The sequence below is a fragment of the Pongo pygmaeus genome, chromosome 2, assembly GCF_028885625.2.
Source record: "Pongo pygmaeus isolate AG05252 chromosome 2, NHGRI_mPonPyg2-v2.0_pri, whole genome shotgun sequence".
Taxonomy (NCBI): domain Eukaryota; kingdom Metazoa; phylum Chordata; class Mammalia; order Primates; family Hominidae; genus Pongo; species Pongo pygmaeus.
In genome coordinates, this window is record NC_085930.1 from 133904065 (window position 1) to 134048243 (window position 144179).

Here is a 144179-nt window from a genome sequence, read left to right on the forward strand (position 1 = left end):
AGGCAACAGTCACCGTATCTTATTAATTTTCTCTTTATATTTTATTGTTTATCTATCAGTGTTAAATATTTGGAGTAAAGGGAGTGCCTTATAGCACGACTCTGACCCCATAGCTCAATTTTTTTCTTTCTTTCTTTTTTTTTTTTTTTTTTGAGACAGAGTTCTGCTCTGTCACCCAGACTAGAGTGCAGTGGGTGTTCTTGGCTCACTACAACCTCTGCTTCCCGGATTCAAGTGGTTCTCCAGCCTCAGCCTCCCGAGTAGCTGGGATTATAGGTGCCTACCACCACGCCTGGGTAATTTTTGTATTTTTAGTAGAGACAGGGTTTCGCCATCTTGGCCAGGCTGGTCTTGAACTCCTGACCTGAGGTAATCCACCCGCCTGGGCCTCCCAAAGTGCTGGGATTATAGGCATGAGTCATGGCTCCCAACCAGTATAGCTCAGTTTTTACTGTAAGTTCACTATAGTGCTTTTAAAGAATATTATTGTATCCCTTTAATGATTGTTCTTTAACTCTTATTTTTTTTCTTTTGAGACAGAGTCTCAGTCACCCAAGCTGGAGTGCTGTGGCACTATTTTGGCTCACTGCAACCTCTGCCTCCTTGGTTTAAGCAATTCTCCTGCTTCAGCCTCCCGAGTAGTTGAGACTACAGGCACCTGCCATCATGCCCGGCTAATTTTGTATTTTTAGTAGAGACGAGAGTTCACCATGATGGCCAGGCTGGTCTCGAACTCCTGACCTCAAGTGATCCACACTCCTCGGCCTTGCAAAGTACTGGGATTACAGGCATGAGCCACCGCGCCCAGTCCTTTAACTCTATTTTGTTTGTTTGTTTGTTTGTTTGATACACAGTCTCACTCTGTTGCCCAGGCTGGAGTGCAGCGGCAGGATCTCAGCTCACTACAAACTCCACCTTCAGGGTTCAAGTGATTCTCCTGCCTCAGCCCCTTGAGTAGCTGGGATTACAGGTGTGTGCCACCATGCCCGCCTAATTTTTTTGTATTTTTGGTAGAGACAAGATTTCATCATGTTGGCCAAGCTGGTCTCAAACTCCTGATTTCAAATGGCCTCCCAAAGTGCTGGGATTACAGGCCTGAGCCACCCACCGCTCCCAGCCTTAACTCTTTTTTTAAAGCGGGATCACTCTTAAACTCAGGCAAGAGGAATCCTATGCCGGGTCGCATAGTCTAGAGAGCTCCTCATGTCATAAACACTTAAAAAAAAGGTGTGTGAGGCCGGGTGTGGAGGCTCACGCCTATAATTCCAGCAATTTAGGAGGCCTAGGCGGGTGGATCACTGGAGTTCAAGAGTTCCAGACCAGCCTGACCAACATGGCAAAACCCCGCCTCTACTAAAAATACAAAAAAAATTAGCCGGGCGTGGTGGCAGGCGCCTGTAATCCAGCTAGTCAAGGGGCTGAAGCAGGAGAATCCCTTGAGCCCGAGAGGCGGAGGTTGCAGTGAGCTGAGAGTGTGCCGGGGCGACAGAGCGAGACTCCCTCTCAAAAAAAAAAAAAAAAAAAAAAAGGTGTGTGAGTTGTGAGATGGGGGTGGTGGTGTTAGTGTCGGTTGGTATGCGTTCTAGACAGGGCGACCTTGTAAACCTAGACATTCACCCTTCTGCCTAACAATCTTCAAGCCCCGGGGAGACGCACTTCCAGCATATCCCTTGTCCTAGATCCTCAAAACAAAAGGCACCCGCATTGGAATGCTAAGTTTTTTGGTGAAAGAGGCATGGCTTTGGAGTGCAGAAGGAATTTGAGTGGCAGGAGTACTTAGGTAAGAGAAAAGACAAATTAATTAACTTGTCAAATCCTCCTTCTTAGCATGAATGCAAAAGATTCTTGCATAACAAAGTATTGTTTCCCAGAGTGCCAAGCAGCCAATTTTTTTCTTCTCTTTGTATTCCAATTCATGGTTCTGAAGATCCTCATGAATTAGCACAGTGTTCACTAACATTGCACAGAGTGGCTGAGAAACATTTCGTAGTATAAATTCATTTTACCCTCACATTTGTATATATAGAGATCTAAATATTACATATGGGAAGCATGACACGGATTCTTTGGCAAATAGATGAACATTGAATGCAAAGACTAAACATTCTTAGAAAACAGCCTTCATGGTGGGGCACGGTGGCTCATGCCTGTAATCCCAGCACTTTGGGAGGCTGAGGCGGACGAATCACCTGAGGTCGGGAGTTTGAGACCAGCCTGACTAACATGGAGAAACCCCGTCTCTACTAAAAATACAAAAAAAATTAGCCGGGTGTGGTGGCGCATGCCTGTAATCCTAGCTACTTGGGAGGCTGAGGCAGGAGAATCACTTGAACCCGGGAGGCAGAGGTTGCCGTGAGCCGAAATCGTCCCACTGCACTCCAGCCTGGGCCACAAGAGCGGAACTCCTTCTCAAAAACAAAACAAAACAAAACCTTCATTCAAATTTGTAAAAAGCTAATAATATGTTCAGCTTTATTTAAAGATCTTTGACTAAAAATCTGAGAGTGACTAACCACAACTTCATTTGCCATTGAGTTTTGATAGATCACTTTGAATATTTTAAAAGAAAGAGAACCTTATGTGAAAAATAATTTTTAGATTTTTTTACATTTACTGTCATTCATATTTTCTGGATAAAAATACATTTAAAATTTGAACAGTTTGGCTGGACATGGTGGCTCATGCCTGTAATCCCAGCACTTTGGGAGGCCGAGGTGGGCGGATCACTTGAGGTCAGGAGTTCGAGACCAGCCTGACCAACACGGTGAAACCCTGTCTCTAATAAAAATACAAAAATTAGCTGGGCTTGATGGCCTGTGCCTGTAATCCCAACTACTTGGGAGGCTGAGGCAGGAGAATTGCTTGAACCTGGGAGGTGGAGGTTGCAGTGAGCCAAGATCATGCCACTGAACTCAGCCTGGGGGACAGAGTGAGACTCTGCCTCAAAAAAAAAAAAAAAAATTGAACAGTTTAACTACAATTACATTTTAAACCACGCACATGTAATAACATTTTAGCCATGTACATATATTAATTTGAATTAAAAATTAAACAAAAAAGGAGGAAAAGAAGGTTCATAAGAAAAAAATAAGTGATTAAAACAGTATTTGGCAAACGGTGCATTTTCAGTAAGTATTAGGAGTTCCCTTCTGCCACCCCTACTTACTCTGTCTTGGTTTTAACCTGACATCAGATTAAACATCATTTCCCTTCCTCCTTCTTTCCCACTCTCCACCCTCCAAATACAAACATACATATCCTGTTTGGAATTTGGTTGCTTTATGGAAACAAATCCAAAATTTGGAAGATAACAGAGCCAGAAGATTTGACAGGAGACATTAGAGAAACCTAGTTAAGGTCAAATGGAAAAATTAGAAGTTCAGTTGTTTAAGATGAACAACACTTTTTAGCAGAATTCTGATATATAGCATTTGCCAGGCACTTCTTGGCCTAGTGAGAAGTAATGGGCCCTGAGAAATATGGGTGGAACCAGAGGAAATTTAACTCATGCCAGCAATTTGACTTACAGGTTGGGTTGCCAGCCCTCAGCAAAACCAAATGAAAGCTTCAGGAAGTTAGCACTACTAGCCACATCCATACATCTTAAAACACACAGCTGGAATGTTTTAACAGCTGGAATCCAATTTCTGAGGTGATTCATGAGAAAGTCAAATTTGAAGGCCGGGCACGGTGGCTCAAGCCTGTAATCCCAGCACTTTGGGAGGCCGAGGCGGGTGGATCACAAGGTCAAGAGTTCAAGACCAGCCTGGCCAACATGGTGAAACCCCATCTCTACTAAAATTACAAAAATTAGCCAGGCATGGTGGTGCGTGCCTGTAATCCCAGCTACTTGGGAGGCTGAGGCAGGAGAATCGCTTGAACCCAAGAGGCAGAGGCTGCAGTGAGCCGAGACCGCACCACTGCACTCCAGCCTGGCAACAGAGTAAGAATCCGTCTCAAAAAAAAAAAAAAAAAAATTTTGATATAGCATTCACCAATAATAAAACAACAAGAGTTGGCAAGGCGCGGTGGCTCACGTCTGTAATCTCAGCACTTTGAGAGGTTGAGGTGGGTGGATCACCTGAGGTCAGGAGTTCCAGACTGGCCGGGCCAACATGGTGAAACTCCATCTCTACTAAAAATACACAAATTAGCTGGGCACATTGGCGGGCATCTGTAATCCCAGCTACTCGGGAGGCTGAGGCAGGAGAATTGCTTGAACCTGGGAGGCGGACATTGCAGTGAGCTGAGATTGCACCACTGCACCACAGCCTAGGCAACAGAGCAAGACTCTGTCTCAAAAAAAAAAAAAAAAAAAAAAAAAAAAAAAAAAAAAGCTAACAGTTTTGGGGAACCTACTGCATGTTAGGTACTGTGATAACCCGTTTTTGCAAAACATGCTATGTAATCCTGCCAGGATAGAAAAAGCTATTCTTATTCTACAGATGAGGAACCTGAGGCTCAGAGAAGTTAGATTATTTTCACCAGAGTCTATTCTGCACTTAACATTTTGATTTTCAGCCAATAACAATTGTGGCTACCATCTATTTATTTTTTATTTATTTAATTAATTTATTTTTTGAGACAAAGCTTTGCTTTGTCACCCAGGCTGGAGTGCAGTGGCACAATTACAGCTCACTGCAGCCTCGACTTCCCTGGCTCAAGTGATTCTCCCACTTCAGCTGCCTGAGTAGCTTAGACTACAGGAATGCACCACCATGCCCCGCTAATTTTTTTTTTTTTTTGAGACACAGTCTCACTCTGTTGCCCAGGCTGGAATACAGTGGTGTAATCTCAGCTCACTGCAACCTCTACCTCCTGGGTTCAAGTGATTCTCCTGCCTCCGCCTTCCAAGTAGTTGGGATTACAGGTGCTCCACTATGCCTGGCTAACTTTTTTGGTACTTTTAGTAGAGACAGGGTTTCACCATGTAGGCCAGGCTGGCCTCGAACCCCTGACCTCAAATGATCCACTCACCTTGGTCTCCCAAAGTTTTGGGATTACAGGTGTGAGCCACTGCATCCAGCCCCAGCTACATTTTTTTTAAAATTTTTGTATAGACAGGGGTCTCACTATGTTGCCCAGGCTGATCTTAAACTTCTGCACTCAAGCAGTCCTCCCACCTTAGCCTTCCAAAGTGCTGAGATTACAGGCGTGTCCAACTTTTTAAATTTAAATTTACTTTTTTTGTTTTTTCATTCACATGATGAGTATTGCAAAATGGCTGACATTTATTGAGAGCCAACTAAGGGCCTGAACATGGGTTGTAACTAATTTAATCTTCACAACAACCCCGTATTTGGAAGCATTTAGTGGTTTTATTTGCAATAAAGCACCTTCAGCTGCAGCACCTACAATTATATGTGACAGAAACAAATGTAGTAATAGATGCAGGGTCTCTCCTCCATCTCCTGATTTGAAAGCAGAGGGGAAAATGGGCTCTCTTCTGTCACCCTGCTGAGAATCCTATGCTCTGTGCAGAAGAGGGTATTTTCTATTCCAGAGCAGCACTCTTGAATACATTTTCCTGTGATAATGGGAATGTTCTCTATTTGGACTATTCAGTATGGTAGCTACTGGACATGTGTGAGCATACGAAATGTGGTTGATAAGACTGATAAGCTAAAATTCTAAATAGTTTGAATTTAAATAGCCAACGTGGCTAATAGCTACCTTGTTGGAGAGCACAATTCTAAGGGAGATGACTGCTTGGTGGCCAAATTCTCAGCAGAGTCCACTCTGCTTTCTCTTAGCTCTTCTATTGGCCAGGTTCTGAGGCGCGTATCTTCAGACTGAGACCTCCCTGCTAAGAACTGAGGATGAGGGAAAAATGTGGGAATCTTTCTTACTCCATCTATTAAAAACTAAATATTTAAGAGCTCAAATGATTACTCTATTTGTTCATTAATTTATTTAATAAATATTTATGAAACTTTTACTATAGCAGGCATATTTACTACAAATCAATGAATTGGCTCTGGGATTAAAAAGGCAAGCAGGATGGGAATGAAGAGACAGACAATGCTTAAATAATCAAACAAGTACACCATTACAAACTTGAATCAGCCGGGTGCGGTGGCTCACGCCTGTAATCCCAGCACTCTGGGAGGCCGAGGCGGGCAGATCACGAGGTCAGGAGATCGAGACCATCCTGGCTAACACAGTGAAACCCCGTCTCTACTAAAAATCACAAAAAATTAGCCGGGTGTAGTGGCGGGCGCCTGTAGTCCTAGCTACTCAGGAGGCTGAGGCAGGAGAATGGCATGAACCTGGGAGGCGGAGCTTGCAGTGAGCCGAGATCGCGCCACTGCACTCCAGCCTGGGCGACAAAGCGAGACTCCGTCTCAAAAAAAAAAAAAAAAAAAAAAAAGAAGAAAGCCCGTCTCTACTACAAATACAAAATTAGCTGGACGTGGCGGCTCATGCCTGTAATCCCAGCTACTCGGGAGGCTGAGGTGGGAGAATCGCTTGAACCTGGGAAGCAGAGGTTGTGGTGAGCCAAGATCGAGCCATTGCACTCCAGCCTGGGCAACAAGAGCAAAACTCTGTCTCAAAAAAAAAAAAAAAAAAAGTCTAGGCTCGGTGGCTCACGCCTGTAATCCCAGCACTTTGGGAGACCGAGGTGGGTGGATCACCTGAGGTCAGGAGTTCGAGACCAGCCTGACCAACATGGAGAAACCCCGTCTCTACTAAAAATACAAAATTAGCCAGGCGTGGTGGCACATGCCTGTAATCCCAGCTACTCAGGAGGCTGAGGCAGGAGAATCCCTTAAACCTGGGAGGTGGAGGTTGCAGTGAGCTGAGATTGTGCCATTGCACTCCGGCCTGGGCAACAGAGCAAGACTCCATCTCAAATAAGTAAGTAAGTAAGTAAGTAAATAAATAAATAAATAAAATAAGATAAAATAAAATAAAAAACTTGAATCAATGCAAAGCATAAGGAGTTGTGGAGGCATTTGACAAAGTATGGAGGATTCCTGTGAAGCATCGGGAAACATTTTTCTGATGATGCTAAAGTTCAGCTTGTGGAAATGAGGTTTTAATTGAGGAATGAGTTAGAATTAACTGAGTGCCAGTGGAGAGAAAAGCCTTTGAGCAGAGGAAATAGCATGTACAGGCCTGAGGTGGGCAGAGTGTGGATTATGTTTGAGGAATGTTAATGAATGGGAAAGTGGGGAGAGATTAGGCTGAAGAGTCAGGCTTTGGCCAGGTCTTACAGAACTTTTCTCATCATATTAGGACTTTTGACCTTTATTCCAGAAACAGTGGAAAGCTACTGAAATGTTTTAAGCAGAGGAGTGACATGGTTAGAAAATAAACTTAAAAAAAAAAAAAAAAAGCAAAACTTGGCTTTTACAAGGGCCTCATTGTTCCCTGTTCCTTCCTTCCTTCCTCCTTCAGCAAGCAGGCAGGTGACTTCCCCAGACACAGGGCTGCAGCTGGCCCCAGAAGCAGTTCCTCAGAACAGATTAGAAGTGCTTGGTCCTGGGCCCAGGGGATGAATGGAGCTAAACTATGTTCTCTCTTCTAATACTCTGTGTGTTCTCTCTGTGTGTTTCTGCCGTTAAATAAATACTGGGGGTATTTATAAGAACTGTCAGCAAACCACCCACTCCTTCTCTGCCGCAGGCCCAGAAGCCCTCAAACAGTAACAGCCTGTACCAGAATCTCCGCGATATCCAAAGAGACAGCTCCGAAAGGAATACTAAATATAACTTTCTTCCACACAGGCTGGTGCCTGCTGCCTTGACTTTTACAATCATAGTTGTGGAACATGTAAGAAACTTGAATTTGATGGGCAGTTTTAAGCCAAACAAGGGCTGCCTACTGGAGAGATTGGCTGTGAATATTTTCTAATCTGACCACCTTCCCATTAAGCCATATGTATTTGATTGTCCTGCAGTTGGGAGGATGACAAGCCAAAGAATTTATTCCAGTGGGAGTAAGGCAAGAATGGAAGAGTGAGAATCAGATATTAAGATTTGTGAATGTATTTGAAGTTCAACGCTTTCAAATAATGTGAAAGAAACATCTAAGCAAATGTATCACTGATTGTCCTCTTCTTCCAAAATGAATTGATTTTTACAGCCACTTTGGAAGACAGTTTGGCAGTTTCTGACAAACTGTTTGCAGGTCAACACACCTGGGCTCTGCCATTTATTGCTGCAAAGTTAACTCACTTTCTAGAGCTTTAGGGTCCTTGTCTGTAAAGTAGATTATTAGTGCCTGTGTGCAGGGTTGTTGTGTGGTTGAGAGACAATGTGGGTGGAATGCTTAGAAAGAGCCCAGCACATGGTCAGCACTGATAATGCTATTATCTAGTAGTGCATCTGTGTGTCTGTCTTCCCCATGACAGGCACTGAGCTCATCAAGCACAGAGACCTGCTGTTGGCCTTTGTGTCTAGTGCCTACCCCTGTAGGTGCTCAATATATAAAATAATTAATTGAAATAACCATCTTAAAATAAAGGAATTCTTCTCTTGCATTGGTATCCTTCCCACGATAGTGGTCTATCTTCTAATTTCCTACAACATTCACTGTTTATTTGTATCTGTTTTAGATATGAATTGGGGGAAAAAATTACTAGATGCACTTCCAGAAAGATATTTTCTTAGAATGTCCTACTTACACACACACACACACACCACACTTTAATTAATATATTGTACTTTTGAGTAGTTTTAGGTTCACAAAAAAATGGAGCAGAAAGTACAGACACTTCCAATATACACTTCACTGCCTCCCACCACTTCTTTCCCTTATTATTAACATCTTGCATTAATGTGGTACATTTGTTATAGTTGATGAGCCAATATTGATATATCATTATAAAGTCCATAGTTGACATTGAAGTTCACTTTTTGTGTTGTACATTCTATAGGTTTTGACAAATGTGTCACAAGTATTCACCATTACATTATCATACAGAATAGTTTTACAGCCCTAAAAATCTCCTGTTCTCCAGCTATTCATCCCTTCTTCTCCTGAACCCCTGGAAACCACTGATCATTTTACTGTCTCCATAGTATTGCCTTTTACAGAATGTCATATAATTGGAATTATATAGTATGTAGCTGTTTCCAGTTGGCTTTCTTTCTTTCTTTCTTTCTTTCTTTCTTTCTTTCTTTCTTTCTTTCTTTCTTTCTTTCTTTCTTTTCTTTCTGTCTGTCTTTCTTTCTTTCTTTCTTTCTTTCTTTCTTTCTTTCTCTCTCTTTCTTTCTTTTTCCTTTCTTCCTTTTTTTTTTCAGGGTCTCATTCTATCACCCAGGCTGGAATGCAGTGGCACACTCTTGCTTCACTGCAACCTCCGCCTCCCAGGCTTCAGTGATCCTCCCACCTCAGCCTCCCAAGTAGCTAGGACTATAGGCCCGCACCACCACACCCAGCTAATTTTTGTATTTTTAGTAGAGACAGGGTTTCGTCATGTTGGCCAGACTGGTCTCGAACTCCAGACCTCAGGTGACCCACCTGCCTCAGCCTCCCAAAGTGCTGGGATTACAGGCGTGAGCCACCATGCCTGGCCTCAGTTGGCTTCTTTCACTTAGTGATGGTGATATGCATTTAAGATTCATCCATGTCTTTTGGGGGCTTGACAACTCATTTCTTTTTTATTTTATTTTATTTTTTTTGAGACGGAGTCTTGATCTGTTGCCAGGCTGGAATGCAGTGGCGCGATCTCAGCTCATTGCAACCTCCACCTCCCCGGTTCAAGCAATTCTCCTACCTCTCAGCCTCCCAAGTGGCTGGGATTACAGGCACGCACCACCACGCCCAGCTAATTTTTGTATTTTTAGTAGAGACGGGGTTTCACCATGCTGGTCAGGCGGGTCTCAAACTCCTGACCTCAAGTGATCTGCCCGCCTCGGCCTCCTAAAGTGCTGGGGTTACAGGCCTGAGCCACCGTGCCTGCTTATTTTTATTTTTATTTATTTATTTTTTATCACTGAGCAATGTGTATGGATGTACTATAGTTTGTCTGTTTACCTACTGAAGGATGTCTTGGCTGCTTCCAAGTTTGGCAATTATGAATAAAGCTGCTATAAACACTTATGTGTAGGTTTTTGTGTGAACATAAATTTTCAACTCATTTGGATAAATACCAAGAAGTAACATTGCTAGATCATATGGTTACACTATGTATAGTTTTGTAAAAAACTGCTAAACTGTCTTTCAAAGTAGCCATACCATTTTGCATTCACACCAGTAATGAATGAGAGCTCCTGTTGCTCCACATCCTCACTAGCCTTTGCTGTAGCTAGTGTTTTGGATTGGCCATTCTAGTTAGCTGTGTAGTGGTATCTCGTTGTTTTAGTTTGCAATTCTCTAGTGACATACATTATTAGCATCATTGCATATACTTATTTTCCATCTGTGTATCTTCTTTAGTGTAGTGTCTATCCAGATTGTATGCCCATTTTAAAATTGAGTTGTGTTTTTTATTGAGTTTTAACAGTTCTTTGCATATTTTGAATACAAGTCCTGTATCAGATGTATGTTTTACAAAATATTTTCTCCTAGTCTGTGGCTTGTCTTTTCATTTTCTCTCTCTCACTCTCTCTCTCTCTTTTTTTTTTTTTTTTTTTTTTCTCTGAGGCAGCGTCTCACTCTGTTGCCCAGGCTAGAGTGCAGTGGTGAAGTCATGGCTCACTGCAGCCTTGACCTCCCAGGCTCAAGCTATCTTCCCAACATCAGCCTCTTGAGAAGCTGAGACAACAGGTATATGTCACCATGCAAGGCTGATTTTTGTATTTTTGTAGAGATGGGGGTCTCACTATGTTCCCCAGACTGGTCTTGAACTTCTGGCCTCAAGCCATCCTCCTGCCTTGGACTCCCAAAATGTTGGGATTACAGATGTGAGCCACCATACCTGGCCTATCAATTTTGCTTCCATGGATCATGTCAGCATTTTGTTCATCATGGAATTCCTAGTGCTAAAAACAGTGCCTGGCAAATAGTACCTCCTCAATAAAGTGTTGTTGAATGAATCTGAAAAATTCAAAATTTACTTATTCACAGACAGAGAATTCTACTACAGGGAGTTTATCTAATAGATACATGTGCAAATTTTGTTGTTGTTGTTGCAGCATTGTTTGTAAAAGACAAATGCTGTTAACAGACTAAATGTCCATCAATAAAGTATTAGATAACTTTTTGTATACTCATATTGCTAAGTAAAAAAGCAAATTACAGAATACTCTCAGTTGGATGCCGTAGCACACACTGGTAGTCCCAGTTACTCAGGAGACTGAGGTGGGAAGATTGCTTGAGCCAAGGAGTTTGAAGCCAGCCTGGGCAACATAGCAAAACCCCATCTCAATTTAAAAAATAAGTTTTTATTTTTTTAAAACAGTTTCTATAGTTTGAGTATATGTGAAATATAAGAAACCTGCTTTCTGACCCATATTGGAATGTTTCATGTCTTCCAGTGAGTCTATCTTTGGGTGATGGATTGAGGAAGGAGGAAAAGAACACACTTTCACATCAGAACCTAACTTATTTGCTTAGTTTTTTTCCACTTTAGTAAGAAGCAAGTAAAATTTTATGATTTTTTTCCTTTTAAATTGGTTTATTTATTTATTTATTTTATTTTTTTGAAACGGAGTTTCTCTCTTGTTGCCCAGACTGGAGTGCAAAGGCGCAATCTCGACTCACCGCAACCTCTGCCTCCTGGGTTCAAGAGATTCTCCCACCTCAGCCTCCTGAGTAGCTGGGATTACAGGCATGTGCCACCATGCCTGGCTAATTATTATTTTTTTTTAGTAGAGATGGGGTTTCTCCATGTTGGTCAGGCTGTTCTCAAACTCCCGACCTCAGGTAATCTGCCCAGCTCAGCCTCCCGAAGTGCTGGGATTACAGGCATGAGCCACTGCGCCTGGGCTAAATTGGTTTATTTTTAAGATTAAAATGTGTAGGCTGGGTGTGGTGACCCGTGCCTATAATCCCAGCACTTTTGGAGGCCAAGGCAGGTGGATCACCTGAGGTCAGGCATTCCAGATAAGCCTGACCAACATAGTGAAACTATGTCTCTACTAAAAAAAAAAAAAAAAATTAGCCAGGCATGGTGGCGGGCGTTTGTAATCCCAGCTACTCGGGAGGCTGAGGCAGGAGAATCACTTGAACCCAGGAGACGGAGTTTGCAGTGAGCCAAGATCGGTCCACTGCACTCCAGCCTGGGCAAAGAGAGTGAAACTCCATCTTAATAAAATAAAATAAAATAAAATGTGTGAAGGAAAAACAAACAAACACACCAACAAAAAATTAGCCTGACATGGTGGCGTGTGCCTGTAGTCCCAGCTACTCAGGAGGTTGAAAGTGGGAGGATCACTTGAGCCCAGGAGATCGAGGCTGCAGTGAGCTGTGATTGTATCACCGCACTCCAGCCTGGGCAATGTGAAGGTTTTTATGTAAAAAAGTGAAAAGGGATATAGATTTATTTGAAAATATATTATTTAAGGGAAATAATACACTCTCATATAAAAACATATATATATATATATGTAAGCAAAAAGAAGAAAGTACAAATCTCCTACAAAGATAAAACTAATATTTGTGGTTTGGTAAACATTATTTTAGTTATTTCTTTATGACTCTGTTCAATTTTACATAAACGGGCTTATCATATTTCTTTTTTCTTTTTTTTTTTGAGATGGAGTCTTGCTCTGTCACCCAGGCTGGAGTGCAGTGGTGCAATCTCGGCTCACTGCAACCTCTGCCTCCCAGGTTCAAGTGATTCTCCTGTCTCAGCCTTCCGAGTAGCTGGAATTAAAGGCGCCTGCCATCACACCCAGCTAATTTTTATATTTTCAGTAGAGACGGGGTTTCACCATGTTGGCCAGGCTGGTCTCGAACTCCTGACCTCGTGATCCATCTGCCTCAGCCTCCCAAAGTGCTGGGATTACAGGCGTGAGCCACTGCGATCGGCCTGGTCTGCTTTTTTTTCATCAAAAAAATATTCAGTGGCTTTCTTTCTAAATAAATAAATATGTATTATTTGAATAGGCTATATAATACGCCATTGTATTTTTGACTCATTTAGTCAACCAGTCACTTATTTTTGAGCACTATAAACAATGCTGCCTCATTAATTTAAAAAATAATAGCCCCAAAGTAACATTTTAAATATATATGTAAAATCTAATAGCAATACTGTGATGAATAATGTACCCATCATCTAATCAGCATTACTTTGAAGGCCTCAATCACATTTCTTTTCCTGGCCTTTCTGACATAAGTGCTATTTTGGATTTTGGTTTATTATTACCTTTGTTTTTTAAATGTTTTATCACGCTCATTTGCATCCTAAACAACATATTTAGTTTGCAACTTAATGGACTTCACATGTATGGAATCTTCCTCTGTAGGTTCAATGTTGTCAGTTCTTTTGGTCAATATGTATGTACCTCCTGATATTCTTTAATGTTGTGGGTAGTAGGAGTGGTTCTTTCCTCTGAGGTATGACATTCTATCGTATAAATAATTCTATTTCTTCTGTGAAATGTCTCTCAAGTCTTCTACCTTTTGGGGAGAAGGGACTGTCTGTCTTTCCATTATTGATTTGCTTGAGTTATTTATATCTTTACATATTTGGGATTTGAATACTTTGTTATTTGTCAATATACATGCTGTAAATATCTTCTCCCTGTGGATGGTTTGCTTTCCCCGCTTTGATGGTAACTTTATATAATACTGAGGTTTTTTGTTTTGTTTTTTTGTGAGACAGAGTCTTGCTCTGTCACCCAGGCTGTGGTGCAATGGTGTGATCTCGGCTCATTGCAACCTCCACCTCCTGGGTTCAAGCGATTCTCCTGTCTCGGCCTCCTGAGTAGCTGGGACTACAGGCACTCGCCATCATGCCCGACTAATTTTTGTATTTTTAGTAGAGATGGGGTTTTCCTATGTTGGCCAGGCTGGTCTTGAACTCCTGACCTCAGGTGATCCACCCACCTCGGCCTCCCAAAGTGCTGGGATTACAGGTGTGAGCCACTGCACCCGGCAATACTGAGTTTTCTGATCCAAGGACAAGATGAATCTTTGCCTTTATTCATATTTTTTTGTTCTTGGTAGAGTTTTATAGTTTTCTTCATATGCATTTTTTTCACTCAAACTTTTTTTGTTTATTCTTAGTTAAATTATTTTTTATAATATCTAATAAGTTATTTTTGCTTTTATATTTTCAAGTTAATTGTTTTGGTTTTTGTACATTGATTATGTGATCCTCTACCTTACTGAGTTACCTCATTTCTTTTCCTTATGAAACGTTATAGCAAAAAAATTTTCATTATTATAGATAAGTGGTCAATCCATGTTACATCTTTACATTTACTATGGAATATAATACAGTGGTTAAAAAGAATAGGTAAGTTGATAAGTACTGACTTGAAAAATCCCTATTCCATACTGGTAAGTGAAAGAAAATATTTACAGAATAATATTGTCATTATGTTGCCAACTTACTAAAGAAAATACAGAAAACAGGCCGGGCACGATGGCTCATGCCTGTAATCCCAGCACTTCGGGGAGCTGAGGCGGGTGGATCACTTGAGGTTAGGAGTTCGAGACCAGCCTGGCCAACATGGTGAAACCCTGTATCTACTAAAAATACAAAAATTAGCTGGATGTGGTGGCACACACCTGTAATAGAGGCTACTCAGGAGGTTGAGGCACGAGAATCACTTGAACCCAGGAGGCAGAGGTTGCGGTGAGCCAAGACTGCACCATTGCACTCCAGCCTGGGGGACAGAGTGAGACTCCATCTCAAAAAAAAAAAAAAAAGGAAAATACAGAAAACAAACAAAACTTGATGGAGCCTACAAGTTCCTATATAAAAATTTATCAAGCTGTACATTTAAAAATTGAGCAACTGATTTTATGCAAATTATACCTAAATTTAATAATGGATAGCATGTATGTTTTCACATATATATAAAAATACATAAAACTCAGTCCAGAATAATACACACCCTGCTTTTGGCAGTGGTTTCTTCTGTTTTTCCTCTGCATACTTCTGTATTATTTGAATATTTTAAAAAGGAGAATGCATGAATTGGATATCTAATAAATAAAAAATACAACATTTTTATTTAAGTCAATAAAATAAATAATTGATCAATTAATAGACAAAATTAACACACCACAAATACACTTTGGAAGAAAACAAGCTGCTGAGAATTTATGTATACGTATACTCATCTTCACTCTTGGGAAGCATCTCAGAACTATGTTTTCTCTATTTTTGCGTTTCTAAAGAGAAGTTTACAGTAAGTCATCAGTTAACTTCTGTAAGGGGCCTTTCCACTATCCTCAATCACCATCCGGCCTGATAGCTGCATGCGGAAGTGTGATATGAACACCACAGCCACCCTATGAGATGCCTGACCCCACTCTAGGGAGCTGGGGTTTACAGGCACTTGCCTGAAGGAGATGCCTCATTCTTTCCCACATCTACGGTAGCATGGGGATAATGCAGCTGCCATATATATACATGTGTATATGTATATTATTTATTTTATTTATTAGATATCCAATATATAATAGATATATATATTTTATGTATATATACACACACACACACACAGACACATATATATATGTTTTTTTTTATGAGACAGGGTCTCACTCTGTCACCTGGGCTGAAGTGCAGTGGCACAATCTCACCTCACTGCAAACCTCTGCCTCCCAGGCTCAAGCGGTCCTCCCACCTCAGCCTCCCGAGTAGCTTGGACCACAGGCATGCACCACCACACCCAGCTAATTTTTGTATTTTTGGTAAAGACATGGTTTTGCCATGTTGCCCAGACTGGTCTCAAACTCCTGAGCTCAAGCAATCTGCCTGCCTCAGCCTCCCAAATTGCTAGGATTACAGGCATAAGCCACTGTGCCTGGCCTACTGCTAGATATTAATATGCAGTGCCTGTATGCTCAGTGTGATTTAAAAAGCAATAAATAAGACAAAATTCAGGTTATAATAATCTAATACCAAACTGGCAAAGATTTATCTAATGACTCTACATAATATTGGCATGGGCTGAGGGAGCAGTGCTGACAGATGGGGCTGGAGAAATTAGCAGACTCCAACAGAGACAGAGCTTTGTCAAACACATTAAGGAGGTTATCCCAAGGACAAGGACAAGCCAGTAATGGGCCTCAGTCAGGGCATCACCTCCTCTGACTGCTCTAAGGGGAATGCACTGAGAGGCAACCAGACTGGAAGTGAGTTGAGCAGTTAGGAGTTTGTGCAGTAATCTGGGCAAGATATTTTCGCCTCCTGGAACCATGAGATAGCACTGGGGATGGAGACAAGTGGGTGGGTAGAGGGATATTGAAGAGAGAGATGTGGCTGGGTGCGGCGGCTCACGCCTGTAATCCCAGGACTTTGGGAAGCCAAGGAGGGTGGATCACCTGAGGTCAGGAGTTCAAGACCAGCCTGGCCAACAAGGTGAAACCCTGTCTCTACTAAAAATACAAAATCAGCCTGGTGTGGTGGCAAGCGCCTGTATTCCCAGCTACTCGGGAGGCTGAGGCAGGAGAACCGCTTGAACCCAGGAGGCAGAAGTTGCAGTGAGCCGAGATTGTGCCATTGCACTCCAGCCTGGCCACAGAGTAAGAATACATTAAAAAAAAAAAAAAAAAAAGACAGAGAGAGAGATCTGACAGGTCTTGGTGATCAATTTCATATATCCTGAAAAGGAGGATGGGGTGATGTTGGTCTCTGTATTAGCTAGGGTTCAGTCAGTAAAGCAGAACCCTAGGCATTGTGGAAAGAAGGATTTATTGTTAAAATTAGTTTGTGGGAGAAGCTGGTCAACTAAACATCTGGGAAGAGGAGATGGGGCATCAGGGAAGTCCCCAACCAGTCAGTCAGAGAAGCCAGGGACATCCAGACGCCCGTGTTGGACCATGAAGGAGAAGCTGATGAGGAAGGCTAGAGGAAATGTTTGCTTCTATGGGCCCAAAGACAGGTGCCAGCTAATAGGCCTGGGGCTGCTATTGGTCAGCAAGACCTGGAGCTGGAGGAAAAGCTGGAAGCAGAGTATTGGGGAACAAAGGACAAGCAGAAACCTGCTAGGCACTTCAGCATCTGTGGGTGAACTCACTGGATGATGATAGCATTCCAATATAAACCCCTAAGTTTTAAATATTAAGATTCCCTTCTTGGCCAAATTTTACCTGGAACCACACAGGAAAAGGGATTCTCTGAGACGTTCCAGTGAAACTAAGTTGATGATCAAAGAAGATTCTGGAGGGAAGGTTAGTGAGTTCCATTTTGAACATGTTGACTTTGATACCTCTTCAGGGAGACACCTAGTTGACAGCTGGGCTTGTCCAGACTTCTTCAGCATTCAGGCAACCTGCTCTAGGACTCTTGTTCTAACTCAGCCTTGGGGTGAGGGAGTGGCATGGAGCTGTGGATTAAAGATTTAGGAACTAAAGATATTAGTCATGAGTGAAGGCAGGGGAAATAATTGTAAAAGGCAGTCCACTCAAGATCTACAACTCTCAGGCAGTTACTTGAGACAGCAACATGGGGTGGGCAGGCTCTACAGAGCAGATAGAGGAGGTGTCCTAGAGAGATGGCCTGAGGTGCTGTAACACTGGGTGGGAAGACATCCCATCTGTACAGTAATGATAGTCTCCTAAAATGGCTATTTGAAAGTGCCACAACTTATAAAAACAATTGATAGTCACTCCTTTTACATTTTCATTTCTACTACATAGGCATAAGACAGTTTATTTATTTATTTTAAAGACAGGGTCTCGCTCTGTCACCCAGGCTGGAGTGGAATGGCACAATCATAGTTGACTGCAGCTGACTGCCTCAAACTCCTGGGCTCATGTGACTCTCCTGCCTCAGTCTCCTGAGTAGCTAGGACTACAGGTGTGTGCCACAATGCTCAGCTAATTTTTCTTTCCTTTCTTCTTCTTCTTCTTTTTTTTTTTTTTTTTTTTTTTTGTAGCAATGGGGTCTCGATATGCTGCCCAGGCTGGTCTTGAACTCCAGGCCTCAAGCAATCCTCCTGTCTTGGCCTCCCAAAGTGCTGGGATTACAGACATGAGCCCCTGCATCCAGCAGTAAGACAGCATATATGTATACTGTCTATATATATACACATATATATGTGTGTGTGTATATATATATATATGCAGAGAGAGAAACGAAAGACCTCACATATTTATTACTGAACCCAGCCAACCAGTGCCTTCATAGCACACACAGAAAGAAAAAATATACTTCCAATAAAACATGTCCAACTGTCCAGATAGTGGTAACATTTTCAGCTTGATATGGTAAGTAAGGTGGTCGTGACCTTCACACAACATAAATATGTGCGCCATCTCATGTGGAATTCCTTATAGACCCAGCTTGGTTCTTCTCCAATGTCTCCTTTTGAAGTTCTACTGATTTTATTACCAGTTTTCATCCAAATCCACTGGGGAATGGGACGATTTTGCTTTTGTTTCTTGGCCAGGAAACGCTTAATCCTGAAAGTTTTGTGAGAAGACGTGGCGAGAAGCAGAGTCAAGCACACACCACGATGGCGGAGAAAGGAACAGTAAGTAAGACAGTATATTTAACAAATGCTCCTTCTTTCAGAAATTCCAAAGTTTACTTCATACAACTTGTGATGTTACTGCTTCACAGTCCTTCTGAATCATAAAGTGAGTTCTGACTGAGGTTCCAGGTGATGTAGTGAACATTCCACACAGGGAGCTCTACCATCAAGTCAGGGGAATGCCCACCACCGCTATCATCACTATTACCACTACTTCTGCCACAGCCATCACATTCACCTCTACCTCCACCATCACCATCACTACTCAAGTTGGAGAAATACAGGCCAGGGGAAGGGGATAAAGGGAGGGCAAACAAAGGTAATTCCAAAGGAACATGAGCACCAATAATGCTTTAAGGTAAACTTTCTTAAATCTTTTTTGGATAATAAGTATAGCCAATGAGTAATTATATCTACAGTATTTTTTTCCTCCACTTTCTTAATTATCAGATGAAACCCTGGCTTCCTGTTAAACTGTGTACATTGAAGAGTGATATATCCCTCTACCTTATACAAAAGAGGAATTCCATTCCTCTCTATGCTCTTATTCTGATGTCTTTATAGTTAATTAATTAATTAATTAACTTATTTTATTTATTTATTTATTTTGAGACAGAGTCTCGTTCTGTTGCCCAGGCTGGAGTGCAATAGCACGATCTCGGCTCACTGCAAACTCCGCCTCCCAGGTTCAAGTGATTCTCGCACCTCAGCCTCCCGAGTAGCTGGGACTGCAGGCGCCTGCCACCATGCCCGGCTAATTTTTCTATTTTTAGTAGAGACAGGGTTTCACTATGTTGGCCAGGCTGGTCTCAAATTCCTGACCTCAAGTGATAGGCCCACCTCAGCCTCCCAAAGTGCTGGGATTATAGGCATGAGCCACCGTGCCCGGCCTATTTAATTTGTTATTATGAATGAACGAACATATGAATGATGCAATACATTCTAAGAATGGCCTATGTGTGATAGAGCTGTATTATGGCTGTCCCCGGCATATGGAAAAATGAAGTTCTGATATAAGTAATTGACTTCAGATCAAAACACAGTGTTGCGGTGCCTTATATATTCTCCCAATAGTCCATCAAGGCTCATAAAACTACATCCTTTACATGAATATTACCAAAAAATAGCAATTAAAATATTTTTATATATTTTGGCCAAAAGCACTCAAAGGCCTTGACAGACGCAGTTTCTTCCCCTACTTCTCTGCTTACCTGTCCATTTCTTTTGCTGGGTCCTCTTGCTCCTTCTGCCGGCTAACTGATCATTCTCTTGGATATTGCCTTGGACCCCTTGCTAATATGTCTCAGCTGTGAGTTTTCCTAGGTCATTTTCTTAGGTCCCATTACACCATTCCTAGCCAGATGAAGGGCTAGGTTCCTGGTTGGGCACAATAATGGGGCTTTGTCCTTGGCTCCACCTGACCTGTTTCATTCTGTTATTAATGACCTGGATGAGCATATGGACAGCACTGTAAACTTTTCCCCTCATAGCTTCAAGGGCAGGGTGCATCCTCATCCATCTGTGCATCTCAGCACCTTGCACGGTAGCTGGCCTATTGTAGGTATTTTTTATTTTTTATTTTTATTTATTTATTTATTTATTTTGAGATGGAGTTTCGCTCTTGTGGCCCAGGCTGGAGTGCAATGGCATGATCTTGGCTCACCGCAACCTCCACCCCTGGGTTCAAGCAATTCTCCTGCCTCAGCCTCCCCAGTAGCTGGGATTACAGTCATGCACCACCATGCCAGGCTAATTTTGTATTTTTTTGGTAGAGACGGGGTTTCTCTATGTCGGTCAGGCTAGTCTCGAACTCCCGACCTCAGGTGATCCACCCGCCTCGGCCTCCCAAAGTGCTGGAATTACAGCATGAGCCACTGTGCCTGGCCTATTGTAGGTATTGAAGAAGTGATTTGATTAGACTGTTGAGACTGAAGTATTTATGGGTGAGTTGATATGATTTGGAGATTGGCATTAAAATACTCCAGTAAAAATTGTGATAAAATTAAATAACAGGCTGGGCGCAGCGGCTCACACCTGTAAATCAGCACTTTGGGAGGCTGAGGTGGGCAGATCACTTGAGGTCAGGAGTTCAAGACTAGCCTGGCCAACATGGTGAAACCCCGTCTCTACTGAAAATACAAAAATCAGCTAAGCATGGTGGCAGGCACCTGTAGTCTCAGCTACTCAGGAGGCTGAGGCAGAAGAATTGCTTGAACTTGGGAGGCAGATGTCAGTGAGCTGAGATAGCGCCACTGCACTCCAGCCTGGGTGACAGAGCAAGACTCCAGCTCAAATAAAATAAAATAACATAAAATAAGGTGGATGGGGATATAGATGAAACAGGAGTAAAAAGATATTGATGACAGTGGAAGCTAGTGATGAGTATATGGGGACTTATTATATTCTATTTTTGTGTAATTTTAAAATTTTCCATTAAAAAAGGAAAAAAATCGTTGGTGAGGGAAAACCATGAAGGCGTCCCAAAATGCAAATAGTTCTAGAAGTATTTATAATGTGGACATTTGTGAATAAAGTTTTACTACAGGGATAAGTAGCCGTATCCAATACAGTTGTACGCTTCAGGGAATTAAATACAAATAAAGTGGCAAAACATTTCAAATTCATCAGTTTTGCTTGCCTCTTTAATTTTTATTTATATTGCCATGTGTAAAACATGTATGAAGGTTGCTAAAGCCCTTTTGCCTATCACATAGTGCACTATTATTTATCATTTATCACAGAAGGCTTTCCTTCCTAGAAGTGATTTTTGCATAATTTACAGGATTCAAATTCTACTGGCTAGCATCTTAAAGATATTTACCTTGTTTTCTATGGCCATTACATTATTTTCCATTCATTTTTAATTTACATATATTTCTTCTAATTGTTTTATTTATACAGCTCACATTTTATTTTTAATTTAATATACTTTTTGTATTTTTTTGAGACAGGGTCTCAGTCTGTCACCCAGGCTAGAGTATTGTGGCACTATCATAGCTCACTGAAACCTCAAAATCCTGGGCTCAAGCAATTCTCCCCGCTCATTCTCCAAGTAGCTGGGACTACAGGTGTGCACCACTATGCCCAGTTAATTTTTAAGTTTTTTGTAGAGAAGGGGTTTCACTATGTTGCCCAGGCTGGTCCCCAACTCCTGGCCTCAAGAAACCCTTTTACCTCAGCCTCCCAAAGTGTTGAGACTACAGGTGTGAGCCACTGCACCTGGCCAAGTTCATTTTCTCTTAAACCGTGTAACATAGCTGTAACTAAGTGATGATATAAACAACTTACCACAACATATTGGTAACTACACATTACACAGTTCTCAAATACAGGTCGTTAAAACAATCCTCTCCCATTGATCTCCTGATTGTTTCTTAATTAATTTTACATAGAACACATTTCTCCCTAAGTGTTGTAATTTCTTTTCTTTTTTTTTTTTTTTTTTTTTTGAGACGGAGTCTCACTCTGTCGCCCAGGCTGGAGTGCAGTGGCACAATCTTGGCTCACTGCAAGCTCCGACTCCCGGGTTCACGCCATTCTCCTGCCTCAGCCTCCCGAGTAGCTGGGACTACAGGCACCCACCACCACGCCCAGCTAATTTTTTGTAGTTTTTAGTAGAGACGGGGTTTCACCATGTTAGCCAGGATGGTCTCGATCTTCTGACCTCGTGATCCACCCGCCTCGGCCTCCCAAAGTGCTGGGATTACAGGCGTGAGCCACCGTGCCCAGCCGAGCATTGTAATTTCATTTCTTTATGTAATGTATTTTTATTTGGCATAGTTCTCAGTGTCCTTTTCACTTAGGGCAGAATGAGCAGGCTTTTTTTTTAGTGTCCCCTCTTTACTCTTTCACCATTTACCTCATTTGAGGCTAAAAGCAACCTTGTGCATTTTACAGATAAGAAAGCAGATGCTCAGAGAGGTTAAATGACTTGACTGAGGTTACACAGTTAGTAAATGAATTTTTTTTGTTTAGGAGACCTGGTCTCCCTCTGTAACCCAGGTGGAGTGCAGTGGCGCGATCACAGCTCACTGCAGACTCAACCTCCTGGGCTCAAGCATCCTCCAGTGTCAGCATCCTGAGTAGCTGAGATTACAGGTGTGAGCTACAGCGCCCGCCCAGGGACAGTTTTTTTTTGTTTGTTTTTTTGTTTGGTTGTCTTGTTTGTTTTGAGACGGAGTTTCGCTCTTGTTGCCCTGGCTGGAGTGCAATGGCATGATCTCGGCTCCCTGCAACCTCCACCTCCCGGATTCACGCGATTCTCCTGCCTCACCCTCCCTAGTAGCTCGGATTACAGACATGAACCACCACTCCTAGGTAATTTTGTATTTTTAGTAGAGACAGATTTCACCATGTTGGTCAGGATAGTCTCAAACTCCCGACCTCGTGATCCGCCCTCCTCGGCCTCCCAAAGTGCTGGAATTACAGGCGTGAGCCACCGCGACCAACTTGTTTTTGTTTTTATTCAAAGTCTGAGGCCATAGGAGAAAAATGGCTGTGGAGTCCCGCATTACCCAGGAGGAAATTAAGAAGGAGCTTCAGAAGCTGATCCCCACAAGCAGACAGGCCCGCTGCCGCCAGTAACAGCCGCCGCCACCGAATGGTCGAGTTCTCCCTAGGAAACATACCGTCCAGCGTGCTGGCGACCTACACTTGGATAGATGCAACCTTGAAAGAACTGAGCTTAGTAAAATAAGTCTATCCAGAGGCTAGAAAGAAGGGCACACATTTCAATTTTGCAGTCGTTTTTACAGATATTAAAAGATCTGGCTATCGAGTTAAGGAGATTGGCCAGCACCACGTCTGGCAGAAAGGGGACTGGTGATTCCATGACTCCTGCAGTCACGGAAGTTACAACTAGGAGATTATTGGGACATAACGATTACTCCCACTCCTTTAGTGTTCGTGAGGTCGTATTATATTCTATTTTCTATTTCTTTTATTCTCTCTCTTTTTTTTTTTTTTTTTTTTTTGAGACGGATTTTTGCTCTTGTTGCCCAGGCTGGAGTGCAATGGTGTGATCTCGGCTCACCACCACCTCCGCCTCCTGGGTTCAAGCGATTCTCCTGCCTCAGCCTCCCAAGTAGCTGGAATTACAGGCATGCGCCACCACGCTTGGCTAATTTTGTATTTTTAGTAGAGACGGAGTTTCTCCATGTTGGCCAGGCTCGTCTCGAACTTCTGACCTCAGGTGATCCGACAGCCTCAGCCTCCCTAAGTGCTGGGATTACAGGCGTGAGCCACCGCACCTGGCCTCTATTTACTATTTCTTGAATGTATTTTTCAGTCAGTTATGTAAAGTAAACTTACGTGCTTTTTCCTCCCCTAAAAAAAAAATCTTAAGTCTACATTTTTCACAACAGAGTCAGTCCTCCATATCTGAAGGTTCTGCATCTGTGAATTCAACCAACTTTGGATAGAAAATATTCCCAGAATACCTCCTAAAATAATAATACTAATAAACCAATACAACAATAAAATAATACAAATACACAGTATAAGAACTATTTACATAGCATTTACATTGATTATATATATTCTATCAAGAGATGATTTAAAGTATACAGGAGGGCCCGGGTGCGGTGGCTTACGCCTGTAATCCTAGGACTTTGGGAGGCAGAGCTGGGTGGATCACTTGAGTCAGGAGTTCAAGACCAGCCTGGGCCAACATGGTGAAACCTCATCTCTACTAAAAATACTATATATATATATATGTGTGTGTGTGTGTGTGTGTGTGTATGTATACGTATATATGTACATATATACGTATACACATATGTGTATATATGTACATATATACGTATACACATATGTGTATATATGTACATATATACGTATACATATATGTGTATATATGTGTATATATACGTATATGTGTATATATGCGTGTATATATACACATATACGTATATGTGTATATATACGTGTATATATACACGTATATATATATTAGGCGGGCATCTGTAATCCCAGCTACTTGGGAGGCTGAGGCGAGAGAACTGCTTGAACCTAGGAGGCAGAGGTTGCAGTGAGCCCAGATTGCACCACTGCACTCCAGGCTGGGCGACAGAGCAAGACTCCGTCTCAAATAAATAAATAAACAAGTATATGAGAGGGCTGATGCAGTAGCTCACACCTGTAATCCTAGCGCTTTGGGAGGCTGAGGCAGGGCAGGTGGATCACATGAGGCCAGGAGTTCGAGACCAGCTTGGCCAACATGGCAAAAACCCATCTCTACTAAAAATACAAAAATTAGCCGGGCGTGGTGGTGCATGCTTGTAGTTACAGCTACTATGGAGGCAGAGGTGGGAGGATGGCTTGAGCCCAGGAGTTCTAGGCCACTGCACTCCTGGGTGACAGAGTGAGGCAACATACAAGGAAGATGCAAATACTACGCCATTTATATCAGGGACCTAAGCATCCTTAGATTTTTGTATCCATGCGTGGAGAGGGTGGTCTTGGAACCAATCCGCCACAGATACCTAGGGATGATGTGTATTGTTTTGTTTTTCCATATTCAAACTTCCTGTCCATGACCTAGCATTTACTGAAAACATCAGATTTTAGGATGGTATGCAAAATGGGTCCCTACTTGCCTTCAGAAAATGTATTTGTTTATTTGTTTGTTTTCATTTTTGAAACAGTGTCTCGCTCTGTCGCCCAGGCTGGAGTGCAGTGGCTTGATCTTGGCTCGCTGCAACCTCCACTTCCCGGGTTCACACGATTCTCCTGCCTCAGCCTCCCGAATAGCTGAGATTACAGGCGTGCCATCACGCCCATCTAATTTTTGGGGTACTATTAGTAGAGACAGGGTTCCACCATGTTGGCTGGGCTAGTCCCAAACTCCTGACCTCAAGTGACCCACCTGCCTCGGCCTCCCAAAGTGCTGGGATTATGCATGAGCCACTGCGCAGGGCCAGAAAAGATCTTATATTCAAATTTATATTTGGAAAGATAGATAACATAATTACTATTGGGGCTGGGGTTTGTTGCCCAGGCTGGAGTACAATGGCTTGATCTTAGCTCACCGCAACCTCCACCTCCCGGGTTCAAGTGGGGTGGGAAGACAAAAACATTCTTTTGTTTTCTACTTTGTATCCTTCTGCATTGAACTTAAGAACATGATGATGTATACCTTTTACAATAAAATATATTTCATTATTATTATTATCTTATTGTCAGTATAATTAAATGGGTTAATTTCTTATCTAACTACCAACTATCTATAGAATATCAATAGATATTCGATTGTTGAATATCTATTATGTATCTGAGATGTTTGAAGTACTTAGAGGCTCCAAGTATTCTTAGTGTCGTAGGCTCCATCCCTCATTACTATAACACATTAAAATGTACCCATCTCAAATACAATTTATATATGAATTGAGTTGAAGTTGACTAGTTTTTGTAATGTCACATTTCATAAATATTTATGGCTGGGCACAGTGGCTAATGCCTGTAATCCCAGCACTTTGGGAGGCTGAGGCAGGTGGGTCACCTGAGGTTGGGAGTTCAAGACGAGCCTGACCAACATGGAGAAACCCTGTCTCTACTAAAAATACAAAATTAGCTAGGTGTGGTGGTGCATGCCTATAATCCCAGCTACTTGGGAGGCTGAGGCAGGAGAAACGCTTGAACCCGGGAGGTGGAGGTTGCGGTGAGCCGAGATTGTGCCATTGTACTCCAGGCTGGGCAACAAGAGTGAAACTCCGTCTCAAAAAAATAAATAAATAAATAAATATATATATATATATATATATATATATATAAAGTTACTTTATTTATTTATTTTTGAGACAGGGTCTCGATCTGTAGCCCAGGCTGGAGTGTGGTGGTGCAATCATGGCTCACTGCAGCCTCCACCTCCCAGGCTCAAGCAATCCTTCCATCTCAGCCTCCTGAGTAGCTCAGACTATAGGCATGCATACCATCACACCTGACTTTTTTTTTTTTAATTGTTAATAGAGACGAGGCCTCACTATGTTGCCCAGGCTGGTCTCAAACTTCTGGCCTCAAGTGATCTCCCTGCCTCGGCCTCCCAAAGTGCTGGGATTACAGGTATGAGCCACTGCACCCAGCTAACTTTGATTTTTATCAAGTTTTAAAATATTTTGTAACCAAAGTATTTTTTTTTTCTGGTCTCTAACTTTTCATAGGCCCTTGGAAATATCTCATGCCCTAGAAATTGTGCATGAAATGGATAAAAATGGCCCCAGGTGCTGAGTACAGTGCTAGATGTTTCTGATAGGAAGGGGTATAAAATGATGCCTGCTTTCCAGAAATGTATCATCCAGCGCTACATCTTTTCTTTCCTATCCTTGCCCCATACCTCTTCATTGTAGTTTTTTAAAAAATTCTGTCCTTACTATCAATTCTTTTTCTTATTCTGCTGGGTTTTGGCATAATCCATTCATTTTCTTGTGAACCCTCTAATTAGAACAGAAGTGTTTTAAGGCAGACGAAATGCAGTACAAAAGTAATTACAGTCATGCATCATTTAATGATGGGGATACTTTCTGAGAAGTGCATCGTTAGGCAATGTCACTATTGTGTGAACGTCATAGAGTGTACTTACACAAACCTAGATGGTGCAGCCTACTAACACCTAGGCTATATGCTATAGCCTATTGCTCCTGGGCTACAAACCTGTACAGTGTGTTACTGTAGTGAATACTGTAGGCAATTGTAACACATGGAAAGTATTTGTGTACCTAAACACAGAAGAGGTACAATACGACATTGTACAAAGAATAAAAAATGCAACATTTTAAAATAGGGCACTTACCATGAATAAAGCTTGCAGGACTGGAAGTCCCTCTGGGTGTCAATGAGTGAGTGATGAGTGGGAAGGTCTAGCACATTATTGCACACTACGGCAGATGTTATAAACCCCATACACTTAGGTTACACTAAAATTATAAACAATATTTTTTCTTCAATAATAAATTAATCTTAGCTTACAGTAACTTTTTACTTTGTAAACGTTTAAATTTTTACAACTTTTTGATTCTTTTGTAACATTTGGCTTAAAAGACAAACACATTGTACAGCTGTACAAAAAGTACTTGCTTCATATCCTTATTCTAGGGGCTTTTTTCTGTTTTTAATTTTTTGATTAAAATTTTAACTAGAATTTTAAATTATTTATTTATTTATCTTTTGAGATGGAGTCTCACTCTGTCACCCAGGCTGGAGTGCAGTGGCACCATCTCTGCTCACTGCAGCCTCTGCCTCCTGCCTCCTGGGTTCAAGCAATTCGCCTGCCTCAGCCTCCCAAGTAGCTGGGATTATAGGCATAAGCCACCACGCTCAGCTAATTTTTTGTATTTTTAGTAGAAACGGGGTTTCACCATGTTGGCCAGGCTGGTCTCGAACTCCTGACCTCAGGTGATCCACCCGCCTCGGCCTCCCAAAGTGTTGGGATTACAGGTGTGAGCCATCGCACCCAGCTAAATTTTATTTTTATTAAAAAATTTAACTAAAATTAGTTTTAAATTTTAAAACTTTTTAACCTTTAAAAAAAAAAACTAAAATACACACCTTGGCCTACACAGAGTTGCGATTATGACTGTCTTTCACCTCCACATCTTGTTCCACTGGAAGGTCTTCAGGAGCAATAACACATGGAGTTGTCATCTATGTGAACAATGACTTCTTCTGGAATACCTCCTGGAGGGCCTGTCTGAGGTTGTTTTACAGTTAATTTTTTTTTAATATAAGGAGTTCACTCTAAAATAACAATAAAAAGTATACTATCATAAACACATAAGCCAGTCACATAGTAATTTATCATTATCAGGTATTACGTTCTGTACATACTTGTATTTGCTATACTTTTTTTTTTCTTTTTGAGATGGAGTCTTGCTCTGTCACCCAGACTGGAGTGCAGTGGCACCATCTCGGCTCACTGCAACCTCCGCCTCCCAGGTTCAAGCAATTCTCCTGCCTCAGCCTCCTGAGTAACTGGGATTACAGGCACCTGCCACCATGCCCAGCTAATTTTTTGTATTTTTAGTAGAGACGGGGTTTCACCATGTTGGCCAGGCTGGTCTTGAACTCCTGACCCCGTGATCAGCCCACCTCAGCCTCCTAAAGTGCTGGGATTACAGGTGTGAGCCACCGCGCCTGGCCTAATTTTTGTGTTTTTAGTAGAGACGGGGTTACACCATGTTGGCCAGGCTGGTCTTGAACTCTTGACCTCAAGTGATCCGCCTATTTCGGCCTCCTAAAGTGTTGGGATTGCAGGTGTGAGCCACCGTGCCTGGCCTTGTATTTGCTATACTTTTATTTGACTGGCAACACAGTAGGTTTGTTGACACCAGCATCACCACAAAAACATAAGTGACATGTTGCACTTTATGACATTGAGACAACAATGATGTCACTAGGCAATAGGAATTTTTTGGCTCCATTATAATCTTTTGGTACCACCGTTGCATATGGTCCATCATTGCCTGAAACATCATTATGCAATACATGACTGTATGTCCATATTAGAAATCAGAATCTCAGGTCTCAAATACATACTTTCACATGTCTAAGGTAAAATACTGTGATGATTTATCTGAGCATTTGCTCAGATGTCTAGCTGACTTTTTGGAATTTTTGCCTAATTTATTTCAGGCAGACACAGGTCAATCACCAATTAATTGAGTACTTACATGTTTTTTGAGAAATATGACTCAGAATATTTAATCCTAGGCTTATATAAGATTGTGAGGAGCCAAATCAAATTGCAATGATAACAGCCTGCTTGAAGAGATTTTCACTGCATCATCCTGGCATGTAAATATCTTTCATCCTGTTTGCAGAGTGTTTTGGAAATCAAGAGAATGGAATATGAAAACATCAGCATTTGATTCAGATGAGGATATTCTACTTTTACCCAAAAGAAAACGTTTTAGAAAGAAAAAGTCAAGACCAGTGAGACACACCAAACGCCATGAAGAGGAGCAGGTCTATGAGCAACGGACCACATTACCCTGTTCTATATGCAAGCACGAAATTGACCTACCTGGTATTTTTCTCCATAAGAAGCAACATGTAGCTCTGGCCACACTGGGTTTCCAATGGATGGGTAGAAAGAAACCACAGCCCTCAGTGATTGCTGTTCAGAGACAGTTCATGATTTCTAAACTATTGTCATCTTTTATGTTGACTGAAAAAACCCTACAGAGCATTAATAATGCTTTTGAGCTGCTTTGGAAAAAACAAATACCAGCATACTACAAGATTTTTGATAACATTGACAGGAGTGTCATACATTCTCAAAAAATATGTCATCTATTAATTAAAGGAGTGGGCATTTGTGAAGACAGGAATTCTACATGGAAAGCTGACATGAATGATAAATTCACTGTAGTGAGTAATTTTGGGAATAAACCTAATGTGTGTTTTTTTGGTTTGTTCGATGGACATCATGGTGCCTCAGCGGCAGAGCTGACATCAATGGAACTCCCAGTTTTACTTCTCCATCAGCTTTCCAAATTTGATCCTTCTTACCAAATGACAACTGATGAGCAACAAATAATCAATTCCTTTTACACTGTGTTTAGAGAAGAATACACAGCAATAGAAGACCTCTTTTCTGCCATAAACAAAACAGAAGCAGTGAGGTGTGAGTATGAGGACATACACAAAGCCTTTGCAAAAGCATTTTGGAGAATGGATAGGCTTTTAGGTCTTGGAAGAAAAGAAGTGTCCAGGGTTCAATGGAGTGGCTGCTCTGCAGTTACTTGTATATTGGAAGGCAAACCTAAAAGTCCTTATGCTCATAAGAATTGCAAAAGAAAAAATAACCATGATGGGTTGGCAGAGAGCTCCCCTTCCCAGGAGATGCCAAAAATAATTTCTGGAATATTACATGTTGCAAACACTGGTATGTACACTGAATAGCACCAAATAACACCTTTATGTTTTTGGTTCCTCGCAGCAAAACCCCTCATGCTTCCACAATTTTTTATGGTCTATTATTTAGTGACTTAGTACCTAGAAATTGCATTGATCAATATAAGAAACAACAAATAACCACAATTTAAATGCAGATTGCAGGCACAAAAATAATTGTAATTATTTTTTAAAGAGGCACAGATATGATATAATGTGACAAATATGTTAAATTTTCCCAAAGGGGTAGCAATAGAGTTGTTGATAAGGATGAAAAGCAAAGATACTACATATGCTTAAATCTGAACAAAATTAAAAACATTTTGTACACTTCCTTTTTTCAGAAAAATGGGAAGTTGTTTGCTCATTGTTAGTGTAGTTGTTTAAATTGGTCAGTTACTCTGATAACTGTATTTGCAATAGGTCATTCTCATGCTCACTGGCCAAGTAGCGTCTATTTCATCTGAGAGAGAGTAATAGTTCATGCCTCAGTTTTATGAGCGTGTATTCTCTTCTTTAAGAAGTTACCTCTGTTGTTTAAAAGTCATTTCAGGAAGTTTAGGAACTTGCCAAAATGGAAAGCTCAAAGGTAAAACTTTTTAGCAGAATTGACATGAGTTCCACACTGAGTTCCATGAGATACTTAACTACAGTTCTACTACCCTTTTCATAGATAGAATTATCATTAATGATAGTGTCCACTTACTGAATATTGAATACAGAGTAATTTCCTCATCTAGTCTTACAATAACTTTGATATCTAGTGATATCTAAGTATTGTTAACCCAATGTTTCAGATGAGAAATTAAAGCTAAAAAATGTGAGATAATTTGTTCAAGGTCTCAGAAGTAATAGGAATTGGAGTTGGAAATCAGTCCTACCATATCATGTTACCTCTTAAGTGACTGTTTCCAAAGCCTGAGGAGGCTGGGCCTCCGCGAGTGGGACTTTGTAGCAGAGACAGTGTTGCAAGGCCAGATAATCACATACTACAAGAAATGTCAAGGTGCCAGAAAGTCAGCCTGTTTCTGATCCAGCCTGGTTCTGAGCCTGAAATGTCAAGGACTTCAGACTAAACAATACCAAGAAAGCTAAGTGCATGTCCACTGCCTCACAGTCTTTGTCATTTCTCAGGCTCTATGATGAGGTTCCAAATAGTTCATAGACATAATCATTACAGATTTAAGGCCAATCTGTGAACTGACCCATATTCTTGGAATTGGGACCCCTATAGAAGATATCATTAATTATAATAGTCTTTGTAAAATTAATATGACAAATTATGACATATTCAATAAGTGGATACTGTCATTAAATGTCTAGACACGGCCGTGGGTGGTGGCTCACGCCTGTAATTCCAGCACTTTGGGAGGCTGAGGTGGGTGGATCACCTCAGGTCAGGAGTTTGAGACCAGCCTGGCCAACATAGTGAAACCCCATCTCTACTAAAAATACACACACACAAAAAAAAATTTAGCCAGTCGTGGCAGGCGCCTGTAATCCCAGCTACTCAGGAGGCTGAGGCAGGAGAATCGCTTGAGCCTGAGAGGCGGAGGTTGCAGTGAGCTGAGATCACACCACTGCACTCCAAACTGGGCGACAAAGCGAGACTCCGTCTCCAAAAAAATAAAAAATAAAAAAATGGCTGGGCGCGGTGGCTGACGCCTGTAACCAGCACTTTGGGAGGCCAAGGTGGGTGGATCACGAGGTCAGGAGATCGAGACCATCGTGGCCAACCTGGTGAAACCCTGTCTCTACTAAAAATACAAAAATTAGTTGGGAGTGGTGGCGCATGCCTGTAATGCCAGCTACTCAGGAGGCTGTGGCAGGAGAATGGTGTGAACCCAGGAGGCGGAGGTTGCAGTGAGCTGAGATCATGCCACTGCACTCCAGCCTGGTAACAGAGCAGGACTCCGTCTCAAAAAAAAAAAAGGGCTAGACACACTGCTGATTGGTTGGTTCTAATCTCCAGGTCAAACAGTTGGATTTAATTTCCAGGCCTATACAATGGTGTTAAAGTGTTTGCATCTAGGCATGTTGCATTTTCATAGAAAGACACATGGGTGAAAAAAATTCAAATTGTAAAAGAGAGAACCTGAGGTCATGATTTAGCTACAAAAGTACTTCTGTAAGAAAGAACTTTAAATGACTTTCAGCCATAAGAAAAAAATTTTACACAAATTTTTCAAGAATTATTTTGTATTTTATAGAACAGGATTAATTATAACAAGGGAATTGGGTTTCCTTGTTTAAAATTCATAATATATCAACGTCATCATGACTCTAGAATTTAAAAAAAATTATTACCTTATAATGAAATATGAGTTCAATGATGAAGCCATTGAATACATGTTCGATTTGTGCATGTAGAAAAAGGTACTGCCAAACTCACATTCTTTTTAAAAATGTTTATCTATTTTATTGATACATAATAATTGTAAATATTTATGGGGTACATGTGGCATTTTGATATATGCATATAATATGTAATGATCAAATCAGAGTATTTAAGATATTCATCACCTGAAATGTGTATTATTTCTTTGTGTTGGGAACACTTCAACTCTTCTAGCTATTTTAAGATATACAGTGAATTATTGTTAACTATAGTCACCCTAATGTGCTATCAAACACTAGAACTTATTCCTTGTCTCTAACTGTATGTTTGCACCTTTCCTTTTTTTTGAGACGGAGTCTCACTCTGTTGCCTAGGCTGGAGTGCAGTGGCGCGATCTCGGCTCACTGCAACCTCCGCCTCCTGGGTTTAAGCCATTCTCCTGCCTCAGCCTTCTGAGTAGCTGGGATTACAGGTGCATGCCACCACAGCTGGCTAATTTTTGTATTTTTAGTAGAGACAGGGTTTCACCATGTTGGTCAGGCTGGTCCCGAACTCCTGACCTCAGGTGACCCACCCTCCCCTGCCTCCCAAAGTGCTAGTATTACAGACGTGAGCCACTGTGCCCGGCCTATTTTTGTATTTTTAGTACAGACAGGGTTTCAACATGTTGGTCAGCCTGGTCTCTAACTCCTGACCTTGTGATCCGCTCACCTCAGCCTCCCAAAAGTGCTGGGATTACAGGGGTGAGCCACTGTGCCTGGCCTGTTTGTACTTATTAACCAACCTTACTTTATCTCCTCCTGCCCCATCCCCAACCTTTCCCAATCTTTGGTAACCATCATTCTGCTTTACCTCATTGAGATTGACAATTTTTAGGATCCACATATGAGAGAGAACATGTAATGTTTGTCTTTCCGGTCCGACTTATTTCACTTAACATAATGTCCTCAGTTCCATCCATGTTGCTACAAATGACAGAATTTCCTTCTTTTTCATGGCTTTATAGTATTCCATTGTGTACATATACTACATTTTCTTTATCCATTCATCTACTGATGGACATAAAGTTGACCCTGTATCTTTACTATTTTGAATAGTGCTGCACAAAACGTGGGGGTGCAGGTATCTCAGTAGTGGGATCTGCTCCCCATGACTCAAATATCTATCAGACCCCATCTCCAACATTGTTGATAAAATTTCAACGTGATGTTTGGGGGGAACAAAAATACATACCATAGCAGGGCCTTTCTTATGTTGAGATATGTTTCTTCTATGCCTAATTTGTTGAGAAGTTTTATCATGAAGAGATGTTAAATTTATCAAAAAAATTTTTGGCCATCTATTGAGATAATCATATGGTATTTCTCCTTCATTCTGTTGGTAATGTGTCATATTTATTTTATTTTTAATGCTTGCTGTATTACAAGTCGTCACAGTGAGCTATGGGGAAAAGTTTTCAATTAGCAATAATCACAACGTGGCTAAACCTCACTGGCTATGATACTGCCTCTGCACAAAGCTTCACATTTACTGATTTCTATGTGAACCATTCTTGCATCCCTGGAATAAATCCCACTTGATCATGGTGCTTTTTTTAAAAAAAAAAATATATGTTGTTTGATTCTGCTTGCTAGTATTTTGTTGAGGATTTTCACATCTACATTCATCAGGGATATTGGCCTATAGTTTTCTTCTTTGTTGTGTCTTCTCTGATTTTGGTATCCAGGTAATGCTGGGCTCATGGAATTAGTTAAAAAGAATTCCTTCCTCTTCAGTTTTCTGAAACAGTTTGAGAAGAATTGGTATTAATTCTTTTTTATAAGTTTGGTAGAATTCAGCAGTGAAGCCATTTGGTCCCGGGCTTTTCATTTGGGGGACTTTTTATTACTGACTCAATCCTGCTACTTGTTATTGGTCTGTTCAGGTTTTCTATTTCCTCCTGGTCCAATCTTGGTAGGGCTGTATGTGTCCACGTGTTTATCCATTTCCTCTAGGTTTTCTAATTTGTTAAGGTATAGTTGTTCAAATAGTCTCTAATGATTTTTTGTTTTTCAGTGGCATCTGTTGTAATGTCTCCTTTTTCATTTCTGATTTTTTTGGGATTTTCTCTCTTTTTTCTTATTTAGGCTAGCTAATGGTTTATTGACTTTTAAAATATTTTCATAAAAACAACCTTTTGTTTTATTGCTCCTATGTGTATTTTTTAGTGTCTACCCTGGTTAATTCTGCTCTGATCTTTATTTTTTTTCCTTCTGTTAATTTTGAGTTTGGTTTGTCCTGGCTTTCCTAGTTTCTTGCAGTGCATTGTTACATTGTTTTTTTGGAGTTTATTACTATAAACTTCCCTATTAGTATCACTTTTGCTGCATCCCATAGGTTTTGGTATGTTATATTTTGATTTTCATTTGTTTCAAGAAGTTTTTGATTTCCTTTTTAATTTTTTCACTGACCCTATGATTGTTGAGGAGCATGTTAATTTCCATGTATTTGTACAATTTCCAATGTTCCTCTTGCTATTGATTACTAGTTCTATTCCATTGTAGTATGAAAAGATACTACTTTTAAAAAATCATATATGTCTCTAACTTTTGAACAAATGGCATACAGTTATAATAACTTACATCCATGCTTGCTAATTGCATCATCTGTGCCATTTTGGAGTTGGTTTCAATTGATTGACTTCTCACTTATCATGGGTGTTATTTTCCTTCTTATTGGCATGCCTGGTGTACTAGTTTCCTAAGGCTGCTGTAACAAATTACCGCGAACTTGGTGGCTTAAAACAGCAAACATTTATTCTCTCATGCTGCGGGAGGCCAGATGCCTGAAGTCAAGGTGTTCACAGGGCCATGCCTCTTCTAGGGTAGAATCCTTCCTTGGGTCTTCCAGCTTATGGTGGCTCCAGGCATTCCCTCACTCACAGCTGCATAATTCCAGTCTCTGCCTTGATTTTCACATGGCATTTTACTGTTCCACCCATGTATCTCTACTCTGTGTATCTCTTACAAAGACATTTCTCATTGGAATTTGGGCCCAGCTGGATAATCCAGAATGGTATCATTTTGAGATCCTTAACTACAACCGCAAAAACTTTTTTTTTTTTTTTTGCCAATAAGAACACATTGACAGGTTGTGGGTGTTAGGAGTAAATGTGTGTTTTTGGATATATGGTCTTCAGCTTTGTTTTGGGATGAAATTACTTGGAAATAGTTTGATCCTTTTAGATCCTGTTTTTGTAATTTATCAGGCAAGTCCAGGGCAGTGTTGAGTTTGGTCTAATTATTCTCTACTACTGAGGCAAAACATTCCTAAGCATGCTACCTAATGATTCACAAATTAATATCTTTTCAGTCTGGCTGGTTGGAACAGGAATTATTCTCCAGCCCTATGAGTCCTCAGCAATGCTCCCTCTAATCCTTTTCAAATGTTTCTTTTCCCAGTGTTGTGGAGTTTCCTCACACACATGTATTCACCAGTACCTATCTAAACACTTGAGAAAGACTCACTTGAGAAAGACCCTCGAAAGATATCTGGAATTCTCTGTGCCTCTCTTTCCTCTCTGGTATTCTGTCCTCGGCAAGCTCTAGCTGCATTGGTTTCCCTGGACTCTTGGCTCTGTCTCTTCAAAACAGATGAAAGTGTAAATCCAGTCACTGTTGTTGTATCTTGACCAGAAAGATAAGAAATTCCATATAATGTATGTTTAGGGGAATTATTTGAGAGATGTGTCATCCAGAGTACTGCATTTGCTCCTGCCTGGTGTCTGCCTGTTGACACTATCAATATGTACTAAGTGATCCATTTGAGGCTTTCAGACTACAAATACATGAAGGTTGGTGGTTTCACATTCTTTGCTTTGCAGAGATGGGGTGTTGTTATGTTGCCCAGGCTGGTCTCGAACTCTTGGACTCAAGTGATCCTCCCATTTGGCCTCCCAAAGTGCTCTGATGCTTTGATGAGCTTTAATCTTCTAATGTATTAAACGTGATTATCCTTTCCTCACAGGATTACAGATGTGAGCTACAATGTTAAGCCAGTTCCAAGTTCTTTGTAGCTTCCTTTCTTCCCTCTTTCTCTTTGGCATGATTTGAAATAGTCATTTTTTCTGTAGTCTGTGTGGTGGCAACAGGCATAGGTTTATTTTTGGTTCCCTGTTTCAGTGAGGCCATCGTCCTTTGGGGTCCTAGCTTTGTTGTGGTGAGCCATTTAGTCTTCCCCATCTTGGACAAGCCCTAGGTTTTGTCTCCTGTTTCATAAACCTGTGATTTTTTTTTAAGACAGAATTGGGCCTGGTGCAGTGGCTCACTCCTGTAATCCCAGCACTTTGGGAGGCCGAGGTGGGTGGATCACAAGGTCAGGAGTTCAAGACCAGCCTGGCCAACATGGTGAAACCCAATCTCTACTAAAAAATACAAAAATTAGCCGGGTGTGGTGGTGGGCACCTGTAATCCCAGCTACTTGGGAGGCTGAGGCAGAGAATTGCTTGAACCCGGGAGGTAGAGGTTGCAGTGAGCTGAGATCATGCCATTGCACTCCAGCCTGGGCGACAGAGCGAGACTCCGTCTCAAAACAAACAAACAAACAGTCTTGCTCTGTTATCCACGCTGGAGTAGAGTAGCTCGATCTTGGCTCACTGCAACCTCCACCTGCTGGATTCAGGGTCCAAGCGATTCTCCTGCCTCAGCCTCCCAAGGAGCTAAGATTACTGGCATGTGCCACCATGCCCAGCTAATTTTGTTTTATGTAAAGACGGGGTTTCACCATGTTGGCCAGGCTGGTCTCAAACTCCTGACCTTAAGTGATCCACCTGCTTTGGCCTCCCAAAGTACTGGGATTATAGGTATGAGCCACTGCACCTGGCCACCTTGTGAAAATTTAATGTGGATTCGGCTCAATACATGGTCTCAGGTAAAAGCTGGTTTCTGCTCTTGGTATACCTGAATTTAGTCATTATTCGTCTTGAGTATTTTGCACTTTCTGCTATATTATCCAGGATATTTACTTGTTCTCAGTGGAAGGGTCAATCTAAGACCCAGACTGCCTCATTACTGCTCCTTTTTAATATTTGAGTGCTTTAGTGTATCTGCTATTCCAATATCTTTATGTCTAGATTGTACATTTGTTAATTCTTTTTAATGAGGCCCTGTAAACTACTTTTATTTCTAGTGTCCTAGCTTTCTGTCTCATAAGCTCACAGTAGATTCAGAGACCAGGCACAACTTTACCCACCATTTCACAACTTTACCCACTATTTATTTCTCTATTATTCTTTTTCTTTTGAGATGAGGTTTTGCTATGTAGCCAGGAGCGCAGTGGTTATTCTTAGGCTCACTCAGAGGATACTGCAGCCTGGAACCCCTAGCCTCAAGCGGTCCTCCTGCCTCAGCCTCCCAAGTAGCTAGGCCTTCAGCCTGCGCCACCACAGCTGGCTATCACAATTTTTAAATTGGTGGCCACCTGAAGGCCCCTTCCCTTCTCAAGATTGCCACATTACTCCTTTCATCTAATCTTCAAAATCTGTGAGGAAAGGATAATCACATTTTTAATATATCAGAAGACTAAAGCTCATCAAAGCGTTATACAAGGTTATATAACCAGTGAGTGAGCCAGGACTCCAGTCTTTCAGGCTTGAAGTCTGGTTACTTCAAATGAACAGTACTAGCTTTCTCCTGTTTTTAGGATGTCTTCATTTTTATGTGGACCTTTCTGTCTTCATTCATCACTAATGCTGTATTTGCAGACCTCAGTTGCCTTTCTTCTCTAGATGTGATTGTTTCCATGGGCATGAAAATGTGTTCATTTGGACTAGTTTAATAAGTTGCTTTTAAAATTATCCCCACCCCTACCGTTTTCCCCTAAAGTCTAATTCAACTCCAGAATCTCCTTCAATTTTGTGCAGGAAAAAAGCCAAATTCTTAACACTGACATTTTATATACCTTCTCTTCCCCTTCTCCGTTTTTTTTTATGGTGGTGCTGAGGAACTCTCACATGTTTACAAACCTGATTCTGAGAACACATTCAACAAATATTTCACACATAGTTGAGACTTGTGTGTAATATAGTTAGGCTTTAGGGGTACAATGGTGAGCAATGAACAACGGACATGAATTTCATGATCATACATCTATAAAACAAAAGGACATTCTGAACATCCAATGAAAGCTAGTTCAACATGAGTAAGGCTCTTATGCTAACCATTCTTAGGAAGTTACAAAGCTCCTGTCCATGCATAAAATTAAACAAATTCAGCCTCTTTTGCTGAAACTACAGCACTGAAGAAAAACTGGATACAGACTGTTTCCCCTAACCTTATTTACATGCAATCCTAATTTACTTATGCTCCTTTATAATTGTAATTTTTCCTTTCCCCAGTAACTATTTCAATTTTCCCCAAGTTCCAAGTTACCACTGCCTACTATCTTAAGCCTGTAAGTCTACTTTGTATTTTCTTATAATTCTTTTATAAATGGGTCTGAAATGAAACATTTGTCATTTCCCCTCAATTTCTTTTGAATAGCCTCTCTACCTGCTTTTCTCTTCTTGGAACACTAAATAACCTCTAAGTGTCTACCTCTTAAATTAGCTTATTGAGTCTCACAAAAACTTTGACAAATAACACTGCAGGTGAAAACCTGTTACTTAGTGAAACAAAGTGACCTAATGAAGGCCACACAGACAAAAGTTTGGGGTTAAAGTCTGACTGTCAGGCTCCTAAATCCTTCCACTCCCCATACTGTTTTTCTACACCAAACTGTCCTTATTACCCTGGGCAACGTTGTGCATCCTAGGTGTGTTTTTATTCTTCCTGCTTCACCCATCACGTATATAGATATGTCTTTTTCTGACCACCACATAAAGTTTCTTTTCCTCTCTCACTCTTTCTTTAAACTCTCGTTTTAATCAACACTAAGTCACCTTTCTGGCTTTATCTGAGAAAAATGTTGATATTGCCTACTCAGCTCTAGAATTCCCTGGTTGGGATTCCAGAGTTCACTCTGTAGGTTTACTGGACTTTTCGTTTTCACAAAAGTTGGTGATAACCCAGTAATTGCAGGAGGCAGCCACATCATTACCCTCTGCATAAGAAACACTTTACCTGACTATGCCACTTTAAAAAGGCTTGAACATCATCTCAAAGCGGCTCTTTTTAATCCCCAAGATTACTGTTCCTAAACACGTTGCTCTTCCAGTAATCCTGTTCCATTTTTGTTCTGATAACATTTTCTGAAGAGCGCAATCTCTCCAAATACTGAAAGCTGTTACCTTTGTCTAGGAATTCATTTATGCTTAGATTAAAATTGTGTAGTGGTCTTCAACACAGTTCATTGCTTGGTTAGCTGTTTGCATTTCCTCCAAACAGATGTTGCCAAGAAACTTTTAAAAGCCAAATTGTCCTTTCTCTTAAACTACTGAAGGCTGGTTCCTCTCCACTTCTCCAGACTATGTGGACATAACAGTGATATTTAATAATCTTCCTCTACTTGCAGTGAGCCGAGATCGCGCCACTGCACTCCAGCCTGGGCGACAGTGAGACTCCTCAAAAAAAAAAAAAAAAAAAAAATCTTCCTCTAATTTCCCATCTTCAAGGAAACCTTTTGTTCATTATCCTGTTCAAGCTTTCAGTTTAATATAGCACTTGACTTCAAACACCCTGTTTGTAGCTGACAGCATATGCCACTCATTGTTACAAAATGAAACTATTGACTCTGCACATCTAATTTTTTAGTTCGTTCCATTAGTTGTCTTCCTGATGAATCTTACTTACCCTCTACTTCCTGGGTTATATACACAAATAGTTAAGAAGCGCTGGCTACTTCTTCTCCTTCACTTTTTCTTTCCTCCATGCACCATTCATACCGGTAAAGAATGTGCTGCCAGGTGCAGTGACTGGCACCTGTAATCCCAGCATTTTGGGAAACCAAGGCGGGAGGATCGTTTGAGCCCAGGAGTTTGAGACCAGCCTGGGCAACATAGCGAAAGCCTGTCTCTACGAAGAAATGCAGAAATTAGCTAGGTGTGGTGGAACATGCCTTTAGTCCCAGCTCTTGGGAGGCTGAGGTGGGAGGATCACCTGAGCCCAGGGAGGTCAAGGCTGCAGTAAGCCGTGATCATGCCACTGCACTCCAGCCTGGGTGACAGAGTGAAACCCTGTCTCGCATTATCTCCCTTTTTAACAGGTAGAGGAAGAACTGCAACCAGGATTTAATGTCCTTTCTCCTAGAATATTTTATTGTGCTGAATCCAAAGGATGTTCACAAGTAATAAAATGGGCCAACACGGTATGTCCTACTCTGTAGCACAGGAAAAAAAAAAAGGCAAATAGTGCATAACGCTACACGTGTCAAGCTCTCTGCAGAGGTAACTAAAATAAAAATAACCTGTTTACCATCCTTCCATTGTAAGTACATACTTCTATTAAATTCTTTTCAAATCACGTACTAGGAAAATAATGCTTTTTCTTTTTGCTAAATGGCCTTTGACTTGCCACATGCAAATAAACATTTACAAAGTCAATGGATTTGACTATTCTGAGCCAAACTATGTCCCTTTTGTTTTCAGAGCTATGGCCACACAATTCATATGTATGTACACATGTAAAAATTTTTCTAATTTAAGAGGTACTGAACCATATGTACTAACAATTCCATTTACTCAGTTGGCACATTAAGTGCCACTTCATGTTGTCTTGCTGATTCAGTAATAATTTATAATCCAGCAAAAGTCAAGATTTTACTGACTTATGTTCTGCAAAATCTAAGTCGAATAATCAACAGTAAGACAAGTTAATACACAATATTAATAACCAAACTATAAAGAAATGAGGGGCCATATAGCCTTTAGAACTACTATGTATGTAAAGTTTCCAAAATGTTTTTCACAAACATCATCTTAGTCCCAATCCAGTAGCTCAGCTATTAAAAATTCCTATTATATAAATGAGACAACAGTTTCTGTCTATATCTAACACTAATGCCTTACCAATTTAGGCTTTTTTTGAGAGTCTCACTCTGTCACGCTGGCTGAAGTGCAGTGATGCGATCTCAACTCACTGCAACCTCCGCCTCCGGGTTCAAGCAATTCTTGTGCCTCAGCCTCCTGAGTAGCTGGGATTACAGGCGTGCACCATCACACCCAGCTAATTTTTGTATTTAGTAGAGACAGAGTTTTGCCATGTTGGCCAGGCTGGTCTCGAACTCCTGGCCTCAAGTGATCCTCCTGCCTCAGCCTCCCAGAGTGCTGCTATTACAGGCATGAGCCACCACACTGGCCACCAATTTAGGCTTTCCAACTATACTATACTAGTTGCATGGACCTCAACCTTTGTTTTTTTTTTTGAGAGAGTCTTGCTCTGTCACCCAGGCTGGAGTGTAGTGGCATGACTTCATATTACTGCAACCTCCACCTCCTGTGTAGAGGCGGTTCTTGTGCCTCAGCCTCCCGAGTAACTGGGATTATAGGTGTGCATGCGCTACCATGCCCTATCAGGGGAACCACCCCCAATATTTCAGGTAGGTTCTTTCCTATTTCCCTAAATGTCGGTTGGTCTCAGAAATAAAGGGAAAGAGTACAAAAGAGACAAATTTTAAAGCTGGGTGTCCGGGGCAGACATCACATGTCGGCAGGTTCCATGATGCCCCTCAAGCCGCAAAACCAGCAAGTTTTTATTAGTGATTTTCAAAGGGGAGGGAGTGTACGAACAGGGTGTGGGTCACAGAGATCACATGCTTCACAAGGCAATAAAATATCACAAGGCAAATGGGGGCAGAGCGAGATCACAGGACCTGAATGAAAGTAAAATTGCTAATGAAGTTTCAGGCATGCATTGTCACTGATAACATCTTATCAGGAGACAGGGTTTGAGAGCAGACAACTGGTCTGACTAAAATTTACTAGGCGGGAATTTCCTCGTCCTAAAAGGCCTGGGGGTGCTACAGGAGACTGGGGCTTATTTCATCCCTTATCTGCAACCGTACAAGCGACACTCCCAGAGTGGCCATTTCAGAGACCTCCCCCTAGGAATGCATTGTCTTTCTCAGGGCTGTTCCTTGCTGAGAAAAAGAATTGAGCGGTATTTCTCCTATTTGCTTTTGTAAGAAGAGAAATATGGCTCTGTTCCACCCAGCTCTCAGGCAGTGATACCTGATGGTTATCTCCCTTGTTCCCTGAACATCGCTGTTACCCTGTTCTTTTTGCAAGGTGCCCAGATTTCATATTGTTTAAACACACATGCTTTATGAACAATTTGTGCAGTTAATGGAATCATCACAGGGTCCTAGGCGACATACATCCTCAGCTTACGAAGATGATGGGATTAAGAGATTAAAGACAGGCATAAGAAATTATAAGAGTATTGATTGGGGAGGTGATAAATGTCCATGAAATCTTCACAATTTATGTTCAGAGACTGCAGTAAAGACACGTGTAAGAAATTATAGAAGTATTAACTTGGGGAACTAATAAATGTCCATGAAATCTTCACAATTTATGTTCTTCTGCCATGGCTTCAGCTGGTCCCTCTGTTCAGGGTCCCTGACTTCCCGCAACAATGCCTGGCTAATTTTTTTGTGTTTTTAGTAGAGATGGGGCTTTGCCATATTGCCCCAGCTGGTCTCAAACTTCTGGCTTCAAGTGATTTACCTGCCTCAGCCTCCCAAAGAGTGGCAATTACAGGTGTAAGCCACCATACCTGGCCTTGGACCTCAACCTTCTAAGCCTAAACACATAAAAAACTGGGGGCCTAGAATTGAACTCCTCCTGCAAGCAACTAAATGATCCCAGGTACAGTATCACATTTAAAACCAGAATATTCTATGTAAATTTGGCATCCCATTCCAGGAATTTTAAATCTGAAAGATGTTATAATATTCAAATATCATTAACCCCATCTCAGAACAGTTTAATAACTTTTAATAAAGCACAAATGATTTAATATCAAGAAAAACAATATGTAATTATATGTAATTTTAAAAATATGTAATTATATTCCTAAAAACATGGGGAAAATCAATTTTTCCTAACAAACTAATATATAACCACCCTGCAGTCTGTTCAGATCATGTTTAAACTGTAAGATTTCAATGAAGCACACCATCACAGATTCATTTGAACCATGAACAAACTACAACCAACTTTTAAGATTTCAGTTTCCAACCAAAGGGTTTAATGTTGGCTGCCTATTATTCATTAATAACATATTTCTTCACAGGAATGACTGATTTTTTTTTTGAGGCAGATTTTTACTCTTGTTGCCCAGGGTGGAGTGCAATGGCGTCATCTCAGCTCACCACAACCTCCACCTCCCGGGTTCAAGCAATTCTCCTGCCTCAGCCTCCTGAGTAGCTGGGATTACAGGCACATGCCACCACGTCTGGCCAATTTTTTATATTTTTAGTAGAGCTGGGGTTTCTCCATGTTGGTCAGGCTGGTCTCGACCTCCTGACTTCAGGTGATCTGCCCTCCTCAGCCTCCCAAAGTGCTGGGATTAAAGGCTTGAGCCACCACGCCTGGCCGATTGACTTAATTTTTAGAATCTACACATTATAGCAACCTAGTTAAGACTAATATTAATAGTGACATTCTAATTTTTTTCATCACCCATGACCTAAGTACATTCAAGTTTTAACTTGTACTGGTTACACAACTGTCATTCTGGTTTTTTTTAAAAAAATCAAAGTTTGTGTTTTAAATTGAAAAAGCATTTATCTTAAAACATTTAAAAATCTGCTAGATGGAATGTATGTTGGCTATAAAAAAGTTCAACTCATGACTCTCCAATATGAGTAATATTAAGTCATTTCATTTAAAAATTTAGAAGTTACTTTGCATTATCTGTAATGTTAATACTAAATGTAATAGTTTTAAACACTAAAAGTTGCTTAACAATGAGGGATAAATTGACTTGTTTGGAACCTGTATTTACTGTAAATCATTCAGTAGTGATATATTACACATATTTAAACAGTACTTTTACATTGCCTGCTTTCTGTTTAGCATTGAAACACAGAATTTACTAAAGTTAGCAGTAGATTTTGATACAATTGGTTATCTCTGGGATAAAAATTTCTTCTTTTAAAAAATAATCTTTTAGGTAATGTGCAAGCAGTCTTATGCAGAAATGGGAAAGGTTTTTGCCTAACCAAAGAACATACTACACGAAACACAAATGAAAGAAGAAGAATACTTCAGAATGGAGCAGTCATTAGTTCAAATGAACCATACGGGCTTGTAGAGGGGCAAGTAAAAACTACACGAGGACTTGGATTTCATGGAAATCTGAAGATGAAAAAATCCATTATCCCAGCACCTCAAACTATTTCTGTCCCTATAGATGACCTATGTCAATTCCTTATTTTAGCTACTAATGGACTTTGGGAAGTTTTGGATAAAGAGGAAGTCACTGCCCTGGCAATGACAACATTTCACATGTATAAAGAAACATACTGTCCTATCATACCTAACAAATCTTCACCAACCAAAGGGCCTCTGCTTTTTTCAACCAGTGAACCAAACCTTACTAAATCACAGAGTAATATCCACATATTGTTTCAGTATAAATCTGTATCTGAAGTATGTGTGTCAACTACAAATTCCAAAGAAAATTTATCCGATTCAAACTATTCTAAATACTGCATTTATAACCCTGAGAATGTAGAAACATTTCCAGCAGAAACGACTCATCGTAAACCTTGCAGTGAAAAAGTAACTGACAGACCTACTAGTGTAAATGGTGTGGCAACAAATGAAAAAGAATCAGACACTAAGAGTTTCTATGAAGGCGCAGCTGAGTATGTTAGCCATGAACTTGTAAATGCTGCTTTACTGGCTGGCTCCAGAGACAACATTACAGTTATGGTAATATTTCTCAATGGAAGTGAGTATCAGCTTCTGACATAAAAAATAAAGTTCCAATTATCCAGAGCACCAAAATATAATACCATAAAGCAATTCTTCAATGATCCAGATATTAGGATGATTCATGAATACCATGCACATAATTTTATGAACATAGTAAAGAAAATATAAAAGTGGATACTAGGTCATATAATATAATTTATATATATTCACTGTTTTATGCCAAAAAAAAGAAAAAGAGAAAAGCCAATACTTGCTTTTTATACCACTTTATTCCAACCTGAGCACCTCAATATAAAACTAAACACTGGTGAACCGTTTTCCTAATTCTGCATTATCGTAAATGTACAAGTTCTCCTAGCAGTCCAACACTTAAATAGATTAAATCATCTCTGACACATGGTAGCTTTCATATAATGAAAATACCTAAAATAATTAGTGCAATATACTGAACTGATCAAAATAAAATGAACTTTGGAAAAGAAGGCTGCAAGATTGTTACTAACATATTGCAATACTTTATGTTACAAATTACGGGTACATTGTTTATTATGGTTCTAGCCATGGAGGAACAACTGAAGCCCCTTCCTGTCAAAGGGGGAGAGAGAAATAATTAGCTGTTTTAGTAACTGTACATTTTGTATACTTTTAAGCAACTCTTAAATATTACAGAAAAGTAATACAGATATGGAGACTACAATGCAGTACCCTATTTACAGTACAGCTGTAAATCGAATTTAAAATAATCAAGTTTGAATATACATAATTGTTAGTGCATTGACTATATTATGTCAAAAGGGAACAAAAGCCCCCTCCCCGCCCCAAACAACAAAACCTATGTAATGGCCAGCAGTGATTAATTAGAAATCACAGACACCTGGTTTATTTCATTTTTGTTAAAGAACTCACATGTTTGAAAGGAACACTGTCCATTAAGGTGCATTTATTAGTTCTCAAAATTCCTAAAACAAGATGGGGTTGCATTTGATTTTTACCCCATTTAAAAAAAAAAAAAAAACAGGACTGGGTATAATTAAGATACCATTAATACTCTTCCCCACCCCCGACCTTGTATATGTGGGATTATTTTCTTGTGGTTAATTTATTAAAATGTGGAATGTACATTTTAAATACAGGTACCAGGAGAAATGAACATCTGCCTGAATACTATGGCTAAGCATCATAAATAACTTTAGAATCTCCTTCTAAACAAAGAATGTTTTTGAAAAGCCCAAATTAGTAAGTCCCAATTTTTTTTTTTCACAGGTGACTACTGTACCAGTGTGGAGAAATGGGCTGGTTAACTGTGTGGGTCCAGACAGTCATTTGTCTATATTCCTAGTGATGAGAAATTATTCCCCCTAACCTTCCAATGAAACAAGTGTCCACATAGTTCTCATTTTTCCCTATTGTTGAAACATTAGTGAGAGGGACCCATGCATGTTATTAAAAATTAAGTTCAAAACACTTAAAATAATTCCGTATTAGAAACTTGACTCTATCATAAGTCTCTTCTTTTGGAAGTCATACTGGGCTGGTTAAATGCTCCAATTCCATTGTTATTAACATTTAGGAAGCAGAAGACTATTCCAGCTAGTTCAAACTAGAGGTTTAGTTACTACAACACTGACTCCTGGTTGGTTGTGTGGGTTCGGTAAGGTCTACTCCTCTTCCTCTGGCAGAATTTGCTCCTGGATTTTGTGGTTCATTCTTTGGCAATTTTTTAGCTGAAAGAAAATGATCAAATAAATAGAATATTTGAATATTCGTATTAATATCAGTTTCACCTGCTTATTCATAATTTTTCTTTCCAGTTAGGTTACCCCCAAAGTATCATATAAACATATGTTCATTCTTTTCAAATGTTTACTGAGTATTAAATGCCAAAACATTGGTTGCTGTCTTAGGGAGTTTGATTTCTGGGGTAATTGTGTTGGGGGAAGGGTAGATGGGGACTGGTTGTAGATACAATTAAAACTTAAGCCTGACTAGTGCTTTATGTAATTCTCTATACCGATTCACTCAATAATACCAGAAAAGTTCTATTTTATTTTATACTCATTATTACTTCTTCTTTTTTTTTTTTTTTTTTTTTTGAGATGTAGTCTCACTCTGTCACCTAGGCTCACCTAGGCTGGAGTGCAATGGCGTGATCTCAGTTCACTGCAACCTCCACCTCCTGGGTTCAAGTGATTCTCATGCCTTGGCCTCTCGAGTAGCTGGAATTATAGGCATGCCCCACCACACCCAGCTAATTTTTGTTTTTTAGTAGAGATGGGGTTTCACCGTGTTGCCCAGGCTCATCTTGAACTCCTGACCTCAGGTGATCCACCTGCTTCAGCCTCCCAAAGTGTTGGGATTATAGGCGTGAGCCATAGCGCCTGGCCTCATTATTACTTCTATTAAATAAAATCTAAGTCAATAAAGATGATGGCCAGCCAGTAAGTTTATAAAGAAGCTCAGCTCATATCAGCGTTCTGTAGACGGCCACAAACATTTTTTAGAACAAGTCAGGATACAAGTAAATACCATTGCAATCATCACCCCAACAAAACTTGTCCTCTATTGTGCAACTAATTATCACCCCGAATTATGATAGATCATATCTACTATTTCCTTCCTGGCTTCCACAGCCTTTGGCCTTAAAACATCTATATACATTTTCTCTCTCTCTTTTTTTTTTTTAAGAGACAAGGTCTCACTCTGTCACCCAGGATGAAGCGCAGTGGTGTGAACATGGCTTACTGTAGTCCTGAGTTCCAAAGTGAGATGGGGTCTCACTTTGTTGCCTAGGCTGGTCTTGAACTCTTAGGCTCAAGCAACCCTTCCGCCTCAGACTCCCACGTGCTGGGACTGCAAGCATGAGCCACCACGCTCGACCGCTTAGTTTTTAAAAGAGAAACTTACACCTTGCAGAGTAACCATCAGCTGCCTTGAAATAAAGGTGAAATAGATAAGAGTTGAATTTTTGAGAATGAACAATTATAATCTATGCTTTGGGCATAGATTTTAGACCCAAGTTAGATGCCTGCATGTGTCAAAACTTAGCATACTGGAGGAAACATATTCACACACAAACATACCTTAGCATGCTAGTGGAAATACACTCAGACACAAACATATCCACACACATTTAGACATACTCAACACTTTGTTGTGATCTTAGTTTGAATGTAGCCTGCAGCCATACTTCTTTTCATTTTGGAGACAAGGTCTCCCTCTGTAGCCCAAGTTAGAGTGTGGTGCATCAATCATAGCTCACTGCAGCCTCGAACTCCTGGGCTCAAAAGATCCTCCCACCTCAGCCTCCCAAGTAGCTGAGACTACAGGGTGTGAACCACCATGCCTGGCTTTTTTTTTTTGGTAGAGACAGGGTCTTGTTCTGTTGCCCAGGCTGGTCTAGAACTCCTGGTCTTGAAGATCATCCCACCGTGGCCTCTCAAAGTATTGGGATTATAGGAGTGAGCCACTGCAACCAACCTCATTTTCTCCTTTTATGGGCTGATGAATCCTAATCTGACTGACCAGTAGCTGTACCTAATCCAAATAGAATTATCCTGAAGACCTCATCTCCAAAAACTATTTCCTAATTTTATTTGAGTCCGATGAGTGTGGCTTGTCAGATTCAGACAACACTCTCAACCAGCAGTTATGGCTTTACCTCTGCCAAGCTCTATATACCTAGTGGCTGTTCTCTGGAGTGTGCTTCCCACTGATTAAAAAAACTCACCTGCGGGATATACAGATGCTCCTTGACTTACAATGGGGCTACATCCTGATATATCCATCCTAAGTTGTATGTTTTTGATTTATGATTTTTTTTTTGAGGCGGAGACTCGCTGTCACCCAGGCTGGAGTGCAGTGGCACGATCTCAGCTCACTACAACCTCTGCCTCCTGGGTTCAAGCAATTCTCCTGCCTCAGCCTCCCAAGTAGCTGGGACTACAGGCACATACCACCACGCCCAGCTAATTTTTCTATTTTTAGTAGAGACGGGGTTTCGACATGTTGGCCAGGCTTGTTTACTGACCAACTCCTGACCTCAGGTGATATGCCCGCCTTGGCTTCCCAAAGTGCTGGGATTACAGGTGTAAGCCACTGCGCCCAGCCTGATTTATGATATTTTTAATTTATGATGGGTTTCTGTATGTAATCCCGTAGTAAGCTGAGAAGGTACTAAATGCATATCACTTTCGCCCCATCAAGTTATAAAATCGTAAGTCAAACCACTGTAAAGTTGGAGATTGCTGTAGTTTGTTTTAATCCATAAGATCCTTGATGTGCTAAATTCATTTTTTGAGGGGAGGCAGAATATTAAACATGACTAAGAGTACTGATTTTAAGAGTGGCTGCACACACTGATCTCTATCAATCTTGGGGACAGACCACTATGGTAAGACCCTAACTTTACCACAGCTTTGACTCAGGTTACTCAGAAATTGAATACGCTCTGCTTCGAGATCTGATTGCCTAGTTGCATTGTGGACCTTTTATCCTTTATTTGTTCTACACATTCCATTCTACATCAGCACCAATCATTTTTGGAATCCTAGATGCTGGGTTGGGCAATGGATTTGGGAGCCAGGAGCACTGAAGTTTGGAAAGAAAGCCTTCAATTGGGCCACTTCTCTGGGACTGGCTCCGGGCTAGTAGCATAAATAGCATTATAATGGTAAATCTCCAGTCAAATGTATTTACAAGTAAAGCCCCAGAGATGCTGAACACTGGTACCTGGGACACAAAATAGCATTATATATTGTATATAATAACAACTTAGGTTCCGGATTGAGCAATCAATCACGTATCCCTTTAGCATGCTTCCCTAAGTGTTTAAATCAGAGGTGAGTGAGATTAAGAGGATGAAGGAAGTAAACTAGAATGAGTAACTTTTTAGTCCCTGCATTGATTAGAGTTGTTATGAGTGCACTGTGTGATTTAAGTTACTAATCTATCAAAGTATTCCTTCATAACAAAAAAAAAAGAAAAAAATAATTTACTAATCTAGTGAAGGAAATGGAAAGGCCACAATTCCATTTACAACATAGATTTTCTTTTAAGAAGGGAAACACTCTAATTTCAGGAAAAAACAAAAAACTAAAATGTGTAGGCTGCTTTCTAACTCGAAAAATGACTTTATTAGCATGTTTGAATAAAAAGGTACAAACTAAAACCCATCTGGTAGAGTTTAAATATTGTGAGAAAGGTTTACAGTGCAGGCTGATTTGAGAGGCCTATTATCTCATTGTTTCCTCTAACTTTTCAGATGTGATTCTGGGTGTCATCTGTCACATTTGTAAAATGAGTATATTATCACACAATCCTTTGCAACTGTGCCAGCACTTTCCTAGCAAACTGCAAACTTGAGTTTTTCAGGAAAACAATTTACATGAGAAACAGGCAAGTTCTTTCCCATTTCAAATGAAGTACCATTAAACTCTGTCACCTAGTGAAAAATAATAAAAATACTTGCAACTTTTACTGGGTTTTCATTATTCTCTGATTCAGCTATTAACTATTATGAGTTGAATTTAAGAATATTTCTTACTTGGGGTTAGGACTGTGAACACCCCAGAGTTAAGAATCAGTGCTGTAAAATAAAAGGTGTTATGGGATGAGAAGAGTGCTGGGCACATGAAAACCACAGACGGCAAACTTTGAGAACCACCAAAACAGACCCTTCAGGTAGAATCCATACATTAAAACCACTGGAAAGAGGAAAGGGTTAAAAAAAAAAATCCAAAACCAAAAAACAAAACCAACCTTTATTTTTTGTTATAGAAAAAAGGAGGCTTATTACTACTCCTACTTCATTACTTATAACTGAAACAGCAATTACCATCAGTTAAAAGTACCTTAGGGCCAGGGGCAGTGGCTCACGCCTGTAATCCCAGCACTTTGGGAGGCTGAGGCGGGCGGATCACAAGGTCAGGAGATCGAGACCATCCTGGCTAACATGGTGAAACCCCGTCTCTACTAAAAATACAAAAAAAATTAGCCGGGCGTGGTGGTGGGTGCCTGTAGTCCCAGCTACAGGAGAGGCTGAGGCAGGAGAATGGCGTGAACCCGGGAGGCGGAGCTTGCAGTGAGCCGAGATCGTGCCACTGCACTCCAGCCTGGGTGACAGAGCAAGATTCCATCTCAAAACAAAAAACAAAAAACAAAAAAAAAACAACAAAAACAAAACAAAACAAAACAAAAAAAAGTACCTTAGCCCGGGTGCAGTGGCTCACCCCTGTAATCCCAGCACTCTGGGAGGCCGAGGTGGGTGGATCACGAGGTCAGGAGTTCGAGACCAGCCTGATCAACATGGTGAAACCCTGTCTCTACTATAAATACAAAAATTAGCTGGGCGTGGTGGCGTGCGCCTGTAATCCCAGCAATTCAGGAGGCAGAAGCAGGAGAATCACTTGAATCCGGGAAGTGGAGGTTGCAGTGAGCTGAGGTCATACCACTGCACTCCAGCCTGGGCGACAGAGCGAGACTCTGTCTCCAAAAAAAAAAAAAAAAAAGTACCTTAAAGCAATGGCAAGAACATTGTGTAAGATCAAATGACCATCTGAGGTAATATAAAGTATGGATGTTGTTTTGTTTTCCTTTTTTCTCCTTATGCCTCTATGCTCTGAAATCATCTTCCTTATAATGTTTACATTAAAATAATTTGTCAATCTGTATACTTATGTGTCACGTTCTTTTGAGTTATATTTACCATTAATTTGATTTTTAAAAAGTATAACCTAATTAAAAAAAACATATTTATCCAAATTTCCCAGCGAAACCTTTGCAAAATCTATCTGTTTGAACTATCAGGTTAAGGTTAAGGCTTAACTCACCTGGAAGAAGCTGCCTAAACTGACAGTATTACAACCTAATAGGTAATCATCTTTCAAATTTAACAATATTACCAACAAAATATTGCTTTGTGGAAGGGACTTAGAAAAGTGATATAATCTTTTTCTCTCTCACACACACAAACCCATCCCCAATAATTTTTAAAAAAAGAGACAGTCAAACCAAATATGCTTCACACTTGTTTTGCTTATATTGATCATTTTAAAAGAGATATTAATCTTACCTATTGCCATGAATATTTCATTTACATTCATTGATGTTTTAGCGGATGTCTCCATGAATAATAAACTATTGTCATCTGCATAGGACTGTGCTTCCTGTTTATAGAACAAAAAATGAGATACATGAGATATATCTCTTGGAAATACGCTACACCTGCTTTAAACGTGTTATAGAAAAGGAGACTTTCTTATTACTACTCCAACCTGATTCCTATAATCATCTATAATCAACAATTATATAATAAGCTACAACAAAGGTAAGAGCACTGTGCAAGATAATTTTATAATGGACTATTTCCTTTTTTGTCTGAAATTCTTGCATTATCCCACCTTGATTAATCTGTTCTTACATTAAATCTGCTTTCAAATACTGAGTTCCAGAGATGAGGGAGAATTATCTTATTCTAAATAAAACTCTCTTTGATCTCAATGGCAATTTTTATTTGCACTTACTATCTGCAGTGAAGACAAAGGGAAACCAAATATCTAACACTGGCTTCAAACACTAAATGACACCCTCATATTTAATTTTCAATGACTTCTACAGCAATATTATAATCTTGAATATATCATGAATCATTGCATTGAAAATTACATCACTGCCCTACATTTTTGTCATGCTTTTACAGTTTACATATATTATTACTTCTGATCCTCATAGCTGTTGTGAGGGGTAACCAATGATCTTTCCCATTGGACAAAGAAACAACTGAGGTTCCTCTGAACTGTTATGTGACAGGGCCACTTCTGACTGTAATTTAAGTGTTTTCTCTGCCACTCTTGTGCTGGGAAGGCAACAATTTTGGAAAGAGTAATGGATGATACTACATCTCACATCATTTTCCTAAGAATTAAATAAAATTACAAACGTAATATGCCCAGCTTAATACCTAGTGGTGCAAGAATACATGTATTCCATCTACTGTCATCAAAAAAGAAAACTATTCCATCACTGATATATACATAATAGCCACAACCACCCTTCTAGTAGAGAAGCCAAAGAGCAAGAGAACAGGCACAGTATTAAAAGGTCTAAGTACGCCGGGCGCGGTGGCTCACGCCTGTAATCCCAGCACTTTGGGAGGCAGAGGTGGGTGGATCACGAGGTCAGGAGATCGAGACCACCCTGGCTAACACAGTGAAACCCTGTCTCTACCGAAAACACACAAAAAATTAGCCGGGAGTGGTGGTTGGTGCCTGTAGTCCCAGCTACTTGGGAGGCTGAGGCAGGAGAATGGCGTGAGCCCAGGAGGCGGAGCTTGCAGTGAGCTGAGATTGCACCACTGCACTCCAGCCTGGGCAACGGAGCAAGACTCCATCTTCAAAAAGAAAAAAAAAAAGTCTAAGTAGAGGACTTGCTTTGTTTTTAAGTGATTGCACTTGCTCTATTTTGCAGCAGCAAACATTCTGAATTAGCAATCATAACACAAAACTGGATTTTTTCAGCCATAAATTTTTTTTAATTATTAGTTTTTAGCTTATTATTTTCCAACTCTGGATACAGATTGGCAGAATCTTTATTTTTGAATGCCCCTTTAAGAACAACTACATTAAGTGTTTGTGTATGTACGTATGTGGGGTACACACATGTGCTGATACATATTGGCAGATGAGTAGAAGAGGGTTAGGACATAAAGTATGTGTGGGATGGAGGAATTAGGGCAGGATACATTCACTTTCTGCACTGTGAACAATGACTACTTCTTTTACTGTTTTTCTTTTTTATTTTGAGACAGAGTTTCGCTCTTGTTGCCCAGGCTGGAGTGCAATGGTGTGATCTCGGCTCACCACAACCTCCGCCTCCTGGGTTCAAGTGATTCTCCTGCCTCAGCCTCCCAAGTAGCTGGGATTACAAGCATGCACTACCATGCCCAGCTAATTTTGTATTTTTAGTAGAGACAGGGTTTCTCCAAGTTGGTCAGGTTGGTCTCGAACTCCCAACCTCAGGTGATCCACCCACCTCGGCCTCCCAAAGTGCTGGGATTACAGGCGTGAGCCACTGAATCTGGCCTTTATTGTTTAAGTCTACAAAATCTTTGGGTCAGTTTATGTATTAAAATAATCTATTTAAAAATTTAGGTTTATCAGAAACATTTTATTATATGTAGTACTTCATATTTGTTTTAAAAATCAGTATTTTATATTACTTGCATGGTTTTACCATTATAACTAATTCAAGTGTTGACACGAAAGAAAAACACACAGGAAAAAAGTGCCTTTCAAATGAAAGTTAAATTTAACATACCTGGAAATCTACTGCTCTTTTATTTGCTAGGTCGGCCTTGTTTCCTGATAAAGCTATTACAATGTTAGGACTTGCTTGCCTCTGAAGTTCTTTAACCCAATTTTTTGCTCTTGCAAAGGACTCCTGTTAAACAAAGAAACAGCCATTGGGCATAGGCTCAAAAAATGGTTAGGAAGCATCTTTGTGTTACAAGGCTTTAAAAGACTGTCCAAAGTGACTGTGGGAAGAAATTCTTAGGACTATTGTATTATGAGACATTTTCATTTTTTTGTTTTTAAAACCAGATTTTCTAATTCACAAAAGCTTCAGCAGAAAGGTCATGATTGACTATCAAAAAAAGATTTTCCAAAATATTCAATCAATATTCTGAACACCAAAAGTGGGTACTCAAATTAGTTTCACTGTGGAATGCATCCATACCTACCTCATTTGTGATATCATATACAACTATGGCTGCTTGTGCTCCTCTGTAGTACATTGGTGCTAGGCTATGGTATCGTTCTTGACCAGCTGTATCCCATATTTCAAACTTTACTGTAGTGTCATCAAGACATACAGTTTGGGTTAGAAAAGCAGCTGAAAGAAAAGGACTGCAATAAGTTAATCATTTTTCTCCAAATGTTTTCATAATATAGAAAACACCTGCTTGTATACATGTATCAAAATGTCACACTGTACCCCATAAGTATGTATAACTATTATGTGTCAGTTAAAAGTCATAAATGAGGGTAAAAAAAAAGAAAAAAAAGAGAAAACACCTAGAAACTTGACAGATTGCATACCCACAGTTGATAATAGCTTTAAATACTGGCTTCTAAGCTTCTGTGCTTAGAAGCTATTTACATATATGCTTACATATAGGGCCTTTGTAGTGAAATCACAGATTGAAAAACTTCTGCATCTTAAAAAAGCTTGTTATAATACTAAATAAGCTTAAGACTACATTTCTTTTCCTTCTTTTTTTTTTTTTTTTGATACAAGAGTCTCAGGCTAGAGTGCAGGGGCGTGATCTCAGCTCACTGCAACCTCCGCCTCCCGGGTTCAAGCAATTCTCCTGCCTCAGCCTCCTGAGTAGCTGGGACTACAGGCATGTACCACCACACGTGGCTAATTTTTGTAGTTTTAGTAGAGACGGGGTTTCACCATGTTGGCCAGGCTGGTCTCGAACTCCTGATCTCAGGTGATCCGCCCACCTTGGCCTCCCAAAGTGCTGGGATGACAGGTGTAAGCCACCAAGCTCAGCGAAGACTGCATTTCAAAACTGCTCTACAATTAAAGAAATGCACTGATAGTCTTAAAAAATAAAGTTGGAGGAAACCCAGTGTGCTTAAAAGTACCACCTACACTGCCGACACCATGTCCTGTTCCATTTTACTAGTTTTTATTGGCACACTCTGGCAATTTAGCCCCAGTCCATTATCACCAAATTAGTATTTCTTATTATCTTTTTTTTTTTTTTTCCTGAGACACAGTCTCGCTCTATCTCCCAGGCTGGAGTGCCTCCCAAAAGTGCTGAGATTATAGGTGTGAGCCACCGTACCCGGCCTCTTGCTATATTATTTTTTAAAACATTGTGACACTTTAATTGTGGCAGTCATTATTACCTTAACCTAGATTTAATTTGTTCAGTTGATTCAATATTTGCTCCTACCTTTCATTCCCTGCCATAAGAATTTTTTGGATCTGTACTTTCCCTGATTGTAATTTTAACACTAGGAAAGTAGCATTATAGGCCAGGCGCAGTGGCTCATGCCTGTAATCCTAGCACTCTGGGAGGCTGAGGCGGGCAAATCACGAGGTCAGCAGATCAAGACCATCCTGGCCAACATGGTGAAACCCTGTCTCTACTAAAAATACAAAAATTAGCTCGACCTGGTGGCGCTCGCCTGTGGTTCTGGTTACTTGGGAGGCTGAGGCAGGAGAGTTGCTTGAACCCACGAGGCAGAGGTTGCAGTGAGCTAAGATCGCACCACTGCACTCCATCCTGGCGACAGAGACTCTGTCTCAAAAAAAAAAAAAAAAAAAAAGTAGCATTATAAAATGATACAATATTGTTAAAATTAAAAGACCCACACACAGCCATTAGACCGCCCTCTGCTTCTGCTCTATTATTCACTGTAAATTGGTATGCTCCTCCCTTCCCTCTACGTTTAGCTCAAGGTGTGATATTCAATCCCTATTTCCAAATTGGTATGCACTTGAATTACAATTTTCTAAAACTGTCATATTATGCAAAAGAATTATGATATATTTCTCTAAATTACAGCAGTTTATCTAGTGATGTTGATAGAGATGTACTAACCAGTATCAAACGTGCTAAAGAAACCAAGTCTAATGAGATATATCTCTTTTATGTTAGACATAACATTTATTTTTCATGCTCTTTTAGGTTAACTGGTTGCTGGCTTTAGTATCAACAACTAAAATCTTCTGAATTTTGCAAACAATACTGTAAATGTCTTCATTTGGACCTAGATTCTAATTAATAGTTTTATGAATTCTCACTAATCACATTGTAAATATATTCTAATCCAGTTCAAACTATTTTTTAACCAACAATTAGCAGAATTATCCATTTTCTAAAATACTGTATTTATGGTAAAGGATATCGAGAGCACTATGTCACTTTTTGAAGGTCATGAGAGGTTCTCCTGTAGGATCAAAAAATGTTTTTAAACTAAAATTTTAAACTAAAATTAAGTCCCTAAGACAGTACTCTTATCAAAAAGGAAAAGAGGAAAATAAGTCACAATACATAAGCCTTTTTTTCAAGTATAGTTTGATGCAGACTTGCAAAAAAAAAAAAAGGAATTAAAATGTGCACAGACTATTTCATTTTTCAGACATACTATGATCACAAAGTATACTAGTACTAAAAACATTCACTTATACATCCATAAGTAAACTTCAGGCTCAGGGAAATAACTACAGTCGTCCCTAAGTATCTGTGGAGGACTGTTTCCAGGACCTCCCCATATATCATGAAGGACTGGTTCTAGAATCCCCAATGGATAACAAAATCTGAGGATGCTCAAGTCCCCGATATAAAATTGCAAAGTATGTGTATATAACCTAAGCACATCCTCCTGTACACTTTAAAGCATCTCTAGATTACTTATAATACCTAATACAATGTCTGCACATCACGTCATCCACATAGATTCAACATAGTATTAAGTGTGTGGCAAATTTAATTTTTGCTTTTTGGAGCTAAGTGAATTTTTTCCCCCTTAATATTTTCAACCTGCAGTTAGTTGCATTTATAAATGTGGAACTCACAGATTCAGAGGGCCAACTGTATTAGAAATGTTGCCTTAAAATATGATCCAATTCTCAAGCCAGTTAAAGATACAAGAGGCCACCATACATGTATACCATACATGTACAAAAATGCCAAATACAAAGAAATTGCAACAAATACATTAAGACAAACAAATGCCCATGACCAAGTACATTCTTTCAGAAATACAAAACTATTACATCAACAGGCTAATGAAGAAAAATCCATTTTATTTAAACAAATTACAAAAAGGCATTTGAGTCAATATCCATTCCTAATAAACACACAAGATTCTTCCTTAGAGCAAAACAGGGCATCACTTCTAAATCTAGGAACAAAACCAAGGGAAATCATGCTGGAACAAGAATGGATCCCACTCAGATTAACAAAGAAGATAATCAATTCATTCCTCAACTCTGCTTAGAAACCTTCCTTCATTCCACCCTAGTTAATATCTCCTATATCTGTGCTCCCAGAGTTCTCTGTGTAATAACGTTTCACACCTTTTATAATCATTGGTTTATATCTTTTTCTTCTCCTTGATTGAGAGTTACTTGAGCAATGACCACAGGTTAAGTATCCCTTATCTGAAATGCTTGGAACCAGGAGTGTTTTGGATTTTTAAAGATTTTGTAATATTTGCATAATGAGATATTTTTGGGAAGGGATCCAAGTCAAAACATGAAATTCGCTTGTTTCACATAAAGCTTGTACACATAGCCTGAAGCTAAAATAATTTTGTGCATTAAACCAAGTTTATGTACACTGACTCATGAGAAAGCAAAGGTGTTAAGTGTGGAAATTGTTCACTTGTGACATCATATTGATGCTTGAAGAATTTGGGGGCATTTCAGACTTCAGATTAGGGATGCTCAACTTGTAGTAGCTCCTCTCTGTACCAGCATTTAATATAAATCCTTGTTCATACAGATGTTCAAAAATGTCTACTAAAAGAAGAAAGTTAAAAAAGATACATGGAACCATTTAGAGGCTACTTCAGATAACATTTGAATGTAGAGAGAGGCAGCTCCCAAATGTGAAAAAATAGATATTTCACAAGGTATCTACTCAAGTTGTAACACAACCTCAAAAACAAGATATTTTTCACCTGATAACACTGTACTGGGCCGGGAGCGGTGGCTTCCGCCTGTAATCCCAGCACTTTGGGAGGCCGAGGCAGGTGGATCACCTGAGGTCAGGAGTTTGAGACCCCCCGACCAGTATGGCGAAACCTCATCGCTACTAAAAATACAAAAACAATTAGCCAGGCATGGTGGCGCATGCCTGTAAACCCAGCCACTCGGAAGGCTGAGGCAGGAGAATCACTTGAACTCGGGAGGCAGAGGTTGCAGTGAGCCGAGATTGTGCCATTGCTCTCCAGCCAGGGCAACAAGAGTGTAAGTCTGTCTCAAAACCACCACCACCACCACCGTACTATACTGTTCATGTGGTATGATAAAGCATAATTTTGGGGGAGAAAAAGACCAATATTAGAGGCCAGGGAAAATCAGTTTTATAATATACTTTAAAAAATGAAAAGTACTGCAGTACTACATGAACAGAAATATTACTGGAATAGTGTAGCCCAGTATAATAAACTCTCGATATACATAACACACCCTAAGACGTTCATGATTTCTCAAAGTCCTGAAGTTTTAAAATACTACTATAGTGTTGTTTTTTTTTGAGATGGAGTTTAGCTCTTGTTGCCCAGGCTGGAGTGCAATGGTGCGATCTCGGCTCACTGAAACCTCCGCTTCCTGGGTTCGAGTGATTCTCCTGCCTCAGCCTCCCGAGTAGCTGGGATTACAGGCGGCCACCACCACGTCTGGCTAATTTTTGTATTTTTAGTAGAGATGGGGTTTCACCATGTTGGCCAGACTGGTCTTGAACCCCTGACCTCTGGTGATCCATCCGCCTTGGCCTCCCAAAGTGCTGGGATTACAGGCATGAGCCACCACACCTGGCCAAATTCCACTACAGTGTTTGATTTCCCCTATAAAACTCGGTGAAGTGTAACTGATATTTAGGTGACATCTTCAAATCCTCAGTGCTCCTAAAAATACATTACTAGTAATTTACAAAGTTACGTAAACAAATTCTGCCACTGAAAAGATAAACTACTACATCAATACTGTAGCAACATTAACCAACCACAAACTTACCTGAATCTGTAAAACCACTTTAATTTATCCAAAACGTCTATTTTCTGGCTAAGAACCATCACTCTTAGACCGCTTCATTTTCTCTTCACTTCCATCACCAGCACTAGCAGTTGGTTTTCTTTTTGGGCTCATATTTCACAAAGAAACAGCTTTTATCACTTCGAGAGTTACTGTGTACGCGATGACAAGTAGAGAAAAACAAAGCTGTGTTGAGATGTGGGTGCTGGCCTGTCTGATAGGCTCCCTCTGAGCTATGTGATCAGCTCCTATTTGCAAGCCTGGCAGCAAGCAAGTAACATTTCAGCCTCAGCAAAACTACAAATTACTTTACCACAGACCCTGGAATCAGGTGAGAATAGCTGAAGCTTTAAATATCAAATCTGCAAATACCAAAGGCCTATTATAATATGCAAGACTCAAACAGTAAGCCAGGGGAAGACACTGTAACACACTGGGCAAGGGAAAGGATATCCAAATTGATGGCATTAAACCAAAGATTAATAATTAAAAAACAAAGTGGCCGGGCATGGTGGCTCACGCCTGTAATCCCAGCACTTTGGAAGGCCGAGGTGGGTGGATCACAAGGTCTGGAGTTCAAGGCCAGCCTGACCAACATGGTGAAACCCCGTCTCTACTAAAAATACAAAAATTAGCCGGGCATGGTGGCATGAGCCTGTAATCCCAGCTACTCAGGAGACTGAGGCAGGAGAATTGCTTGAACCCGGGAGGCAGAGGTTGCAGAGCCGAGATCGTGCCACTGCACTCCAGCCTGGGTGACAGAGTGAGACTCTGTCTCAAGAAAAAAAAAGAAAAACAAAGTAACCGCCACCCCATAACTAAAATGATTCTACATGAATTAAACAGAAAGGGGAAAAATACAAAAACTGAGAAACCATACAACTTCAAGCCCAAACTTACTATTTATCAAAACTGACAGGAAAGAATTGCTTTATTAAAAGTGACCAAAATTCTATGTAAGACTACAGATTTGATTACACAAAAATGAGACTTCAGGTTTGCAAATCTTGTGTCATAACATCCATAACAAAGGGGCAAACCTAATGAGAAAAATTTCTACAATGGATGCTAAGTGATTAGTATTTTCAATGTGTAGAAAGCTATTATAAATGTTTAGAAAAACTTTAGAACCTCAGAGATAATGTGTAAAGACAACTCACAAAAGAACAGAAAAGGAGACCAGCAGTCAACGAAATCATCCACATAGTAAAAACAATTTTTATCTCCTAAATCAGCATAATGAAAAAATAAAAATAGGCAGGCATGGTGGCTCATGCCTGTAATCCCAGCACTTTGGGAGGCCGAGGCAGGCGGATCACTTGAGTTCAGGAGTTCAAGACCAAGAACATGGTAAAACCCTGTCTCTACTAAAAAATACAAAAATTAGCTGGACGTGGATGTGGGCGCCTGTACTCCCAGCTACTCGGGAGGCTGAGGCAGGAAAACCGCTTGAACCCAGGAGGCAGAGGTTGCAGTGAGCCGAGATCGTGCCTTTGCACGCCAGCCTGGGCAACAAGAGTGAGACTTCATCTTTAAAAAAAAAAAAAAAAAAAAAACCAAAACCAAAAAACAGCAATTTGCAAAAAACCCAAGCACAGCTGGTGATTTCGTACAACTCTGTTGGAAAGGATTTTGGCAACATGTAGCAAAGGCATGAAAATGCTAATACTTTTTAACCTAATAATCTCACTAAAACTCCAAAAGATAGTCTGAGGGCACGACAGCAGGTAGAACAAACTTTTATGCTCGAAGTATTTAAAACTATTTAATAATTAAAAACAACCTTGTCAGTGAAATGAAATCCATCATCAAGAATTGGAAGTAAGGCCAGGCACAGTGGCTCATGCCTGTAATCCCAGCACACTGTGGGAGGCTGAGGCAGGAGGATCACTTGAGGCCCAGAGTTTGAGACCAGCCTGGCCAAAATGGTGAAACCCTGGCTCTCTATTAAAAATACAAAAATTAGCTGGGCATGGTGGCACGTGCCTGTAGTACCACCTACTCAGGAGGCTGAGGCATAAGAATACCTTAAATCCTGGAGGTGGAGGTTGCAGTGAGCTGAGATTGTGCCACTGCACTCCAGTCTGGGTGACAGAGGGACTGTCTCAAAAGAACGAATCAGAGTAAAGTAACGTGTGGGGAAAGAATGTAAAGAAAACACTGGGTAGTTTGGCTAGAGCATAATAAATCAGATTTTCTGGTTTTCAAAAATTTGAATTGCAGTAAAAGGAAATTTTGATGTGCTATTTTTTTCAATTTTCGGTAGTAAATAAATGTATATAGAGAAACAATAATATAGATTGTCATATTTGAGTACCTTTAAAAAAACAATCCCAATGTGTAAGTGAAAAAAAATACTAGTAACTAAGTATTAAGTAGCAACTAAATTAAAACTAAAAGGAAAGGATGCAGTGACTAGAGAGGGGAAAGGGTCTTGTTCAAAATTTCAGAAATAGAATGAGGCTTTGTGATAAAAAAAATTCAAGTTAGAGGTTGTTAGAATCAGGTACTAAAGTTATCAATGAAGACAGAAATTGGTTCACTGGGAAAATCAGTACTAACAACAGTAATCCAACATAACAGATTTTCTCAGACAGATAAGCACTAACTTCAGATGATAAAATTACACACAGAGAAGAATACATAGCCGAAAACAGGAAAAATAAAAACTGAGGCCATTTTTATTTCCTATGAAAGTGTGTGTATACAGGAAGCACCCAGTAAATGGACTGCAGAAGCGACAGTAGTGAGTGTAGTTAGGGAAGAGTTACATTTAAATTAATGTGAGGAAGAGTAAGAAATAAAAGTAGAACAGGTCAAAGTATTACTCAGCACCCAGGAGGGAGAAAAGAAAAAATAGGGCACAGTAAAGCATACACACTGTGAGTAAACCCAAAAAGAAAATATTTCAAAAGCCTAACAACAAAATAAAAAATTATTATATAGATAGCATATAGAAAGACAGCAATCTTCCCAAAATTAATCCATCTTAAGAGGTGATCTATACTAATTTATCTAGAATTCACTCTTAAAAATCAATCAGCATCTGATAAGGAACTGAAAGCTAGAATATATTAATATAAGGAACCCCTACAACTCAGCAACAACAAAAAACCTGATTAGAAAATGGACAAAGGACCGAGCGCAATGGCTCATGCCTGTAATCCCAGCACTTTGGGAGACTGAAGTGGGTGGATGACCCGAGGTCAGGAGTTCAAGATCAGCCTGGCCAAAATGACAAATCCCTGTCTCTACTAAAAATACAAAAATCAGCTGGACGTGGTGGCGGTTGCCTGTAATCCCAGCTACTCTGGAAGCTGAGGCAGAAGAATTGCTTGTACCCAGGAGATGGAGGTTGCAGCAAGCCAAGATGGTGCCATGGCACTCCAGCCTGGGCGGCAGACTGAAACTCCATCTCAAAAAAAAAAAAAAAAAATGGACAAAGGACTTGAATAAACATTGATCCAACGAATATACACAAATGACCAATAAGAGCTGGGCACAGTGGTTCACAACTGTAATCCCAGGACTTTGGAAGGCCAAGGCAATAGAACTGCTTAAGCAGGCGTTCAAGATCTGCCTGAACAATATAGTGAGACTGTCTCTATAAAAAATTTAAATATCAGCCAGGCATGGGGGTATGCGCTGGACTACTTGGGAGGTACAGGCAGAACAATCACTTGAGCTCAGGAGGTCAGGCTGCAGTGTGCTGTGATCATGCTACTGCACTCCAGCCTGGGTGACAGAGTGAGACCCTATTTCAAAAAACCAAAATAAATAAAATAAATAAATAAACAAATAAAGTCCAATAAGCACATGGAAAGATGTTCAATATCACCAATCATTAGGGATATGCAAATCAAAACCACAAATTACCACTTCACTGCCACTAGAATGGCTATGATCAAACCAAGAGAAAAAGGTAAAGTGTGAGTGATCACGTGGAGAAACTGGAACTGCTTTGCAGCTGGTATGGAAAACTGTATAGAGATTTCTCAAATATATTAAAGATAGAATCACCATATGATCCAGCAATTCCTCTTACGGGCATACATCCAAAAGTAGTGAAAGCAGGAACTTAAAACACTATTTGTACACCAATGTTTACAGCAACATTATTCATAACAGCTAAAGATGAAAGCAACCTAAGTGTCCAATGATGGACAAGCAAGATGAAGTATATACATACAATGGAATATTATCCAGCCTAAAAAGTTTTAGGAAGGAAATTCTGGCACATGCTTTACAACATGGATGGAACATTGAGGACATTATGCTAAATGAAATAAGGAAACCACAAAAGTACAAATACTGTACAATTCTACTTATGTGAGGTAGCTTGAGTAGTCAGAGTCAGAGAGAAAAAGGTGAATGGTAGTTGCCAGACACGCGAAGAAGGGGTAGTTATTGTTTAGTGGGTGCAGAGTTTCAGCTAGGGAAGGTAAAGTTTTGGATAGTCACACAACAATGTTAAAAGTACCTAATACCACTCAACTGTATATTCAAAAATGGTTAAAATGGTAAATTTTGTGTTACGGATATTTTACCACAATTTTAAAAAGAAATCTGGGTAAGGCGCAGTGGTTCACACCTGTAGTCCCAGCACTTTGGGAGGCCCAGGCGGGCATGCTGCTTGAGCCCGGGAGTTCGAGACCAGCCTGGGCAACATGGAGAAATCGTCTCTACTAACAAAAATACAAAAATAGGTGTGGTGGCGTGCACATGTAGTCCCAGCTACTGGGCGAGGGGATTGGTGGGAGAGGTTTGTGGCTCAGGCAGGAGGATCACCTGAGCCTGGGTGGCAGTGAGACCCTGTCGTCCCGTCCCCACCCCAACCCTTGCCCCAAAAAATAAATGAAGGATGGAAGGAAACAAATATAAAAATCTATGAGAAACATCTAAAGGTAATAGTTGTGAAACGATTTAAAATCCTGAAGAATATTAACAATACAAAGGGAAGATCCTGCATGAAGTCAAGAGTGAGGTAAAGAATAAAAATTAGCATTTCTCCAATACTGTCTAGGGTAAAAGATATTGATAAGTCAATGCTCTTTACTATCACAGCTTGACAGCAACCCTTACGGACACCCAACTCTAAGGGAATCCACTAACCAGTACATAAGACAGTCAGCCACATGTCACCAGATGAACATCGTCACCCTGAGAATTTCTATTTTTCTTTCTTTCTTTTTTTTTTTAAAGAGAGAGTCTCCCACTGTCACCCAGGTTGGGGCAGTGATGCAATCACAGTTCACTGCGCCCTTGAACTCCTGGCCTCAAGCAGTCCTCCCAAGTCAGCCTCCGGAGTGGTTGGGACTATAGGCACGCACCACCACACCCGGCTAACACTAGGTATTTCTAACATACTGATGCACATTGTTTGAAAATTAATCTTAGGGCTGGGCACAGTAGCTCACACCTGTAATCCCAGCACTTTGGGAGGCCGAGGCGGGTGGATCACTTGATGTCAGGAGTTCGAGACCAGCCTGGCCAACATGGTGAAACCCCATCTCTACTGAAAATACAAAAATTAGTCGGGCATGGTGGCATGCACCTGCAATCCCAGCTATCTGGGAGGCAGAGACAGGTGAACCCAGGAGGCAGATGTTGCAGTGAGCTGAGATTACACCACTGTGTTCCAGCCTAGGGGACAGAGTGAGACTCCGTCTCAAATAAATAAATAAAGTAAGTAAGTAAGTTAATCTTAGGAGTTTTGGCTAGGCATGGTAGTTCCCGTCTGTGTAATTCTAGCATTTTAGGAGGCCAAGGTGGGACCTAAGGTAGTTCAAGACCAGCCTGGCCAACATGGTGAAACCTTGTCTCTACTAAAACTACAAAAATTAGCCAGACGTGGTGACATGTGCCTGTAGTCCCAGCCTCAGGAGGCTGAGGCACAAGAATCGTTTGAACCAGGGAGGCAGAGGTTGCAGTGAGCCAAGATCGCGCCACTGCACTCCAGCCTGGGCGACTCTGTCTCAGACAAATAAATAAAATTAAATTAATCTTAGGAGTTTGTTAGTATTAAGTTAGTGCCCCAAACCTGATCATCCTAGAATAAACTGATAAAGTCAGTATGAGCACCTTCAGGGTTAAGACCCTGTGATTACCTCACCAAGTGGCATAATCCTAAGAAAGTCTCTGCTCACCAGATTAGATTTACGTAACAGGAACGTACCAAAACTGAATTGGGAAGAAGAAAGAAAGAACACATTACAAAGACAAAGGGTATTTTAAAAAAAATGATAGGGTACGAGTTATTAACTAGAATCAGATAAAGGCTACCAAACAAATATCAACAGAGAAAAGGTTAAGGAAATTAGCTTAGCTTTAAGGGATATATAGATACAGATATATAGATATCTATAGGTAGGTGGGTAGATATATAAATATCTACAAAAGACATTTTATCTATAGACAACAGATATACTTTACTAAACTGTTCAATAGTACTTCACTAAACTTGTCAAATGTGCAAAGATAGCGCCCAAGCTATTTTGCATACCAGGATTCTTTCCCTTCTTCTTAGTGACACCCCTTTTCTCCTGGTTCAAGAACCTAGCACATAATGCTTCTTAGCCCTCAAGAGAATCTTCCAGACCTTTAAAACATTACTGGCCTTCAAAGTGATTCTTTCATGCTTGGCAGTAAGCTTACATACTAAATGAATTTAAAAGTTCTAGTATTTGGCTGGGCACAGTGGCTCACACCTGTAATCCCAGCACTTTGGGATTCCTGTCTCAGGAAGATTGCTTGAGGCCAGGAGTTCAAAACCAGCCTGGGCAACATATCAAGACTCCATCTTAAAAATAAATTAGCCAGGCATGGTGGCACATGCACATGTAGTACCATCTACTTGGGAGGCTGAGGTGGGAGGATCATTTGAGCCCAGGGGGTGGAGGCTGCAGTGAGCCATATTCATGCCACTGCTCTTCAGCCTGGGTGACAGAGGAAGACCTTGTCTCTCAAAACAAAAACAAAAGTTCTGATATCTGAGAATTTTACAACATAATAGAAAAGAAGACTAAACAGAGAAGGAAAACTTAAACTCCTATTAACAGTTAGAGGAAACCTGTAATCCTAGGATATAATTATCTATGCCAACTCCCAAAGAAATTGGGTGTATCTCTAAGGGATAAAAAAGGATGAAGACTAGAATTCTTTTGATCCTACAAAACAATTTTATTAGGATAAAATTCCTTTGGGTTCAGTAATCACCTCTAGAAATTGATCTAACAAAAATAAGTCGTCGGGGGGGGGGGGGGCGGTGAAATTCTAAGATATCCCCTATTAGGTGATTACCTAAAACAGCAAACAAAAAAGCAAACATTAAATGCCCAACAATGGAACAGTTAAAAAATAATAAAAAGAGAAGATTGCCAGATACTAAAATATGACAATATAGATGTACTGAGAAATATTACCATTAATAAATCAAATGGAACACAGTAGTGTGACTATTATAAAGAAATCTACATAGAAATAACATGAAGTTTTGAATAGTTCACAGAAAAACTAAACACAGGCTGGGCATGGTGGCTCATGCCTTTAATCCCAACACTTTGGGAGGCCAAGGTAGGAGGATGGCTTGAGGCCAGGAGCTTGAGACTACCCTGGGCAACATAATGAGAACCCTTCTCTACAAAAATTTAAAAATCAGCCAAGTGTGTTGGTGCATACCTGTAGTCCCAGCTACTTGGGAGGCTGAAGTGGAAATATCATTTGAGCCCAGGAGGTCCAGGCTGCAGTAAGCTATGATAGCGTCACTGCACACCAGCCTGGGCAAGTGACACCCCAATTCAAAAAGAAAAAAAGAAAAACCAAACACAATGGGCTCTAAAAATATATACTGCAGATATACTCAGAATATGTGAGAAATTACTGCTCACTGTTACTTAGCACAGTACTATTACAGCCAAAGATATAACAATGTGCATATCTAAAACTAGAGAACTGATATTACTAATATGACCCATGCAAGGGAATACTGTTACAGCCAAGAAAAATGCAGATGTTCTTTTGATATAGATAGGTCTTACGGTAGACAGTATTTTTTTTTGAGATGGATTCTCGCTCTGTTGCCCAGGGTGGAATGCAGTGGTGCAATCTCAGCTTACCACAATCTCCGCCTCCCAGGTTCAAGCCATTCTCCTGCCTCAGCCTCCCCAGTAGCTGGGACTACACGCACGTGCCACCATGCCCGGTTAATTTTTGTATTTTTAGTAGACAAGGGGTTTCACTATGTTAGCCAGGCTGGTCTCGAACTCCTGTCCTTGTGATCTGCCCACCTCAGCCTCCCAAAGTGCTGGGATTACAGGTGTGAGCCACCATGCCCAGCCAGTAGATTGTATTTTCTAAGGCAGCTGCAACAAGACATTCCACACCACATTCTTCTTACAGTGTGATGTTGACACTCTTCCCTTGAATCTGTACAGGCCTGTGACTAGAATAGAATTGATGTTATCTATCTATGTGACTTCTGGAGCAAAGTCATAAAAGGCTACTACATGTAGGTGTGTTCTAGCTAACAGCCCCATCTGAGGTCCCAACCAACAGCCAGCACCAAGTGCCAGATGTGTTGAGATGATTCTTGCCCCATAATGAACTGCAAAAGCAAGGGAAAGATCAGAGTGAGAACCACCTACTAAGCCCACTCACCAGAACCATGGAGATGACAAAATAATTTTAAGTCTCTACATTTTGGACGAGTCATTTGTGTCTCAGCAATAGATAACTAGAACAGCATTAAAGTGAAAAACAGTGTATTACAGTAGATCTGACATATTTCAAATTTTGTAAAAAGGGAGACAAGAATATATAGATTTGAGTATAGTAGTAACTTTGCAAGGATATATAACAAAGTAACATCATCTTTGGGGAAAAGAACTGAGTGGGCTAGACAGAAGATGAGGGGGAGATTTTTCACTGTAAATCTTATAAACCTCTTGAATTTTGACTCACATGAACAAATTAATGCATTTGATTAAAGTCAGTTAAAATATAGCGTGTGATACATGATGATGGCATAAAAATGAAAATGGTGGTGATAATTTAGGAATATGGACAATTTAAATAATCACCTTAATATTCTTTTGTTCTCAAAATACTTTCACATTATTTTCCTTAAGTGATACATAGCAAGAAGGCCCCTACCTGTCAAATACTACGTATTATTTAACAGAACGCTTGTCATGTGTACTCTATGAGCCAAATTTTCTAGTCTGATAGGTTCTTGCAAGGAGAAATACACACATACACAGTACATTCCAGAACATGAATGGTATTTCAGAAAGATGTCTTTAATCCCAGCTGTCACCTAGTTGCAAAACTTCAAGCATATACTTAACCTTTATTGCTTCAGTTTCCTTGTCTATAAAATTAGTACCTCCCCATATAGCCATGGTAAGGTACAGATGAAACTTATGAAAATGCTGTTTAAGTTCTAGGAATGTATCACATAACAAGTAATTATTGTAAGTGTTCTATCTTTAAATTATCCTTTATTTCCTAGAAGTCACATTTTTCTAAAATTTACAAATTACTTATGAATGCAATAGAGGAGATAATTCTATTCATGTTATACCTCAAATAAAAATGATAGTAACTAGGTGGAACATATTCTGGCTCTAGTTTTATGCAAAGATAAAGAACAGTTTTTTGACTGAGAAAAGCTGAAGGTGTCTGATAATTATGCAGTGACTAGTCACGTATCAACCCACTTCTTTGGGGCCCAAAGAATATCCAACAACTACTACTGAGAACACTTAAGGCTTAAAAAACCATGAATAACTAACCGGTTCTTCATCCTGCTTCTACCTTTCCTCAAACAAGAGGATGAATGCTGTTTAGCAACACTTACTTCAGATATTCTGATTTGTAGAGCATTCTTATTTTCAAAGTCCAACATATGACTTCAGTAACACTTAACTTTCATCTTGAAGAATTTAGCAACTAGGTAACTAAAGTTTACATATACATCAAGGTAGCCAATGAATTAAAAAACAAAAAATGATGCCTGAAAAAGTGGCTTACGCCTGTATTCCCAGCACTCTGGGAGGCTAAGGCAGGTTGATTGCTTGAGCTCAGGAGTTCGAGACGAGCCTGGGAAACATGGAGAATAGCCATCTCAACCAAAAATACAAAATTAGCCGGGGGCAGGGGCACACATGCCTGTGGTCTCAGCTACTCAGGAGGCTGAGGTGGGAAGATGGCTGGAGCCCAGAGGTTGAGGCTGCAGTGAGCCATGATCATGCCACTGCACTCCAGTCTGGCACAGAGCGAGAGCCCATCTCAAAAACAAACAAAAACCTTTAGAAGTACTCTTATTGCTTTTCTTACTCTCACACATCTTTATTCTCCTTCACGAAGAGGTTTGCTGAAAAGGCTCTTGATGTAACTCCAAATGATACTATCCTATCATAAATTTACTCAGCATACTTCATAAACAAGATTATGTATATGCAATGTCAGGTTATTCTGATATATGACCTAAAAAAGGGAGAAAGGAACAGTTTGCCAAAATTTCCCATGTTTCTATCAAGTAAGAATTCTTATTCTATTCTAAAAGCAAAATTTTAAAACACTTCCCATCCCACAGCCTCCACCAATTGTTATTCAAAACCAAGTGTCTTTCATGTGCCTCTGAGTGTGTCTCCGAAAAGATCAATTATCTGGAAATCTTATAGATTCAGAACACAGCCTAGCGCGGTGGCTCATGCCTATAATCTCAGCACTTTGGGAGGCCAAGGCAGGAGATCACTTGAGGTCAGGAGTTTTAAGACCTGCTTGGGCAACATAGCAAGACCTCGCCTCTACAAAAATTTCAAAATTAGCCAGGCATGGTGATGCACACCTGTAGTCCCAGCTACTCAGGAGGCTAAGGTGAGATGACTGCTTGACCCAAGAGGCTGAGGCTGCAGTGAGCCATGATCACATCACTGCACTTCACCCTGGGCAACAGAGCAAGACCCTGCCTCAAAAAAAAAAAAAAAAAAAAAAAAAATCAGAACACAACCAGAAAGCTAGCAAAAGTAGACTAAATGCAGCCAGAATAAATCTCACAAAGTCCATGCACTAAAGGTTACGCAAATTTACAGATTTCCTCATAATGTAACTGAGACTACTTTCTATAGAAAGTATATATATATGTATATATGTGTATATACGTGTATATATATGTGTATATATATATGTATATATAAATTAGTACATAACAGGAAGATCAGTTGGAGTTTTAGGCTTAATTTTTTAAAAGTGGCATATAATATCACTTTTAAAAACCTTTAATATATAGCACCAGATTACAATGTTTACTCAATCTGTCTCTCAAACCATACCAAGAAGTCGTCCCTGATTTCTAGTTTTAGAATCATCGATGATTTCTGGTTTTATCTTGATTTGCTTTAGACAACCTAATATTTCCCATATATAACAAATAAAAGCAGCAAATTAGTGTATCAGTTAGCAGTTCACTAAGAGCTATTTGGCAAAATCATTCTACCAAACAGCTTGAATACTTCCAAAGCACCAGAGGACGTCAACACATTAAGCACGGCAAGGCAAAAACTGATGCTCATAAGGATTCCAAATCTTGAAATACATTTTAAGAAAACAAAAGTTAAATTGTATTGACTGTATTGTTTAATGAGAAGAGTACACAGTTTATAAGAACATCTGCTCTACAAGAATCCTTTTTTCTTTTTTTGAGACAGAGTCTCGCTCTGTCACCCAGGTTGAAGTAAGTGCAGTGGTGCGATCTCAGCTCACTGCAACCTCCGCCTCCCAGGTTGAAGAAATTCTCATGTCTCAGCCTCCCCTGCCTCAGTGCCCTGTCACCCAGGGTGAAGTGCAGTGATGTGATCTCAGCTCACTGCAACCTCCGCCTCCCAGGTTGAAGCAATTCTCATGCCTCAGTAGCTGGGATTACAGGCACACGACACTACGCCCCACTAGTTTTTGTATTTTTAGTAGAGACAGTGTTTTGCCATGTTGGTCAGGCTGGTTTCGAACTCCTGACCTCAGGTGATATGCCTGCCTCGGCCTTCCAAAGTGTTGGGATTACAGGCGTTAGCCACCACACCTGGCCTACAAGAATCCTTACCTAGTTCAATACTCTCGTGTTAACAAATATGTAAATGGAGTTCACATAAATGCTTATGAAAGCATGTGAGGATTAGAACCATGCATACTGACTCCCAGCTCACAGGAATGTTTAAGTAGCCACATATGATATTTTAAACTAAGAAATTGGGGAATAATTAAGACTACTGAAAGATTTTTTTAGGTTGTGATATAAATTTGAAATATCAAATCTCTACCAGCTTCTCTGGGTAACAACCTCTCAAATTCTGAATATGTACTTTTTAGGAGAAAATATGATGCACAAAGATATTATTATTTTGCTTGAAACCAAATGATTAACTTCCACAAATTTTAAATATCAATGTATCAGAAAGTAGAATGAATATTTCAAACACACATTTTTTCTCATGGATCAAAAACCACATGCTGGTGGTTTGGTCTCTAGGTCTTCTATCCTTTCTCAAAAGCACTTTTAACAATGTGCACATGCAAAAAGATAAAAGCACATTAAATAAATGCACAGATTATAATTATACAAACAAGTCATTCTGAAGGCTAACAAGTGAAGGGCAATGGTAGAAAGCTTTCTACTACTGGAAAAACTTGAGTTATTTGGATTTAAATTTTCTGGCTAGCTTTTCTGTTTAGGAAGTAACTTTATTCCCCCCAGCTTTATTAAGGTATTGTTGAAAAATAAAAATCGTTATGTATTTACAATATATACTTAACGATATATAACATGATGTTTTGATACATGTACACATTGTGAGGTGACTAAATCAAGGTAATTCAATATTGATCACCTCGCCTACTTACCTTTTTTTTTTTTTGAGACAGAGTCTCACTCTATTGCTCAGGCTGGAGTGCAGTGGCGCTATCTCGGCTCACTGCAACCTCCACGACAGAGTCTCACTTTGTTGCTCAGGCTGGAATGCAGTGGCGCTATCTGGGCTCACTGCAACCTCTGCCTCCCAGGTTCAAGCAATACTCATGCCTCAGCCTCCCGAGTAGCTGGAATTACAGGCGTGCGCAACCATGCTCAGCTAATTTTTGCTTTTTTTTTTTTTTTTTTTTAGTAGGGATGCGGTTTGGCCATGTTGGCCAGGTTGGTCTCAAGCGATCTGACCACTTTAGCCTCCCAAAGTGTTGGGATTACAGGCATGAGCCATGCGCCCGGCACTTAGTATTTTTTAATGGTAAGGACATTTAAGAATTTAGCAGTTTTCAGGTACACATTAAGTAGTTAATGGAAAAAACTTTAATATATGCACATGTGTAGTACTTTAGCCCTGTAATTTCTCCCTCTGAGAAACTTCCACAAATAACACAGTTGGGCTGGGCACAGTGGCTTACACCTTTGATCCCAGCACTTTGGGAGGCTGAGGTGGGAGGACTGCTGTAGCCCAGGAGCTTGAGACCAGCTTAGGCACCAACAGAGAGACCTGTCCCTACAAAAAAATAAAAAATTAGCCAAGTGTGGGGTGCATGCCTATAGTCAGTCCCAGCTACTTGGGAGGACCACTTGACGTCACGTCAAGGCTGCAGTGAGCTTTGATGCCACCAATGTACACCAGCCTGGATAACAGAGCAGGCTGTTTAAAAAACAAAACAAACAAACAAAAAAAAACAGGAAAAAAACAAAATTTTTCAAATCTTCAAATTTTCTAAATCAAATGCTATGCACTAGGTGTAACAGCTACCATCTCAAGATAATACTATGTCATGACAAAACAACAAAAATATCAACAGTGACAAAATGACTCAGCCAAAAGTAACTGGTGATGGTAACTGTAATAGCTATAATTTAATAAACCTTTTACTGTGCCAGGCATTGTGGTAAAAACTTCAATCTGGATACAGTCTTCTCTCTTAACCACAATAGTTTATTCTTCAGAATGACTTGGCCATAAATTGTTAGGTAAAATAGTATGTTAATAATAACTTTGAAATAAGCCTTGTTTTTCTTCATTTTAACAGTAACTTTTATTCCTGTTACAGGTTGTTTTAGAATAAAAACAACTAGTTGGCCATGCTAACCAATTTAGATGAATGTTAAATATATAAGTAGAAACAGCACTTCACTTAAAGTTAATAGTTGCACTAAATTTCTTTTTTTTTGAGATGGAGTCTCGCCCTGTCGCCCAGGCTGGAGTGCAATGGCGCAATCTCGGCTCACTGCAACCTCCGCTTCCTGGGTTCAAATGTCTCTCCTGCCTCAGCCTCCTGAGTAGCTGGGGTTACAGGCACCCACCACCACACCTAGCTAATTCTGGTATTTTTAGTAGAGACGAAGGCTCACCATGTTGGCCAGGCTGGTCTCGAACTCCTGACCTCGTGATCTGCCAGTGTGCTGGCACCCTCCCAAAATGCTGGGATTACAGGCATGAGCCACCGCGCCTGGCCTACACTAAATTTCTTAATTAATTTTGTGTATTATCAGGCCTTGATCATTTGTGACAAGAAAGGAGAGCAGCAGTGGTACAGATGACTGAAAACTATGGGTACTCCCTAAGTAGAGAAAAAGCAGAATACTCTTGATTGGACAGAGGGATCATACTTTCCTAAAGATGTCTGGCAGGTGGCTAACAGGAAGGCATTCTCCTATAAAGAGATACAGATAACATGTAATGTGAGCAGTACATAATACATGTAGTTCTCAAACTAGGTTAGTTGCATAAACAATTTTTTTTTTTAAGACGGAGTCTCGCTGAGACACCCAGGCTGGAGTGCAATGGCATGATCTCAGCTCATTGCAACAACCTCCTCCGCCTCCTGGGTTCAAGCGAATCTCCTGCCTCAGCCTCCCAAGTAGCTGGGACTACAGGCGCATGCCACCATGCCTGGCTAATTTTTGTATTTTTAGCAGAGACAGGGTTACATCACATTGGCAAGCTGGTCTTGAACTCCTGACCTCGTGATCCACCTGCCTCAGCCTCCCAACGTATTGGGATTACAGGTGTGAGCTGCCGCGCCCAGTCAACAATGTTTTTAAAAATCCGACAAACACCACACCTCCAAAAAACCTCCCAATTATTCCATGTATGGGTGAATCAATGTTAGTACCAATGTAAAATCAACTGCTCAAATTTAGCATGCCATCAGAATCATCTGGAATACTTACTAAAACCTAAATTGTTGGTCCCACCCAAATGTTTTGATTCAACATGGGATTATGCATTTTAACAAGTTCCTAGTTAATGCAGCTGCTTCTGGAAGTGGGAATGCTCTTTGAGGACCACTGTTCTAAGCTAATGTACAAAAATCACAGAACCAGCAAGAGGAATGTTATTTTCACGTACAGTTCCATCACCTAAACTTTAGAGTTTATAAGACATTTTTTGATTAGTGCATACAAAATTGTAACTGTGGTATGAAGCACTTTTCTCAGAAGAGAAAAAAAGGATTGTCTGCTTGCTATTTCACTGCATATTCTAACCACTGAGGATTAATTTGTTTATAAATATCACATAAATGTCTTCTTAAAAATAAGTATTTTTTGAGAGTATTTACTGAAGAGCTACCAAGCCTAGAGATGCAGTACCAAGTAAAGAAGGAAGACAACTCTCTGAGCCTACTGCTCCCTGCTCATCTCTGGGCTAACTTTAGACCAACAATAGAAACATAAATGTCATGCAAACTTTAAACCCCTACAAACAAGCTAGAATTCTCTAAATTGCTAAATCTGCTGCAAGCAATTTCATCAAGAGTGCTATAGGGGTAAGATGCATGAAGTACGGTGAGGCAACAGGGATTCTTTTTTGTTTTGTTTTGTTTTGAGACAGGGTTCTCATTGTCACCCAGGCTGGAGTGTGGTGGTGCAGTCTCAGTTCACTGTAACCTCCGCCTCTTGAGCTCAAGCAATCCTCCCACTTCAGCCTTCTCAGTAGCTGGGACTACAGGTGTGCGCCACCATGCCCGGCTAATTTTCGTATTTTTTGTAAAGACGGGGTTTTGCTATGTTGGCCAGGCTGGTCTCAAACTCCTGGACTCAAGCGATCTGCCCACCTCAGCTTCCCAAAGTGCTGGGATTACAGTGCGAGCCACTGCGCCCAGCGCAACGGGAATTCGTAAATCAAGTTATTGTATTTAGGAAGAACCACACAAATTACAGAAGAAATCTTGATATTCTTAATGAATCCAGAATCCACAAATCAAGAGTGTAACATATGATATCCACCTTCGAACACAATCAAACAGAGATTAAAATTTTGAGTGCTTCAGAACAATAACTCATGTTAGGAGATATAAACAGTAAAGTGAAAAATTAAACAGTTGAGGCCAGGCGTGGAGGTTCACGCCTATAATTCCAGCACTTTGGGAGGCCGAGGCAGGTGGATCACTTGAGGTCAGGAGTCTGAGACCAGCCTGGCCAAGATGGCAAAACCCTGTCTCTACCAAAAATACAAAAGTTCGCTGGGAGTGGTGGTGTGGGCCTGTAATCCCAGCTACTCAGGAAGCTGAGGCAGGAGAATTGCCTGAACCTGGGAAGTAGAGGTTGCAGTCAGCTAGATCACACTACTGCACTCCAACCTGGGCCACATAGTGAAACTCCGTCTCAAAAAAAATAAACCAACAGTTGAAATGCAAAAGAGTTGGTTGGCTTCATTTTTCAGGTAACTTCTACTACATGACAGTCAAAACAAAAATATGTATTACCTACAAGTTATGGACCTTTCGGGTTGATCATGAAATAGCTCAAACCTTAAAATTCTTAAATGCTTTACATCTACTCTAGTTCCTAAAGGTGAAGAGCTATGAGTACAGAGCATAAAAGAATAGTGTCCACAGCTACAATCATAATGGTACTGCCATACCTCCTGAAGAGTATTCACATGGGGTCAGCACAGTGAAAAAGTATCCAATAAAGATTAACAGAAAGTAGGGCCAGGGGCAGTGGCTCATGCCTGTAATCCCAGCACTTAGAGAGCCCGAGGCAGGCGGATCACTTGAGGCCAGGAGTTCAAGACCAACCCGGCTGACATGGTGAAACCCCATCTCTACTGAAAATACAAAAATTAGCCAGGAGTGGTGGCTTGCGCCTGTAGTCCCAGCTACTTGGGGGGCTGAGGCATGAGAATTGCTCGATCCTGGGAAGCGGAGGTTGCAGTGAGCCAGGGCTACACCACTGCACTTCATCCTGGGCGACAGAGACCTTGTCTCAAAAAAAAAAAAAAGGATTAATAGAAATTTGGATGCAAATTCCTTTTTGTTTTTAAACAGGAAGCTCTACACATAGAAATGAAAATCTTTACGAAAAATTCATTAATGAAATCTAGACAATCTAATTGGTGTTACATGGAGATTATATAGAGATACACACATATCAGAGATATATTTATGATACACAGGATATGGGGTTACATTTTTCTTTTAAACATCCTTCTTGAGCTATCATTAGGAAAAAATAAACTTAGAAGTGCATTATCCAAAACAAGATAAAAATTCTAATCTTAAGCTCTTGCAAAGCTCCCCAGGAATTAAGTCCTATACTACAGTACTTCAGAGTTTTTATTATTTTAATAAAATAACAAAGAGAGGGGAGAAGAGTAGCATATAGTAAGTCCCAAACCTATTTGGCCCAGGTATTTAACCCAGAATGCATATATACTTTGGGAAATGCTTCCATTAACAGTCAAATAAGTAGGTGGACATGATCTAGCAGTCTTTAAACTTTTCCTACTAGATGGGACAGTTAGCTTTGACCAAATCACTTCTGGAGGAAGCAAAACCTTCTTCAGAAGTAGTACTTCATTATTAAACTGGATATAATGTATTAACAGTAACAACAACAACAACAAAATCACATGTGGATGTACTTTCAGGGGAAAAAAAAATCACAAAGGATGTCTAATACATTGTGTATTAACATTTTTTAAAATGCCAAGACTTCTGACTCAAAATAAAAGCTCCATGATGCTTTCTGATGCTCAGCCATTAGAAAAAACATAAAACATTCTAATATAACATTTTAACAAGATATAAAAAGGCCAGGAGGTAGTAGACTTCTGTAACTTATCTTACTAGAATGGGTCTAAGATTATGAATAACATTCTCAAGTATATTTGCAGAAGAGCATTCACTAAATGCATAGTATAAAGTTTTGCCTCTGAAAGACAGATTCCAAGAAGTTGCCACATGCCAGTTGGTATCTACCTGTCTTATTTCCAAAGTTCGACTTTAATTTTACAGGATGGGGTTAAAATATATACACAAATACCTTAGAAAACAGCATTGCTTAATTATATATCACTTGCAAAATATTGCGAATCTCAAACCGTGTGGCTCTTCCCACACATCATCTAATTGAAAAGCATCATTCCACAGATGAAACAGAGGCCCAAAAGAGGCTATCTTGTCCCATTGCTATATAATTATAGGTTTCTTTGATTAAAGTCAATTTTTTTTTAAGAGATGGGTTCTCATTATGTTGCCCAGGCTAGACTTGAACTCCTAGGCTAAAATAATCCTGCCTCAGCCTCCAAATACCTGGGACTACAGGAATACACCACCATGCCCAGCTAAAATTCAATTTTCCCATTTCAAGTCCTCTCTTGATGATACTGTACTATTTGTTGTCTCCTTTTCATCCTGCATCTTACCTTCCCCTCATCTCTGTCCCACCATAACCACCCGTGTCAGTGCCTACTCTTTCCCTTCTTCTTTCATCTTTTTCTTCAGGTTCCATTTTCCTGTTACGTCCCTTTCCATTAATCACTTTTTCTCCTCCCTCAGCTTAGGAGCATTCTTACATGTGCATCTCAGCAGGGAGCACCTGGGAGGTTGAGGCTGGAGGCTCACTTGAGGCCAGGAGTTCAAGACCAACCTGGAAACACAGCAAGACTCTGACTCTTTAAAAAAAAAAAAAAAAAACTTGCCTGGCATGGTGGCACGCACCCTTAGGTCCAACTACTTGGTGGGAGGCTAAGGCAGGAAGATCATTTGAGCCCAGAGTTCCAGGCTGCAGTCTGCAGTGAGCTATGATCCGGACACTGCACTCCAGCCTAGGCGACGGCAAGATCCCATCTCTTAAATACCAAAAAAAAGTACATCTAGCAGTATTTAATTACATTTAATTTTACAAATAAGTATAATTATTTACAAATACTTCAGTTATATAGATCAGAATTTAAGGTTACCTTTTTTACTATTCATTTTAAACCAATACAATGGAGCACAAACATGTACTGTATTAATTTGAAGAAGCTTCTAGTTGTTAGCTAGAAATAGGTATCAGGTCAAATGTTATTATTTGAGACACTGATTCTACTCATGTTTTTTATCTGTATTTTAGCTACAATATAACCACAAGGGATTAACCAAACAATCAAATATAAAAACACATCATTTTAACAAAGATAAAGGCAAGTTTTAAAGCTAAGGTAAGCTGAACAGCTCTTTTCTTCACTCTATGACTTATTTAGCTATTCATAATCACACAATTGGAACATCAAAATATTTTCTGTCAATGTATGATTCAATTAAATGAAGCAGGGAAAAAAGAAAATCTCACCCCCAATGGTACTCTCTTGAAATTCATGAAATTGGCCTTTCACAAAACGAAGCACTAGGCTTGATTTGCCAACAGCGGACTCTCCCAGAAGTACTAGTTTGAACTGGCATATTTTATTTCCAGTATTTGGCCCGTTGGGTCTTGTTGCGCCTCGACTAGCCATGTCCAAATTTGAAATAAGTCCCTAATTTCAGACTCTTCAATGAACGTCCAGAATTCAAGGGGCCAATATTCTTCTTTCTGGAGGTAAAGAAACCTGTAAAGAAACAATTATGAATTAAATATACAAATCAGTAAAGCAAATTTACTATTAATCACTTTAAATTTTGCCTATAGCATGATTATCTTAAACTCTACTAGACCTTCAATGCCCTTTAGATTATGTCACTGTCTTTTAAAGGAAATTTAAAGGTATAGGATGTGAGCCCAAAATTACTTTTTTTTTAAAAGGCTAACCTCAAAGCTTCAACTTTGTGCCAGGTAGTGCTTTAATACTTAACTTCTCAACAATCCTATAAAATGAGATATTATTACAATCCTTATAAATGAGGAAACAAGCACAGAGATGTTAAGAAGCTTAATTGAGGTCACATAGTTATTGTCACAGAAGTGACAGAGCTGAGTTTCAAACACAGGCAACCTGAGACATGACTCGAGTTCAAGTTCTGTAGCCAGGCTACTTGGGGTTAACATTGTTTTGAGAAATATTATGTTATTAATAAATGGGAAACTTTTAGAACAGATCCTAAAATTCAGTATTATTTGAAGTCTTCTGTTAAACGATGCATTTTTCATTTAATTAATGGTAATTTTGGACAACAAATATTTTCAGTCTCCCAGGTTTGTGTGCCTAACGGCAGAAAGACTTAAAACTGTTTCCTCATCTGCTCAAGCATACCATACACAAAAATGCTAACAGTTGTTCTCCATGTGGTGATTATTACTGACTTATTTACTTACACTAATTGTAACTTTTTTGTAGTCTTTAGAAGAACAATATACATCCCATTTTTTAAAAAAATTTTTTTGAGAAAGGGTTTTGCTCTCTCACCCAGGCTGGAGTGCAGTGGCATGGTCATAGCTCACTGAAACCTAGACCTCCTGGGCTCAAGCAATCCTCCTGCCTCAACCTCCTGAGTAGCTGGGACTACAGGCGCTCAGAACCATGCAAGGCTAATTTTTTGGTAGAGACACTGAACTGCTATGTCGCCCAGGATGATCTTGAACTCTCGGGCTCAAGCAATCCTCCTGCCTCAGCCTCGCAAAGTGCTGGGATTACAGGTGTGAGCCACCACGCTCAGCCTGCAGGCCATTATTTTTTATTTAAACAACACATTTAAAAAATCTAGCCTGAATGGCGACTTCTATGCTAATTTTTAATCTCTAAGGAATTAGTGAACATTTGAAGAACTTTTTCAGTCCACTCACAAACCAATCTTAACAGTTTCCTTCTATGTTTAATCAAAATCCGAATACATGCTAATATATTAAACCTGATGATTCCCTCTCTAAAAACCCTGCTATATTTCATTTAGCTACCTCATATAAGAAATATGTCTTTCACACTGGACACAGTGGCTTATACCGGTAAATCCCAACACTTTGGGGGTGAGGCAAGAGGACTGCTTGAGACCAGCCTGGGCAACACAGTGAGACCCTGTCTCTATATTAAAAACAAAAGAAAGAAATATGCCTTTCCCATAAAATGAGCTTATAATACGCTCTTCATAATGAATTCCCTAACATGTCCACGAGATCTTAGTTCTTAAGGCAATGAAACTACCTCCTTGCCTTAACTAAACACCAGCTTTTTAGAGTCCTTATCTTTTACAATTACATACTGAAATATTTACAGATTAATTGACATAATATCTGAGTTGCTTCCAAATAACAAGGTATAAATAAAAATGCCCCCTCCCCCCACAAACATACCAGATTTGGGGGTCTAATCCTGGCTATACCAATTTCCGTCTGGGCAAACTCTTTAATTTCCAAGTTTCTATTCCCATAATATCTAACTTGCACAGCTGCTGTGACAATTAAATAAAACAATACATGTAAACAATCTCTAATACACATAGTAGGGATTGAAATTGCCAATAATGTGATCCTTTGATAAGAAAATGATAAAATATCAATAGAACATCATATATTCTGAAAACGCAACAATACATCTTCAGATATTACACACACAGTATCAATTAAAACATTTTACACTTGTCTTTTTATCTAAGAAAACAATAAATTACTTATCAAGGACAACATGCTCCAAATTTCTACGGCACTTCCAAAATTTCAGGGACAACATCAGACTCCCATTAAAAAAAAAAAAAAAATCAAACAAGATTCTGATTTCACTTTGACTTTTAAGGTTTAAAGCTACTTAACTGTGGCTACTCCCCCTAAGGATATCAAACAGGAAATAACTAAAGTTAATGGTAAATATACACTTAACATAACACTAAAGTTAAAAATTACGTGCATTCATTTGTATTCACTGCTTACTGAAACTTCTGTTTTGCAAAACAAGAATTTTGCATAATATACATTTGTAATCTTTTGAAAATAACTATTATTCATTCTACAGTTAAAATCCTTCTAAGGGTTCTTTGATCAAAAAATTGACTGGGCACTTATTTTGTGCCAGGCACTGTTCCATCTACTTTGCTCACACAAATGCTTAGTTATCATTTCCATTTTACTTTAGGAATAAAGTTTATGAGCAGTCTTGAGTATTCCCAGAGGTGTGCAAGTGTTTTTTTTCTTATTATGTGAAAGGCAACTGATTGAACGCTTTGATTCCACTTAAGCAAGACAAAAACCAAGTATGTGAACTACGACGTTCAGAACTTAAAAGTTTGAAAGTCTCAGAGGTAAGCAGCTTCCAGGGAAGATAACGCCAGAGCAAGTTCCATGGTCTCTACCCAGTGAAGGAGTTCAGCGGTCCTGTTATCTTGAATTTATTTAACGCTGTAATTCACTACCTTCCGTACAGAAAACAAGAGTCTCTAGACAGCCTATTTTGACGAGCCTCCCACCCACCGACACTACTCATCTTTGGAAGTTGAAGGTAGGCGGAGCTCCCCACATTCACACCTGCAGTAGGCCCAGGTTCCTGCTTGGAGAGCACCTGAGTAGCTAATAGCCAACTACAGATCGCCTGGATAAGCAGCACTCGCCAGGTCCCTTAGCCTTTCCAACCACCTCCCCCGAACCTGGCTTGCTTTGACCGAGACCCCCAGGACTGCCAGGACAGGGACTAGGCGGAACCGCGGCCTCCAGTACACTTTCCACGGCGCCATCTTGAGAAGGGAAAGGGTGACACCCGTCGCTCCCTCAGTCAGTCCCCAAATCCCGGTCTCCAGAGCCCCTTGAGGATGAGTCACCAGGGCTGGCAGAACAAGACGCCGGGTTCGATAGTCCTCTGGTCCAGGGCACTGCTGCGCGTGAGGGAGAAGGGGCGGGAGGTCTCAGTACCGGCAGGGCCGCGGACAGGCTGGGGACCGCGGATAACCTGGGGTCCAGGCCCCTGCTGCGCAGGGGGAGGGGCGGTTCGGTTCTGTTACCTGAGATCGCAGCAAGCCGAGCTGCGGGGCCGAATCTTCCTGGCAGCAAGGCCCAGGCGTGGCCCGTAGGATGAGAGTGTATCTATGGCGGTGGTGGTGGCGGCGGCGGCGTCGCCTGCTCTTCGCGCCGCTCCCCTCACACTGGACTGTGCGGGGCTCGTGCCGTGGTGCCGCCCCTGTCGGGCTCCGTCTCCGCCTCTCGCCGCTCCGCCTTCCTCTTTCCTTTCTCCTCCTCCGCCGCCGCCGCCGCCGCCGGCGCTGGAGTTCCGACTGATTCTTCCTCCTCCTCCTCCCTCTGCCTCCTCCCCTAAGGCCAGCCGCCGGCTCTTTCACGAACCAAAACACAAACACTCAAGTACCACCGCCGGAGCCACTTCCGCTGCCCGGTGTCGGCCCCGCCGCCACGTCGCTGCACGCAGCTAACTGCGCCACTTCGTCACTTCCCGTCATCGCCAGTCCGCCCGCTCCAACCGCTTCCCCGCCCCTTCCCGAATCCCTCCCCGCCTAGGTTTGTTCGCGGGGCGGGGCGAGGCAGGATGTCACGTGACCCTGAGAGTGGCTCAGATCCGAGCTGGCCGCCTTTCTCCCCTTCCCCCACCCCAGGTACGCGCGGCCACGCCCTCTCCACCGCCATTGTTATTTCGGCTGGCGGGGGTCTCTGGGCTCCCGGCGGCCGGGGTTGGGGGAAATTCCTTTACTATTCTTTGGGGGAAGATCAAAATAACTTGTGTTTTTTTGTTTGTTTTTTGTGCCCAGCCCTTGTGGGAGCGGCGAGGTTCCCTCACCCCAATCCTGGCATCTCGGCTAAGGGGCTTTATTAGAGGGAACTTGTCTAGCACGAGAGAACTTCCCCCCACAAAATGGCCCTGGGGTTGGGTAGGTCGGTAAAGGCTGCTAAATCGCTTTTACCCCAAGGAGGAAGAGAGGACCCTCCCTATCCCAAAAGCCGCCTTTAGGCGCCTGACAATAATAAGTCGCTTCTGTTAAGAGTTTACGTGGTTTTGGTAGGGGGCGGGGAGGGCGAAAGCCTAAAATAGTGTCTACCTTTTATTCAGAATTTCCTTTCGCTCTTTACTGTACTAAACGCTTTACAGGAATTATCCCATTGAATTCTTACACTCGAGTCTTTCATTCTGAAACTAACCTGTTAATCGTCTGTTCTCTACATTCGAATTTTAGCTCCCCTTGGTGGTTCTCACAGCAGTAAATCTATGTCTAGCCCAGTGCCTGGCAGCCAAGTCTTCAGTTCTAGTTGTAGATGTTTTATAGGTAAACAATTTGAGACACAAGAGATTGAGTAACTTGTCCGAGATCACGGCTGTGTGGTGCAGAAGCTGGATTCTGATCTGCGGCGGGTTGGCTCCAGAACGTGAGTTGTTGAACACAATTCTGGTGAAAGACAACCCAAGACGTTCGTTACCCTCCATGGGGGACCTACTGAAGATGTGCTGCTTTAGTTGAATCCCACACCACAGTCAGTCTCTGGCGAGGCTTCTGCCACCACCCCCTCCCCAGCCCCCGCCAAAAAAATTGTTTTGATAATTTGATAGAAGAATATTAAATTGATTTTCCTTCAGAATAAAGGCTACTTTTCAGTTTGCAGTTTACAATGTATAGCTCTGTTGTGAGGGCGAGAATATTGTCTTTGAAGTGTACCGGGTTAAGGTATCTTATGGGCGTGCAGTCGGCGGCATTGTGCAATGAAGATAATTTGAACTTTGAACAGTCTTTCAGATCAACTACCTAGTTGCCAGAAGAACGTAACGTGTCATACGTAAATGATACCTGTGGCATTTTATTCTCAAGGAGTTGTTCAATATGAACTATTAATCATGGTAATAGCTCTCGGACAATCCCAGGAGGAGTCAGGAAATAGGATATGTGACATCAGTTTTGTCATGTCAACAGTATGCCCAAAACCAAACCTATTCCACTCCAAACCTGCTTCTGCTTAGAGACTGGCATTAACATCCTCCCAGTCACCCAGACTTGGAAGTGCAGAATCAGCTTCACCTCTTTCTTCTCCTCACAAACCATTGTCCATTCTATCAACAAATTATCTAATCCCCAAATCTGAAGTCTAATCCCAACACCTGGTCCATGGTAGTGTTTATATAAACTGAAATTAATGCATACTGCTGCTCTTTCTGTCCATTCTTTACACTGTAGCCACTCTACTAAAAAATGTTCAATGCTATCTCGTTACTTGACAGTCTAAAGTTCTTTAACTCTAGTCCCAACCCAAGTTTCTTTCATTCTATTTCTATAGAATTCGTCTCCCCATACTCTTTATTTGTCTCCTGATCACACTTATCTAGTCTGTGTTCCCTGAATATTGCCTGTATGTTGCCATCTTGGTATCTGATCACTTTATTTTCTCCACCTGGAACACTATTACTGCCCATAACTGCTGGCTCCATCTTAGCCAGGACACCAGTTCCTCTGGACCGCATCTGCCGATACTTCTACTGGATTCAATTATTATTTTTTCTGTAATTTCACAATACTTTGCCTTACTCTCTATAATGGCTGTCTTAAAATCTGCCTTATTTTAATAGCTAATGAGCACCTGGACTTTTCTCCTTAGCCTTTCATTGAATTATAAGGGTTTTAAGGGCTGTGACCATCAGTTATTCATCATTTCAGTTCTTCACAGAAGACCCTTGACTGCTATAATAGGGACCTCCAAAGTATTGGTGAACTTAATTACATTTAGAATCATGAACATTAAGAAGACCTCACAACGAAAACATCTGATGCTGAAATTTATACATTGCAAAAAACTCCCTATTTCATCGTTCCAGTATGTTGCTTCTTCACTCGTTCCTGTTTACTGATTTTGTCTTCACCTCCTTCATGAATACATTTCACAGTATTTTACAGTTTAGTCATAATGTTTGCCTGGAAGAGTGCTGCCCTGGTGACTGGCACTTCTAAAGATCCAGTAGTAGTTTTAGAGAAATTGAAATGCCAAAGTAAAGCTCTGTTGTTGTATTGCCACTTGCAATATGCCTATGTTTTCTTTTTCATAGCCCCAGATAACTGAGGAGGACTGATAATTGTATATATTTTAGTGTCAAATGTGGAGTCCTACCAGTTGATAGAACTTGTTAAGGAAGGTACAAAATGGATAAATAATCATGAAGACTTAAACACTGTCTTTGATGCTTATACTGCCCTCAAATCTCTAAATACTCAATAACAAATTCCCAGTGGCAGGTGTCTCTCTACCATTCACAGGACCCCATAACCTTTTCCTTCTCTTCCAGGAAATCTGTCCTCCCTTGTGTAGCTAAAGAATGAATCTTCGCATAGATGATAATGAATGGTTACATTTACTTTTAATTGGAACTGTCTGGAGACAATTCAAAACTTTTCCTGGAGACAAACCAACGGTAACTCTAACATTGGCGTGGTAGCAAGTCAGTGAATAAAAGGCTTAAGCTAGTCATGTTTCAAAAGCCTGTGTCTTTGGAGGGCATCATTCAGGCTTCAGCTTGAATGTCATCTACCTAAGGGACTTCTAAGCCCACTAATTCTAAAGTGCTTTCTTACATATCGAAGCAGTCTGTTGTCTTCATAACAGCACTGTTTGATATGATATTATGCATTGTCTTCATAACACTTAGCACCATTTGATATGATATTACGCATCGTTCCACTTGGTGGTTATCTATCCCCACTAGAATATAAGCTCCATGAGATAGGGGTTGGGTTATACAGTCAGTCCATCTGCTGGTGATTGGTTCTCAGACACTCCCCTATTCCCCCACCATGTGGGTACCAAAATTTGCAGATGCTCTAGTCTCATGTAAAATGGTGTAGTATTTGCATGTAGGCTATTCTGTATGCTTTAAGTCATCTTCAGATTACTTACAATAAGTAATACAATGTAAATGATATGTAAATAGTTGTATTTTTTAAATTTGTATTATTTTGTGTTTTTTTCATTTTTTAACTCAAATACTTTCTATGGAATATAGACAGCTAACTGTATTCCCAACACTGACACAAAATAGGGAGGGACTCAATACCTATTTGTAGAATGAATGAATGAATTGAATGAGCCCTTACCTGGATTTACATACTGCAAAGTCATTTGAAGAATTTATGGGGATTTATTGAATGCAGTGGCCACTTTTGGGGTTCCTATGTCTTTCTTCACAATCCAATCCGGCTTACATGCAAATAACCATGTTTAAGGGACCTGCAGTTGGTATTCATCTTGGCACCATCTACTCTTGTGTGGGTGTTTTCCAGCATGGAAAAATAGAAGTAATTGCCAATGATCAGGGAAATCCAATCACTCCAAACTATGTCACCTTTACTGATACAGAACAATTGCTCAGTGATGCTACAAAGAATCAAGTTGCAATGAACCCCATGAACACAGTTTTTGATGCCAAATCTGATTGCCAATTGGACACAGACTTGATTATGCTGTTGTCCAGTCTGATATGAAGCATTGGCCCTTCATGGTAGTGAATAATGTTGGCAGGCCCAAGGTCCAGGTAGAATACAAGGGAGAGATAAAAAAAACTTCTGTCCAGAAAGGTGTCCTCTAGGGCCATGGACTGGTACTGGACTATGGCCTGTTAGGAACTGGCTGCCCAGCAGGAGGTGAGTGGCAGCAAGTCAGTGAAGCTTCATCTGTATTTACAGCTGCTCCCCATCATTCACATTACCACCTGAGCTCCCCCTCCTGTCAAATCAGTGGCAGCATTAGATTCTCATAGGAGTGTGAACTCTATTGTGAATTGCACACACAAGGGATCTAGCACAATTCACAAGGGATCTAGCACTTCTTATGAGAATCTAATGCCTGATGATCTGTCAGTCTCTTCCATCACCTCCAGATGGGACCGTCTAGTGGCAGGAAAACAAGTTCAGGGCTCCTACTGATTGTACATTGTGGTGAGTTATGTAATTATTTCATTATATATTACAATGTAATAATAATATAAAGTGCACAATAAACGTAATATGCTTGAATTGTCCTAAAACTATCTTTCCCCCATCCTATCGCCTGCAACTTGGTCTGTGGAAAAATTGTCTTGCATGAAACTGGTCCCTGGTGCCAAAAAGGTTGGGGACAGCTGCTCTGTTGTTCTGACAAAGATGAAGGAAATGGCAGAATCCTACCTTGGAAAGAGTGTTAGCAATGCTGTGGTCACAATATCAGCTTGGTTTAATGATTCACAGCATCAAAGCTACCAAAGATGCTGGAACTATTGCTTATCTCAATGTATTGAGAATTATCAATGAGCTAACTGCTGCTTCTATTGCTTATGCCTTAGGCAAAAGGTTGGAGCTCAAAGAAATGTGCTGATCTTTGACCTTAGAAGTGGTACTTTTAAATTTTTATTTATTTATTTTTTTGAGATGGATTCTCGCTCTGTCACCCAGGCTGGAGTGGTGCGATCTCGACTCACTGCAATCTGTGCCTCCCAGGTTCAAGTGATTCTCCTGCCTCAGCCTCCTGAGTAGTTGGGATTACAGGTGCCCACCACCACGCCTGGGTAATTTTTTTTGTATTTTTAGTAGAGACGTGGTTGCACCATGTTGGCCAGGCTGGTCTTGAACACCTGACTTCAGGTGATCCGCCCCCCTCAGCCTCCCAAAGTGCTGAGATTACAGGTGTGAGCCACCGTTCCTGGCCTTTTTTTTTTTTTTTTTGATGGAGTCTCACTCTTGTTGCCCATGCTGGAGTGCAGTGGCGCAATCTTGGCTCACTGCAACCTCTGCCTCCCGGGTTCAAGTGATTCTTGTGCCTCAGCCTCCTAAGTAGCTGGCATTACAGGCATGCACCACCATGCCCAGCTAATTTTCGTATTTTTAGTAGAGACGGGGTTTTGCCATGTTGGCCAGGCTGGTCTTGAACTCTTGACCTCAGGTGATCTGCCTGCCTCAGCCTCCCAAAGTGCTAGGATTACAGGCGTGAGCCATTGCGCTTGACCTGGAAGTGGCACTTGTAATGCGTCAGTCCTCACTGTTGAGGATGGAATCTTTGAGGTGAAATCTACAGCAGGAGACACCCACTTAGGTGGAAAAGACTTTGACAAACCAAGTGGTTCACCATTTTATTGCCGAGTTCAAGCACAAGCATACAAAGGACATCAGTGAGAATAAGGGAGCTGTCTGACATCCCCATACTGCTTGTGAACGTGCTAATTACACTCTTTCTTGAGCAACCAGGCTAGTATTGAGATCCATTTTCTCTATGAAGGAATCAATGTCTATACCTCTTACCCATGCCCGATTTGAAGAACTGAATGCTGACCTGTTCTGTGACACCTGGACCCCGTAGAGAAAGCCCTTCAAGATGCCAAACTAGACAAGTCACAGATTCATGATATTTTCCTGGATGGTGGTTCTACTTTTATCCCCAGGATTCAGAAGCTTCTCCAAGACTTTTTCAATGGAAAAGAACTGAATAAGAGCATCAGCCCTAATGAAGCTGTTGCTTATGGTGCAGCTGTCCAAGCAGCCATTCTGTCTGGCAACAAATCTGAAAATGCTCAAGATTTGTTGCTCTTGTATGTCATTCTTCCTTCCCATGGTATTGAAACTGATGGTGTAGTCATGACTGTTCTCATTAAGCATAATACTACCATTCCTTCCAAGCAGACAGACCTTCACTATCTACCCTGACAAGCAGCCTGATGTGCTTATTCCGGTTTATGAAGGTGAGCATGTCATGACCAAGGATACCAACCTGCTTGGCAAGTTTCAGCTCACAGGCATACCTTTGGCACTCCAAGGTGTTCCTCACATTGAAGTCACATTTGATATTGATGCCAATGGCATCTTCAATGTCTCTGCTGTGCACAAGAGTACAGGAAAAAGAACAAGGTTACTGTCACTAATGACAAGAGCCATTTTAGCAAGAAAGACATTAAATGTATGGTCCAGGAGGCTGAGCATTACAAAGCTGAAGATGAGAAGCAGAGACAGATGTCATCCAAGAATTCCCTTGAATCCTATGAATTCAACATGGAAGCAACTGTTGAAGATGAGAAACTTCAAGGCAAGATTCATGATGAAGACAAACAGAAAATACTTGTCAGGCGTAATGAAATTATTAACTGGATAGATAAGAATCAGGCTGTTGAAAAGGAAGAATTTGAACATCAGCAGAAAGAGCTGGAGAGAGTCTGCAATCCCATCATTACAAAGCTGTAGCAGAGTGCAGAGGAATGCCTAGGGGATTCACTGTTGGTGGATCTCCTCCCTCTGGTGGTGCTTTCTCAGGGCCCACCACTGAATAAGCCAACCCGAGTATAGATATAGCATTGTTCCACTCACTTAAAACACTGAAGGACACAAATATGTAGCAAATTCTGTGGCAGTTTTTTTTCTTTTTTGATCAGTCAATGTAGTTTAATTTTTCCCAGTCAAAACTTGCCTAAAAAGGCCTGTAATCTCATAAAAAAAGAAGTACATAGAAAGTAAGCCTTTAAAGGAATTGGAGAGATCATTCCAAACTGGGGCAGGAAATTGAGTTGTCTTCATGAGGAAGATGGTGTATGAGAGACGTCGGAAGGTGGCTGAGTCAATAGGGGCAGTGGGCCTTAAACTCCTGTAGAGGAGATACAATCAAATCTATAACACAAAGTTGCTGGAAGGTGCCAGAGTGTCATCCATGCCAGTTCAATATCAATTGTTCAGTTCTACAGTGGTTTATCAAAGCCTCTTTTAGATCAGACCCTGTGCATTCTATTAGAAGGCTTGCTCTTCAAGGAGCATCTAGTTTAGTACACAGACATGGAAACCCACATAGATCATAGTAGGATAAATAGTGTATTACAAATAAGTTTGAGGTGCTACGGGAGCATGAAAGAGGGAGACCCATGGGCGGGTGCAGTGGTTCATGCCTGTAATCCCAGCACTCTGGGAGGCAGAGGCGGGCAGATCACGAGGTCAGGAGATAGAGACCATCCTGGCTAACACGGTGAAACCCCGTCTCTACTAAAAATACAAAAAATTAGCCAGGCGTGGTGGCGGGCGCCTGTAGTCCCAGCTACTCTAGAGGCTGAGGCAGGAGAATGGCGTGAACCTGGGAGGTGGAGCTTGCAGTGAGCCAAGATCACGCCACTGCACTCCAGCCTGGGTGACAGATTGAGACTCCATCTCAAAAAAAAAAAAAAAAAAAAAGAAAGAAAGAGACCCAACCCAGTTTGAGTGGCAAGACATGCTACTGGGAAGAAGTAATCCCTGGGTTGAGTCTTGAAGAGCATTTACCAGGCAAGGAGGGCAGAGGATTAGTTGGAATAAAGCATTCCAAGCAAGGGGGACAACAGGAGCAAAAGCAGAAAGTCATAAAGTAGGCTGGGCATGTTGACTCATGCATGTAATCCTAGCACTTTGGGAGGCCAAGGCGGGTGGATTGCCTGAGGTCAGGAGTTTGAGACCAGCCTGGCCAACATGGTGAAACCCTGTCTCTACTGAAAGTACAAAAATTAGCTGGGCATGGTGGCAGGTGCCTGTAATCTTAGCTACAGGGGAGGCTGAGGCAGGAGAATCGCTTGAGCCCCGGAGACAGAGGTTGCAGTGAGCCAAGATTGCGCCACTGCACTGCAGCCTGGGTGACAGAGTGAGACTCTGTCTCAAAAACAAAACAAAACAAAACCAGAAAGTCATAAAACAGCCCAGTGTGTGAGTGGAACTACAAGCCCTGGGTTGAGCTGTAGTACAGGCTGCAGTAAGGTGGCAAGCGTCAGGGATGAAGCTGAAGAGGTTGGCAGAGACTGGATCACGGAGGTCCAATTTATGTTTCTGAAGGTTTTCTCTGGCGATCCTTGGGGTGAGGAGAGACTGCAGTGGGCTAAAATGAAGGCCAGTGTAAAGGTGATTGCAAGATTCCAGTTAAGATGTAATGAGGTCTAAATCAAGTCTGTGACTGTGAAGATACCAGAGATGTTAACCCACATCTCTTATTTTTTTCCTAACATTTTATGATGAACATTTTCAAACATTGAGAAAATCAAAGTAATTGTACTGTGAACACCCGTATATCTACCACCCAGATTCTACAATTAGCATTTTACTACACTTGGCTTTATCACATATGTCCAGCCATGTATCAACACTTTATGCATTTCAAAATTATGAGCATGTGTACACATTCCTTTAAACATTTCATCATGCATGCCATTTACTAGAGTTCAATATGTGAACCTTTTTAAAGTTCAAATATCCATAAAATGAAATAAATGCAAGCATCTTAAGAGTATAATTTCATGTTTTGACAAATGTATATACCTGTGTAACCCACATCCCTATTGCGATACGGAACATTACCGTAATCTCAGAAAGTTGCCACATGTCCTTTCCCAGTCAATCACAGCCCTTTCTCCTTTCAGAGTTGGCCTTGAGTTTGGAATGTGTGAAAATAGACATTCCAGGTGAAGGGAACCTAGGTGGCTCCCTCTCCAGCAAAGGCATGGAGGCAGGTAACTAGGGAAGAACACATGAATGTTAATAAACAAGTTCGGATGGATGCCCTTAAGTCTTCCACCTTTCTCCCTACTAAGCCCCATCTTTTTGGGTCAAAGCATAAAACATTGAAGTAGAGAGGAGTTGAGTCAAGGGACTGTCAGGCCCGCAGGAGCTAACAGTCTTCAGGGGAGGAGGAGACAGAAGCACTGACAGTCACAATTTAGTGTAACAAATGTTGAATGTTATCTTGTACCAGGGTCAGGGCTATAACCAAGGGAAGGGCAGAAAGTTAGGTAAAACACCATGAATACGCCACAAGGGTTTGTTGTATGTGTGTATGTCTGAGAGAGAGAAGTGATAAGGTGAGTGACTCAGACTCTTGGTACTGGAGGAGCTCAAAGGAAAAGAGAGAAGAGTATTTACCAGCCATGAAAAGTTTTCTGGAGGTAAAGTCTTAAGGGATGTTGACTGTTAAGTGTGGTAGACATAAAGATGTTTCAGTTACAGATAACAGAAAATGTGAGTCAAGCAGGGACATTGGCCCATGTGACTGGTAAGTCTAGAGTTATGGGAGTTTTAGGTACAGTTTGATCAGAGCTTTGGTCCTGATGATCTCAGTGCTGTCCTATTTTGTGTGTGTTAGCTTTGTCTTCAGAATACTTCTTCATGGTTACAATATGACTGTCTGTAGCAGTTCAAAAATTGAGCTGCTATAGTAAATTCTTGGGCATTCTCAATACTTGAGTATGGAACATGTGCATGTGGAAGGAAATAACATTGCACTTTATAACACTGTATTGCAAATGGAAAATGCAATGTCTTAAATAAAACTATTTAAATTTGGCACCACAAAAAAAGAACTAAGGAGAAGAATATTTATATTAACCTTCTAGAAAGTTGTAGAAAATAGTTTTTTGGTTTTTTTTTGAGACAAAGTCTTATTCTGTTATCCAGGCTGGAGTGCAATGGTGCGATCTCGGCTCACTGCAACCCCTGCTTCCCCGGTTCAAGTGATTTTCCTGACTCAGCCTCCCGAGTAGCTGAGATTACAAGTGAGCATCACCATGCCCAGTTAATTTTTGTATTTTTAGTAGAGATGGGGTTTTGTCACGTTGGCCAGGCTGGTCTCGAACTCAAGTGATCCTCCTGCCTCAGCCTCCCTAGTATACCCCACTCACTTTCAAATTATTTATTTATTTATTATTTTGAGACGAAGTTTCGCTCTTGTCACCCAGGCTGGAGTGCAATGGCGCAATCTTGGCTCACTGCAACCTCCGCCTCCTGGGTTCAAGCGATTCTCCTGCCTCAGCCTCCCAAGTAGCTGGGATTACAAGTGCCGGCCACCATGTCCAGCTAATTTTTGTACTTTTATTAGAAAGAGGGTTTCACCATGTTGGTCAGGCTGGTCTCGAACTCCTGACCTCAAATGATCCACCCGCCTAGGCCTCCCACAGTGCTGGGGTTACAGGTATGAGCCACTGCACCTAGCCTTATTTTTTATTTTTATTTTTTGAGACAGGATCTCACTCTATCACCCAGGCTAGAGTGTAGTGGCATGATCATATCTCACTACAGCCTTGAATTCCTGGGCTCAAGTGATCCTCCCACCTCAGCCTCCTGAGCAGCTAGGACTACAGGCATGTACCACTACACCTGGCTGATTTTTGAAATTTTTTGTAGAGATAGGTCTCACTGTCTTGAACTCCTGGACTTTTTTTTTTTCAGTCTGTCGCCCAGGCTGGTGTGCAATGGTGCAATGATGGCTCACTGCCGGGTAGACCTCCTGGGCTCAAGTGATCCCCCACTTCAGCCTCTCAGGTAGCTGAGACTACAGATGTGAGCCACCACGCTGGGCTAATCGAATTCTTGGTGTTAAGCAATTCTTCTGCCTTGGCTTCCCGAAGTGTTGGGATTACAGGTGAGTGACTATATCCAGACTCCTACACACTTTTAAAAAAATATTTTTGGATTTCAAGGGGTTTTCGTAGAGTTCTGGAATCCTGTAAATTCTTTTCAAATTCTGTTTTGCTTTTTTTTTTTTGAGATGGAGTCTCACTCTGTCGCCAGGCTGGAGTGCAGTGGTGTGATCTCGGCTTACTGCAACCTCCGCCTTCCAGGTTCAAGTGATTCTCCTACCTCAGCCTCCCAAGTAGCTGGGACTACAGGTGCCTGCGATTAGGCCCAGCTAATTTTTGTATTTTAAGTAGAAACGGGGTTCACCATGTTGGCCAGGATGGTCTTGAACTCCTGACCTCATGATCCACCCGCCTCCACCTCCCAAAGTGCTGGGATTACAGGCATGAGCCACTGCGCCCGGCTATTTTTTTGTTTTTTATTTTTAAATGGAATCTCACTCTGTTGTTCAGGCTTGAGTGTCGTGGCACCATCAAGGCTCACTGCAACCTCTGCGTCCGGGTTTAAGTGATTCTCTTGCCTCAGCCTCCTGAATAGCTGGGATTACAGGCGCCGGCCACCATGCCCAGCTAATTTTTATATTTTTAGTAGAGACAGGGTTTCGCGATGTTGGCCAGGCTGGTCTCAAACTCCTGACCTCAAGTGATCCGCCTGCCTCAGACTCCCAAAGTGCTGGGATTAAAGGTGTGAGCCACTGTGCCCAGCCTAATTCAGTTCAAATTCCAAGCTAGGTGTTTCATATCCTATATGTGTAGAACATGACAAATATTTACCAAATGTACTTTCATTAAAATCTGAAAGGTGAAACCTCAATTTAAAAAAAATCTCCTACTTAAAAACAATAAAGTTTTAGTTTGCCACATTATCTTTAAAATACAATATGCCTTATTGTGTAGCATATCTCAAACTTTAAAATATTTAGTTTAGGCCAGGCGCAGTGGCTCACACCTGTAATCCCAGCACTTTGGAAGGCTGAGGCGGTGGATCACTTGAGGTCAGGAGTTTGAGACCAGCCTGGCCAACATGGTGAAACCCCGTTTCTACTCGAAATACAAAAATTAGCCTAGCATGGTGGCGCATGCCTGTAATCCCAGCTACCCGGAAGGCTGAGGCAGGAGAATCGCCTGGACCCAGGAGGTGGAGTTTGCAGTGAGCCGAGATTGTGCCACTGCACTCCAGCCTGGGCGACAAAGGGAGACTCCATCTCAAAAAAAAAAAAAAAAAAAAAAAAAATTACTTTAAATGTGATTTAAAGTCTAGTTGTTAAAGTGTAAATGTTCTCAAGGACTTTAAGATGTCTTTATGCCACAGTTGTCAAATATAATATTTCTAGAATTTAAAGTCGTTTTTTAGCACTAAAATAACTACATGCAGGGCGGAGGTACTTGGACAAGGAAGGACCTAAAAAAAGTGATCATCACCAGAAAGTTTATTTGTTCATCATCACCAACATTAAGAGGCCAATGACCAGGAAGAAGCCAATTGTTGAAACCATTCTAAAATGACTGCGTTGCATGGGAAACCAGAGAAGTTGGTGAACTTCTTGGGAAACCAGAGAAGTTGGTGATCTAGCGCCCAAAGCCACATCACTCAAATTTTCTCGCCCTCCAAATCTAGCAAAGAAAAAGAGAGAGGAAGCAGGGATAGAGGGGAAGAGGGGGAGGGAAGGGAGAGAGGGAGAAAGGAGAGAGGAAAGGCAAGAGAGAGAGAGACACAGAGAGAGAGAGGGAGAGAGAGAGTGGGAGAGAGAGAGGGAGAGGGCAAAGGAGAGGAGAGGGAGAGAGAGGAGAGAGAAGGGGGGGAGAGAGAGACAGAGGAGAGAGAAGAGGGGAGAGAGAAGAGGGGAGAGAGAGAGAGACAGAGGAGAGAGAAGAGGGGAGAGAGAGGAGTGTTTGAGAGAGGGAGAGAGAGAGAGAGAATGAGAGATGGGCAGGGATCTGTTCAAGGAGGACTTGAGCGCCAAGCCCCGCCCCTGTTTCCCAGGTAACCGGATAAACAGACTCCATCTTTTCTTCTGTGAACTCGGCTAGGTGTTAAGAGGCAGGCAGGAAGCAGTGGACAGGGAGTCCGAGTGAGGTTGTACTCTTTCCTGAGAGAGGGGTTCCGCAAGGGATTGGAAGCGTCCTTGTAGCCAGGTATAGCTTTCCCCTTAGAGATGAGTGCTCTTGGAGAAATGAGAATGGGGAGAAATCGGCCATGAACATGGAGATTGGACACGCCCACGAAGGAAAGGATGATTTAGGAGACAAGAGGGTCATCATGGGAACAAAATTTCCCGTGGAGCTGGGGATCAGAGTAGGATTAGGAAAAGAAGATTCGCGATGCGGGGAGAGCCCTGTGGTTAGTAATAAGTGTGAGGGAAGGATGGCATCACCAGAAACAAAATTTCCATTGAGCAAGGGGCTTGAAATGGGATTAGAAAGACAGAATATTTCTAGGACTCTCATGCAGAGGGGTAGTTTAGGAGTCGACAGTGTCTCAGCCTCACAGGGAACAAAACCTTCTCTGTTGCCAGGAAGAATGGGGTTAGAAAATGAGAGTCTTCTTGCAGGATATACCCATGAACGGATAATACAGCCTCCTTTGGGCAGGGTGTGTGGAAGTCCACAGGCTGTAGGGAGCAGGAGAGCTCCTTTGGCTAGTGGCCCTGAAGGGGTAGAGGAATTAGTGGGAAAGCCTGCTTTGGATATGGAACCAAGACAGGAAATGGAAAAAGAGTCTACCTGTGTTGTAATGAAACCCAGCACAGAGATTAAGCCTCCTGTGGAGGAGGACATTGGACTAACCCAAGCCGAGAGGCCACATGAGACTAAGAATACAGAGCCCCAAATGGGCTTGGTGATAGAACCTCTCCAATGCCAGTTTGCCCAACAACCTGAACAGAGAAAGGAGGCTAGAAACATTGAATCAGGAGCGGAACCTCCAGATCGCATCAGACCCATATACTCTGGGAAGTTTTTTGATCGGACACCTTGCTGGCCAAGTGTAAGTTTTTTTCCACTTTCCGTAGGAACTGAACTGTGTATAGCCATGTCTTTATTGAGATGATAAAGTGATAAAATTTATTTTGGTTTGAAGAGACAAATCACAAAGATTTCATGAGATTCCTGTATTTCTTGCCCCACTGGAATCTTTGCAGATGTTACTTAGATTTCTGATTCTCTGCCTCCCTTCCTAGATGTCAGCTTTGTTTTCTGTGCATACCAGTGGTTTGTTCCGATTTCTCTTTTCTCCTTTAACCTTCATTTCATTTTCCTCAAGCCTCTCACATATTGAAATACATGAAGATACATGCTGTGTCCTAGTATTCATACTATGAATGGAAAAGAAAAGTGTTTCTTTTTCCATTCATTGTTTCCTCTGCGAGTTATTTGTTCTTTCAGCAGAGACTTGTGATAGCCATTGTGCCAGGTACAGGACAAAATAAAATGAAAAGTACATGATCCCTACCTCTAGGTTTAGGCTCACTCCAGTAATGGAGACAGATAACTAAAGGAATAGTATACAGTTATCTAAATGAATAAAAACACACGATTCTTCCTTCGTAGAAGTACACTCTGAATACAGAGCTCAGTGTAAAGATTGCGTGATTCTGTTTAGAAGAGATGGGAAAAGCTTAATAGGGAGAGTAATATTTGAGCTAACGTCGAAAGGTGTCAGTATTTGTCTGAAGAAAGAATGAGGTTAGAGCATTTTGGGCATAAAAAGGTATAGAGCACAACCAAAGCTTCCTATGTTCGAGAGGCATAAACAGTTCTATTCAGCCAGCAGGGTGTTGAGAGATGAAGATGAAGAAGAAATATGTAGAAGACATCTAAAGGCCCAGAATATAGGGATAAAACATATGGATACAGCATCAATGGTGGATCTTAATAAGGGTAAAAATAAATAAAATTTGCCTTTTAGAAAGATAATTCTGATATCAGTAGTTATGATGGACTGGAAGGGGGAGATACTGAATGACAAGTAAGTCATTAGAAGAACATTCCAAAGTTCTGATGGACTGGAATTAATGTAGAGTTAGAAAGAATAGAAAGGAGACTGTACTTTTGAGAGGTTTTTAGATGGTATTTTAAAAAATTGCCACTCAGTTGTGGATCTACGTGGTGAGTAAGGGAAGTTGATGGATGACTCAGGAGTTTCTGTGTTGATAATGATCTCTTTGGGTTTGGTGGCAAATGAATGTCCAGTGTTGGCTATCTTCAATATGAGATGACAGGTGAAGAAGCCAGGGAGACACTTGGTAATATGAGACAATTGATGCCCCATGGGTGTGAATGGGAGAAGAAAGTCAAGGCAAGAATCTTGGGGAACATTGACATGAGGTGGTCAGTGAAAAAGATGTCAATAAGGTGAGTTCTTGAGGGCAAGGACTATATCTTGTTTATTGTTTACCTTCATGTCATACCACAATACCTGGCTTATGGTGGTCATTCAATAAATACATGTTTGATAAATAGAAGGAAACCCGGATGATTAAATGGGAGAAAGACCAGTCGGAGAAGAAAAAAGTAAGTCTGAGACATTGGTATTGAGGAACATAAGAAAGTGTCCTTAAGTTATAATATGAGTAGGAGATTCCACACACTGAAATTTGAGAATAAAACTCAGCTGAAGAGGTCACAGGGCTTCCACAGAATTTTGTCTGGGTTTGAAGACTTTTCCCCTTCAGACTCAGAATGTTCTTTTCTTCTTTGTCTCACATTGCTTTCTGGTTTCCTCTTTGGGTTTTCCCAGCCACTTTACTTGACCACACCTGTTCCCATTTCTGGATTGGTTCTGCAGTTTACAGCTTCTGATCTGATCTGATCTCACATACATGCAGACACCAGCTTCCAGTTTCCAGCACAGGCAATTCTAAAACCTCTGTTTCCTCCCACTTCTCATACCTTCCTAAATGTGATAGGACAAGAAAGAGAGTGTCAAGGAGAGAGTGACCAGCAGTGTTAAACCATCTCTGATAGGCCTTGTGCAGTGGCACTACCTGTAATCCCAGCACTTTGGGTGCAATCTCAGCTCGCTGCAAACTCGGCCTGCCAGGCTTAAGCGATTCTTGTGCCTCAGCCTCCCAGTAGCTGGAATTCTAGGAGCATGCCACCACACCCGGCTAATTTTTTTTTCTTCTTTTTTTTAAATTTAATTTTTGTATTTTTAATAGAGAAGGGGTTTCGCCATGTTGGCCAGGCTGGTCCCCTACTCCTGACCTCAAGTGTTTGGCCCACCTTGGCCTCCCAAAGTGCTGGGATTACAGGCATGAACCACCACGACCAGCAGGCAGCAGGATTTCTCGAGGCCAGGAGTTTGTCATTAGCCTGGGCAGCATAGCAAGACTCTGCCTATACAAAAAAGAAAAATTAGCCAGATGTGGTAGCATGTGCCTGTAGTCCTAGCTACTTGGGAGAGGTGCAAAGATCATTTGAGTCCGGGAGTTCAAGGTTCCAGTGAGCTATGATCACACCACTGCATTCCAGTCTGGGTGACAAAATGAGAGCTTGTCTCTAAAAATAAAGTAAAAATAAGATTAATTAACTTTGGACATTAAGAAATTACCAACATTGTTAGAATGACATAATAGAAAAAGAATTCAGATTATAGTATACTGAAGAGCTAATGGGTTATTAGAATCGGAGATCATGAAATTTTTTTCCCTTAAGAAGTATGACAGTGAAGAGAAAGAGTAAATATTCCACTTAGAAATCTTATTATTTAGTGAATCAGTGGAGGAGTTTGAGATAACACAAAGGAAGAGAATGGGTGGAACTAGATTCTAGATGAGTGGAAGGGAATGGAATTAGGATTATAGGCAAGAGGAGGGATTCTAACTTCGTTAGAAACAAGGCTTCATTTAAAAATAATTTTTAAGATGTTAAAATATTTATTTTGATTATAACACAAGAATAATAACATCATAGAAAATTTAGAAAACAGGGATGAAAATGCCTATAATCTTATCACCTTAACACAATGCCTATTGGCACTTTACTGTTTCACGATTATTAATATTTATCGGTGGCTCACTTTATTAATACGGCTATTCATAGACCTTTGCAGGTATTAATTTGTTTGCCCTTATTGCAACCTATGAGGCATCTACTATTACTAAATCCTATTTTACAGGTAAGGAAATGGAAGCAAATTTAGGTAATTTGGCTAAAGTCATATAGCTAAAAACTGGTGGGATTTGAAATCTCAAATTCCTATTTGAGAGCCTGAGTTCTTAATTACTCTATACTTTTGGACACTTTTATCCAAATGTACTTTTATATAGTTGTTATTATCGAGTGCAAAATTTGTTTTGATTTTTCATTTCTTATTTATAAGATGTAACTATTACTACAAAGACTTCAAAAAGATCCTTTAATGATAAAAAATATTTAAGCCAATTCTTTTCATTTTTTTTGAGATGGAGTCTTGCACTCTCCCCCAGGCTGGAGTGCAGTGGCACCATCTCGGCTTGCTGCAATCTCCGCCTCCTGGGTTCAAGCAATTCTCCTGCCTCAGCCTCCTGAGTAGCTGGAATTACGGGTGCCTACCCCCACACCCAGCTAATTTTTTGTATTTTTAGTAGAGACGGACAGGGTTTCATCATATTGGCCAGGCTGGTCTTGAACTCCTGACCTCTGATACACCCACCTCAGCCTCCCAAAGTGCAGGGATTACAGGCGTGAGCACCGCACCTGGCCAAGCCAATTCTTTAGTTAACTCTTTCCCTCTATTGTTGGGCATTTATTTTTTATTCTTCCAGAATTTTCTATAAAATAGTTTGTCACCCAGGCATGTGGCTCATGCCTATAATCCCAGCATTTTGTGAGGCTGAAGTGGGAGGACTGCTTGAGCCCAGGAGTTTGAGATCAACCTGGGCAACATAGTGAGAGCTTGTCTTTTAAAAAAAAAAAAAAAGTTAAAAAAAAGTCTTTTTATATGTATTGGAATATTTCCTTAAGGATAGAGTTTCAGCAGAAGCCAAAAGCATGGATCTTTTTCTAGTTTCTATTGCCAAATCTCTTCCTAAAAGATTGTAGCAATAAATTTTAAAAATCATATTAATTTGTTAGGCATTATTTTAATTTATGTTTCTTTGACTTATAATTAGATTGGAAATTGCTCCATATGTTTGTTTTTATTTTTTTTTTGTCCTTATATGTGGTCACCTTGCTGAACTCTTATTAGTCATAATTGCTTATCATTATTTCCTTTTTTTATGACTATTTTGCTTGTGTATGGATATTTTAGGTAGACAATCATATTTACACTTTTGTCCTTTTCTCTTTAGTATCTATACCTTTCATCTATCTCTATTTCCTACCTCGTTGCATTGGCTATGACAAAAAAAATACAATATTAAAAACAATGTCTTTTGGCCAGGCACGGTGGCTCACCCCTGAAATCCCAGCACTTTGGGAGGCCAAGGCAGGCAGATCACCTGAGGTCAGGAGTTTGAGACCAGCCTGGCCAACATGGCAAAACTCCGTCTCTACTAAAAAATCAAAAATTAGCTGGGTGTGGGGCAGGCGCCTGTAATCCCAGCTACTTGGGAGGCTGAGGCAGGAGAATCACTTGAGCCTGGGCAGCGGAGGTTGCAGTGAGCCAAGATCGCACCACTGTCCTAGGCGACAGAGCGAGACTCCGTCTCAAACAAACAAACAAAACAACAACAAGGTCTCTTTTCTGATTTTAATGGGAATGATTCTAATGTTTCATTATTACATATGATTTTGTGGGAGATTTCTGATATTTAAAGTTAAGAACACTTGTATCCATTTCCAGTTTGCTAAGAAAGTTTAAAAATCAGGACTAAACAATCCGTGAAAACCTTTCCCCACATTTATTGAAATATATATTTTTTCTGAATTAAAATAGTTCATTTCTAAGGGTAAGCCATCTTCATATTTTTGGTCTAAGCCCTACTTGTGATGTATTATGTTCATAATATATCCCTGGATTTGACTTGCCAGTGTTTCACTAGGATTTTTGTATTTGTGGTTCTCTGTAAATTTAGACAGTAGTTTTTCTTTTTATGCTTGGTATTAGGGTAATGCTAGTGTATAAAAAGAATTGAGAAGCTTCCCATCTTTCCAACTGTCTTTATGCTTTCTTTATATGTTATTTATAGTATTAGCTACTATATTATTTACTATATATATAGTATATACTATATATAAACTATAGTATTTATATATACTACAGTATTTATAGTACTATTTACTTCTTGTAAGCTTGGTTAAACTCAAACAACTGAAAAAGGAAGGGAAGGCAATCCCTAACATCCTGACCAGGGGATGGGATGGTAAAGTATTTGATGCCCCTGAGTCTCAGAGTAGGAAGGAAGTGCATTTGGGTGAGGTTGAAACCCAGTGTCAAGCATGGCTGTGAGGAGAGTTTAGATGAAAATCCCCATTGTGAATAACCTGCCAGATCAATGCTTGAGGATAATCACTTTGCATCAGGGTGCATTCAGGGAACTGGAAGAACTTACTTTAATGAGAGATCTTTCCAGTTTTGAGCGAGGAAGAGTAGATACACCTTATTTCAGGAATACTCATCCTATGGTTTGAAGTTGCTGCCCAAAGTTGGTGTTTAGTTGCGGGTGAAAGTTTGCTCTGATGGATTTATGAGACCCATCAGGCAAGTTCTTCTTGTAAAACAGTCATGGATATGGAACCAGTGCAGCAAGGAAAAGTTTCCAAGAAATACTGGCCTAAGGAGAGATTTCTGGTGTGTCCTTAAACAATCAAAAAGATTCTTGTGAAAGGAGGTCCTCTGTGTGGAGGCCTGGTAGCCCTTGAAAGAACTTGACTTTTGAAAAACACTGTCAGAGATCAAAATCTCTACAATGGTTATTTTCTGAGATAGCCCGAGACCGTCCCTTGATTTCCATCAATGCACTGACTATGGCAGAAACCTGGAGTTATTAAGACAAAACATCTGAAGTATACAAAGTGCATTGGTAAATGATATTGAGCCCTGGAATAGAAAGACAAAGAAGGAAGGAAAGCTTCAAGGGAAAGTTTACAAAAATTATAGTGTCCATGATAACATAGGGCTATGGGAGGTTGAGGCTGCAATGAACTGTGATGGTATCACTTCACTCCAGCCTGGTTGACAGAGTGATATCCTATTTAAAAAACAAAAACAAGGCCGGGCAAGGTGGCTCACGCCTGTAATCCCAGCACTTTGGGAGGCTGAGGCGGGCAGATCACCTGAGGTTAGGAGTTTGAGACCAGCCTGACCAACATAGAGAAACCCCGTCTCTACTAAAAATACAAAATTAGCTGGGTGTGGTGACAGGCGCCTGTAATCCCAGCTACTCAGGAGGCTGAGGTGGGTGAATCACTTGAGCCTGGGAGGCGGAGGTTGCTGTGAGCTGAGATCATGCCATTGCACTCCAGCCTGGGCAACAAGAGTGAAACTTCATCTCAAAAATAAAAAATAAAAAAATTAAAAAACAGGCCAGGCACGGTGGCTCAAGCCTGTAATCCTAGCACTTTGGGAGGCCGAGGCGGGTGGATCACGAGGTCAGGAGATCGAGACCGCACTGGCTAACACCGTGAAACCCCGTCTCTACTAAAAATACAAAAAATTAGCCAGGTGTGGTGGTGGGCACCTGTTGTCCCAGCTACTCGGGAGGCTGAGGCAGGAGAATGGCGTGAACCTGGGAGGTGGAGCTTGCAGCGAGCCGAGATTGCACCACTGCACTCCAGCCTCGGTGACAGAGCAAGACTCTGTCTCAAAATAAATAAATAAATAAATAAAACCCCAAAAACCAAAAAAAACCCCAAAAACCCAAAAAACCCATACACAAACAAACGCTGGGGCTACATAGATGAAAAATTACATAGTACCTGCATTCAGGGAGCTTAGAGTCTAGAGACTGGAGACCAATAGACAAATGACTTTATAATATGATAAATGTCATGCAAAGGGGTGCCTTGCTTTTTCCTGTTCTATACTAGTAGAACCTGACAGCTATTTTGGGAATAGGTGGAGGGAAAGGTGCCACCTGTTAATAAATCTTGTGGGACCTTCCTAGTTATGCAGGCCCTGGTATTGGAGAAAATACCAGGTAAAAAGATTTATTTTGTATGAATTTGCAAAGCTAATCTCTGCAGAATTCTGGGAATTGGATGTTTTTATTTGCATAATGGATTCAGTGTCTTCTGGGCAGAAAGGGAATGGGTACCATCACTCCTAATTCTCTCTGAGATGTTTAGAATTGGGGATCTCTCTGAGTAAAACAGAGGAATCTTGACCAAGGGCAAGTGGGAGAGCTGTAACCATTATGCTAACCCACATTGAGTTTGAAGAGTGGAAGGTGGTGTGATGATTATGGGTCTGTGGGTCTTGAGCAGCTGAAAATGGTCTTATATCAACCTTCCTGAGTTGACTTGAATCTTGGGACTCACTTATATGATAAATGAAAGAGGTACTTGGCCATTAAAGGCTGTAACACTGGGGGTTGAGTGAGGAGGTGGCCAAGCAAGGTGTCTCCGGTGTTGTTAGGGACTGAGCAGAGAGGCAGCTGAGCAAGGAGATTGTTGGTGCTGTTTGGAGTTGGGTTACAGACAGAAAGCCTAAGCAGATAAGTAAATATATTTAGGACAATAATGCCAGGGTTATTTAGGACAATAACCCTTTTCTCACTGACGGAGAAAAGGGTTACAAATATGGAAAGGAGAATAGAATGAATCCTGTTGTGTTGGATTGTGATTAGAGGTATTCATATACATTTATGATATATCTATATATCTATGACCATGGATTCTAACTACACACATTTAACTAGACAGAATATTATAGGATCAATATACATGCAAGTGTGCGGGGGTGTTTGTCTATTCATACATTTCCTAACTCTATTTTTTTTTTTTTTTTTTTTGAGACGGAGTCTAGCTCTGTCCCCCTGGCTGGAGTGCGGTGGCGGGATCTCAGCTCACTGCAAGCTCCGCCTCCCAGGTTCACGCCATTCTCCTGCCTCAGCCTCCCGAGTAGCTGGGATTACAGGCGCATGCCACCATGCCCGGCTAATTTTTTGTATTTTTAGTAGAGATGGGGTTTCACCGTGTAAGCCAGGATTGTCTTGATCTCCTGACCTCGTGATCCGCCCGCCTCGGCCTCCCAAAGTGCTGGGATTACAGGCGTGAGCCACTGCGCCTGGCCATCCTAACTATTTAAGAGAGCTTAGAAGCAGTATTTCTCTAGTAGCAAAGAGCACACCAAAATCCAGATCTTTATTTCTTTGTTTTTTTAATTATACTTTAAGTTTTAGGGTACATGTGCACAACTTGCAGGTTAGTTACATATGTATACATGTGCCATGTACTATTCTCTGTGAAAAGAAATTAAGCTCCTTGGAGAAATGGCTGACTCTAGGACTTGCACAGGCAAGTACAATATAAACATGGAACATCTTTGTGAGCAAAAAAGTGAGAAGAATCCTAAAGAATCATGCAGATATAAAACAAACTTGAAGAAAGATATTTGATGAGTCTTCCCCTAGACCAAACTGATGTACATTGAATATGAATAAAATTACCATTGAATAAAATAGAAATCCATGAGTACATAGGGATGTAAATACGCAAATGTGTGAATAAATAGTGAGAAAAGACCTGGCGCAGTGGCTCATGCCTGTAATCCCAGCACTTTGGGAGGCTAAAGAGGGAGGATCACAAGGTCAGGAGTTTGAGACCAGCCTGGCCAACATACGGAAACCCCGTCTCTACTAAAAATACAAAAATTAGCCAGGCGTGGTGGCATGTGCCTGTAGTCCGAGCTACTTGGGAGGCTGAGGCAGGAGAATCGCTTGAACCTGGGAGGCGGAGGTTATAGTGAGTCAAGCTCACACAACTGCACTCCAGCCTGGGCAACAGAGGAAGACTCTGTCTCAAAAAAAAAAAGAAAAGAGAGAGAGAAAAGAAAATTTCCTTGCAGTATAATGCAATTAATAACTGTAGAAAGAATGCTAAAATTAGAAAATCCTCATTTGGCAACCATCATAGGAATAATGATTTAGGAAAGAATATCACTAGTTTTTTTTTTTTTTTTTTGAAAGAGATAAGGGGCTCACTTTTTTGCCCAGGCTGGTCTTGAACCCTGGGCTCTAGCAGTCCTCCTGCCTCAGCCTCCCAAAGTGCTGGGATGATAGGCATGGGCCACCACGCCCAGCTCATCAGTACATATTAAAACAATAGGTGAAAAGTAGAAATTTTATTTAGATTATCCCATTTAAATTCTAAAGAGTTATTTCTTCTCAGGTTGTCTTTTAAAATTTCTAATATAGTTTTATAAATGCAATAAATGCAACATCTTATATCTCTCAGGTAATCTCTTTTGTTTATTTACACTTTCCTATTCTCTTTATGTTTGTGTGTTTTTTATTAGCTTGTTTTGCCCCTCCGTTTCAAATTGGAGTCTAATAATTCATATTAAAACATTAGGCAGGCTGGGTGTGGTGGCTCACGCCTGTAATCCCACTCCTTTGGGAGGCCAAGGCGGGCAGATCACTTGAGCTCAGAAGTTCAAGATCAGCCTGGGCAACATGTCAAAAACTCACCTCTACAAAAAAAATACAAAAATTAGCTAGGCATGGTGGCCCACACTTGTAGTCCCAGTCACTAGGGAGGCTGAGGTGGGAGGATGGTGGAGGTTGCAGTGAGCCGAGGTTGAAAGGCAGAGGTTGCAGTGAGCTGAGATCTGCACCACTGCACTCCGACCTAGACGACCGAATCAGACCCTGTCTCAAAAACAAAACAAAACAAATGAAACATTAGGTACTACAAAGAAAATTGGTAGCTGTGTATGTGTTGCATGGCTTGTTTACCCTGGGGCTTTTTTTTTTTTTTCCTTTTGAGACAGAGTTTCGCTCTTGTTGCCCAGGCTGGAGTGCACTGGCACGATCTCGGCTCACTGCAACCTCCGCCTCCTGGGTTCCAGTGATTCTCCTGCCTGGGCCTCCCAAGTAGCTGGGACTACAGGCACGTGCCACCATGCCTGGCTAATTTTTGTATTTTTTTGTAGCAACGGGGTTTCACCATGTTGGTCAGACTAGTCTTGAACTCCTGACCTCGTGATCCGCCCGCCTTTGCCTCCCAAAGTGCTGGGATTACAGGCGTGAGCCACTGCATCTGGCCGGGGCATTGTTATAGGGTGATGAAGTGATGAGGCAGCCTTTATTTTGGGAGAGTCCCGAATATTAATTTTTTTTCTTCTAGGTTATTCAGATTTTCCAGAGAATAGTAATGTAATAATAGTTGAAACTTGTATAGCACATAGCATGTGTGGACACTGTTCTAAGCATTTTATATGTATTAACTCATTTAATTCTCACAATGATCTCTGTGAGGTTGGTGCTGTTATCACCATCTCCATTGTGAGCAAACTGAGGCTGAGTAACAGGGTGACACAGCTTATTTATTGGCAGATATTTGAACCCAAGGAGGCTGGCTTCCAAATCTCTATTTATATTCATGATGCCCTACTGCCTTTCCTATGCACTGCCCACTGGCTAGAGGGCTGGCTTAACTCCTGGCTGCTGGCTTTCCAGGGCCCAGTGGGAGAGGAAGCTAGAGGAAATGCATTATAGAAAGTATACTTTTACTTATTAATGCTCCTATTAATGCCCCGCTACCTTACCTTGGGCTTGATGTTTCTGGCTACAAAACCCCTTTGCAAAAACAAATACACAGTTTGGCAAGAGGGGTTGAGAGTTTGTGTGAAGACAAGGATAACATAGGATGGAGAAGAACTAGGGATACAGTTGCCCTGAATACAAACTTTCAACCAATCTTTCTATTTTCATATCCAAGATTTACCACACCTTCTTCCAAGTGTTGAACTCTTCCTGTATCTGTTGATTCTTAACTGCCTTCAGCTCAGAATAATCCATATGCAAAAGTGGCATATTTTTGGGTGGCATATTCTGATTTCCTTCATAATTTTATTTTTCTTTTTTTGAGATGGAGTTTTGCTCTTGTTGCCAAGGCTGGAGTGCAATGGCATGGCCTCGGCTCACTGCAACCTCTGCCTCCTGGGTTCAAGCAATTCTTCTGCCTCAGCTTCCCGAGTAGCTGGGATTACAGGCATGCACCACCATGCCTGCCCAATTTTTGTATTTTTAGAAGGGACGGGGTTTCACCATGTTGGCCAGGCTGGTCTTGAACTCCTGACCTCAAATGGTCCACCCACCTTGACCTCCCAAAGTGCTGGGATTACAGGTGTGAGCCACCTTGCCTGGCAGCCTTCATATTTTTTAAAATGACTTGAGTTCCTATCCTAAGTATAGAGAGAGACAATATTTCCTGGTATCAGTGAGATTTCTTATAACTTCCAACTGAATTTTAAAAAATCTCACTATATCTCTTCTCCATCTTCTCAGTCTTGCTTTTGCCCAGGTTAGAACACATAGAACACAGCTCCTTTCTTTTTTTGCACAAAGTTCTTCTCACATAACGTAATTGTGTGGGTAGAATTTACTGAAGATACAGCATTAAGACTGGGCTGCTTCTCACTGTCTTATTTCCCATCTTGGTCCCCCCAAGCCTCTCACCCTGTTGCTAGACCTTGGACTCCACACACTTTCTCAATTTATTTGTCATCTCCTTGATTTTTCCTTCTTAGTGTATCTAATCAGAAGTTGTTTTGCCCCTCCCTTTCAAACTGGAGTCTAATAATTCATATTAAAACATTAGACACTTCAAAGATGATATTTTCTCCCATTTTTTTTTTTAACAAAGCAATTCAGTTTTCTGCCTGGCTATGTCTGTGGGCTTCCTCTTTTATACCTAGAGATGTCAGCAAGACAGTTTCTTAAACTCTAAAGACTCTCTCACTAAAAGGAATTCCACAGTCAACGCTTAACATAATAACAAACTTTCACCTACCCATATGTATTCATTCATATGTTCACCCACATCTACTCATTCATCCATCCATTCCACTCCATTCTCAATTTCTCTGCTTTTGTCTGTTTGTTCTCTTTCTTTCTCTCTCTCTCTCTACTCTTTCCAGAGACCCAGAACACTATGGGAAGTTAGTTTCTTTCTCTCAGTTTTAAATTTTATTTATTTATTTATTTTCAGACGCCAGGTCTCGCTTCATTGCCCAGGATGGAGTACAGTGATGTGATCACAACTCACTGTAGCCTCGAACTCCTGGGCTTGAGAAACCCTCCCTTCTTGGCCTCCCAAAGATCATACTTCTATTTCACTGTTATATAGAACAATGAATAATTAACCTGTGATCTATGAGAAGATTGTTCTGAAGGTTGAATTCCTCAACATGTCACAGAATTCCTGTAACTGGATGAATCACTAACAATGTTGGTGGTGTAAAAATATATGCCTACAATTTTATAAATGTTTATAATATATACATAGCATTTAATGTTTGTTACGTATGAAGATTGCTTTATATTTACTATTTGTTCTTCCTTTTTTATGTTAGTCAAAAGTAACTTTGTAGCATCAGAGGCATAGGACAAGTTTGAAATAAATTTCATTCTTCAAAATGCTCCTCTTCCACCCTGACAATGATCAATCCATTTTTTTCCCCCAAAGGCAGGAAAAGTTATTCCAGTTGGTTACAGAGTTGCAACCTGCTTGACTGAAAAACTTCCCAGGGTGAGCACTTTCAATATACTTTTATATTTCTATTTTTACCTTGTATGTGAACATTAAGGAATAGGTAACTCAATGTTCCTTATGAAAGTGGTATAAATTTGGGGGGAGGGGGGAGGGATAGCATTGGGAGATATACCTAATGCTAGATGACGAGTTGGTGGGTGCAGCGCACCAGCATGGCACATGTATACATATGTAACTTACCTGCACATTGCACACATGTACCATAAAACCTAAAGTATAATAATAATAATAAAAAAAAGGTAAAAAAAAAAAGAAAGTGGTATAAATTTAATGTGGTCAATTTGGATTCTTTGCTGTATTTTGAGGCCTTCTATTGATTTTGTCCAAGAAAGTGAAAATCCCAGGCTTACAATTTCTAGCTCCACAGTGATTCAATTACAGGGGATTCAATTTATTTCAGTGGGAATAATGGTATGCTTTGTAACCTGGATACTTCCTGGTTGTTTTCTAAATACAGCATTTAAAATATGTTGTTTAGGGCACATGTTCTCAGGATCTGTGTCATGGAAAAAAATGTTGTTTACTTTCATTAATAAATAAATACATTTTAGGGGGATGTTCATTATTTGGGGCTGTAGTTCCAAATGCATTTACTGCATACATACACTTAAGGTTGTTGGTTGATTGGTATAGATCAGTCGTGTTAATATTTTTAGAAACTGTACCTAATACTATTTTCTTGCCTCATTCTTTGTAGCTAATTACTCCACCTGAGGCAAAAAAGTATTTCGACTTCAGATATCCACCTGCTGGAGTAGAAAGAGTATTTTATGGAAGAGCAAATGATCCCCAAATTGCACCTTATTTGACACATGGAATTAGATCTAAAATTTCAATACCGGTAATTTATTTTCTTTTTTTCCTTGTACATTATTTATTAATTTACCAAGGTGAAAATGCACAAATCAGGTATTAGTGAAATTCATCAGTTCCAGTCTCTTTCCCACCCATATTTTTACTAGCCTTTTCTCAGTCTGTCTTCCAAAAACATTTATCTTGAGCAGTAAAAAAAATCCAAGCAGCAGCAATCAAGACAGTGTGAAGAAATTAACAGTTTAAGCCACAAACTATCTATTCTCCTCTCAAATGATAAAAGCCTAGTTGCATTCCATTTTCTCACAATAAAGAGAAATGCTGTCAGGCTGCGTTAGACAATAAAGAAGACTGTTTTGGTGGGGCATGGTGGCTCATGCCTGTAATCCCAGCACTTTGGGAGGCCTAGGCAGGAGGATCCCCTAAGATCAGGAGTTTGAGACCAGCCTGGCCAACATGTTGAAATCCTGTCTCTACTAAAAGTAAAAAAAAAAAAAAAATAGCTGGGGCATGGTAGTGGGCACCTGTAATCCCAGCTACTCGGGAGGCTGAGGCAGGAGAATCGCTTGAACCCGGGAGGCGAAGATTGCAGTGAGCTGAGATCATGCCACTGCAATCCAGCCTGGGCAACAGACTGAGACTCCATCTCAAAAAAAAAAAAAAAAAAAAAACTGTCTTGGTGACTTGCCTAGAAGCACTATAGAATACTTATATGGACATTGAGTAGAGGTGGAGTCAAAATGTTTGTTATCTGCTATTGATTGAATGGACAGTCTAGATTCAGAAGACCTGATCTCTATATCTGAAGAGAACTTTTGGAAGTCAAGTGGTTCTTGTGCTTTTCATTTTCACTTTTCTTTTTTTCTTTTTTTTTTTTTTGAGACTGAGTTTCACTCTGTTGCCCAGGCTGGAGTGCAGTGGCGTGATCTTGGCTCACTATAACCTCCACTTCCCGGGCTCAAGCGATTCTCCTGCCTCAGACTCCTGAGTAGCTGGGACTACAGGCACGTGCCACCACACCCGGCTAATTTTTTTTTTTTTTTTAGTAGATATGGGGTTTCACCATGTTGGCCAGGCTGTTCTCAAACTCCAGACCTCAGGTGATCTGCCCGCCTCAGCCTCCCAAAGTGCTGTGATTACAGGTGTGAGCCACTGCACCTGGCATCACTTTTCTTAAATATTTGAGTCAAGTAACCTGGAAGCTATCATCGTAAACCTTTTAGTATCACTGAAACCTTTTAACTCATTAGAAAGTTCTTGTAGGCATGTTTAAACTTCATAGCCAATTCTGACAGTTCATTTGAAGGTGAGCAAAGCCAATGATGATAATGAAATGTTTTCCCACAATCGTACAGTCTCCTCTCCCCAGCTATTGATTAGGGTTTCCATTTTCAGATTTATACTTTTTTTTGTTGATATATTTGTGCATTGTATGATTTCTTTAGGCAAACACATTGATAAACCCACAGCCTATTACCACATTTCAACAGAAAATTAAAGATAAAAAAGAATCTATATATCTTAGCAATCGACGAGCACCATTAGGAAAATCTCACGATCAAGCACCAGGATTACCTAAAGGCATGGACACAATCAATACGACATTTGGGACAGCAGTCATCAGAGGTAGTAAAAAAAAAAAAACAAGGAGTGGGAAGCGGCTGGTAAAATAAGTCTCTTTGGAAAATTTGATTAAATATCTTATTTGCATGATGTTTGGTGATGGTGTAAACGATGACTCAAGAAGGAAACATGGGATTGTTGCAAGAAAGTTACTCTCAGAACCAAAATCCTTGACGTGTATGTATGCAGAGGCAGGAAAAATTCAGGTATTGGAGTCCAGATATAGTGAGCACAGTAGGCATGGTGTAAAGACAGGAAATAACTCAACAAAAATTGGCTCTGGGGCTAGCTAGAGAACTGCAATCCCTTTGCCTTGGACATCCATTTGTGTGTTTTATTTCCATCAGTGCTTCACACGTGTTAATGACTCTGAACTCTTTATGAAACAGAGTTCATGGCACAGACAAGTTTGGTAAATGCTGTATACCGTACTCCATTCATGCAGATCCGTGAGGTCTACCTGCATACTAACCAAATACAGAGCAGAGAGCATAGTTGACTTCCACTCTGATTTTGAGAGGGAGTAGAGTACCATCTTTCAACAAATAACTCATTAGAGTTGGTCACAGGCCATTCTTCCTTCTGAAGACCCAGGTTCCTGCCATGTTGTTGGGTGCCTTTCTTTACACCTTTCTCAGATTTCTCTCCTATACTCTTTTTCAGGTTATCCCCTCCCTCTAGGAGTCTTACCATAGGAGATCTCAAATTCCATCTTTCTTTATTTTGTGGAGAAATTCTCTCTTTGTCTTTCCATACCCATTGAGGCTCTCGTCCAGGAACCTTAGCTTTGTTTACCAAAAGGCTCATTAGATTATTTTCCTTAAGATAGTGACATCTACTCTGAAGACAGATTATACTTTGGAATGTAAAATCTGGAGTTGTACCTTATTGCATCAGATCTGAAGTTTTTAAAAATTTGACACATGAAAAATTTATTTTAGAGTAGATTAAATATCCTTTCCTTTTTATGTTTCTGTATATATGAAACATATATATTTATATTTATAAACTATATATATTTATATTTATATAGAGACTGGAGTCTCACCATATTTCCAGGCTGGCCTCAAGCTCCTGAACTCAAATGATTCTCCCACCTTGGCCTCCCAGACTGCTGGGATTACGGGTGTGAGTGACTATTCCCCGCCTCTTCTTTTCGATAGGTTTAAGAAATCCGATGTATATGAACTGTTAGACATGGCGTTATTTTAGGATTAGTTTATTTAACGTGGAAAGTATTCTCTAAGTGTGCCTCATTTAAATATATAAAAGAAACAATGTTTCAAAACATGTATATATGTGTATTATTAAGTGTAATGTTCGTATATCAAAAAGAAGTTCTGCTTTACAGGATTATTTTGATTGGAATCATCTTCTGGTATTCTTAACTATTAGTTTATATACCTCAATTCTTAGCAGAAAGGCCAAAAGAAAGGAAACTTCTTAATCTATGTTAGGTGGAAAGGGAAGAGTGAAATTGTAAATGGAGTTACATTTACAAATTATTATCTAAAACAGTAAAAACGAAATGATTCACTGTACACAAAACTGGGTACCACTGGTCATGGTAATGCAGCTATTAAACAAACATCTTTTCTAGATTTAAGACCAGTAGAAGAATTTCTCCCTGATTCCAGTGATTTCCCTGGTACCTCTGGCTACATTGAGGATACAGATTCTTTTTTTAAATTAATTAATTAATTAATTAATTATTATTTTTTGAGACGGAGTCTCACTCTGTTGCCCAGGCTGGAGTGCAGTGTCATGATCTCGGCTCCCTCAACCTCTGCCTCCCAGGTTCAAGAGATTCTCCTGCCTAAGCCCTCAAGTAGCTGGGATTACAGGCGTGTGCCACCACGCCTGTCTAATTTTTGTATTTTTAGTAGAGACAGGGTTTCACCATGTTGCTCAGGCTGGTCTCCAACTCCCGACCCCAGATGATCCACCCACCTCAGCCTCCCAAAGTGCTGGGATTACAGGTCTGAGCCACTGAGCCCAGCCTGGGAATACAGATTCAGATCAAAACAGACACAGGGTGTATGCTTCCATCTAAAACTGCCAAAATTTACACCATGGCTACCCCACAGGGCATTAGGGGTTCTAATTTGTGGTTCAGATTTGTTTAGATCATTTTGAGAAGTCTGCAGCAAACTAAAATAAAAATTGTACAGAGATTCTCAGGATCAGGAATTTAACTGTGCTTGGAGTATGGCTTACCACAACTAAACAGTTAACTGATAATAGAGTTCTTTTTTTTTTTTTTTTTTTGAGATGAAAGTTTCGCTCTGTTGCCCAGGCTGGAGTACAGTGGTGCCATCTCAGCTCACTGCAACCTCCACCTCCTGGATTCAAGTGATTCTCCTGCCTCAGCCTCCCGAGTAAAGTAGCTGGGACCACAGGCGCGTGCTACCACACCTGGCTAATTTTTATATTTTTAGTAGAGATGGGGTTTCACCATGTTGGCCAGGCTGGATTTTTTTTTGTATTTTTTTTTTTTTTTTTTTAGTAGAAATGGGGTTTCACCATGTTGGCCAGGCTGATCTCAAACTCCTGACTTCAGGTGATTCACCCTCCTTGGCCTCCCAAAGTGCTGAGATTACACGCGTGAGCCACTGCTCCCAGCCAATGAATAGAGTTCTAATATGCTTCTGACTTCTAGGGGATGAGCCAGGTCAAGTGGGCTTCCCTTTCTTGATAAATCATTTATGTTGGCTTTGTGATCTCTCGGGATGTCTATGTAGCCTTGCATCCAGCATACCTAATTTCTCATTTGTTCTGGTAAATATAAACATATTATAAATAGGTTAAAAAGTACCTTGGAACTGATTTTATTAATTCTTCCTTCAGAATACTCTGCTAAAGATGTGGTGAATCCACCAAAATCCTATGAAGAAGTATTTAAAGAAGGAAATGAAGGACATGATTTGTATGTTGTTTCTCACAATGATTATTATGCAGGTAAGTGTCCTCCGATGCAAAATGGGCCTGAGGATATGGGACTCTCGGATTTGTGAAGAGGAATAAAGGAGATTAGTACATAAAGTTAAATGCCTGCCATGTAATAGGTGACTAATACAATATTATTCATAAGGTCGTAAACCATGATAGCTGGGAAAACCTGTACCGCATATACTTATGGTTTTTAAAAAATTTTATTAAATTTTTTTTTTTTTAGACAGGGGTCTCTGTTGCCCAGGTTGGAGTGCAGTGGTATGATCATAGCTCATTGCAGTCTCCACCTCCTAGGCTCAAGCAATCCTTCCACCTTAGCCTCCTGAACAGCTGAGACTACAGGTGTGCACCACCATGCCTGGCTAATTTTTTGAGTTTTTAAATAGAGATGAGGTCTTCCTTTGTTGTCCAGGCTGGTCTCAAACTCCTGAGCTCAAGCGATCCTCCCACCTTGGCCTCCCAAAGTGCTGGGATTACAGGCATGCACCACTGCACTTGGCTGAAGACTTATTCTAAGTGCTTAATTTTATATTAAGAATATTGGGTGATGGTCAAATTCACAAATTTTTGAATCAGATCAGGTTCAAATCCTAGCTCATCCATTTAACTATCTTTTAAAATTTGGGCAATTTACTTATTTGATCATTATATATTCTTATCTCTTAAATGGGTATAGTAATATTGTGAGGATTGAGTAGATGTCAGATGCTTAATACAGCACCTGGAACATAGTTAAGTGCTGATAATTATTAGCTATTATAATAATTATTATTAGCAATCTTGTCTTAAAGTTTCTTGTCTAGTAGCATATTACTAGAATTATTCCATAGCACAACTAAAAAGGCATTAGATGTTTATAGTGCTATAAAATAAAACTCAATTGCCAGTATATTGATGCTAAGTAAAGTCTTGACATAATAAAGGATTGAGAAGTAGACTGATACATGTCCTGAGAAAGCCTATGGATTGTGCATGGTTTATAAACTCAGTCTTGTGAAAATATTTTATTCACGTTTGAAAAAGTTTCAGGTCTATTGCACAGTCTAATCCAATGCTCTTTAATTGTTTTAAAAAGAACTTTGGTCTGGGTGCAGTGGCTCACTCTTGTAATCTCAGCGCTTTGGGAGGCCGAGGCAGGTGGATCACTTGAGCCCAGGAGTTTGAGACCAGCCTGGGCAACATAGTGAGAATCTGTATCTACAAAAAATAAATTAAAAAATTAGTCAGGCATGGTGGTGCATGTCTGTAGTTCCAGCTACTTGGGAGGCTGTGATGGGAGGATTGTTTGAGCCCAGTAGTTCCAGGTTGCAGTGAGCCACGATTGCACTACTGCACTCTAGGCCTGGGCATGTGAATATCCAGTTTTCCCAGCACCATTTATTGAAGAGACTCTCTTTTCCTCAGTGTATGTTCTTGGCACCTCTGCCAAAAATGAGTTCACTCTAGGTGTGTCGATTTGTTTGGATTCTTTATTCTGTTCCATTGGTCTATGTGTCTGCTTTTCTGCTAGTACCATGCTGTTTTGGTTACTATAGCTCTGTAGTATAATTTGAAGTCAGGTAATGTGATTACTCTAGTTTTGATCTTTTTACTTTGGCTATTCTGGATATTTTGTGGTTTCATATATGCTTCAGGATTTTTTTTTCATATTTCTGTGAAGAATGTCATTGGTAATTTGGTAGGGATTGCATTGAATCTGTAGATTGCTTTTGGTAGTATGGACATTTTAACAATATTGATTCTTCCTATCCATGAACATAAAATAGTTTTTGATTTTTTGGTGTCCTGCTCAATTTCTTTCATCAGTGTTTTATAGTTTTCATTATAGAAATCTTTGATTAAGTTAATTCCTAGATATTTAATTTTATGTGTGGCTATTGTGTTTAATACATGGGATTACTTTTTAAATTTCTTTTTCATATCATTCACTGTTGGTATATAGAAATGCTACTGATTTTTGTATGTTTATTTTGTATCTTGTAACTTTACGGAATTTATCAGTTCTAATAGTTTTCTTGTGGAGTCTTTAGGTTTTTCTAAATATAAGATCATATCATCTGCAAATAAGGGTAATTTGGCCTCTTTCTTTCCAATTTGCATGCCCTTTATATCTTCTCTTGTCTGGTTGCTCTAGCTTGGACTTCCAGTATGAAGGAAGAACTTTCAGTCTTTCCCCATTCAGTATCATACTAGCTGGGGTTCTGTTGTATACAGCTTTTATTATGTTGAGATGTGTTCCTTCTATATCCAGTGTGTTGAGGGTTTTTATTATTACAGGCATTAGCCACTGCTAATGTTGAATTGCTACTATTATTATTACAGGCTAGTGTTGAAGGGATGTTGAATTTTATCAGATGCTTTTTCAGCATCAATTGAAATGATCATATGGTTTTTTACTCTTCATTCTATTGATATGATATATCCCATTGATTGATTTGCGTATGCTTAAAAATACTTGGGTCCCAGAGATAAATCCCATGAGACTTGCAAATATTATCTTAAACCCATTATTTTAACCTGATAACAACTTAACACTATTTGCATAAACAAATAACAAACAAAGAAAAATAAAATAAAAACTCTATGCCTTAACTTTCTCCCCTTAACTTTTTAACCCTGTTGTTTCTATTTATATCTTATTATAACCTCTATGTCTTGAAAAGTTGTTGTAGTTACTATTTTTGATTGGTTCATTGTTTAGTCTATCTGCTCGGGATAAGAGTAGTTTGGATACCACATTTACAGTGTTATACTACTCTGTGTGTTTCTGTGTGCTTACTATTATCAGTAAGTTTTGCACCTTCAGGTGATTGTTCATTGCTTATTATTATTATTTTTCTTTCTGATTGAAATTGAAGTACTCCCTTAAGCATTTCTTGTAGGACAGGTCTGGTATTTATGAAATCCCTCTGCTTTTTTTTTGGCCTGGGAGAGTCTTTATTTCTTCATCATGTGTGAAGCATATTTTCAGCAGATAAGATATACTATTCTAGAATAAAAGTTTCTTTTCTTCAGCACTTTAAATATGTCATGGCACTCTCCTGGCCTGTAAGGTTTCCACTGAAAAGTCTACTGCCAGATTTATTGAAGCTCCATTGTATGTTGTTTCTTTTCTCTCACTGCTTTTAGATTCCTTTCTTCATCCTTGACCTTTGGGAGTTTGATTATTCAATGTCTTGAGGTAGTCTTCTTTGGGTTAAATCTGCTTGGTGTTCTATAACCTTCTTGTACTTGGATATTGATATCTTTCTCTAGGTTTGGGAAGTTCTCTGTTATCCCTTTGAATAAACTTTCTACTCCTATCTCTTTCTCTATTTTCTCCTTAAGGGCAATAACTTTAAAAATAAAATAAAAAAATAAAAAACAATAATAAATTTAGTCTCACTATGTTGCTCAGGCTAGTCTCAAATTCCTGGGCTCAAGCGATCTTTGAACCCTGGCCTCCCAAAGTACTAGGATTACAAATGTGAGCCACCATGCTTGGCAAGGCCAATAACTCTTAGATTTGCCCCTTTGAGACTATTTTTCTATATCTTTTAGTTGTACTTCATTCTTTAAAATTTTTTTCTTTTGTCTTCTCTGATTGTATTTTCAAATAGCCTCTCTTCAAGCTCATTAAATCTTTCTTCTGCTTGATCAATTCTGCTGTTGAGAGACTGATGTACGTTTCAGTTTGTCAATTGAATTTTTCAGTTCCAGAATTTCTGCCTTATTCTTTTTGTTTTTGTTTGTTGTTGTTGTTTTGTTTTTGTTTTTGTTTTTTGAAACGGAGTCTCACTCTGTTGCCCAGGCTGGAGTCTAGTGGTGTGTTCTTGGCTCACTGCAACCTCCGCCTCCCGGGTTCAAGTGATTCTCCTGTCTCAGCCTCCCCAGTAGCAGGGATTACAGGCACCATCACGCCTGGCTAATTTTTATATTTTTAGTAGAGATGGGGTTTCACCATGTTGGCCAGGCTGGTCTTGAACTCCTGGCCTTAAGTGATCTACCCACCTTGGTCTCCCAAACTGCTTGGATTACAGGTGTGAGCTACCATGCCTGGCCTTTGCTTGATTCTTTTTAATTATTTCAGTCTCTTTCTTAAATTTACCTGATAGAATTTTGAATTCCTTCTCTGTGTTATCTTAAATTTCTTTGAATTTCCTCAACACAGCTATTTTGAATTCTCTGTCTGAAAGGACATATAGCTCTGTTGCTCCATGATTGGTCCCTGGTGTCTTATTTACTTTATTTAGTGAGGTCATATTTTCCTAGATGGTGTTGATGCTTGTAGATATTCCTTGGTGTCTGGCATTGAACAGTTAGGTATTTATTGTAGTCCTCACTGTCTGTGCTTATTTGTACCCATTCATCTTGGAAATGCTTTCCAGATATTTGAAAGGACTTGGGTGTTGTTATCTAAGCTGTATCTGCTTTAGGGGGCACCCCAAGCCCAGTAACACTGGTTTTTTCAAACTTGTAGAGGTACTGCCTTGATGGACTTGGACAAGATCCAGGAGAATTCCCTGGGTTACAAGGCAGAGGCTCGTGTTCTTTTCCTTTACTTTCTCCTAAACATACAGTCTTTCTCTTGGTTCTGAGCCACCTAAAGCTGGGGGTTGAGTGACACAAGTACCCCTGTGGCCACCACTGCTGACTGTATTGGATCAGACTTGAAGCTAGTGTAGAATTTGGTCTCACCCAAGTCCTGCTGTACTCAACCTCTGGCTGCAGCCTATGTTCACTCAAGGTCCTGGGGCTCTACAATTAACAGGTGGCAAAGCCAGCCAGGCCTGTGTCCTTCCCTTCAGGGTGGTGAGGTCCCCCAGGCCCTGGGTGGGTACAGAAGTACTGTCTGGGAGTCAAGGACTAGAGTCAAAAACTTTAGATGTCTACGAGGTATTCTACTGTATTGCAGCTGAGCTGGCACTCAAACCACAAGATACAGTCTTTCCCACTCTTCCTTCCTCTTCCCAAAGGCAGAGGAACCTCACTGGGTAGTCACCGCCACCCCAGGCCATGAGGAATACTGGCAGACTACCACCAATGTTCTCTTAAGGCCCAAGGTCTCTTAAGTCAGCTTGAAGTTAATGGCCTGAGACTTACCCTTCAGGGAAGCAGATTCCCCTCTGGCCCAGAGCAGGTCCAGAAATGCTATTCAAGAGCCAAGTCCTGGAATCGGGAACCCTAAGAGCCTGCTTGGTGCTCTGCTCCCCTGTGGCCATGCTGGTACCCAAGGTGTAAGACAAAGTTCCCTTTACTTTTCCCTCTACTTTTCTCAAGCAGAAGGAGTTTTGCTCTGTAGCTACCACAGCTGGTAATGTGCTAAGTCTCTTCTGAAGCCAGGAAGTCTCAGAGGCTTACCCAAGGTCCTCGATGTACTACCTGGGGCCTGAATAACTGCAGCTGGTTATTCAGGGCCCAAGAGCTCTTCAGTTAGCAGGTGATGAATGCTGCCAAGATTGGGTTCTTTCCTTCAAGGCAGTGGGTTCCCTTTTGGCCCCGGATGTGTCTAGAAATGTCATCTGCAAACCAGGGCCTGGAATGGCAGCCTCCTGAGTCCCACCAGTGCCCTATCTTGCTGTGGCTGAGGTGGTGTCCTAGATGCAAGGTGAAGTCTTCCCTGCTCTTCCCTCTCCTCTCCTCAAGCGGAAGGAAGGGGTCCCTTTTGGAGCCATGAGTGGAGCTGTGCAGCCTGGGGTTAGGGGAGGGGTGATGCCAGCATTCCCTTGGCTGCCCCAGCTGGTGTCCCAGTATGACACGTATCCCATCACCCACCCCACCCCCAGTCCACTGTCTTTGGACCTGGTTCTGCTCTGGGAGTCGCCTAAGAGTTCCAGTCCTTATGGCCTAGACTGCCTTTCAAGGTTACTTGGAGACACAGAGTGCTATAGCCCTTGGTGGCGAGGTTTGCAGGCACTCAAGTTTGGAGTACTGGGATTGGCAATTCCTTTTTTGGTAGGGCTGATTTAAATGCTGCCTCTGGGAACAGGCATCAGCTGAGTTTGGTTCAGTTTTCCATTCTGCTCTAACAGGAAAGCACTGAGTTTAATACCTCACAATTGCTGTGTTCTCCCGGCCCTGGTGCGAGGAGAAGTTCTCCACATCACTCTGTTGCTGCCGGGGTTGGGGAGGGGTGGTGTCCGTGATTCTAAACTATTTTTTCTATCTCTTGAGTGCCTTTTTTTTTTTTCAGTGCAATGAAGTTAAAATCAGGTACTATGAGTTGCCCACCTGATTTTTGAGATGGGCACTCCTATCTGTGTAGATAGTTGTCAACTTGGTCATTGTAGGGGGTGGGGGGCGGGTGTGGGTCTGGGACACGGGACTGGGACATGATCGGTGGAGCTGTCTACTCTGCCGTCTTGCTCCACTTCCTCTCTCTGAACATTTTTTCTAACCCCCATCCATTGAGCCATGAAATCATTAATCATTAAATAAATGGGATAATACTCTTCATGCTTTTAGGGAGCCTACTCTATATATTTTAAATTTTTTACTTAAATAATATGTAAATAGCAATAAATATGGATCTATAACATTTAAAATACACTTAATACTTTAAAATAACTTAATTTTAATCATTACTAAAGTAAGATACTTTTATAAAATGAAAGCTATATAGAAATACACAATATACAAAAAAATTCCCACAATTCTCTCTCACACACATTTCTTTTTTTCTTTCTTTCCTTTCTTTCTTTCTTTCTTTCTTTCTTTCTTTCTTTCTTTCTTTCTTTCTTTCTTTCTTTCTTTCTTTCTCTTTCTTTCTTTCCTTTCTTTATTTTTCTTTCTCTCTTTCTCTCTTTCTTTTTTTGAAATGGAGTTTTGCTCTTTCGTCCAGGCTGGAGTGAAGTGGACTGATCTCAGCTCACTGCAACCTCCACCTCCTGGGTTCAAGCAATTCTCCTGCCTCAGCCTCCCGAGTAGCTGGGATTACAGGCGCCCGCCACCATGCCTGGATAATTTCTGTATTTTTAATAGAGACGGAGTTTCACCGTGTTGGTCAGGCTGGTCTCGAACTTCTGATCTCAGGCGATCCATCTGCCTCGGCCTCCTAAAGTGCTAGGATTACAGGCATGAGCCACCGTGCCCAGCCGATAATATGTTTATAGATGTTTTTCTTTGCACTTTTATATGTATCAGTATGTATGTTCATTTTGTTCCACATCATATGTACATTTTTCCTTTTGCTTTTTTTGTCTTATGAAATATTTTGGAATGTCTTTTCATGTCGGTATCTACATTATATTTTCACTATTACAAAAACATATTGTTTATATACCTTTGTAAATGTGATTGGCTATTTCCTTAAGTTACATTCCTAGATTTCTGAGAAATTTTTACTCTTAGAGCCAAACTGTCAGCTCAAATTACTGCCCAATTTGCCCTTAGACCCAGAGTATGAGAATATCCATTTCTCCACAACCTTGCCAATAATGAACTCAGCCAATCTTCTTTATTTTTGCTTAACTAAGAGACAATTATAATTTCTTGTTACTTCAATAACAAGACATTTACTGTTTTTATTTACATTATTTGAGTTACTAGTGAGGCTGAATATCTTTACTCCAACATTTCTTACCCTCTTGGTTGTTCTCTAGTTTCAGTCCTACTTTCTTATCTTGAAATAGAAAACTAACACCACATCAAGACTTGAAAAGAAAAAAGCACAGTATTCAGTTTTAAATAAAAAGACTCCTCTGTTGGGTTCTCAGCCCTTAATCACCCTTTGAATGTTTCTAATATGAGGTAAATGAAATATGAGGGTCGCAATATTCTGATGATCGCACCAAATCTCAGTGAGAACAAGTGTAAAACACCAAACCTCTCAAATCTTAGCTTAGTGGAAAGTGCTGCCAGGGACCTAAATCATTGCCATACCTCCCTTGGTCTTCAGGATTTCCAAAACAATGGTGGAGACCCTGCGGTTTTTCATCATTGATATCTCTTTTTCCCATACAAGGTCCTTACTTACTTTCTAAATATTAAAGTTCTTCACCCATTTTAAGAATTGAGTTACATATTTTCTATAAATTTTGAATATTAATCCTCTATCAGATATATGGTTTGCAAATATTTTTTCCCAACTCATAGGTTGCCTTTTCATTTTGGTGATTGTTTCCTTTGCTATGCAGAAGGTTTTCAATTTGATGTAGTCTCATTTATTTATTTTTGCTTTTGTAGTCTGAGCTTTTGTATCTAAGACATCATTGCCAAGGCCAATGTCAGTAAGTTTTTCCTCTATTTTTTCTTCTATGAGTTTTATAGTTTCAGGTCTTACGTTTAGTTTTTTTTTTTTTAATCTATTTTGAGTTGATTTTTGTGTATGGTGTTGCATGTGGAAATCAGGTTTCCCAGGACCATTTATTGAAGAGACTATCCTTGCTCCATTGTTTCTTCTTGCTGCCCTTGTTGAAAATTAGAGCATTGTATATGTTTGGATTTATTTCTGGGCTCTCCATTCTGTTGCACTAGTCTGAATGTCTGTTTTTATGCCAGCACCATACTGTTCTAATTACTACAGCTCTGTAATATAATTTACATTTAGGATGTGTGATGCCTCTAACTTTTTTCTTTTTCCTAATAATTACTTTGGCTATTCAGAGCCTTTTGTGGTTCTATATAAATTTTTAGGATTTTTTTTTCTATTTCTGTGAAGAATGCTATTGGAATTTTGATAGGGATCACATTAAATCTGTATTTTGCTTTGGGTAGTATGAACATTTTAAGAAAATTAATTATTCTGATCAATGAGCATGGAATGAATATCTTCATTTTATTTGTGTCCTCTTCAATTTCTTTCATCATTGTTTTATAGTTTTCAGTGTACAGGTCTTTTACCCCCTTGGTTAAGTTTATTCCTAAGTATTTTTTTATGCTATCATAAATTGAATTATTTATGAATTATTTATTATTCTTGATTTCTTTTTTGTCTAGGTTGTTATTTTTTATAGAAATGCCATGGATTTTTATGTGTTGATTTTGTATTCTTTGACTTTACTTAATTCATTTATTAGTTCTTTTGTGTTTTGAGAAAGATCCTCACTCGGCCGGGTGCGGTGGCTCACACCTGTAATCCCAGCACTTCGGGTGGCTGAGGCGGGCGGATCACGAGGTCAGGAGATCAAGACCATCCTGGCTAACACGGTGAAACCCCGTCTCTACTAAAAATACAAAAAATTAGCCGGTGTGGTGGCGGGCGCTTGTAGTCCCAGCTACTCAGGAGGCTGAGGCAGGAGAATGACTTGAACCTGGAAGGTGGAGCCTGCAGTGAGCTGAGATTGCGCCACTGCACTCCAGCCTGGGCGACAGCGAGATTCTGTCTCAAAAAAAAAAAAAAAAAAAGAAAAGAAAAAGAAAGAGCCTCACTCTGTTGCCCAGGCTGGAGTGCAGTGGCACGATCTCGGCTCACCACAACCTCCACCTCCTGGGTTCAAGCGATTCTTGTGCCTCAGCCTCCCAAGTAGCTGGGATTACAGGTGCATGCCATCATGACCAGCTAATTTTTGAATTTTTAGAGAAGACACAGTTTCACCATGTTGGCCAGACTGATCTTGAACTCCTGGCCTCAAGTGATTCACCAGTCTTGGCCTCACAAAGTGAGGATTACAGGCATGAGCCACTGTGCCCAGCCAAATTCATTAGTTCTAACAGCTTTTTGATGGAGTCTTTGGAGTTTTTTACATATAGCTTTTCAAATATTAACACAAGGTATTGTTGTGTGTAGCATCCCACCAGTCTCCCAGCTCACATGGGGGAATGCTTCTGTCATCTGTAGCTAAATCTGTGCAGTTTCTGCACTGTTACAATTTCATTTTTTGTTCCATTCTCATTTTCAATGTCAATGAGTACATAGTGTGCATCTTGCAAGATAAGGTTATTTGTGTTGCTTAAGTCATAAGTCTTCCTTTGTTTTTCCACAGGAGAGGCAAAGAACCGAAAGTATAACCCATCAAGTTTCCATAGGTTTAATGTGTATGGAGTACCAACACCACATTTTAATGATGGACGAGCCATGGCGAAATCTCTGTATTGGCTCCATGAACTACAAATGTAAGTTTAATTATACTGTGCCCAGGAACAAGTGTTAGACATTTGGACTTAAAGAAAAGTTGATTTTTAAACTTTATTTTTTTGAAGAGGTAATAAAATGATATGGTTCAAACAAAATGATTAGAAAAAAATAGAAAAAACAGTGTAATGTATTTCACTTCTGACACCCATCCTATCTAGTTCCTACAGAGGTAAAAATGATACCTCTTTTTTTTTTTTATTGTCTTTATTCTGAAGTTGCAAGCAAACATAAAGACATATATGCATGTTTTAACTCTCTGGGATCAAATTTATTTGTGTTTCTTAAATACAATGGACTTTCAAAACTCTGCCAAGACAATTGTAATTGACTTGAAATTTATTTATTTATTTATTGAGACAGATCTTGCTCTATTGCCCAGGTTGGAGCATAGTAGGGCCGTCATAGCTCACTGCAACCTTGAACTCCTGGACTCAAGCTATCCACCTCAGCCTTCTGAATAGCTGGGAATAAAGGCATGAATAACCATCCTGTCTTGACCTGATGTTTGTTATTCATCTTTGTTGAGTAGCTATTTGGGCACCTGAGCATCACTCAACTTTTTCAAATTGTGACCTTTTTATGTCTTCATTCTGTAAAAACTACTTCCTTAGAAAACAAAATTGGGTCCTTAGTTTTTCATTTCCTGTGTTATATTTTATATCTGAGCCAACACATAAACTTTGGAAGATTGCTCATAAAAGTCTAGATATCTTGTTATGCTTAAAAAAATCAGAAGATTGTGGATACTGGTACCATGGTTTGAACGTTGTAAATACTGGTGCCGTCCCACCCTCCACAGAAAGATATGTCTATGTCCTGATGCCTGGAACCTATAAATGTTACTTTTTGTGGAAAAAGGGCGTTTGTAGATTTAATTAAGGATCTTGAGATGAAGAGATCATTCTGGATTATCTGAGTGGATGTTAAATCCAATGATCAGTATCCATAGAGGGGAAGAAGAAAATTTGATACACAGGAGGAAAAGACATGCAGAAGGGAAGGTATGTGAAGATGGAGATAGATATTGGTGTGATGTGCCTATAACCAAGGAATGCGAAGTAATGCCAACAGCCATCAGACTTTGGAAGAAGCAAGGAATGGGCTGGGTGTGGTGGCATATGCCACAAAAAAAGCAAGAAATGAATTCTCCCCTAGAGCTGTTAGAGGAAATGTGGCCTTACTGACACTTTGATTTCAGACTTCCGGCTTCTAGGACTGTGAGAGAATACATTTTTTTAAGCCATCAGTTTTTGGCAATTTCTTATAGCAACCACATGAAACTAATGAACAGGCCTTGCATTCGTGTTTGTCAATGATAGGGGTAGATTTGTTCTGACCTCTGCCCTCTTTAAAGGAGACAATGACCCTCTAGGTTTCCATAGGCCCAGCATGCACAGAAACTTAACGTTACTGCAGGTATCCAACCTGCCTCACTCTTTTGCCTATTTTGTCTCTGTGACAATAACAGTTCCAGTTATAGAGGCAAAATTCTGAGCACTTTATATATTATTAGTTTAATTCTACTAAGAACTCCACAGGATAGGTGCATTATAATTTTTATTCTTCCCATTTTACAGGTGAAAAAGCTGAGGTACAGAGGGGTTAAATCATTTGCCTAAGATCATGCAGCTCAGACGTATCAGGGTAAGAATGTGTGGTGGCATATGCCTGTAGTCCCAGTGCTTTGGGAGGCTGAGGTGGGAGGATGGCTTGAGCCCAGGAGCTTGAGGCCAGCCTGGGCAACATAGCAAGACACCATCTCTAGGGAAAACAACAAAAAAAGCAAGAAATGAATTCTCCCCTAGAGCTGTTAGAGGAAATGTGGCCTTACTGGCACTTTGATTTCAGACTTCTGGCTTCTAGGACTGTGAGAGAATAGGACTATAGATATTTATAATTAAATATAATAAATAAGTTGATACTTAAAAGGAGACAAATATGGTTTATCCATTTTCAATGGGTTAGAAATATAAACTTGCTATCAGTTTGTAAAACATATGAGGTAAACACATTAACAACAATGTGGTCCTCAAGAACATCCTAAGAGCAGAGCAAATATCAATGATTTAGTGTTGCCACAGAAAAAGACACAAAGTTTATAAGGGCAAACAGTGTGCAGTGCATGCTTTCCTCTAACTTGTCTCTACTCCCAAGAGGACACTATTTATGGAACAGTGTTTTATTTGATCATACATTTTGTATTTTTTTTTTTTGAGATGAAGTCTCCCTCTGTCACCCAGGCTGGATTGCAGTGGCATGATCTCGGCTCACTGCAACCTCTACCTTCTGGGTTCAAGCAATTCTCATGACTCAGCCTCCCGAGTAGCTGGGATCACAGGTGTGTGCCACCATGCCTGGCTAATTTTTGTATTTTTAGTAGAGACGGGGTTTCACCATGATCGTCAGGCTGGTCTCGAACTCATGACCTCAGGTGATCCGCCCGCCTCAGCCTCACAAAGTGCTGGGATTACAGGCATGAGCCACTGCGCCCAGCCCTTTTTGTATTTTGAAACTTAATTGGAATGTTATTGCTAGCAGTAGAGAAATTCTTTATTCTTTTGGTTGCAATTTAAAAAGAGCTCACTACTTCATTCAGTTTGATTTCTGTTACAAACATGGAGTCAAGTGTGTCAGTTTACATTTTGAGGCATCTAATTTTATATGCACGATTTAATGTAAATTTGGTTTACTCTCAACTTTTATGGGATATATTTCCCCTGTAAAAGAGGATCTCTATTGGCTGGGCACAGTGGCTCATGCCTGTAATCCCAGCACTTTGGGAGGCTGAGGCAGGCAGATCATGAGGTCAGGAGTTCGAGACCAGCCTGGCCAACATAGTGAAACCCTGTCTCTACTAAAAATACAAGAATTAGCTGAGTGTGGTGGCACGCACCTGTAGTCCCAGCTACTTGGGAGGCTGAGGCAGGAGAATCGCTTGAACCCGGGAGGTGGAGGTTTCAGTGAGCTGAGACAGCACCATTGCACTCCAGCCTGGGTGACAGAGCAAGACTCTATCTCAAAAAACAAAAACAAAAACAAATAAACAAACAAAAACGATCTCTATCTATATTTTGCTTATGACCTTTGGTTTGAATAATCAAACCAAAGTCAAATCAAACTTTGGTTTGAGTCATCAGATGGTAGGCATGCATGTGTGAGTGCATGTGTTTGTGCGCATGTGTGAATGAATGAATTCACTGGCGCACAAAGAGCTTTATCTGAGTTGGTTCGTGAATGCAACTCATGATTGTTGTGTAATGATGTTGCAGTTATTGATATTCTGACATACATGGTTGCCCACAGATACTTCCTGATTGTTGCAGAAGCATACTCCGGGCAGTTCTTGACTAAAAAGAGTTGGCTCTGTGCCTTACAGTTCTTTTTCTTATCATCTCTGCATCTTCCTAATTATGTACCTTGGAGCTGATTTTTTTTTTTTTTTTTTTGAGATGGAGTTTCACTCTGTTGCCCAGGCTGGAGTGCAGTGGTGTGATCTTGGCTCACTGCAACCTCTGTCTCCTGGGTTCAAGCGATTCTCCTGCCTCAGCCTCCCGAGTAGCTGGGATTACAGGTGCCCACCACCACGCCTGGCTAATTTTTGTATTTTTAGTAGAGACGAGGTTTTGCCATTTTGGTCAGGCTGGTCTCGAACTCCTGACCTCAGGGTGATCCACCTGCTTCGGCCTCCCGAAGTGCTGGGATTACAGGTGTGAGCCACTGCGCCTGGCCTGGAGCTGATTTTAGACGGTTAACTCTGTTTGTTCAAGTTATAGCCCTAAACTGCATTGATTTATTCTGACTCCACCTACATTCTTCCCCCCGCCAACAAATGGGAAGGAAATGAAGAAATGAGATAAATTACTTATATTTCTTCTCTTGTTCCTCCACAGAGTGTCACTCTTCTCCAGTAATTTATTCAGCTCAGTAGTTCAATAGTACAGGAGATACTTTGAAAAGCAAATGGAGTTTAAGAATGTAATGTTCATTGTCTTTAGTCTTAGCAAAACAATAGAGAATTTGTTAATTTTAATGTTATTAAATAGTAATGTTGTAATTTTACAGGTTTCAAAAGAAATTTTATTCATTTAATCACAACAGTAGAAGTAACAAAATTATTTTACCGAAAACTGGCAAAATAAAATCGCTCATAATCCTGTTCACTTTAATTCAGCCATTATTATCATTTTAATGTATTTTTTCCTAGTGTGGCTTCCTATGTAGATTTTTGCATAGTTTTCTCCAGAGTGCAATCCCATTTTATATCCTGTTTTCCACCTAACATAAAATAATTATATATTGCTGTATATGCCAGCGTTGAAAATGCATGCAGTGTATTCTTATTAATGTGATAGAATTTAATTACCCTCCAAAACTGAACATTTTGATTCTTTTCTTTATTCCATTGTCATCAATGAGGCTACGAACATTTTTTATACATATAACTTTTCTACATTTTTTTTTTTTTTTGAGACAGGCTCACTCTGTTGCCCAGGCTGGGGTGCCGTGGCATGATCTTGGCTTACTGCAGCCTCTGACTCCCAGGTTCAAGTGACTGTCCTGCCTCAGCCTCCCAAGTACCTGGGATTACAGGCGTGTTCCACCACACCTGGCTAATTTTTGTAGTTTTAGTAGAGATGGGGTTTCACCATGTTGGTCAGGCTGGTCTTGAACTCCTGACCTCAAGTGATCTGCCCACTTTAGCCTCCCAAAGTGGTGGGATTACAGGTGTAATCCCACCGTGCCCAGCCTCTTTTCTGCATTTTTAATTGCTATCTGGATTATATCATTATTATTGGTTCCCAGATGTGGATAAAAGGGCATGAGTGTTTTTATGCTTTTCGATTCATATTGCCCAATTACTTTCAAAAGGACTGTAGGAATTTGCACTAGCAATCTCTAAGTGTTTTACCATACTTTTTTGCCAAAGTTAGATATTCTTTCTCTCTCAATATGCTTATATATATATTTGCTTGTTTACTAGGTTAGAAGTGGCACTTCGTTATCCTTTTATTTTACATTTATTTTATTACTAGAGAGTATTATAAATTCTCCATGTATTTGCTTACTAGATGTGAGTTATTTGTTTATATCCTTTGGCTATTTATTTATTTGATGCTAAATTTTTTTATTTTTATTTTTATTTTCTGTAGAGATGGGATCTCACTATGTTACCCAGGCTTGTCTCAAATTCCTAGCCTCAATTGATCCTCCAGCTTTAGCTTCCTAAAGTATGGAGATTACAGGCATGAACCACTGTGCCTGGCCTGATGCTTAATTTTCTTCTAGCAATTTTACGAGTTACACTTACTTTATTTTATTTTTTTGAGACAGGGTCTCACTCTGTCACCCAGGCTGGAGTACAGTGGCGTCATCTCAGCTCACTGCAACCTCAGCCTCCCAGGCTCAAGCAATCTTCCTAGCTCAGCCTCTCGAGTAGCTGGGACTACAGGTACATGCCACCACTCCCAGCTAGTTTTTGTATTTTTTTAAGAGGCAGGGTTTCACCATGTTGCCCAGGCTAGTCTCAAACTCCTGAGCTCAAGCCATCTGCCCACCTCAGCCTCCCAAAGTGTTGGGATTACAGCAGTGAGCCACTGTGCCCGGCCAGGAGCTACACTTACAATAGTGATATTAACACCTTGTTTTATTTACTAAAAATATTGTTTGCTTACCTTATTCATTAATCAAGGTTTATTTTATTTTAGTGTAAATGAAAGAAAAATGAACACATAAAACTTTCTTTTTAGCAGAGAGTTTCTTTTGAAACTACATTTGTTCCTTGAAGGCCTAATGATACTATGGTATTCTTCACCTTATGTATATTTGGCAGCCAAGAATACTTTAGGTAATAGAGATACCTGATAATGTCCTAATTTTGCAGGAAAAGAGGAGCTAAGTTTGTATCCAAAAGAGCAGATGATTTCAAAGAAAAGTTTCAACATAAACTTGGAAGAGTTTTAGATCCGTAAGTTAATGATTAACTTCAAATTGATAGTTTCTTTGCATAGAATTTAAAAAATACTCTTGTGGTAACTATTGGTGTGCCTATTAGATTCTATGTATTAAATAAGAGAATCATTATTTTATTGTTAATCAGTTAATCTGTTAATATCTATAGAATTTGGGATTCCAGGGAAGCAGTGAGTTCTCCAAAATGCAGAGGGCACTGGAGAAGAGAGAGGGATAATTTTGCATAAAGCATTATTTCTGGGATATCAGAGATTTAACTTACTGCATTTACACTTTTCTTTGTCTTTCCTGTCTGTCTGTCTTGCTCTCTATTTATACTTTGGTAATTTTGCTTTGAATGTGTTCTGTTTTTTCTTTGTAATTCCGGGCTCCTGAAAGAGGGTGAAAACATTCAGTCATTGTTAATGCAAGTGGAAGATCAGACAAAAGATCTATTGGAGAACTTTTGTTTGATCTTCATAGTTTGGTTATGAGATAAAATATGGGCTACTAAGAACATATGGCAAACATATTTTAAATTCCAGAGATGCCATGTGGTGGGTATTTTAACTAAGGATTTGTTTTCTTTGATAGCATTGCAGAAACAATGAATGTTTCCCCAGACTACACATTTGGAGCTTGTCTCCGTCCTGAGGAATATGGTAAATATACACACTTTCTCCGTAAAAAACCCCAAACAAACAGCAACAAAATCCCCACAAAGTTATGCAGTTAAACTCACCATCTCCTTATTTCAAAGCTTCTAATTTTAAAGACTTAAAATGTTGCATTAACATTAATAAGAAAAGTATATAACACAGAAATAAATTTTTTTTCATATTATGTTTGAAATAGGTACAGTTGGAAGCCCTTGTAATGAGTACCGTAAGTGTAGTTAAGGCTTTGAATTTTATTTAGGAAAAATAAATATGGCCTATATTAAACAAGCCAAAGTGAAATGGGGCAGCTTTTTAATGAATTCGGATATTGTCCTAGTCCTAACTTCTCAAAGTGTGGTCTGCAGACTGCCAGTATTGGCATCCCCTGGGAGCTTCTTAGAAATGCAGAATCTCAGGCCCCATCCCAGAACTATTGAATCAGAAACTACATTTTAACTATATTTCTGAGTGAATTTTAAGCACATTCAAATACGAGAAAGCACTGTACTCTACAACCACATAATTAAGAACCACTCTTTTCCTACCAGCCAGCCAGCTAGCCAGTCAGTTGATTAATCAATCAATACATAAAGTAGCAGAAGAAATTTACTTGGATTTTGTCTTTATTTCTAGGCAATCTAAACAGCAGATATCCAAAGGGAAAAATATGCTGCAGCTTATCAGGATTGGGCTGTATATCAGTGGTTTTCAAAACATGGGCTGCAGACTACCTACATTAAAATCATCCAGGGAGTTTATTAAATCTGCACATTCCTGGGACCCATGCCCTAGACATTCTGATTCAGTAGGTTCTTATATACACTAACGTTTAAGAACCACTGTGAAAAATGTTTTGGCTAAAGTCCACTCATTGACAGGTAGAATAAATATTTATTGAGCTTATGCAAGACAGTGGTTTGGAGCATCATTAATTACTACATTAGGAAATTGTATTTGGGTTCTGTTTTTACACAAACTACTAATGTTTGATGGATGCCTATCAATCTTAGAGGCTTTAATATCTTTTGAAGAGGGTAAGGGATGATTAGGAAACCATCAATTAGCTTGAAAAAGAAGTAGGTAATCATGGTAAATTCTGCCTGTTTGAGGGCAAGCTTCATGCTGGTGGGTGCTCTGTCTTGCTGTCTGTTGGATCCTCAAGGTCCAGCACATAGGACATCTTTCATCAATATTTATAGCATGAATTGATGAATTTAAAAAGTAAGAGAAAGCTGAGAGTCCTGGCAGGAAGATGGGAGATGTGTGTAGGCCGGGGAAAATGAACAGAGGCAGGAGGTCTCCTCTGGTGATATCCACCAAGCCGCCACATCTGGAGCAGCATGGTCAACTCTAGTTGGGGTGTGGGTCAGGACTCTTAGTTAATGGAGCTGTAAAGGGAGGCAGGCCTCTAGTGCTGGTGGTGGCATGAGTGGAAGCAAGGCTGAGAAATGGGAACTTGGTATGCAGACTGACGGCCAACTGGAAACTCACACAGGAGAGGGTAGATAATTTGAGTTTAATTTTTACAAGGCTCTCCCAGTTTAGTCAGTTCCAAGGCACACTGAGTGGTCCCCACCTGGAATCAGCCCTAGCTTTCAGATCCTCAGCATTGTAGACAAATGGCCAAGAAGTAGTCAAGCAAGGACTTCACTGTCTAAGGAAAAGACTTGACAGTTGAGTGCGGTTGGTGATGTCCACACAAAATTCATTCTTTTAGATTTTCTTCTTGAGCAGAGAGGTAACATAAAACAGGAATATTAATTTTTATCAATTAATTTAGGTTGTTTTCTTTAGAGTACATAAGGATTTTCTGACATGCTGCATATCATGTCAGAGTTAGATGTTTCTTTCATTCACAGAGGTTGCTAGATCTCTCACTTTTTTTAAAAGATAGAAATAATATAGAAAGACTTTAAATGTATGTAAAAACTTTTTTCTCTCTTCAATAGGAGTTGGTGATCTCATCCATAATAGACTTCCGGGTGAATATCTTCGAGGCAAGGATAGACAGCGAGCCCTGATTGCAGCAGTTCGGCATCACCTGAAGAAAGTTAATTACCAAAAGTTTGACACTTTGCTGGCAGCCTTCAGGCACTATGACAAGGCCAGTAATGGGGGAGAGCTTTTTGGTAATGCATGGGCTTACAGATCCCAGCAGTTTGGTGTAGATCAGGGGTCAGCAAACTGTAGCCTGTGGGCCAAATCCAGCCCACTGTTGGTTTGTGTAAGTAAAGTTTTACTGGAACACAATCATGCCTGTGTTGTTTTCAGTATTGTCTGTGGCTGCTTTTGCACTATGAATGCAGAGTTAGGTAGTAGCAACAAAAACTGTATGGCCTTCAAAACCTAAAATATTTACTATTTGCCCCTTAACAGAAGATGTTTGCTGACCCCTTTTGTAGATTATTGGTTGTCAAAGTGTGGTTCCACTACCACCATCACCATCACGTGGGAACTTGTTAGAAATGCACACTGCAAGGCCCATTTCAGAAAATACTGAGTCAGGAACTCCGGGGTGGGACCCAGCAATTTTTGCAAGCACTCTAGTGATTCTGATGCACATTCAAGTTTGAGAACCACTGTTATGGATTATTAAACTGCAGTGTGCTGGGAGCAAGGGGCAGTGGGTAGCACTGGGGATCCCTGGGGAAGACTTGACAATCTACACCTAAATCTGAATATGTACACAGAGTATCTGCATTCTAGGTCCAAGTCAAGCTTAGAATGTCTTTTCCCTGGGGAGCAGGGTGTGGTTTTAGTTTTGAGAGTGTGAGATCATTCAATGTTCAAGCTACTCTAAATTTTATTCTTTGAAAAAAATCAGATCAATCTAGGGCTATGGAATTGCCTCGCATCATTTTAGGCCATCACAGAATTGCTTTTACTGAGCTGCACTGCCTTTAGCTTATGCTGAGGAGCACTATAAGAAACTGCCATTGAAACGTGGCATATTTTTTGTTAGTATGCCCATGAGGCTTTTATTTTTGTCAGATGCATCTTCCTTATAAGAAACTCAGTCTTGACAAAGGAAATAATTGCACTTTATCTAAGTATCTGATGACTGGTTTTTATCTCATGGATAGCATGTATTTTGTATTGATCATGCACACCTTTTTACTTTGGTTACCAGGAAGCTTGGAGCCAACTCAATAAATAATGGTAGTGACATGAATAAGAGAAACTGCCCTAATACGTAGTGCCCTGCTTTTAAGAATTCCTCATTTTAAATGTAATTAAAGGAAAGATGATCATCTTAATAGCTGTTGATTATCTAAATAAACCACCAGGCATATTCCTTTTTTTTTGAGATGGAGTCTCGCTCTGTCACCCAGGCTGGAGTGCAGTGGCGCCATCTCGGCTCACTGCAAGCTCTGCCTCCCGGGTTCACGCCATTCTCCTGCCTCAGCCTCCCGAGTAGCTGGGACCACAGGCGACCACGACCACATCTGGCTAATTTTTTTGTACTTTTAGTACAGACGGGGTTTCACCATGTTAGCCAGGATGGTCTCGATCTCCTGACCTCGTGATCCACCCGCCTTGGCCTCCCAAAGTGCTGGGATTACAGGCTTGAGCCACTGCGCCTGGCCCAAGCATATTCCTTATGTTAAATTAAGCAGGGAGGAAATTACTGAGAATTATTTAATGCTGATATGCCTTATATATATATGCTTATATATAAATATGTTTATATATAAATATAAATTACATATATTTATATATTATTTATATATATTAATTATAATATATATTTATAGATATAAACATATATTTATATATAAAACCTATATATATATTTTTATATATATATTTTTTGAGATGAAGTCTTGCTCTTGTCCCCCAGGCTGGAGTGCAGTGGCGTGATCTTGGCTCACTGCAACCTCCGCCTCCTAGGTTCAAGCGATTCTCCTGCCTCAGCCTCCCGAGTAGCTGGGATTACAGGCGCCTGCCACCACACCCTAATTTTTGTATTTTTAGTAGAGACGGGGTTTCACCATGTTGGCCAGGCTGGTCTTGAACTCCTGACCTCAGGTCATCCGCCTGCCTCGGCCTCCCGTGTTGGGATTACAGGTGTGAGCCACCACGCCTGGCCTTGATATACCTTTTAATAGTTAATTCAATATGCACAATGTAGCATTCAGTGTCCGTAAGGAGCTTTTTTTCTGAGAGGGTAATAAGATGTGGGTCTAGTACAGTTGTAGGTTAATTTTTGATTATTTAAATCTTATATTATTGGATGCCACATTAATGGAAAAACAAAACACAACAGAACAAATAAACTATGATTTTCTAAATGAATCTTCTTGGCTTATGAAATTAATTCTGTTATTTATTGAGTAATCATAATACATCAAGCATTATTCCAGATAATGTGTAGACATTCCATTTAGGGAATGGAAAATCTAGAGGAAGAGTTACACACTGGGTAGCAGTAGTGTGCTAGAGTTGGCTTGAGAGAGCATACTGTTAAATTTGCAGCAAGCTTACAAGCCAGTTGACATCACAATGGTAGCTAGAAATTACCACGATGAGAGTATGAACACCATGGAAAGCAGCACCTGCCACAAATCAGGGCTTTTTTCCCACCACACTGCCAAAAAGCCAGTTGTTGAACATATGTAACACAACACTGAAGTAGAGTGAGGCCCAAGTACTGTGATAAACTCAGAGTTGCAATCAGGGATTTTGGCTCCTAGCTATCATAGACTATATAATTCATGACAGATGTTCTTAGCAATGCAAGTCAGCTGATGATTTTCTCTTTTAATTAATTGTCTAATTAAGCATGTGTAGATTTGTGCGCACTTAAGCAGCACATTTGTTGTCAATATGTAAACATTGCTAACTTAAAACTAGAATAGTTTCCTAAAATAAATTTTGCTGCTAGGTTATAGGATTCTCAGTTAGGTTCAATAATTGTGTATAGTCCTTGTTTTTGGAGGGGCTGCATGAGGTCAGTAAGTCCAACCTCCTGTCTGTCCATGCCACCAGCTGATGATGTTTGCTTACCTTGTGGAATGACTGCAAATGGGGCTGGGGAAGATACCCAAAGGTGTTCAATGTGGAGGTGCAGTAACTAGGGTCATTCTCTGTTGTTTCCAATAGATTTCTTGGTAAAGTTGAGGTGGATGTCATTCAAATTGTGGTCAGAACTGCCTGGCAGTCAGTTAAAACTAAGGTGTCACCAACAGTTTGAGAGAGCTGCACCAAGGCATTTTCCTTTATGATGCAGTCTTCAGGAGTGGGCTGAAAAACAAAATATCATGATGTCCCTCACTCCCCTGAACATCCTGGGTCTAAAGTGTTCTGTCTCCAAGAGCTTGGTTGCTGCTCTCCCCGTATTGCCACAAAATCAGGGTATCCCATTCCAGTAGCTGTAACTTCACCTTTTTCCCATTTACCTCCTATTTTCACCTAGAACTTTTGTCTGGAAAGGTCAGGCATAAAAGAGAATAAAACAGATCTCTGGAACTTTTCTAAGAAATCCCTGGTCCCTCTTATACCTGACCTTTCCAAACAAAAGGTCTAGGTGAAAATAGAGAATATGGGCTGGGCATGGTGGCTCATTCCTGTAATCCGAAGACTTTGGGAGGCCGATCACCTGAGGTCATAAGTTCGAGACCAGCCTGACCAACATGGCGAAACTCCATCTCTACTAAAAATACAAAAATTAGCCAGGTATGGTGGCACATGCCTGTAATCCCAGCTACTCGGGAAGCTGAGGCAGGAGATTGCTTGAACTTGGGAGGCAGAGGTTGCAGTGAGCTGAGATCACACCACTGCGCTCCAGCCTGGGCAACAAAGAGAGACTCCATCTAAAAAAAAGAAAAAGGAAAATAGAGAATGTGATGGGGAAAAAGGTGAAGTTATAGCTACTGGGATGGAACATACTGATTTTATTTTATTATTTTATTTTATTTTATTTTAGAAATGAGAATCTCACTCTGTTGCCCAGGTTGGAGTGCAGTGGCACCATCATAGCTCACTGCAGGCTTGAACTCTGAGCCTCAAGTGATCCTCCTGCCTCAGCCTCCCATGTTGGTGGGATTACAGATGTGAGCTACTGCTCCCAGCTCTCACACTGATTTTTGAGAGGTATACTCAACCAAGTGGTTATTATCCTTATGATCAAGGTTTATGTAAACCCAACAAGAAAATCAGGAGGCTGAAATAGAATTAAATTTGAACCTCCTAGAATCCTTTTTATGCTTGGTTGCTACCAAAAGGGCGGACCAACCCTACTGGCCCGGGATTCCTGTTGCGGGGAGAAAAGATGCACCATGTCCAGGAATGGTCATGGAAGTAACACCAATTTTCAATATAAGTCTTTATAACCCCTGCCCCTTTTATTCTGATTATTATTCAGGAAGCAGCTGAAATAGAATGAGTCCTTTCTGGGGACAGCTGCATTGAGTGATCAAACAGCTTTACTAAGGTGTGGGTGCTAGGAGCTGGTGAGAGAGGTAGACAGTTTTTGAGAAGGCCATTCCAATGCTCAATAACACCATATGACAATGGATGGGAGGGAGTAAGAAAGCTTCGTTGAATACCTTGACTAATAGCTCATTGCGAATAGCTTTTGTGCTATAGGGTGCACCCCATTGACAGACTGAAAATGTTCCAAAAAGCAAAACGCATAACCCAGATTAACTTAACTTTATGGGTCCTACTGTTGGGACTAGAGCCATATGATTGCACTGGAATGGCAATTCCATAACTTGAATAAGTGTCAGTATTGGTGTGGCACCACCAATAGCTCTGAGGAGGGAGGGATCAGAGGTTCACTGTAGTCAGTCTGTCAGGAGCATGAGGGAGATCCCTATGTGTGACGCGTCCTCTCTCACCGTGAGACAAATGAGTCAACTTCTGGCAGTCACAAGTTTGGCATGTAGTGGTGGCTTCTGCATTAGAAACATGGAGTCCTTTACCTTGTGCCCTGTGTTTAATGGGGGTGTGTTGCCACATATGTACAGCCAGCAACGTTGGCATTCTGGATGGTTCAGGATTGATCAGCAGCTTGATTCCAATCATTCCCATGCTTATGGTGAGTATCTACATGAACTACCCACATAGTTCAATCAGTAGCCATAATTTTTGTCCTATAGTTTGCAGTCCCTTAAAGGGGTGTCTTTAATCTGCTATTCTATTGTTTTCCAAGTGGCAAACCAAACAGGTAGGCCACAGTCAACAGCCCAAGAGTCAGTAAAAATATAACAGGTTTATCAAGGGGAGTATTGGCCAGAGCCATGAGAATGGCCTTTAGTTTAGCTCAGTGAAGACCACCAGGTTTCAGTTCAGCCAAACTATAAGTGAAACAGGCCCAGGCATTTAGAGGAGGTTCTGTGAATTGAGGGTCCTCTTGAGCCAGTGGCTTTGCTTCAGGTGACAGAGTGGTGAATAAATTTTTTTTTCTAAAGGATCACTTCTCAGCTGAGTGTGGTGGCTCACACCTACAATTCTAGCATTTTGGGAGGCTGAAGGCAGGAGGATAGTTTGAGGCCGGGAGTTTGAAACCAGCCTGGGTAATATAGTGAGACTCCATCTCTACAAGTAAACAAAAATAATTAGCCAGGAGTGGTAGTGCCAGCTACTCAGTAGGCTGAGGCAGGAGGATCACCTGAGCCCTGGAGTTTGAGGCTGCAGTGAACTATGACTGTGCCACTGCACTCCAGCCTGGACAACAGATTGACAGCCTGTCTCAGCAGCGGCAGCAGCAGCAGCAATAACAACAACAAAAATATTGCTAGTCTTTTACACGTAGAGCTGAGATGTTACTGGGGTTGGGCTGGCTGCATTCTTGAATATGCCATTTCCATTTGACATATGAGGCTTGTTTGCTCCTTTTTCATTTTGTTAATCATCGAGTTCAAGTTGGCCCACCTCAAAATGATTATCGGCTGGAGAGTCAGAAGGCCTCCATGGGTCTAGTGTTCAGTTTCCAGAAGAGCTCAGTGACAGGCTAATAGCTGCTTTTCAAAAGAGGTCTACCTGGTAATTATGTTAGGGAGGCAATGAGTGCTAAACTTCACGGTGCACCTCCAAGTGAAGGTTGCCTTTCTTTTCCAGAGGCTCTAATTGGCAAAACCACCAGTTACAGACTTGTAACTCAAAGGAATCATTCGGGTTGCGGGGTCCCAAAGGTACTAACAATTGTCTATACATGACTCTTCTTGATCAGGATAATCCCCTCTGTCACATATGAACATTCACTATACAGACATGGAAAGCATCAATACCAATTAAACATTCAGCCTTGGAAGCCGTAGCAATAATACATGGCTATCTTTAATTCTTCTCTGCCAACTCTGCCCAAACTCCATTAACTGAATTCGGACATCCTTCCCTACCATCCTTTCCCAGGACTGACTATGATGATGACTTTGGGAACTGTATCCAAACCATAAAAATGTGAGAATCTCACCCCACTGAACAGATGCGTCCCTCTTGAAGACCCGGAGCCCTTGGTCCTACTTCTAATCATCTTTCTCCCTAAAGCAGATGAGATCAGGGCTTCGGGGAGGGAGGGATTAAGGGTGCAGAGGGAGAGAATGGCTTTGCATTAGTAAGTAAGAAATATTTACTTTGATTTTGAGTGACATGGTGGTGGCATGGTAGCTCCATGAAACAAACCACCAGTGTTTTCGGTGCACACAAAGCCCTGCATATTAGGCGGTAATTTATCATTGACAGCATCTGTTTCAGTTTTGGGGATCTCTTGATTCAACAGCCACATCCCACATTGCTTTTCAGCTAGGGATGAGTGTGGGTTTGCATTTTTGGTTGTAGTAGAGACTTTTGTTTGTTTATTTGTTTTTGAGATGCAATTTCGCTCTTGTTGCCCAGTCTGGAGTGCAATGGCGCAATCTCGGCTCACTGCAACCTCCGCCTCCTTGATTCAAGCGATTCTCCTGCCTCAGCCTCCCAAGTAGCTGGGATTACAGGCATGTGCCACCACGCCCGGCTAATTTTGTATTTTCAGTAGAGACGGGGTTTCTCCGTGTTGGTCAGGCTCCCAAAGTGTTGGGATTACAGGCGTAAGCCACCGTGCCTGGCCTGTAGTAGAGACTTTTATAAAGGAGTCTGCTTTAATCCAGGGCATTTGCAGCTCTATTGTCAAGATCGTATGTTTTAAGTTCTCATTCTGTTTGAATACAAGGGTTAAGTAGGGAAGTTTTCCAGGGCTGTGGGTCTGACTGCAAGAATTTATAATTCATCGAGTCCATGTCTCATTCTCCAGGGGATTGCCTCCATCAGCATTGTAAATCCAGTCCTGGGCAGTAAGAGCTTAAATACTATGCAGTGACTCATTTATGATTCCTCTTGGGAGTTATTTCCTCTCAGGGAAGTCTCTCTGAGGGGACCAAAGCTCCCTTATAGCAGGCAGAATCCACTGCAGAAACAAACAAGAAAACTGGGACCTTTGCCATCATCTCTGAATGAATTTAAGGTTGGCTTGATGGACTGCAGGAGGGGCTGAGTGCTAAGATGTCCCAGCTGGTGACATTCTTCCTTAACAAACATTGTGTGCTCTGCCCCTTCATCTCCCAAGTGAATCAGCCAGTTTCTGCTGAGAGCCCTTATACATTTCCCTCTGTTCATACTCAGTGTAGGTACTTCTGTCTTTAACTGCTGTCTGAAAGGAGGTGAGACTTTTTCCCTCCACCCTTCTCCCCCTACTTACCAGGATGAATCTTAGTGTTACTTGTTTCAATGGGGCTGACCATCAGATTGGTAGCGTTTCCCTCTTGCCCATAGGAGCGTTATGAAAACCAGACCACTGTCTTTGAACCCACCTCTGTGAACTTGTCCTGCAACTATCTCCCCAATTTCTCCTCAATAACAGGCAATGAAATGAAGGGCCATTTATTGCCAGGTTAAAACACAGAAGGTATTAAAAACTTTGTAAGGATAAAAAATTGTAGAGAGCTTCAAAAGTACACACACATTGGTCATATGAAATGTCAAGCCCATATCATGGTAATACTGCTCTACCACAGTCTAAACAGCATATTTGACTCCTCTTCTGTGAAAATTGAGACAAATTTGAATTTATGTGATGAAGCTATTTCTTTTTTCTTAAACTAAATAATGTTGCCTACTCTGCTCTTGAAGACAACTCCCATTTTATGTTCTTTTGCTTCCTGTATAACAGAAGGGAGATGGGATGATAGATAAAGCCGAGCTGCAGGAAGCTTGTGACCAGGCCAACTTGGATTTAGATGACAAGCTCCTGGACCAGCTATTTGACTACTGTGATGTGGATAATGACGGCCTCATTAACTATCTGGAATTCGCAAATTTTCTTAACTGGAAAGACAAAATGCTTCTTAAAGAGTATGAAGAGAGGGTCATTATTAAAGGTATTTAATTTTTGAAGGTTTGATGAATTATATTTTCAAAAAAATTTAAAATTTATTATTATTATTTTTAATACAGACGAGGTCTCACTATGTTGCCCAGGCTGGTCTCAAACTCCTGGGTTCAAGGGATTCTCTTGCTTTGGCCTCCCAAAGTGCTGGGATTATTGGTGTGAGCCAGCATGCTTAGCCATTTGCTGAATTCTTAAATGGACTTCTGTATTTTAATTTTTCTAAGAGCTCAGCTATATTCAACTTTAATATTATATGAAAAATGAAAATATACATATATACATAGTGTTTATTTGCTTGTTTATGCATAGAATATCTGTGGTAGTGTAGGAAAGAATCAATAACATTTATTATTTCCAGGAAGAGGCAGGTGGATGGCTGAGGGACAGGGTGGCAATGAGATTCACTTTTTAATCTATGTTTTTGTATCTTTTGAGTTTGGAACCAAGTATTATTTATTCAAAAAAATTAAAAGCACAAAAGTTACACTGAAGCTCAAAATATAAAAGATGGTTTCTCAGAAACCTGTTTAAAAATGATTATCTGAGTAGTTAGTTCCCTTTCCCAGGAAACATACAATTTGACATAAAATTAGATTTTAAAAATTTTGTATAAAAAGGGAAAACAGCATAGTCTTTACTTTTGATTCAAATATTATAATGTTTACATCAAGCTTGTCCAACCCTTGATTCAAGACAGCTTTGAATGCTGCCCAGCACAAATTTGTAAACTTTCTTAAAATGCTATGAGATTTTTTTGCGATATTTTGTTTTTAAGCTCATCAGCTGTCCTTAGTGTTAGTGTACTTTATGTGTGGCCCAAGATAAGTCTTCTTCTTCCATTGAGGCCCAGGGAAGCCAAATGTTTGGATATCTGTGGACTACATTTTATCTTTCTGTATCATTACATATATAGATATACATATATACATATGTGTATATGTATTTATTTTAAGCATGTCTAAAATAACACTGAACATACTGTATAAGGCTTTTTAAAATTTAACTTTCACATTTCTCTTCTTCTTCTTCTTCCTTTTTTTTTTTCTGATAGGGTCTTGCTCTGTTGCCCAGGCTGGAGTGCAGTGGTGTGATCTTGGCTCACTGCAATCTCTACCTCCTGGGTTCAAGTGATTCTCGTGTCTCAGTCTCCAGAGTAGCTGGGATTACGGCAGGTGTGTGCCACCATGCCTGGCTAATTTTTTGTAAT

At 40.5% G+C, this 144179-nt stretch overlaps 3 protein-coding genes and 3 pseudogenes across 7 annotated transcripts in view; 3 read left to right on the top strand and 3 right to left on the bottom strand.

The window, feature by feature from the left end:
* Positions 1–18348: 18348 nt before the first annotated feature.
* Positions 18349–18810, bottom strand: LOC129032920 (large ribosomal subunit protein eL39-like; annotated as a pseudogene).
* On the top strand, positions 18663–46113 carry PP2D1 (protein phosphatase 2C like domain containing 1). Of its 4 annotated transcripts, none has more exons than XM_054479938.2 (3): positions 18663–18909; positions 29363–30168; positions 44865–46113. In XM_054479938.2, exons 1-3 carry the CDS (start codon positions 18887–18889, stop codon positions 45668–45670), a joined length of 1635 nt encoding a protein of 544 aa, XP_054335913.1. In that variant the 5' UTR covers positions 18663–18886; the 3' UTR covers positions 45671–46113. The 4 variants fall into 4 exon arrangements, with proteins under 4 accessions (XP_054335913.1, XP_054335911.1, XP_054335914.1 ...); XM_054479936.2 differs by having other exon boundaries at positions 18679–18909; positions 29363–30429; XM_054479939.1 differs by lacking the exon at positions 44865–46113 and adding an exon at positions 40954–41213 and having other exon boundaries at positions 18679–18909; positions 29363–30429.
* On the bottom strand, positions 34174–34296 carry LOC129034289 (U4 spliceosomal RNA; annotated as a pseudogene).
* Positions 45882–83995, bottom strand: RAB5A (RAB5A, member RAS oncogene family). Its single transcript, XM_054479940.2, has 6 exons — positions 83561–83995; positions 79995–80250; positions 55368–55519; positions 54944–55066; positions 52701–52794; positions 45882–47355 (listed from the first exon to the last, which is right to left on the bottom strand). Exons 2-6 carry the CDS (start codon positions 80155–80157, stop codon positions 47240–47242), a joined length of 648 nt encoding a protein of 215 aa, XP_054335915.1. The 5' UTR covers positions 80158–80250; positions 83561–83995; the 3' UTR covers positions 45882–47239.
* A 3759-nt stretch (positions 83996–87754) lies between these two features.
* Positions 87755–90742, top strand: LOC129032545 (heat shock cognate 71 kDa protein-like; annotated as a pseudogene).
* Positions 90743–96582: 5840 nt separating this feature from the next.
* Positions 96583–144179, top strand: part of EFHB (EF-hand domain family member B) — a 55362-nt gene continuing 7765 nt past the window's right edge. The window contains exons 1-10 of one of the 2 annotated variants that reach the window (XM_054479934.1): positions 96583–97897; positions 110467–110529; positions 111251–111394; positions 112812–112992; positions 115837–115947; positions 125844–125973; positions 131877–131960; positions 132539–132606; positions 134553–134707; positions 142754–142961. In XM_054479934.1, coding sequence (XP_054335909.1) covers positions 97109–97897; positions 110467–110529; positions 111251–111394; positions 112812–112992; positions 115837–115947; positions 125844–125973; positions 131877–131960; positions 132539–132606; positions 134553–134707; positions 142754–142961 — 1933 coding nt within the window. In that variant the 5' untranslated portion in view covers positions 96583–97108. The remainder of the gene's footprint in view (positions 97898–110466; positions 110530–111250; positions 111395–112811; positions 112993–115836; positions 115948–125843; positions 125974–131876; positions 131961–132538; positions 132607–134552; positions 134708–142753; positions 142962–144179) is intronic. The other variant, XM_054479935.1, reaches the window with a different exon arrangement.

Excerpts from the sequence above, each read along its gene's own strand:
- RAB5A (XM_054479940.2), bottom strand. The coding sequence starts at position 80,157 with ATGGCTAGTCGAGGCGCAACAAGACCCAACGGGCCAAATACTGGAAAT. Across the intron at positions 55,067-55,367 it reads TATATGATATCACAAATGAG|GAGTCCTTTGCAAGAGCAAA; the intron begins GTAGGTATGGAT and ends TTTGTTTAACAG. Across the intron at positions 47,356-52,700 it reads TGAAATATTCATGGCAATAG|CTAAAAAATTGCCAAAGAAT; the intron begins GTAAGATTAATA and ends ATTTTCTTTCAG.
- PP2D1 (XM_054479936.2), top strand. The coding sequence starts at position 18,887 with ATGAGCACCAATAATGCTTTAAG. Across the intron at positions 18,910-29,362 it reads AGCACCAATAATGCTTTAAG|AGTGTTTTGGAAATCAAGAG; the intron begins GTAAACTTTCTT and ends TCCTGTTTGCAG. Across the intron at positions 30,430-44,864 it reads ATTACATGTTGCAAACACTG|GTAATGTGCAAGCAGTCTTA; the intron begins GTATGTACACTG and ends ATAATCTTTTAG.